General features: G+C 68.8%; 11 protein-coding genes across 17 annotated transcripts in view; 6 read left to right on the top strand and 5 right to left on the bottom strand.

Moving 5' to 3' along the window:
• Positions 1 to 4,624, bottom strand: part of LOC138063575 (sodium/glucose cotransporter 2-like) — a 21,064-nt gene extending 16,440 nt beyond the window's left edge. Inside the window, exons 1-4 of the mRNA XM_068923224.1 lie at positions 4,524 to 4,624; positions 2,518 to 2,589; positions 1,308 to 1,412; positions 196 to 255 (exon numbers count right to left, since the gene is read on the bottom strand). Coding sequence (XP_068779325.1) covers positions 196 to 255; positions 1,308 to 1,412; positions 2,518 to 2,589; positions 4,524 to 4,610 — 324 coding nt within the window. The 5' untranslated portion in view covers positions 4,611 to 4,624. The remainder of the gene's footprint in view (positions 1 to 195; positions 256 to 1,307; positions 1,413 to 2,517; positions 2,590 to 4,523) is intronic.
• Positions 4,625 to 7,548: 2,924 nt separating this feature from the next.
• On the top strand, positions 7,549 to 22,318 carry ARMC5 (armadillo repeat containing 5). Its single transcript, XM_068923175.1, has 7 exons — positions 7,549 to 7,856; positions 8,802 to 8,909; positions 10,953 to 11,790; positions 13,208 to 13,719; positions 15,443 to 15,575; positions 16,265 to 16,451; positions 18,956 to 22,318. The coding sequence occupies exons 1-7, from the start codon at positions 7,580 to 7,582 to the stop codon at positions 20,837 to 20,839; spliced, it is 3,939 nt and encodes a 1,312-aa protein (XP_068779276.1). The 5' UTR covers positions 7,549 to 7,579; the 3' UTR covers positions 20,840 to 22,318.
• Positions 22,319 to 24,992: 2,674 nt separating this feature from the next.
• Positions 24,993 to 34,604, top strand: TGFB1I1 (transforming growth factor beta 1 induced transcript 1). 2 transcript variants are annotated; one of them, XM_068923191.1, is made up of 11 exons: positions 24,993 to 25,100; positions 26,371 to 26,525; positions 27,886 to 27,935; positions 28,028 to 28,143; positions 29,191 to 29,287; positions 29,828 to 29,936; positions 30,030 to 30,170; positions 30,993 to 31,166; positions 31,623 to 31,704; positions 32,438 to 32,586; positions 33,572 to 34,604. In XM_068923191.1, exons 1-11 carry the CDS (start codon positions 25,088 to 25,090, stop codon positions 33,836 to 33,838), a joined length of 1,353 nt encoding a protein of 450 aa, XP_068779292.1. In that variant the 5' UTR covers positions 24,993 to 25,087; the 3' UTR covers positions 33,839 to 34,604. The 2 variants fall into 2 exon arrangements, with proteins under 2 accessions (XP_068779292.1, XP_068779291.1); XM_068923190.1 differs by having other exon boundaries at positions 29,828 to 30,170; positions 33,572 to 33,990.
• Positions 34,605 to 42,000: 7,396 nt separating this feature from the next.
• On the top strand, positions 42,001 to 54,683 carry KREMEN2 (kringle containing transmembrane protein 2). The gene is made up of 8 exons (XM_068923189.1): positions 42,001 to 42,142; positions 49,076 to 49,342; positions 50,494 to 50,618; positions 50,742 to 50,895; positions 52,070 to 52,408; positions 53,488 to 53,592; positions 53,696 to 53,777; positions 54,475 to 54,683. Exons 1-8 carry the CDS (start codon positions 42,082 to 42,084, stop codon positions 54,641 to 54,643), a joined length of 1,302 nt encoding a protein of 433 aa, XP_068779290.1. The 5' UTR covers positions 42,001 to 42,081; the 3' UTR covers positions 54,644 to 54,683.
• Positions 54,684 to 57,609: 2,926 nt separating this feature from the next.
• On the top strand, positions 57,610 to 63,585 carry PAQR4 (progestin and adipoQ receptor family member 4). Of its 2 annotated transcripts, XM_068923173.1 has the most exons (3): positions 57,610 to 57,807; positions 59,868 to 60,086; positions 61,028 to 63,585. In XM_068923173.1, the coding sequence occupies exons 1-3, from the start codon at positions 57,636 to 57,638 to the stop codon at positions 61,456 to 61,458; spliced, it is 822 nt and encodes a 273-aa protein (XP_068779274.1). In that variant the 5' UTR covers positions 57,610 to 57,635; the 3' UTR covers positions 61,459 to 63,585. The 2 variants fall into 2 exon arrangements, with proteins under 2 accessions (XP_068779274.1, XP_068779273.1); XM_068923172.1 differs by lacking the exons at positions 57,610 to 57,807; positions 59,868 to 60,086 and adding an exon at positions 60,241 to 60,745.
• Positions 63,586 to 63,590: 5 nt separating this feature from the next.
• PKMYT1 (protein kinase, membrane associated tyrosine/threonine 1) lies at positions 63,591 to 70,846 on the bottom strand. The gene is made up of 7 exons (XM_068923141.1): positions 70,655 to 70,846; positions 69,290 to 69,400; positions 64,848 to 65,433; positions 64,578 to 64,750; positions 63,987 to 64,213; positions 63,801 to 63,896; positions 63,591 to 63,717 (listed from the first exon to the last, which is right to left on the bottom strand). The coding sequence occupies exons 1-7, from the start codon at positions 70,844 to 70,846 to the stop codon at positions 63,633 to 63,635; spliced, it is 1,470 nt and encodes a 489-aa protein (XP_068779242.1). The 3' UTR covers positions 63,591 to 63,632.
• A 2,606-nt stretch (positions 70,847 to 73,452) lies between these two features.
• Positions 73,453 to 77,840, bottom strand: LOC138063524 (serine protease 33-like). Its single transcript, XM_068923140.1, has 4 exons — positions 77,593 to 77,840; positions 77,242 to 77,513; positions 75,446 to 75,615; positions 73,453 to 74,239 (listed from the first exon to the last, which is right to left on the bottom strand). Exons 1-4 carry the CDS (start codon positions 77,838 to 77,840, stop codon positions 73,994 to 73,996), a joined length of 936 nt encoding a protein of 311 aa, XP_068779241.1. The 3' UTR covers positions 73,453 to 73,993.
• A 4,470-nt stretch (positions 77,841 to 82,310) lies between these two features.
• On the top strand, positions 82,311 to 92,071 carry ELOB (elongin B). Its single transcript, XM_068923351.1, has 4 exons — positions 82,311 to 82,490; positions 83,124 to 83,258; positions 86,746 to 86,854; positions 91,814 to 92,071. The coding sequence occupies exons 1-4, from the start codon at positions 82,488 to 82,490 to the stop codon at positions 91,924 to 91,926; spliced, it is 360 nt and encodes a 119-aa protein (XP_068779452.1). The 5' UTR covers positions 82,311 to 82,487; the 3' UTR covers positions 91,927 to 92,071.
• A 6,328-nt stretch (positions 92,072 to 98,399) lies between these two features.
• On the bottom strand, positions 98,400 to 99,161 carry LOC138063523 (antifreeze protein Maxi-like). Its single transcript, XM_068923139.1, has one exon. It carries the CDS (start codon positions 99,159 to 99,161, stop codon positions 98,400 to 98,402), a length of 762 nt encoding a protein of 253 aa, XP_068779240.1.
• SRRM2 (serine/arginine repetitive matrix 2) lies at positions 99,020 to 115,586 on the bottom strand. 5 transcript variants are annotated; one of them, XM_068923192.1, is made up of 13 exons: positions 115,399 to 115,586; positions 111,318 to 111,580; positions 111,128 to 111,235; positions 110,861 to 111,028; positions 110,701 to 110,778; positions 110,507 to 110,569; positions 110,334 to 110,366; positions 110,126 to 110,176; positions 109,942 to 110,031; positions 109,655 to 109,823; positions 104,640 to 109,531; positions 100,462 to 100,770; positions 99,020 to 99,383 (listed from the first exon to the last, which is right to left on the bottom strand). In XM_068923192.1, the coding sequence occupies exons 2-13, from the start codon at positions 111,554 to 111,556 to the stop codon at positions 99,170 to 99,172; spliced, it is 6,414 nt and encodes a 2,137-aa protein (XP_068779293.1). In that variant the 5' UTR covers positions 111,557 to 111,580; positions 115,399 to 115,586; the 3' UTR covers positions 99,020 to 99,169. The 5 variants fall into 5 exon arrangements, with proteins under 5 accessions (XP_068779293.1, XP_068779294.1, XP_068779295.1 ...); XM_068923193.1 differs by having other exon boundaries at positions 99,020 to 99,326; XM_068923194.1 differs by having other exon boundaries at positions 111,318 to 111,496; positions 115,399 to 115,561.
• Positions 115,587 to 119,190: 3,604 nt separating this feature from the next.
• MFAP4 (microfibril associated protein 4) lies at positions 119,191 to 127,136 on the top strand. Its single transcript, XM_068923336.1, has 6 exons — positions 119,191 to 119,262; positions 121,538 to 121,643; positions 123,438 to 123,598; positions 123,727 to 123,823; positions 125,022 to 125,204; positions 126,774 to 127,136. Exons 1-6 carry the CDS (start codon positions 119,257 to 119,259, stop codon positions 127,019 to 127,021), a joined length of 801 nt encoding a protein of 266 aa, XP_068779437.1. The 5' UTR covers positions 119,191 to 119,256; the 3' UTR covers positions 127,022 to 127,136.
• The last annotated feature ends 6,833 nt before the right edge of the window (positions 127,137 to 133,969 follow it).

Here is a 133,969-nt window from a genome sequence, read left to right as displayed (position 1 = left end):
TCCGGGTGTCCCCTCCATCGGACCCAGGTGTCCGGGTGCTCCCTCCAAGGGACCCGGGTGTCCAGGTGCTCCCCACTCCAGGGGGCCCAGGTGTCCGGGTGTCCCCTACAAGGGACCCAGGCATCCAGGTGTCCCCTCCATGGGACCCAGGTGTCCGGGTGCCCCCCACGCCAGGGGCCCAGGCGTCCGGCTCACCCCAGCGTTGAGGTAGATGGGGACGAAGACCCAGCCCAGGAGCAGGACGATGAACATGGCCTGGAGGGTGGGGGGAAGGGGGTCACAGAGGTCAAGGGGGTGGGGCAAAGAGCTGGGGGTGGGGCTTGGGGCAGGGGCGGGGCTATGGAGGGTATTTGGGGTTGGAGCAGGGGTGTTTGGGGGTCTCAGGACAGGTATTTGGGTATCGGTGGGGCATTTTGGGGTATTGGGGGTAGATCTGGGGGTACTTGGAGGGTATTGGGGGTGTTTGGGGGTGTTTGGGGGTATCTGGGGGTATCGGGGTGGTATCATGGGGGTACTTGGGGATACCGGTGGGTATTGGGGGTATTTGAGGGGTATCTAGGGCTACTTTGAGGGTATTGGGGGTATTTGGGGGTATTTGAGGTGTATCGGGGTATTTGGGGGTATTCGGGTGGCATCTGGGAGGTATTAGTGGGTATTAGGGGTATGTTGGGTGTGCTGGGGGTATTTGAGGGGCATTTGGGGGGTGCTTGGGGGTGTCATTGGGTATCAGGGGTATTTGGGGGGTATTGGGGTGGTATCTGGGGGTATCGGTGGGTATCAGGGGTATTTGGGGGGTATTGGGGTGGTATCTGGGGGTACCTGGGTGGTATTAGTGGGTCTCGGGGTATTTAGGGGTATTCGAGGGGTATTTGGGGGTACTTGGGGGTATCATTGGGTATCAGGGGTATCTGGGGGTATTGGAATGGTATCTGGGGGTACTTGGTGGGTATCAGGGGTATTTGGAGGTATTGGGGTGGTATCTGGGGGTACTTGGTGGGTATCAGGGGTATCTGGGGGTATTGGAATGGTATCTGGGGGAACTTGGTGGGTATCAGGGGTATCTGGAGGTATTGGGGTGGTATCTGGGGGTACTTGGTGGGTATCAGGGGTATCTGGGGGTATTGGGATGGTATCTAGGGGTACTTGGTGGGTATCAGGGGTATCTGGGGGTATTGGGGTGGTATCTAGGGGTACTTGGGGGTATCAGGAGTATCTGGGGGTATTGGGATGGTATCTGGGGGTACTTGGGGGGTATCGGTGGGTATTGGGGGTATGTTGGGGGTCTTTGGGGGTATTTGGAGACTCACGTTCCACTCGAAGCCCCCGACGGCGATGCCGCCGGCCGCCCCGGTCCCCGCCAGCCCCACGAAGTGCCCTGAGCCGATGTTGCTGGCGAAGAGCGAGGCGCCGACCTGCCCCAGGGACACCGCGGGGGGACACCGGGAGGACAGGGGGACACCAAGGTCACTCCAGGTCCCTCCATGTCTCCTATGTCCCACCATGTCCCTCCATGTCCCCTCATGTTCCTCCATGTCCCCCATGTTGTCCATGTTCTCCATGACCCACCATGTCCCACCATGTTCCTCCATGTCCCTCCAGGTCCGTCCATGACCCTCCAGGTCCCCCTTGTCCCCCCATGTCCCCCCATGTCCCCCTTGTCCCCCCATGTCCCTCCATGTCCCCCCGTGTCCCCAATGTCCCCCCAAGTCCTTCATGTCCCTCCATGTCCCTCCATGTCCTCCATGTCCCCCCATGTCCTCCATGTCCTCCATGACCCCCATGTCCCCCCATGTCCCCAATGTCCCTCCATGTCCCCCATGTCCCTCCATCTCCCTCCATGTCCCCCATGTCCCCCATGTCCCCCCATGTCCCCCCATGTCCTCCATGTCCCTCCATGTCCCCCCATGTCCCCCCATGTCCCTCCATGTCCCCCCATGTCCCTCCATGTCCTCCATGTCCCCCCATGTCCTCCATGACCCCCATGTCCCTCCATGTCTCCTCATGTCCCTCCATGTCCCCCCATGTCCCCCCATGTCCCTTCATGTCCCCCATGTCCCCCCACGTCCCCCCACGTCCCCCCACGTCCCCCCATGTCCCCTATGTCCCCCATGTCCCCAATGTCCCTCCATGTCCCCCCATGTCCCTCCATGTCCCCCCATGTCCCCCCAAGTCCCCCATGACCCCCCATGTCCCTCCATGTCCCTCCATGTCCCCCCACGTTCCTCCATGTCCCCCATGTTCTCCATGTCCTGCCATGACCCACCATGTCCCCCCGTGTCCCCCCATGTCCCCCATGTCCCTCCATGTCCTCCCACGTCCTTCATGTCCCCCATGTCCCATGTCCCTCCATGTCCTGCCATGCCCCCACGTCCTCCCATGTCCCCCATGTCCCCCATGTTCTCCAAGTCCCTCCAGGTCCCTCCAGGTCCCCCATGTCCCCCCGTGTCCCCCCGTGTCCCTCATGTCCTCCATGTTCCTCCAAGTCCTCCGTGTCCCCCCACGTCCCCCCTCACTCACCGGCCCCCACGCCATGTTCCTGCCAGCCAGGAAGTACCCGCTGACGGTGCTGCGGTTCCCCCGGCGCAGCGACTGCGGGGCCACCAGTGCTCCCAGTCCGGGGCCACCAGTGCGCCCAGTATGGGCTCCCCAGTGCTCCCAGTGTGCCCCCTCCCTCCCCGGCTGGGACAGTCACTCATTAACCCCGTGCGCACCGGCCCCCTCCTCTGCCCCCTGCTAATTAGATCTCATTACCAGCCCCGCTGCCCTCTTGGACTGGGGCATTGTGGGTAATAATTAACCGCGGGTGGGAGCAGTGAGGCCAAAAAAACAAGCTGGGATGGGGGCCAGGTGTCCTCACCCCCCCTCCCCGGGGCATTGTGGGATGTGCCTGGAGTGGGTTGGGGGGTACTGGGAGGTCCTGGGAGCCGGATGGGGGTCTAGGTGCATCATGGGGATGTTCTAGGTCGGTCAATGGAGTTGGGCTTGCGGGGGCACTGGGGGTCTGCGAGGTGGTTGGCGGGTCCCTGGGAGTCTTGGGGGGGGGCCTCAGGGGGTGTCATGGGGGTCCCAGGGGGCCGTGGGTGCCCCTGGAGGGGCAGGAAGGAGTTTAGGTACATCACAGGGGACGTTCTAGGTCACTCAATGGGGCCAGGCCCTCAGTAGGGGTCTTTGGTGGGCCCGAGGGGTCGGGGGGGGTCTCAGGGGGTGTCGTAGGGGTCCCAGGGGGCCGTAGGTGCCCCTGGAGGGACTGGGAGGGGGTCTAGGTACGTCATGGGAGGACGTTCTAGGTCACTCAATGGGGTAGTTGGGAGCCCTGGGGGCAGGTTGGGGCCTCGGAGGAAGTGAGGGGTCCTGGGGGGGCAGTTAAGGGTTGGGAGATAGATAGGGGACCCACAGGGGCACTTAGGGGTCCCAAGGGGGCAATTTTAGGTCCAAGGGGGGCAGTTATGGGTCTCAGGGGGGGCAATTAGTGGTCCCAGAGGGGCAGTTGGGGTTGAGGGGGCAGGTAGGGGTGCAGGGGGGGCAGTTAGGGGTCCTAGAGGTGCAGTTATGAGTCCAGGGGGGCACTTAGGGGTCCAGGAGGGCAGATATGGGTCTGAGGGGGCAATTAGGGGTCCCAGGGAGGGCATTTGGGGGTTCCAAGGGGGTAGTTATGGGTCCAGAGGGCCACTTAGGGGTCCGGGGGGGTAGTTAGAAGTCCCAAGGGGGCAGTTAAGGGTCCCAAGGGGGAAATTCGGGGTCCAAGGGGGCACTTAGGGGTCCCAGTGGGCAGTTAGGGGTCCCAGAGGGGCAGCTATGGGTCCCAAGGGGGCACTTAGGGGTCCAGGGGAACAATTAGGGGTCCCAGAGGAGCACTTAGGGGTCCCAGGGGGGCAGTTATGGGTCCCGGAGGGCAGCTAGGGGTCCCAGGGGGCACTTAGCGGTCCCAGGGGGGCCACTTAGGGGTCCCAGGGTACAGTAAGGGGTCCCAGAGGGGGCACTTAGGGGGTTCAGGGGAACAATTAAGGGTCCGGGGGGCACTTAGAGGTCCCAGAGGGGCACTTAGGGGTCCCAGGGGGCAGTTAGGGGTCCCAGAGGGGCAGTTATGGGTCCCAGAGGGCACTTAGGGGTCCCAAGGGGGCAGTTAGGGGTCCTAGGGGCAGTTATGGGTCCCGGAGGGCAGTTAGGGGTCCCAGAGGGCAGTTATGGGTCCCGGGGGGCAGTCATGGGTCCCAGAGGAGCACTTAGGGGTCCCAGGGGGGCAGTTAGGGATCCCGGAGGGCACTTAGGGGTCCCAGAGGGGCAGTTAGGGGTCCCAGAGGGCAGTTATGGGTCCCAGAGGGGTAGTTAGGGGTCCTGGGGGGCAGTTAGGGGTCCCAGAGGGGCAGTTAGGTGTCCCAGGGGGGCAGTTAGGGGTCCCAGAGGGGTAGTTAGGGGTCCCGGGGGGCAGTTAGGGGTCCCAGAGGGGCAGTTAGGTGTCCCAGGGGGGCAGTTAGGGGTCCCAGAGGGCAGTTAGGGGTCCTGGGGGGGGGTCCCGGCCCTACCCAGAGCCCCACGGCGATGACGAGGCCGAAGTAGCCCCCGATGACGCCCAGGTCCCAGGGGGTGACGGCCACCGTCCCCCCCTCCATGGCGCCCCGGCGGGCCCAGGCGTCCGGGCTGCCCCCTAAATACCCGCCTCGGCGGTGGGGGGAGGAGCGAGGGGGCCCAGGCATCCGGGCCCCCCCCCTCCCCCCAGCACGCCTCGGTGCCCCCCATGTCCCCACCCACCCAGGGGGCCCAGGCGTCCGGGCCTGCGCCCTCCCCCTCCCATTGCCCTCGGTGGACCCAGGCGTCCGGGTCTGTCCCCTCCCCCGCAGCACCACGGCCCACTGCCCTCGTCCGGGAGGGGCCCAGGCGTCCGGGAGGGGCCCAGGCGTCCGGGGAAGGGCCCAGGTGTCCGGGAGGGACCCAGGTGTCCGGGAGGGGCCCAGGCATCCTGGAAGGGCCCAGGCTTCCGGGAGGGACCCAGGCGTCCGGGGAGGGCCCAGGTGTCCGGGGAAGGACCCAGGTGTCCGGGAGGGGCCCAGGCGTCCGGGAGGGCCCAGGCGTCCGGGGAGGGCCCAGGTGTCCGGGGAAGGACCTAGGTGTCCGGGAGGGGCCCAGGCGTCCGGGGAGGACCCAGGTGTCCGGGGAGGGACCCAGGTGTCCGGGAGGGACCCAGGTGTCCGGGAGGGGCCCAGGCGTCCGGGAAGGGCCCAGGCTTCCGGGAGGGACCCAGGCGTCCGGGGAGGGCCCAGGTGTCCGGGGAAGGACTCAGGTGTCCAGGGAGGGGCCCAGGCGTCCGGGAGGGCCCAGGCGTCCGGGGAGGGCCCAGGTGTCTGGGAGGGACCCAGGTGTCCGGGAGGGGCCCAGGCCTCCGGGAGGGGCCCAGGTATCTGGGAGGGACCCAGGTGTCCGGGAGGGGCCCAGGTGTCCGGGAAGGGCCCAGGTGTCCGGGGAGGGACCCAGGTGTCCGGGAGGGGCCCAGGTGTCCGGGAAGGGCCCAGGTGTCCGGGGAGGGGCCCAGGTGTCCGGGAGGACCCAGGCGTCCGGGAGGGGCCCAGGTGTCTGGGAGGGACCCAGGTGTCCGGGAGGGGCCCAGGTGTCCGGGGAGGGACCCAGGAGTCCGGGAGGGGCCCAGGTGTCCGGGGAGGGACCCAGGAGTCCGGGAGGGGCCCAGGTGTCCGGGAGGGGCCCAGGTGTCCGGGAGGACCCAGGCGTCCGGGAGGGGCCCAGGTGTCTGGGAGGGACCCAGGTGTCCGGGAGGGGCCCAGGTGTCCGGGGAGGGACCCAGGAGTCCGGGAGGGGCCCAGGTGTCCGGGAGGGGCCCAGGTGTCCGGGGAGGGACCCAGGCGTCCGGGAGGGGCCCAGGCGTCCTGGAAGGGCCCAGGCGTCCGGGAGGGGCCCAGGTGTCCGGGGGGACCCAGGTGTCCGGGAGGGGCCCAGGTGTCCGGGAGGGACCCAGGTGTCCGGGAGGGGCCCAGGTGTCCGGGGAAGGACCTAGGTGTCCGGGAGGGGCCCAGGCGTCCGGGGAGGACCCAGGTGTCCGGGGAGGGACCCAGGTGTCCGGGAGGGACCCAGGTGTCCGGGAGGGGCCCAGGCGTCCTGGAAGGGCCCAGGCTTCCGGGAGGGACCCAGGCGTCCGGGGAGGGCCCAGGTGTCCGGGGAAGGACTCAGGTGTCCGGGAGGGGCCCAGGCGTCCGGGAGGGCCCAGGCGTCCGGGGAGGGCCCAGGTGTCCGGGGAAGGACCCAGGTGTCCGGGAGGGGCCCAGGCGTCCGGGAAGGACCCAGGTGTCCGGGAGGGGCCCAGGCGTCCTGGAAGGGCCCAGGCGTCCAGGGAGGGACCCAGGTGTCCAGGAAGGGCCCAGGTGTCCGGGGAAGGGCCCAGGCGTCCGGGGAGGGCCCAGGTGTCTGGGAGGGACCCAGGTGTCCGGGAGGGGCCCAGGCGTCCGGGGAAGGGCCCAGGTGTCCGGGAAGGGGCCCAGGCGTCCGGGAGGGACCCAGGCGTCCTGGAAGGGCCCAGGAGTCCGGGAGGGGCCCAGGCGTCCAGGAGGGACCCAGGCGTCCGGGGAGGGGCCCAGGCGTCCGGGAGGGACCCAGGTGTCCAGGAAGGGCCCAGGTGTCCAGGGAAGGGCCCAGGCGTCCGGGGAGGGCCCAGGCGTCCGGGAGGGGCCCAGGAGTCCGGGGAGGGACCCAGGTGTCCGGGGGGACCCAGGTGTCCGGGAGGGGCCCAGGTGTCCGGGAGGGACCCAGGTGTCCGGGAGGGGCCCAGGTGTCCGGGGAGGGACCCAGGAGTCCGGGAGGGGCCCAGGTGTCCGGGAGGGGCCCAGGTGTCCGGGGAGGGACCCAGGCCTCCGGGAGGGGCCCAGGTGTCCGGGGAGGGACCCAGGCGTCTGGGAGGGACCCAGGCGTCCTGGAAGGGCCCAGGCGTCCGGGAGGGGCCCAGGCGTCCTGGAGGGGCCCAGGTGTCCGGGGGGACCCAGGTGTCCGGGAGGGGCCCAGGTGTCCGGGGAGGGGCCCAGGTGTCCGGGAGGGGCCCAGGCGTCCGGGAAGGGCCTAGGTGTCTGGGAGGGGCCCAGGCATCCGGGGAAGGGCCCAGGCGTCCTGGAGGGACCCAGGTGTCCGGGGAAGGGCCCAGGTGTCCGGGGAGGGACTCAGGCGCCCTGGAACTACACCCCCCAGCGTGCCTCGCGCGCCGCCCCTCCCCGCCGCCCGCCCGCGCCGCGCCGCAAAGCCCCACGGGAGCTGTAGTCCCCTCCCTCCCCTCCCTCCCTTCCCCGCCGCGCGGTGCCTGCTGGGAGCCGTAGTCCCCTGAGGGGCGGCGGACTGCGTTTCCCGGCAGCCCCCGGGCGCGCAGCCGCGCGGCGCCTCCCCTCACTCCCCCCCCCTCCCTTCCCCGCCGCGCGGTGCCTGCCGGGAGCCCGAGTTCCCGCCCTTTCCCCTGAGGGGCGGCGCACTCCGTTTCCCGGCAGCCCCCGGGCGCGCAGCCGCGCGGCGCCTCCCGTAGCTTCCGCTGCGCCCCCCCCCCCCCCGGCTCCGCGCCGCCGCCATCTCCTGGCGCCGCAGCCGCCGGGCGGCGATGGCGGAGCCGCTGGGGTGGTGCGTGGAGGCGGTGCGGGCGGCGGCGGAGCCGGGCCTGGGCCGGGCGCTGCTGGCGCTGCGGTTGCGGCACACGCGGAAGGCGGGCGGCGCCGCTCGGTTCCGTGAGCGCGGGGGTCTGGGCCCGCTGCTGGAGCTGCTGGGGCCCGACAGGCCCCGGCGCACCCTCGACTTGGCCCTCAGCGTCCTCGCCAACTGCTGCACCGAGGCCGGTTGCCGCCGCCAGGCCCGCCGCCTCGGCGGGGTGCCTCGCCTCGGTGAGTGGCTGCGGGGTTTTTGGGGGGGGGGTGTCCCCCTTCCCCGAGTGGGAATGGTGCGGTCCGACCCCCCCCCCCAGAATGGGGGAATGGTGCGGTCTGACCCCCCCCCAATGGGGGAATGGTGTGGTCTGACCCCCCCCCCATAGGGGGAATGGTGCGGTCTGACCCCCCCCCAGAATGGGGGAATGGTGCGGTCCGACCCCCCCCCCCAGAATGGGGGAATGGTGCGGTCCGACCCCCCCCCCAGAATGGGGGAATGGTGCGGTCCGACCCCCCCCCCAGAATGGGGGAATGGTGCGGTCCGACCCCCCCCCCCAGAATGGGGGAATGGTGCGGTCCGACCCCCCCCCCCAATGGGGGAATGGTGCGGTCCGACCCCCCCCCCCCAGAATGGGGGAATGGTGCGGTCTGACCCTCCCCAATAGGGGAATGGTGCGGTCTGGCCCCCCCCCCCATAGGGGGAATGGTGCGGTCCGACCCCCCCCAGAATGGGGGCAATGGTGCGGTCCGACCCCCCCCAGAATGGGGGCAATGGTGCGGTCCGACCCCCCCCCAATGGGGGAATGGTGCGGTCCGGCCCCCCCCCAGAATGGGGGAATGGTGCGGTCCGACCCCCCCCCCCCCCCCAGAATGGGGGAATGGTGCGGTCCGACCCCCCCCCCCCCCCGAATGGGAATGGTGCGGTCCGACCCCCCCATTCGGGGAGGGGGGTCAGACTGCACCATTCCCCCATTGGGGGGGGTCGGACCGCACCATTCCTATTCGGGGGGGGGGAATGGTTCAGCCCAACCCCATTGGGTGCTATGGGTGCTCCCCTCCCCCCCCCAGAGGGGGGAATGGTTCAGCCCAGCCCCATAGGGCGCTCTGGGCGGCGGCGGGGGGGGGGGGGAGGCACCCCGGGGTGCCCGCGCCGGCCGTGACCTTCGCCCTCGGACCCCGCAGTGACCCTGCTGACCCCGGGGGCGGCGGAGAGCGTGCAGAACCGGGTGGCGCGCGCCCTGGCCAACCTGGCGCTGGAGCCCGACGGCGCCCAGGCCGTCCTCGAGGCCGGTGAGCGGCACCCCGGGGTGCCCCTCCGGGGGTCCCTCGGGTGCTCCCGGGTGGGACGGGGTGCTCCGGTGTCCCCTATGGGGGTCCCTTGGGTGTCATGGGGTGCTCTGGTGTCCCCTATGGGGGTCCCTTGGGTGCCCCCGGGTGGGATGGGGTGCCCTGGTGTCCCCTATGGGGGTCCCTCGGGTGCCCCCGGGTGGGACAGGGTGCTCTGGTGTCCCCTATGGGGGTCCCTTGGGTGTCATGGGGTGCCCCGGTGTCCCCTATGGGGGTCTCCTGGGTGCCCCTGGGTGGGACGGGGTGCCCCGGTGTCCCCTATGGGGGTCTCCTGGGTGCTCCCGGGTGGGATGGGGTGCTCTGGTGTCCCCTATGGGGGTCCCTTGGGTGTCCCCGGGTGGGATGGGGTGCCCTGGTGTCCCCTGTTGGGGTCCCTTGGGTGCCCCTGGGTGGGATGGGGTGCTCTGGTGTTCCCTATGGGGGTCCCTTGGGTGTCCCTGGGTGGGATGGGGTGCTCTGGTGTCCCCTGTTGGGGTCCCTTGGGTGTCCCCGGGTGGGATGGGGTGCTCTGGTGTCCCCTGTTGGGGTCCCTTGGGTGCCCTCGGGTGGGACGAGGTGCTCTGGTGTCCCCTGTTGGGGTCCCTTGGGTGCCCCTGGGTGGGATGGGGTGCCCCGGTGTCCCCTGTTGGGGTCCCTTGGGTGCCCCTGGGTGGGATGGGGTGCTCTGGTGTTCCCTATGGGGGTCCCTTGGGTGTCCCCGGGTGGGACGGGGTGCTCTGGTGTCCCCTATGGGGGTCCCTTGGGTGTCATGGGGTGCCCCGGTGTCCCCTGTTGGGGTCCCTTGGGTGTCCCCGGCTCGGATGGGGTGCTCTGGTGTCCCCTGGGTGCCCCTGGGGTACCTTGGGTGTCACAAGGTGTCCCTGGGATGTCCCCAACATCCCCAGAGAGTCTTCTGGGTGCCCTGGCACGTCCCCAACATCTCCAGAGGGTCTCCTGGCTACCTCGGGATGTCCCCAACGTCCCCAGAGGGTCTCCTGGGGGCCCTGTGGTGTCCCTGGCACGTCCCCAACGTCCCCAGAGGGTCTCCTGGGGGCCCTGGCACGTCCCCAACGTCCCCAGAGGGTCTCCTGGGTGCCCTGTGGTGTCCCTGGCACGTCCCCAACGTCCCCAGAGGGTCTCCTGGGTGCCCTGGCACGTCCCCAACGTTTCCAGAGGGTCTCCTGGCTACCTCAGGAAGTCCCCAACATCCCCAGAGGGTCTCCTGGGTGCCCTGGCATGTCCCCAACATCTCCAGAGGGTCTCCTGGCTACCTCGGGATGTCCCCAACATCTCCAGAGGGTCTCCTGGCTACCTCGGGATGTCCCCAACATCCCCAGAGGGTCTCCTGGGTGCCCTGGCACGTCCCCAATGTCTCCAGAGGGTCTCCTGGCTACCTCAGGATGTCCCCAACGTCTCCAGAGGGTCTTCTGGCTACTTCAGGATGTCCCCAACGTCCCCAAAGGGTCTCCTGGGTGCCCTGGCACGCCCCCAACATCTCCAGAGGGTCTCCTGGCTACCTCGGGATGTCCCCAACGTCCCCAGAGGGTCTTCTGGGTGCCCTGGCACGTCCCCAACGTCTCCAGAGGGTCTCCTGGCTACCTCAGGAAGTCCCCAACGTCCCCAGAGGGTCTCCTGGGTGCCCTGGCACGTCCCCAACATCTCCAGAGGGTCTCCTGGCTACCTCGGGATGTCCCCAACGTCCCCAGAGGGTCTCCTGGGTGCCCTGGCACGTCCCCAACGTCCCCAGAGGTTCTTCTGGCTACCTCAGGATGTCCCCAACGTCCCCAGAGGGTCTCCTGGGTGCCCTGGCACGTCCCCAACGTCCCCAGAGGTTCTTCTGGCTACCTCAGGATGTCCCAAACGTCCCCAGAGGGTCTCCTGGGTGCCCTGGCACGTCCCCACCAGGCGTCCCCGGGCGAGCGAAGGAGACACCCCCCGATCTCTCTCCTTCCCCCCCCCCCCAAAAGAAGGCCGCTAACGAACCACCCCGCGCTCGGTCCCCACCAGGCGCCGTGCCGGCCTTGGCGGCCCTGACGGCCTCGTGCGCCGCCGGCTCGTGCCTGCACAGCGCCGCCCGAGCCCTCCGCATCCTGGCCGGTCATCCCAACGCCCGGAGCGCCTTGACGCGAGCCGGAGCCGCCCGAGCTTTGACCGCCCGCTTGGCTTCGTTGCCGCCCACCCACCCGACCTGCGCCGGCCTCACGCGGGCCCTCCGCCTCCTCCTGGGCGACCTGAGCGCCGCCGAGCTGGCCGCCGCCGCCCCGGCTTTGACCGCCTTGGCCGCCGGCGGCAAAGGCGAGCGACGGCAAGCCGCCTTGGGCGCCATCGCCGCCGCTTGCGCCCGAGCCACCCTACGGCCGGCCCTGGGGGCGGCGGGCGCCGTCGAAGCCGTGGCCGCCGAGGTGAGGAGGGCGCTGGCGGCGCCGCCCGGCGTGCCCGCCGCCTTGGCTCGCGCCCTCTGCCTCCTGTGCCGCGAGGCCGTCAATCGAGCCCGGGTGCGGGCCGCCGGCGGCCTGCCCCTCTTGCTCGCCCTCTTGGCCGACCCGAGGGCTCGGCCTTGGCGACCTCGCGTCGTCTTGGCTTTGGCCGCTTTCGCCTACGACCGGCCGGCCCTGGAAGCCCTCGAGGCCGACGGTCTCGTCCCGTTGCTCGTCGACGTGTTGCGGGCGCGGGCCGACGAAGAGGAAGGCAGGAGGCGGCCCGGCGCCGGCGAGGAGGAGGACGGAGGAGGCGAAGGCGCCGAGGACGACGAAGACGAAGAAGCCGCTTCTTTCGACCTACCGTCTCAACAGCCGCCTCGGTCGCCCGGTTCCGGAGCGGCCGCCGGCAGTTTGCGGGGACTCAAGTGAGGCGGTGGTGGTGGTGGGGGGTCTCCCTTGGGGTCCCCGGGCTGAGGGTTGGTGTTTGGAGGATCTCTGGTGTCTCCCTTGGGGTCCCCGGGGTGAAGGTTGGTGTTTGGGGGATCCCTGGTGTCTCCCTTGGGGTCCCTGGGGTGAGGGTTGGTGTTTGGGGGGTCCCTGGTGTCTTCTTTGGGGTCCCTGAGTTGCAGGTTGGTGTTTGGAGGATCCCTGGTGTCTCCCTTGGGGTCCCCGGGGTGAGGGTTGGTGTTTGGGGGATCTCTGGTGTCTCCCTTGGGGTCTCTGGGTTGAGTGTTGGTGTTTGGAGGATCCCTGGTGTCTCCCTTGGGGTTCCTGGGGTGAAGATTGGTGTTTGGGGGGTCCCTGGTGTCACACTTGGGGTCCCTGGGGTCACTCTTGGTGTCCCTCAGGGCAAGTGGAGGTCCGGGTGGGTCCCTGGTGTCAGCCTTGAGGTTCCTCAGGTGAAGGTGGGGGTCTAGAAGGACCCCTGGGGTCACTCTTGGTGTCCCTCAGGGCAAGTGGAGGTCCGGGTGGGTCCCTGGTGTCAGCCTTGAGGTTCCTCAGGTGAAGGTGGGGGTCTAGAAGGACCCCTGGGGTCACTCTTGGTGTCCCTCAGGGCAAGTGGAGGTCCGGGTGGGTCCCTGGTGTCAGCCTTGAGGTTCCTCAGGTGGAGGTGGGGGTCTAGAAGGACCCCTGGGGTCACTCTTGGTGTCCCTCAGGGCAAGTGGAGGTCCGGGTGGGTCCCTGGTGTCAGCCTTGAGGTTCCTCAGGTGAAGGTGGGGGTCTAGAAGGACCCCTGGGGTCACTCTTGGTGTCCCTCAGGGCAAGTGGAGGTCCGGGTGGGTCCCTGGTGTCAGCCTTGAGGTTCCTCAGGTGAAGGTGGGGGTCTAGAAGGACCCCTGGGGTCACTCTTGGTGTCCCTCAGGGCAAGTGGAGGTCCGGGTGGGTCCCTGGTGTCAGCCTTGAGGTTCCTCAGGTGAAGGTGGGGATCTAGAAGGACCCCTGGGGTCACTCTTGGTGTCCCTCAGGGCAAGGTGGAGGTCCAGGTGGGTCCCTGGTGTCAGCCTTGAGGTTCCTCAGGTGAAGGTGGGGGTCTAGAAGGATCCCTGGGGTCACTCTTGGTGTCCCTCAGGGCAAGGTGGAGGTCCAGGTGGTCCCTGGTGCTACCGTTGAGGTTCCTCAGGTGAAGGTGGGGGTCTAGAAGGACCCCTGGGGTCACTCTTGGTGTCCCTCAGGGCAAGGTGGAGGTCCAGGTGGGTCCCTGCTGTCACCCTCGGCCTCCCCAGCACCACCCTTCACCAAACTGCGCCCCGGGGAACCGTCCCCCTACCCCCCCACCCCACCCCCTTCCCCAAACCAGCACCCACACCTGATACCCTCACCCCTTCTCCTCTCTCCCGGCAGGTCCTGGCTGCTCTCCGAAGCCACGTCGTCGCCGCCGCCGTCCCCGCCGGCCGGCAGCACCCCGAGCCGCCCCTCGCCGCCCCGTCGCCGCCGCCGCCGGGTGTCGCCGCTGGGCGCCCTGGCCCTACCGCGAGCGCCGGGCGACGGGGACCCGCGGGGACCCGAAACGCCCGCTTTGCTCCTCTTGGGTCGCTTGGCGGCCGCCGACGAACCCAGCCGGGCGCTGGCCACGGCGCCGGCCGTTACCGGTCTCCTCCGTTATTTAGTCGGCGTACCGGCGCCGGCTCCCCGAGCCTTACGGGTGTTGCAACGCCTCACTTGTCACCCGGCTTGTTTGGGCGCCCTGCTCCGCGCCTACGTCCCCTCCTTGCTCCGCTCCTGGCTCCTGCTCGGCCTCCCCCCGGCCCGCGCCGAGGAGCTCTCCCGACCCGTCGTCGGGCCCAGGCGACCGGCCGCGCCGTCTCCCGCCGCCGCTCGCCCCCATCCCCGCCAGGCGCGACTCAAGGAGTGGGGTGAGGCTGCGGGATTTTGGCCCTGGGGTTGGGGGGGGTGTGTGCGTGTGGCTTTAAGGAGGGGATTTGGGGGGGGGGGGCTGTTGGGTGTTTTAGGGGGTCCTGGAGGTGTTGGGGGGGGGATTTGGGGGTCCTGGGAGGGGGATTCAGGGAGGATGTGGGGGACCCTTGGGTGTTTTGGAGGGTCCTGGAGGTGTTGGGGAGGATTTAGGGGGGATTTGGGGGTCCTGGGGGGGATTTGGGGGGTCCTGGAGGTGTTGGGGGGATTTAGGGGGGATTTGGGGGTCCTGGGGGGGGATTCAGGGAGGATTTGGGGGACCCTTGGGTGTTTTGGGGGGTCCTGGAGGTGCTGGGAGGGGATTTAGGGGGGATTTGGGGGTCCTGGGGGGATTTGAGGGGGGATTTGGGGGACCCTTGGGTGCTTTGAGGGGTCCTGGAGGTGTTGGGGGGGATATAGGAGGTATTTGGGGGTCCTGGGGAGGATTTGGGGGGGCCATTGGGCGTTTTGGGGAGTCCTGGAGGTGTTGGAGGGGGATTTGGGGGTGCTGGGGGGATTTGAGGGGGGATTTGGGGGACCCTTGGGTGCTTTGAGGGATCCTGGAGGTGCTGGGAGGGGATTTAGGGGGGATTTGGGGGTCCTGGGGGGATTTGGGGGGTCCTGGAGGTGTTGGGGGGATTTAGGGGGGATTTGGGGGTCCTGGAGGGGATTCAGGGAGGATTTGGGGGACCCTTGGGTGTTTTGGGGGATCCTGGAGGTGCTGGGAGGGGATTTAGGGGGGATTTGGGGGTCCTGGGGGGGATTCAGGGAGAATTTGGGGGACCCTTGGGTGCTTTGAGGGATCCTGGAGGTGCTGGGAGGGGATTTAGGGGGGATTTTGGGGTCCTGGGGGGGATTTGGGGGGCCCTTGGGCGTTTTGGGGAGTCCTAGAGGTGTTGGAGGGGGATTTGGGGGTGCTGGGGGGATTTGAGGGGGGATTTGGGGGACCCTTGGGTGCTTTGAGGGGTCCTGGAGGTGTTGGGGGGGATATAGGAGGGATTTGGGGGGGCCATTGGGTGTTTTGGGGGGTCCTGGAGGTGCTTTGGGGGGGATTTGGGGGACCCTTGGGTGTTTTGGGGGGATTTGGGGTTCCTGGAAGTGCTTTTGGGGGGGCTTTGGGGGCCCTTCGGGGCTTTCGAGGGTGATTTGGGGGTCTTGGGGGGGGCCATAGGGGTCCCTTGGGGGGATATAGGGGTCCTGGGGGTCCCTGACTGGGATTCGGGGGGTCCTGGGGGGAATTTGGGGGGGGATTTAGGGGTCTAGGGGGGATATGAGGGGCTTTTGTAGGGCCATAGGGGTCCGGGGGGGGAGTTGGGGGTCCTGGGGGGGCCGTAGGGGTCCCTTGGGGGGGTTGGGGGGGGGCTATAAGTGGCCCCTGAGGGGGGGTCTGAGGGGACTTCGAGGTGCCATAGGGGGGCCATATGGGGGGGGATTTGGGGGTCCTAGAGCTGCTCTGGGGGAGGGGGGAATTTAGGGGAGTCTGGGGGGGCTTTGGGGGGCTATAGGGGTCCTGGGAAGGGGGGGGAGATATAGGGGGAAAACGAGGGGTGCTGGGGGGGGGCTTTTGAGGCCCCCCCCGGCGAGCTGCGGGCAGGGGAAAGGGGTGGGGTGGGGGGGCGATATAGGCTCCCGGCTGCCCCGACACCCCCCGATTTACCCTTTTCCCCCCCGTTTCGGCCCCTATAGGCGAGGGGCTGCTGCGCAACCTGGCGGCGGTGGCGGCGTCGCCCTTCGGCGTGGGGCTCCTGACCCACACGCTGCGCTGCGGGGCCCCCCCGGCCCGCCTGGCCTGCGCCACCGCCCTGCCCCTGCTCGCCAGGTGAGCCCCTATAGACGGCCCCTATAGACAGCCCCTATAGACACCCGTTTGGGCCCCCCCCGGGCCATAGACGCCCCCCCACGGACACCCGCTGGCCCCCCAGCACGTGACACCGCCCTGCCCCTGTTCGCCAGGTGAGCCCCTATAGACGGCCCCTATAGACAGGCCCTATAGACACCCCCCAGGCCAGAGACTCCCCCCACCAGAGTCCCACTGCTATAGAGACTCCATGGGCTGCCTATAGCACGCCCTATAGATTTCACTTTAGGTCCCTTATAGCTTCCCCTATAGATCTCCCATCACCAGTCCTATAGGTCCCCTATAGACCCCTCCCCAGAGATTCCCCCCAGGGGTGGTTCGAGGGGGGGGGGGTCTGAGACTGCCCTATAGAGACCCTATAGGGCCCCCCCAGCCCCTATGTCCCTCACGTGTGGTTGGCGTGTCCATAGCGTGTGGTTGGCGTGTCCATAGCGCGTGGTTGGCGTGTGGTTGGCGTGTCCATAGCGTGTGGTTGGTGTGTCCATAGCGTGTCCATGGCGTGTGGTTGGCGTGTCCATGGCGTGTGGTTGGCGTGTCCATGGCGTGTGGTTGGCGTGTCCACGGCGCGTGGTTGGCGGGCGGTCGGCACGCGCTCCGCGCGCGGTTGGCGTGTCCACGGCGTGCCCTTAGCGCGCGGTTGGCGTGCGCAGGGCCGGCGAGGCGACGCAGGGCCTGCTGTGGGCCGGGGGCGGCGCGGCGGCCGTGCTGGCGGCGGCGGTGGCCCGGGGTCCCGCGTCGCCCTTCCAGCCCCCGCCGGCCTTCGCCTTCTACGCCGCCGACGCCCTGGGCCTGCTGCGGGCGCCCCCACCCGGCACCGGCACCCCGCCGCCACCCCAGGTAACCCCCGCGCGGGGACACGGGACGGGGACGCTGGGACGTGGCGTTGGGACACGGGATGGAGACACTGGGACATGGCGTTGGGACACGGGATGGAGACACTGGGACGTGGAGCTGGGACACAGGATGGGGACGTGGGATGGAGACACTGGGACGTGAGCTGGGGTCATGGGACGGGGTCATGGGATGGAGACACTGGGACGTGGAGCTGGGGTCATGGGACGGGGACATGGGACACGGGACGGGGTCATGGGATGGAGACACTGGGACGTGGAGCTGGGGTCATGGGACGGGGACATGGGATGGAGACACTGGGACGTGAGATGGGGTCATGGGACGGGGACATGGGACACGGGATGGGGTCATGGGATGGAGACACTGGGACGTGGAGCTGGGGTCATGGGACGGGGACATGGGATGGAGACACTGGGACGTGAGCTGGGGTCATGGGACGGGGACATGGGACACGGGATGGGGTCATGGGATGGAGACACTGGGACGTGGAGCTGGGGTCATGGGACGGGGACATGGGATGGAGACACTGGGACGTGAGCTGGGGTCATGGGACGGGGACATGGGTCATGGGACGGGGTCATGGGATGGAGACACTGGGACGTGGAGCTGGGGTCATGGGACGGGGACATGGGATGGGGTCATGGGATGGAGACACTGGGACGTGGAGCTGGGGTCATGGGACGGGGACATGGGATGGGGTCATGGGATGGAGACACTGGGACGTGAGCTGGGGTCATGGGATGGGGTCATGGGATGGAGACACTGGGACGTGGAGCTGGGGTCATGGGACGGGGACATGGGACATGGGACGGGGTCATGGGATGGAGACACTGGGACGTGGAGCTGGGGTCATGGGACGGGGTCATGGGACGGGGTCATGGGATGGAGACACTGGGACGTGAGATGGGGTCATGGGACGGGGTCATGGGATGGAGACACTGGGACGTGAGCTGGGGTCATGGGACGGGGTCATGGGACATGGGACGGGGTCATGGGATGGAGACACTGGGACGTGAGCTGGGGTCATGGGACGGGGTCATGGGATGGAGACACTGGGACGTGAGCTGGGGTCATGGGACGGGGACATGGGTCATGGGACGGGGTCATGGGATGGAGACACTGGGACGTGGAGCTGGGGTCATGGGACGGGGACATGGGACATGGGACGGGGTCATGGGATGGGGACACTGGGACGTGGAGCTGGGACACAGGATGGGGACATGGGATGGAGACACTGGGACGTGAGCTGGGGTCATGGGACGGGGTCATGGGATGGAGACACTGGGACGTGGAGCTGGGGTCATGGGACGGGGACATGGGTCATGGGACGGGGTCATGGGATGGAGACACTGGGACGTGGAGCTGGGGTCATGGGACGGGGTCATGGGATGGAGACACTGGGACGTGAGCTGGGTCATGGGACGGGGACATGGGACATGGGATGGAGACACTGGGACATGGAGCTGGGACACGGGATGGGGACATGGGATGGAGACACTGGGACATGAGCTGGGGTCATGGGATGGAGATACTGGGACGTGAGCTGGGGTCATGGGACGGGGACATGGGACATGGGATGGAGACACTGGGACGTGGACGTGGGATGGAGACACTGGGACGTGGAGCTGGGACATGGGACGGGGACACTGGGACGTGGAGCTGGGGCATGGGATGGAGACACTGGGACACGGGACGGGGACGTGGGATGGGGACACGGGGACGTGGGATGGGGCATGGGACGGAGATACTGGGACGTGGGATGGGAACAGTGGGACGTGGGATGGGAACAGTGGGACGTGGAGCTGGGACGTGGGACAGGGACACTGGGACGTGAAGCTGGGGCATGGGATGGAGATACTGGGACGTGGGATGGGGACACTGGGACGTGGAGCTGGGACGTGGGATGGAGATAATGGGACGTGGGATGGGGACACTGGGACACGGGACGGGGACATGGGATGGGGACACTGGGATGTGGAGCTGGGACGTGGGATGGAGACACTGGGACGTGGAGCTGGGGCATGGGATGGAGATACTGGGACGTGGGATGGGGACAGTGGGACATGGAGCTGGGACGTGGGACAGGGACACTGGGACGTGAAGCTGGGGCATGGGATGGAGATACTGGGACGTGGGATGGGGACAGTGGGACGTGGAGCTGGGACATGGGACAGGGACACTGGGACGTGGAGCTGGGACGTGGGATGGAGATACTGGGACGTGGAGCTGGGACACGGGATGGAGACACTGGGATGCGGAGCTGGGACGTGGGATGGAGCTACTGGGACGTGGGATGGGGACACTGGGACGTGGAGCTGGGACGTGGGATGGAGCTACTGGGACGTGGGATGGGGACACTGGGACGTGGGATGGGGACATGGGACTGGGACATGGGACGGAGATGCTGGGACATGGGTCAGGGACACGGGGACATCGGTGGCCCCGGGGGCCTCACCAACCCCCCCCGGGGCCACCATGACTCCCCCCAGGCGCGTGGCCAGGACGAAGCCACCGAGGAGCCGTGGGGACACGAGGCCGGATGTGGACGCGAGGCCACCGAGGAGCCGTGGGGACACGAGGACGCCCTTGGGGCACGCGGTGACGTTGGGGACGCGCTGGGACCCGCCCACGCACCCGGGGCCGCCGAGGAGCCGTGGGGACGCGCGGTGACATCGTCCCCGGTGGCCCTGCGCCCCCCGCCCCTGCTGTCCCCCGTGTCCCCGTCCCCCTGCGCCCAAGCGGCCCCAAGGGCCCCCAAGCGGCCCCATCTCCTTCCCCACGTGTCCCCCAGGCCCCCCAAGTGTCCCCGCGTGTCCCCCTGTCCCCAAGCGGCCCCCAATCCTCAAGTGTCCCCTTGTCCTCCGAGGTCCTCCGAGCCTGCTCCCCAACTGTCCCCTTGTCCCCAAGTGTCCTCAAGGTCCTCCAGCCCCCATCCCCAAGTGTCTTCTTGTCCTCCAGCGTCCCCGCGGTCCTCCAACCGCCATCGCCAACCATCCCCAAGGTCCTCCGACCTCCATCCCCAACCATCGTCATCTCCCCCAGCGTCCCCGCGGTCCTCCAACCCCCATCGCCAACCATCCCCAAGGTCCTCCGACCTCCATCCCCGACCATCGTCATCTCCCCCAGCGTCCCCAAGGTCCTCCAGCCCTCGTCCGCAACCATCGTCTTCTCCCCCAGCGTCCCCAAGGTCCTCCAGCCCCCGTCCCCAGCTGTCCCCTTGTCCCCCGGTGTCCCCAGGGTCCTCCAACCCCCATCCCCAAGTGTCCTCTTGTCCTCCAACGCCCCCAAAGTCTTCCAACTCCCATCTCCAACCATCTCCAAAGTCCTCCAGCCCCCGTCCCCACCCATCCTCTAGTCCTCCAACGTCCCCGAGGTCCTCCAGCCCCCGTCCCCACCCATCCTCTAGTCCTCCAACGTCCCCGAGGTCCTCCAGCCCCCGTCCTCCCCCATCCCCAAGGTCCTCCAGCCCCCGTCCCCAAGCGTCCCCGTGTCCTCCAACGTCCCCGAGGTCCTCCTGCCCCTACGCCCGGGCGCCCCACGACCTGCTGCTGCTCCCCGACGGGGCCGAGCCGGGCTTGCCGGCATCCCGGGTGGCCTTGACCCGGGGGTCGCCGGTGTTGGGCGCCATGTTGGGGGGCGCCTTCGCCGAAGCCCGCCAGGGCGCCGTGGCCCTGCGCTGCGCCCCCCGCCGCCCCCTCCTCGTCCTCCTCCATTACGTCCACGGGTGCCGGCCGGCCGCCGGGTGCCCCCGACTCCGCTCGCCCGTCCCCCCCGCCACGGCGGGCGCCGCCATCGCCTTGGCCCGCCGTTATCTGGTGCCGGGTTTGGAAGCCGTCATGGCCGCCAGCGTCTCCGGGTCCCCCGGCACCCTCTGGGCTTTGGCCGAGCGTTGGGCTTGCGGTCCCTTGGCCGCCCGGGCGGCCCGGGAGCTTCTAGAGGGGCCACCCCAAAGCGTGGCCCCCCGTCTGGCCCGGGTGGCTCGCACCGTTCGGTGTCCCAACCGGTTGGCCCGGGCTCTGCTGGCCGCCGTGGCCCCCCGAGACCTCCGGCCCCACCTCGATATGGGGGAGCCCTTGGACGGGGGGGACCCGCTGTTGCGGCTCCCTGGGGAACCCCCCGTGGAGGACCTCGGGGACCTTCTGGAGGACCTCGGGGACCCTGTGGAGGAGCTTGGGGACCCTCTGGAGGACCTTGGGGACCCTGTGGAGGACCTCAGAGACCCTCTGGAGGAGCTCAGGGACCCTCTGGAGGACCTCAGGGCCCCCCCGGAGAAGCTCGGGGAGGGGGAGGACGACTTCGAGGACATCCCCGGGGATGTTGGGGACCCCTTAGAGGAAGCAGACGAGGACATGGAGGTGGGGGGACCCCCATAAAGACCTCGGGGACCCCCCGCCCCGTGAAGACCTTGGGGAGCCCCGCAAGGGCGTTGGGGAGCCCCATAGCGAGCTGGGGGGAGCACCTTTGAGGACACTTTGGGGTACCTTGGTGACGTGGCAGGACCCCTTTGAAGAACCCCCCCCCCGTGGACCTTGGGGACCCCCATGGATGTGGGGGACGCCTTAGAGAAAGGAAATGAGGACGTGGTGGTGGGGGCTCCCTCTGGGGGCCTGGGGGAACCCCCCATAGAGACTTTGGAGACCCCCTGGAAGACTTTGGGGAGGTGATGGGAGCCGTTTGGAGATGCCCTATGGACCTTGGGGACCCCTCGTGGATGTTGGGGACCCCTTAGAGGAAGAAGACAGGGACATGGAGGTGGGGGACCGCCATGGGGACCTTGAGGACTCCCAGAGTGACCTTGGGGACCCCCTGGAGGACCTTGGGGAGGTGGTGAGACCCCTTTGGAGACCCCCTATGGGCCTTGGGGACCTCTTAGGGGAAGCTAGTGAGGACGTGGAGGTGGGGGACCCCCACGGGGACCTTGGGGACCCCCATAGTGACATCGGGGAGCCCTTTGGGGCCCACCAGGCCCCCTCCGGAGGACCTTGGGGAGGTGGTGAGACCCCTTTGGAGACCCCCTAGGGATGTTGGGGACCTCTTAGGGGAAGCTGGTGAGGACGTGGAGGTGGGGGACCCCCACGGAGACCTTGGGGACCCCCATAGTGACATCGGGGAGCCCTTTGGGGCCCACCAGGCCCCCTCCGGAGGACCTTGGGGAGGTGGTGAGACCCCTTTGGAGACCCCCTATGGGCCTTGGGGACCTCTTAGGGGAAGCTGGTGAGGACGTGGAGGTGGGGGACCCCCACGGGGACCTTGGGGACCCCCATAGTGACATCGGGGAGCCCTTTGGGGCCCACCAGGCCCCCTCCGGAGGACCTTGGGGAGGTGGTGAGACCCCCTTTGGAGACCCCCTATGGGCCTTGGGGACCTCTTAGGGGAAGCTGGTGAGGACGTGGAGGTGGGGGACCCCCACGGGGACCTTGGGGACCCCCATAGTGACATCGGGGAGCCCTTTGGGGCCCACCAGGCCCCCTCCGGAGGACCTTGGGGAGGTGGTGAGACCCCTTTGGAGACCCCCTAGGGATGTTGGGGACCTCTTAGGGGAAGCTGGTGAGGACGTGGAGGTGGGGGACCCCCACGGAGACCTTGGGGACCCCCATAGTGACATCGGGGAGCCCTTTGGGGCCCACCAGGCCCCCTCCGGAGGACCTTGGGGAGGTGGTGAGACCCCTTTGGAGACCCCCTAGGGATGTTGGGGACCCCTTGGAGAAGAGGAGGACACGGAGGTGGGGGGGGGACCTTGGGGACGCCCCATCGGGGACCCCTTGAGGGCCAAGGAGGGGGTCCTGGTTGGGGGGGGAACCCACTCGGTTTTGGGGAGGGGGTTTGGAGGGACCCCAGGAGTTTGGGGACACCCCCCTCCCCCCGCAGGTTTGGGGGGAATCCCCGGGTTTTTGGGGACCCCTCTGGGATTTTTTTTTTTTGGGGGGGGGTCCCCGGGGGTGGGGAAGGGGGGGGACGGGAGACGGATCGGGGGGGGTGGGGGGGGCCGCGAATGTAGCGGAGGCGACGCACAATAAAGTGGTGACATGGCTGCGGGCCCAGGTGTCCAGGAGGGGGCCCAGGCGTCCTGGGGGGCCCAGGCATCTGGGAGGGGCCCAGGTGTCCGGGGAGGGGCCCAGGCGTCCGGGAGGGGCCCAGGCGTCCTGGGGGGCCCAGGTGTCCGGGGTGGGGTGGGGTTGGGGGGGGTGACGGGTGATCCAAGCGTCCCCTACAAGGGGCCCAGGCGTCCGGGTGCTTTCCCCAAAAAAGGGCCCAGGCGTCCGGGTGCCCCCCCCAAAAGGGTCCCAGGTGTCCAGGTGTTTCCCACCCAAAAGGGGCCCAGGTGTCCGGGTTATCACCTACAAGGCGCCCAGGTGTCCGGGTAGTCACCCAAAAGGGGCCCAGGCATCCGGGTGCTTTCCCCAAAAAAGGGCCCAGGTGTCCGGGTGATCCCCCCCCCCCCAAAAAAGGGCCCAGGCCTCTGAGTGCTGCCACCCAAAAGGGGCCCAGGCGTTCGGGTGCCCCCACCGAAAAGGGACCCAGGCATCCGGGTGCCCCCCCCCTCAAAAAGGGGCCCAGGCATCCGGATGTCCCCCCCAAAAGGGGCCCAGGCGTCCGGGTGACCCTCCCGAAAAGGGGCCCAGGCATCCGGGTGATCCGCCCCCCCCAAAAAGGGCCCAGGCATCCGGATGTCCCCCCCAAAAGGGGCCCAGGCGTCCGGGTGCCCCCAAGCAAAAGGGGCCCAGGTGTCCGGGTGTCCCCTAGAAGGGGCCCAGGTGTCCGGGTGCCCCCCCACAAAAGGGGCCCAGGCATCCGGGTGTCCCCAAGCAAAAGGGGCCCAGGCGTCCGGGTGTCCCCTAGAAGGGGCCCAGGTGTCCGGGTGCCCCCCCACAAAAGGGGCCCAGGAATCCGGGTGACCCCCAAAAGGGGCCCAGGCATCCGGGTGCCCCCAAGCAAAAGGGGCCCAGGTGTCCGGGTGTCCCCCCCTCAAAAAGGGCCCAGGTGTCCAGGTGGTCCCCCCTCAAAAGGGGCCCAAGCGTCCGGGTGTCCCCTAGAAGGGGCCCAGGTGTCCGGGTGCCCCTCCAAAAGGGGCCCAGGCATCCGGGTGCCCCCAAGCAAAAGGGGCCCAAGCGTCCGGGTGTCCCCTAGAAGGGGCCCAGGTGTCCGGGTGCCCCCCCACAAAAGGGGCCCAGGCATCCGGGTGCCCCCAAGCGAAAGGGGCCCAAGCGTCCGGGTGTCCCCTAGAAGGGGCCCAGGCGTCCGGGTGCCCCCAAGCAAAAGGGGCCCAGGCATCTGGGTGCTCCCCCCCCCAAAAAGGGCCCAAGCGTCCGGGTGTCCCCTAGAAGGGGCCCAGGCGTCCGGGTGCGCCCCCACAAAAGGGGCCCAGGCATCCGGGTGGTCCCCCCTCAAAAAGGGCCCAAGCGTCCGGGTGTCCCCTAGAAGGGGCCCAGGCGTCCGGGTGCCCCCAAGCAAAAGGGGCCCAGGTGTCCGGGTGCTCCCCCCCCCAAAAAGGGCCCAAGCGTCCGGGTGTCCCCTAGAAGGGGCCCAGGTGTCCGGGTGCGCCCCCACAAAAGGGGCCCAGGCATCCGGGTGGTCCCCCCTCAAAAAGGGCCCAGGCGTCCGGGTGTCCCCTAGAAGGGGCCCAGGTGTCCGGGTGCCCCCCCCAAAAGGGGCCCAGGCGTCCGGGTGCCCCCAAGCAAAAGGGGCCCAGGCGTCCGGGTGCTCCCCCCTCAAAAAGGGCCCAGGCTTCCGGGTGTCCCCAAGGAAAAGGGGCCCAGGCGTCTGGGTGTCCCCTAGAAGGGGCCCAGGTGTCCGGGTGCCCCCCCACAAAAGGGGCCCAGGCATCCGGGTGTCCCCTCTGAAGGGCCCAGGCGTCCGGGTATCCCCTACAAGGGGCCCAGGTGTCCGGGTGTTCCCTCCAAGTGACCCAGGCGTCCGTGCCGTCCCCCCCTAAAAGGGGCCCAGGCGTCCGGGTGTCCCTCCCGAAAAGGGGCCCAGGCATCCGGGTGACCCCCAAAAGGGGCCCAGGCATCCGGGTGCCCCCAAGCAAAAGGGGCCCAGGCGTCCGGGTGCTCCCCCCCCCAAAAAGGGCCCAGGCTTCCGAGTGCTCCCCCCTCAAAAGGGGCCCAGGCGTCCGGGTGTCCCCTAGAAGGGGCCCAGGTGTCCGGGTGCCCCCCCCAAAAGGGGCCCAAGCATCCGGGTGACCCCCAAAAGGGGCCCAGGCGTCCGGGTGTCCCCTCCGAAGGGCCCAGGCGTCCGGGTGTCCCCTACAAGGGGCCCAGGCGTCCGGGTGTTCCCTCCAAGTGACCCAAGCGTCCGTGCCGTCCCCCCCTAAAAGGGGCCCAGGCGTCCGGGTGCCCCACCCCGTCCCGCCCCGGCCTCGGGCATCTCCCCCCCCCCCCTCACCCCGCCTTATCCCAGGGACCCAGGCGTCCGGGCCTTCCCCTTCCGAACTCCAAGACCCTCCTTCCCTTCCCGGCGGGCCCAGGCGTCCGGGCGCCCTCCCATTCCCAGCCTCGGGGGGGGGGGGGGAAGGCGGGGGGCCCAGGCGTCCGGGCGCTTCCATACATGGGCACCGCGGGGCCCCGCGCGGGGCGGCGTCGGGGCCGGGGGGGCGGGGGGGGCCGCACCCAGCCCCGGCCATGGACGACCTGGGTGAGGCCCCCGCGTCCGTCCGTCCGTCCGTCCCGTCCCGTCCGTCTGTCCGGTCTCCTTCCCTCCGTCCCGTCTCCTTCCCTCCGTCCCGTCTCCGTCCGTCCGTCCCGTCTCCGTCCGTCCGGTCTCCTTCCCTCCGTCCCGTCTCCTTCTGTCCGTCCTGTCTCCGTCCATCTGTCCCGTTTCTGTCCGTCTGTCCGGTCTCTGTCCCTCCATCCTGTCTCCTTCCTCCATCCCATCTTCTTCCTCCCATCCCATCTCCTCCATCATCTCCATCTCCTTCCTCCCATCCCGTCTCCTTCCTCCCATCTCCATCTCCTTCCTCCATCCCATCTCCTTCCTCCCATCCCATCTTCTTCCTCCCATCCCGTCTCCTCCATCATCTCCATCTCCTTCCTCCCATCCCATCTCCTTCACGTCCCATCTCCTTCCCTCCATCCCATCTCCTTCCTCCCATCCCATCTCCTTCCCTCCATCCCATCTCCTTCCTCCCATCTCCATCTCCTTCCCTCCATCCCATCTCCTTCCTCCCATCCCATCTCCTTCACGTCCCATCTCCTTCCCTCCATCCCATCTCCTTCCTCCCATCTCCTTCTCCTTTCTCCATCCCATCTTCTTCCTCCCATCCCGTCTCCTCCATCATCTCCATCTCCTTCCTCCCATCCCATCTCCTTCACGTCCCATCTCCTTCCCTCCATCCCATCTCCTTCCTCCCATCTCCATCTCCTTCCCTCCATCCCATCTCCTTCCTCCCATCCCATCTCCTTCCCTCCATCCCATCTCCTCCATCATCTCCATCTCCTTCCTCCCATCCCATCTCCTTCACGTCCCATCTCCTTCCCTCCATCCCGTCTCCTCCATCATCTCCATCTCCTTCCCCCATCCCTGTCTCCTTCCTCCCATCCCTTCTTCTTCCCCCATCCCATTTCCTTCGCGTCCCATCTCCTTCCCTTCATCCCATCTTCTTCCTCCCATCCTGTCTCCTCCATTGTCCCCATCTCCTTCCCCCATCCCTATCTCCTTCCTCCCATCCCGTCTCCTCCATCATCTCCATCTCCTTCCTCTGTCCCGGCTCCTTCCCCCATCCCGGCTCCTTCCCTCCATCCCATCTTCTTCCTCCCATCCCACCTCCTCCATCGTCCGCATCTCCTTCCCTCCATCCTGTCTCCTTCCCCCCATCCTGTCTCCTCCGTTGTCCCCAATGCCCGGAGTTGGGCCCAGGTGTCCCCCGGACGCCTGGGTCCCTGACACCGTTCCCCCCCTCCACCAGACGCGCTGCTGGCCGACCTGGAGACGACGACGTCCCACCTGGCCCGGCGCCCGGTGCTGCTCACCGACCCGCCGGCGGGACCTCCCGCCCCACAGCCAGGGACCCCCGACCCTGACGGCGACCCCCCTCGGCCCCTGCCACCCCCCTATGGCCCCGTGAGCCCCCAGGACCTCGGAGGGGGACCTCGGGGTGGGGACGGGGCACGTTGGCATGGGGCTGAGTTGGGGTTTCTGGTGACCGGGACGTTGGAGACATCTAGGGGGGCTTTGGGGATGGGGACGTGGGGACTTCTGGGACCTCGAGGATGGGGGCTTTGGGGATGGAGGACATTGGGGACATTGGGGAGCTTGGGGTGGGGGGTCATGGAGACCCTAGGGATGGGACATTGTGGATGGAGGACCTTGGGGATATGGGGACCCTGGTGATGTGGACCTTGGGGGTAGGGGATCTTGGGGACATGGGGACATTGGGGACTTTGGGGTGGGGGTCATGGAGACCCCAGGGTTAGGACGTTGGGGATGGAGGACCTTGGGGACCTGTGGACCTTGGGGACCTTAGGATTGGGAGACCTTGGGGACATGGAGACATTGAAGACCCCCAATGATGGCAACACTGGGGGTGGAGACCTTGGGGACATTGAGGACCTTGGGGATGGGGACATGGGGACCCCAAAGATGGGGACATTGGAGATCCTGGCGATGGGGACACTGGGGATGGGGACCTTGAGGATGGGGACATGGAGACCCTGGGGAAGGGGACCTTGGGGATGGGGAATCTTGGAGACATGTGGACCTTTGGGGACATGGGGACACTGAGGACCCCAGGGAATGGGATCATGGGGACATTAGGGACCCTGGGGATGGGGACATTGTGGATGGGGGTCCTTGGGGACCTTGAGGATGGGATCATGGAGATCCCAAGAATGGGGACATTGGTGATGGGGGGCTTGTGGACACGGGGACCTCGGGAATGGGTGACCTTTGGGACATTGGGGAGCCTGATGGTGAGGGACATGGGGACATGGAGGACCCCGGTGATGGGGACATTGGGGATGAGGACCTTGGAGACGTTGAGGGCCCTGGGGATGGGGACAGTGTGGTTGGGGACCTCGGGGTCATGTGAACCTTGGGGACCTTGGGGATGGGGGACCCCTGGGACATGGGGACATTGAGGACCTCGGTGATGGGGACATTGGGGATGGGGAACCTTGGGGATGGGGTCATGGAGACCCTGGGGAGGGAGACTTTGGGGATGGACGACCTTGGGGACACATGGACCTTGGGGACATGGAGACCCCAAGGATGGGGACATCAGGGATGGGGAGTTTTGGGGACATGTGCACCTGGAGGACCTTGGGGATGGGGGACTTTGGGGCCAAGGGGACAATGGGGACCTCAAGGCTCCAGATGGGGACACTGGGGCTGTTGGGGACATTGGGGACACAGTGGGGGGGGGGGAGGACACACTGCTCCAGCCCCTCGCGTCCCCATTAACCCCCTGTGTGCCGGTCCCCAGGCGCCGAGCGCGGCCCCCCCGGCGGGGGGTGACACCGAGCAGCTCTACAGGTACGTTGGGGACATTGGGGGGACACTGAGGGGACATTGGGGACATAGGGGGACATGCCACCACCCTGTCCCTGTTTCCCCCTCCTCCCCAGCACGGTACACAAGGCCCGGTCCCCCCGCGCCACCCCCCAGGCCCCGGCGGCCCCCGGCCTGGGCGAGCTCGACCGGCTCCTGCGAGACCTCAACGTCACCCACTGCTCCATCGCAGGTACCTCCTCCCCCCCCCCCCAAAAAAACACCCTGGGGACCCCAAAACCACCCTGAGGCACTCCAAAAACCATCCAGGGGCCCTGAAACCCCCCAGAGACCCCCAAAAAACACCCAGGGACCCCCAAATACACCCCGGGGCACGCCAAAAGCCACCCTGAGGACCTCTGAACCACCACGAAGGCCCCAAGAACCACCCCGAGGACCTCCAAATCCCACCTGGGGACCCCATATTCCACCATGGGGGCCCCCAAATCCATCCTGGGAGACCCCCAACCAACCCTGCAGACCCTCCGCCCATACTATCCTGGGAACCCCCCCCAAACCACCCTGGGGCACCCGAAAAACCAGCCTGAAGAACCCCAAACCACCCTGGTGACCTCCAACCCCCCCTGCTGATCCCCAAATCCACCTCAGAGACCCCAAAATCCACCATGAGGAGCCCCTAATCAACCCTGGAGACCCCCAAGACCACCCTAGGGACCCCAAGAAGCTCCTTCAGGACCCCAAAATCCACCCTAGGGACCCTGAGCACCACCCTGGGGACCCCAACCCCCTTGGGGAACCTTATGCACCCACTGGGGACCCCGAGAACTACGCTGGAGACCCCCCCCAAAATATCCTGAGGAACTCAGGAATGACCCTGGAGACCCTCAAATCCACCTGAGAACCCAAAATGCCACCATGGGTGCCCCAAAACACACCTTGGAGACCCCCAAACTACCCTGAGCACCCCAAGAACATCTGGGGAACCCTATGAACCCAATGGGGACCCCAAAATTAACCTAGGGATCCCCCAAACCACCCTGAAGACCCCAAGAACCATCTTGGGGACCCCAAAACCACCCTGAAGACTCCCCCAAACCACCATGGACACCCCAAGAACCAGACCGGGACCCCAACCCCCCCTCCAGTGCCCCAAAAGCCACCCTGGAGCACCCCAGACACCTTCCTGGGACCCCACCCCAGGGACCTCAACCCCTCCTGGGGGACCCCAAAGCCTGAGGGGCCCCCCCCAAACCAGCCACGTCCCCCCCCCCCATGGCAGATGAGATCCTGGCCCAGTTCCCACCGCTGAAGGGCCCCGAGGGGGAGAAGAAGAAGGAGAAGGTGGACGAGGCCGAAGATGGGGCGTCCCCTCCTCGGTGAGTGGCACCCATGGGGCTTGGGACTTCCCCCCAAGTGGGTGCACTCTGTTATCGGGGTGATTCCCCCCCCAGGGTGCTGTGCCCCAACGTGGGGGTCACTCCAAGGTGCTGGCACCCCAATGTGGGGTGACACCAGGGAGCTGCACCCCAATATGGGATGACACCAGGGATTTGGGATGACCAGGGATGGGGTGACCATAGGGTGCTGCACTCCAATGTGGGGTGACCATGGGGTGCTGCACCCAATATTGGGTGATCCTAGGGTGCTTCACCCCAATGGGGGGATCTCTCTAAGGAGTTGCACCCAAATATGGGGTGACCATAGGGAACTGCACCCCCCAATATGGGGTGACCCCAGGGTGCTGCACCCCAATGTGGGTTGACCAAAGGGTGCTGCACCCCAGTGTGGGTGACCGTGGGGTGCTGCACCCAATATGGGGGTCACCCCAAGGGTGCTGCTCCCCATTACTTCATCCACCCACCCTGGCATCACCCCGACCTCATGTCCTCCACCACCACCACCACCCTTGGGTGCAGCTCAGGACCCCCCACGCCGCCCCCACCCACGCCACCCTCGGCCTCCTCGGCCACCCAGGAGCTCGACCGCCTCATGGCCTCGCTCTCCGACTTCCGCCTCCGCAGCACCGTGAGTCACCCCGGGTCGGGTGCTGGGGCGGGGGGGGGGGTGGTGACCTCCCTCCAGCACCCATGGGTGATGCTGTTGTCCCTCCCCCCACAGCCACCACCACCAGTGCAACAGCCGGCGCCCAGCACCCTCGACTCCATGCTGGTGCTGCTGCAGTCGGACCTGAGCCGCCGCGGGGTGCCCACGGGGTCCAAGGGGCTCTGCGGCGCCTGCCAGAAGCCCATCGCCGGGCAGGTGGGTGCTGAGTGGGGTGAAGTGACCCCAAGGGGAGGTGCACCCCTAGGTTGGGTTGCTCCAAGGGTGCTGGACCTCCATATGGGGTGACACCAGGGAGATGCAGCTCAATGTTGGGCTGCTCCAAGGGTGCTGGACCTCAATATGGGGTGACACCAGGGAGATGCATGTCAGTATGGGGTGACATCAGGGAGATGCACCTCAATGTTGGGTTACCCTGAGGGTGCTGGACCTCAATATGGGGTGACACCAGGGAGATGTTTGTCAATATGGAGTGACTCGAGGGAGCTGCACCCAAATGTTGGGTTGCTGCTAGGGTGCTGGACCTCAATATGGGGGTGACACCAGGGAGATGCACGTCAATATGGGGGTGACATCAGGGAGCTGCACCTCAATGTTGGGCTGCTCCAAGGGTGCTGGACCTCAATATGGGGTGACACGAGGGAGATGCACGTCAATATGAGGTGACTCCAGGGAGATGCACCCCAATGTTGGGTTGCTGCTAGGGTGCTGGACCTCCATATGGGGTGACACCAGGGAGATGCACTTCAATGTTGGGTTACCCTGAGGGTGCTGGACCTAAATATAGGGCAACCCTAGGGTGCTGCACCCCGATATTGGGTGAACCTAGGGTGGTGCACATCAATACGAGGTGACCCCAGGGAGATGCACCCTGATGTTGGGCGCAGGGTGCTGCACCCCATAGCTGGGACGATCCCAAGGAGCTCCACCCTCAACCCTGGGATATTAGAGGGGGTGAAGGTGGCTCTGTTGGGACACCCTGACCCCCACCCACCTGGTCTTCTCCCCCTCCCCCACCAGGTGGTGACGGCGCTGGGGTGCACGTGGCACCCCGAGCACTTCGTGTGCGCCCACTGCCAGCGGGAGCTGGGGGGCAGCACCTTCTTCGAGAAGGACGGGGCGCCCTACTGCGAGCGCGACTACTTCCAGCTCTTCGCGCCCCGCTGCGGCCAGTGCGCCCAGCCCATCCTCGACGTGAGGCTCCCCCGGCACCCATGGGTGGCTCTTGGGGGGGGGGGCACTGGGGGGTGATGGAGCACCTGGGAGGTGCCCGGCTCCAAATGGGGGTGTGATGTGGTCCTAGGGGTGATGGGAGATGCTCAAGGGTGATGGAGGGCACCCAAGGGTGATGTGGGATGCCCAAGGGGGCTGGGGGATGCCCAAAGATGCACTGGGGCACCCAAGGGTGGTGGAGGACACCCAAGAGGGTTGTGGGATGCCCAAGGGTGCTGGGGGATGCCCAAGGGTGGCGAAGGACACTTAAGGGTGCCATGGGATACCCAAGGGTGCTGGGGAACATCCGAGAGAGCAGTGGAGGGTCATGGGACACCCAAGAGTGCCATGGGACACACAAGGGTGATGTGGGGCACCCAAGGGTGCTGGGGAACCCCCAGGACGGGTGGTGACACCCCGCCCCATGTCCCCATGCAGAAAATGGTGACAGCGCTGGACAAGAACTGGCACCCCGAGCACTTCTGCTGCGTCAAGTGTGGGCGACCCTTTGGTGAGGAAGGTGGGTGTCACCCATGTCCGCCCGTGTCCCCATGTCCCCCATGTCCATGTGTCCCTTGTGTCCCAATATCCTCCGTGTCCATGTGTCCCCACATCCCCACGTCTCGCTGTCCCCAGATTGGTCTCTCTGTCATCCCCATAGCTCCTGTGTCCCCACGTCCTCCATAACCATGTGTCCCCATGTCCCCGTGTCTCACTGGCCCTGTGCTGGTCTCACCACCATGGCCATGTCCCCTCTGTCCCCATGTCCCCCCTGTCCATGTGTCCACATGTCCCCATGTCTCACCATCTCCATACCAGTCTCACCACCATCACCATGTCCCCTCTGTCCCCAGGTCCCCCCTGTCCCTGTGTCCTTATGTCTCACCATCTCCATACCAGTCTCACCATCATCCCCATGTTCCCTCTGTCCCCATGTCCCTCGTGTCCGTATGTCCCCATAGCTTGCTATCCCCATGCTCATCTCACCATCACCCCCATGTCTCCTCTGTCCCTATGTCCCCCGCGTCCATGTGTCCCCATGTCCCTCTGTCTCACCATCCCACTGCTGGTCTCACCACCATCCCCGTATCCCCACGTCCCCCGTGTCCCATGTCCCCTCACGTCTTGCCATCCCCATGCTGGTCTCACCGCCATCCCCATGTCCCTCCACGTCATACCATCTCCACGCGGGTCTCTCCGTGGCCGCCGTGTCCCCGCGATGTGCCCGTACCAGCGTCACCGTGTCCCCGCAGGCTTCCTGGAGAAGGACGGCCAGCAGTACTGCCGGCAGGACTTCGCCGAGCTCTTCGCCAGCCGGTGCCGGGGCTGCGGGCGGCCCATCCTGGAGGGCTACGTGGCCGCCCTCGAGGGGCTCTGGCACCCCGAGTGCTTCGTCTGTGGGGTGAGCGCCCGCCCCGGTGGCCCGTGTCCCTGTCCCCAACGTCCCCAAGAGCCGTTTGCGCTCCCCCCACTTCCCCATCCCTGATATCCCCCTCCCTAAGGGTGGTTGCCCCCCATCTCCATGTCGCCCTGCCCCCCCCCATCCCCAGAAGGGCTTCACGTGCCCTGTCCCTGATGTCCCCGTCCCCGGTGTCCCCGTCCCCAAGAGCAATTCACGTCTCTCACGTGCCCACCCCTGAGATCCCTGATGTCCCCATCCCCAGGAGAGCTTCGTGCCCCGCATCCCCCTCTCCCCACGTCCCTGATGGCCCCCTCCTCAAGAGTGGTTACCCCCCATCCCCACGTCGCCCTGCCCAACGTCCCCAATGTCCCCAGAAGGGCTTCACCTTCCCTGTCCTGACAACCCCATCCCCATGTCCATGATGGCCTCCAGCAGAACTTCACTTCCCCCATGCCCACGTCCCTGACGTCCCTGTCCCCGATGTCCCCAGCCCCAGCAGAGCTTCACGTTCCCCATCCCCATGTCCTCATGTCCCTGACACCCCCCCGCTGTCCCCAATGTCCCCATCCCCAGCAGAACTTCACATCCCCCATCCCCATGTCCTCATGTCCTTGATGTCCCTGTCCCCAATGTCCCCATCCCCAGCAGAGCTTCACATCCCCCATCCCCATGTCCTCATGTCCCTGACGTCCCTGTCCCCAATGTCCCCAGCTCCAGCAGAGCTTCACATCCCTCATCCCTACGTCCCCGTGTCCCTGACGTCCCTGTCCCCAGTGTCCCCATCCCCAGCAGAGCTTCACGTCCCCCATCCCCACGTCCCTATGTCTCTGATGTCCACCAGCAGAGCTTCATGTCCCCCATCCCCATGTCCTCATGTCCCTGACATCCCCGTCCCCAATGTCTCCATCCCCAGCAGAGCTTCATGTCCCTCATCCCCACGTCCCCGTGTCCCTGACGTCCCCCCGCTGTCCCCAATGTCCCCCAGGAGTGCTTGGCGCCCTTCGCGGCGGGCACCTTCTTCGAGTCCGGGGGTCGGCCCTACTGCGAGCGGCACTTCCGGGGGGGCCGGGCCCAGGCGTGCCGGGGCTGCGGGGAGCCCATCGCCGGGCGTTGCGTCACCGCCATGGCCCAGCGCTTCCACCCCGAGCACTTCGTCTGCGCCTTCTGCCGCCGGCCCCTGGCCAAGGGCCCCTTCCAGGAGCAAGCCGGCAAGGCCTACTGCCAGCCCTGCTTCCGGCGCCTCTTCGGCTGAGGGGTCGGCGCCGTGGGGCGCCCCACGGATCGTCTCCCCCGGCTGGCCCCCGGGTTCCTCGTCGTCCCCCTTGGAGCCCGCTTGGATCCGTCGCGGCGTTTTGTGGGGGGTCTCACGGCTCAAGGTGGCACCAGGAAGGAGGTCCTGACCCATGGCTCAGCCCCACGGAGCCCCCATGACCACCCTTGGGTGCCCCACGATCCCCTACGGAGTCCAGTTGGATCCGTCATGGCACTTTGTGGGGCCTCACGGCTCGTGGTGGCACCAGGGAGGAGGTCCTGACCCATGGCTCATCTCCACGGAGCCCCCATGACCACCCTTGGGTGCCCCACGATCCCCTACGGAGTCCAGTTGGATCCGTCATGGCACTTTGTGGGGCCTCACGGCTCGTGGTGGCACCAGGGAGGAGGTCCTGACCCACGGCGCTGCCCCACGGAGCCCCCCCCCAGACCACCCCATGGATCCATCATGGCCATGTTGTGGGGGGCTCATGGTGGCACCAGGGAGGGGGGGTTCCTGCCCCTCAGCACTGCCCCATGGCCCTCCCACCCCCCCCAAAACGTGGGGCTGACCCATGGATCTCCCCCTTACCCCGTCCCACGAGCTGCCCCATAGCGGCAGGGTCAGGCTGAGGAAGGACTGGGGAGAGGAGGCACTGGGGCACTGGGGGGTTACTGAGGGGTCCCAGTGGGGCACTGGGAGGCTACTGGGGGACACTAGGACCCCCCCCCCGAGGGGGGGGGGGTCGCACTTGCTCTTTGCTTGCACAGGCTGAAGATGTTGTATTTATGGGGTCGGGGGGGTCTATGGGGCAGGTGGGAGGTCTATGGGGCAGGTTGGGGGGGCTCTATAGGGCAGGTTGTATGTCTTGGGGCCTATAAGGTAGGTTGGGGGGCAAGTTGGGGGGGTCTAATGGGCAAGATTGGGGGGGTCCTATAGGGCAGGTTGTGTGGGAGGGGGGGTCTGTGGGGCAGGTTGGGGCATCTATGGGGCAAGTTGGGGGTCTGTGGGGCAGGTTGTAGGGCTTAGGGTCCATAGGGCAGTTTGGGGGGCAGGTTGAGGGTCTAGGAGGCATATTGGGGGATCTATGGGGCAGGATGGGGAATCTATGGGGCAGGATAGGGAGGTATGGGGCAGATTGGGAGAGCTATGGGGCAGGTGGGGGAATCTATGGGGCAGGAGGAGGAAATCTATGGGGCAGGACAGCAATCTATGGGGCAGGTCAGGGATCTATGGGCGAGGTCAGGGATCTATGGGGCAGGTGGGGGATCCATGGGGCAGATGGGAGATGTATGGGGGAAATCTATGGGGGGAATCTATGGGGCAGGTGGAGGATCCATGGGGTAGGTCAGGGAATCTACAGGGCAGGTCAGGCATCTATGGGGCAGGGAGGATCTATGGGGCAGGATGAGGGATCCATTGGGCAGGTCAGGGATCTATGGGGCAGGTGAGAGATCTATGGAGGAAGTTGGGGCTCCATGGGGCAGGCTGGAGGAGCTCTGGGGGAAATCCATGGGGCAGGTGGGGGATCCATGGGTCAGGCTGGGGGAATCCATGGGTTAGGATGGGGGGGGCTCTATGGGGCACGATGGGGGGGGATCCATGGGGCAAGATGGGGGAATCTATGGGGCAGGATGGGGGGGATCCATGGGGCAGGATGGAGGGGATCTATGGGGGAGGATGGGGGGATCTATGGGGCAGATGGGGGGAATCTATGGGGCAGGATGGGGGGGAATCCATGGGGCAGGATGGGGGATCTATGGGGCAGATGGGGGCTTTATGGGACAGGATGGGGGAATCTATGGGGCAGGATGGGGGGACTCTATGGGGGATCTATGGGGCAGGATGGGGGGGATCCATGGGGCATCTATGGGGCAGATGGGGGGATCTATGGGGCAGATGGGGGATCCATGGGGCAGGTCAGGGATCTATGGGGCAGGCTGAGGGATCCATGGGGCAGGATGGGGAGAAGCTATGGGGCAGGATGGGGGGATCTATGGGGCAGGATGGGGGGATCTATGAGGCAGGATGGGGGAACTATGGGGCAGGATGGGGGGATCCATGAGGCAGGATGGGGGGAATCTATGAGGCAGGATGGGGGATCTATGGGGCAGAATGGGGGCTCTATGGGGCAGGATGGGGGGGATCCATGAGGCAGGATGGGGGGGATCTATGGGGCAGAATGGGGGCTCTATGGGGCAGGATGGGGGGGATCCATGAGGCAGGATGGGGGGATCTATGGGGCAGGATGGGGGATCCATGAGGCAGGATGGGGGGATCTATGGGGCAGGATGGGGGGATCTATGAGGCAGGATGGGGGGATCTATGGGGCAGGATGGGGGATCTATGGGGCAGAATGGGGGGATCCATGAGGCAGGATGGGGGGATCTATGGGGCAGGATGGGGGGAATCTATGGGGCAGGATGGGGGGATCTATGGGGCAGGATGGGGGATCTATGGGGCAGGATGGGGGGATCTATGGGGCAGGATGGGGGATCTATGGGGCAGGAAACGCGGCACCGGGCGCACGCGGCTCAGCGCGGCCAATAAACACCCGCAGCACAACCGGCCTCCAGCCTCTGTGGGGGCCAAACCCCCCCACCCCCCCCCGGGGGGGGGGGCCCAGGCGTCCGGGCCCCCTTTTTGGGTCCATTTCCACCATTTTCGGGTCGAATTTCTTCCCGCCGCCTCCCCCCACCCTTCGCCATCGGTCCGCGCATGCGCGGTGCTCGGACGTCACCTCCCCCCTCCCCTCACCGCCCCTTGGCGCATGCGCAGTGTTCGGGAGTGTGCTCGCCACCTCCCCTCCCCGTCGGTCCGCGCATGCGTGGTGCTCGAGAGTCGCCTCCCCCCTCCGCTCACCGCCCCTTGGCGCATGCGCAGTGTCCGGGAATCCGCTCGTTCCCTCCCCTCACCGTCGGCTGGCGCATGCGCAGCCCTCAGGCGTCCCCTCCCTTCGCCATCCAACAGCGCATGCGCATTGCTCAGGAGTCTTCCCCCCCCCGGGCTGTCCACCCGCGCATGCGCGTTGGTCGAGAATCACTTCCTCTCCCCTTCCCGGCGCATGCGCAGCCCTCAGGAGACACCCCCCCCGGCCACGGGCCGATTGCGCATGCGCGTTGCTCAGGAGTCGTTTCCCCCCTTCCCGCGCTGTCCTTCCGCGCATGCGCGTTTCTCCAAAGCCTCTCCCCCCCCACCCATCGGCGCATGCGCAGTGCTCAGGCGTCACCCCCCCCACCGCCCATTGGCGCATGCGCGTTGCTCAGGAGCTGCTCCCACCCCTCCCGACGCTGTCCATCGGCGCATGCGCGTTGCTAGGGAGTCTCTTCCCCCCTCCTCCGCCATCCATTGGCGCATGCGCAGTGCTCAGGGCTCCGCTCTCCCCCTCCCCTCACCGTCGGCTGGCGCATGCGCAGTGCTCGGGAGCCCCGTCCGGGGGCGGGGCCAGAAGAGGGGCGGGACCAGCTCCCGCCCCGCCCCTTGCCGCACCCACAAGAGGAAGAGGAGGGCGGCCATGTTGGTGGGGTGGGAGGGGCAGGGAGGGGGGGGGGTCACGCCTCTACCCACAATGCCCTGGGGCAGCACCGGCCCCCTCCTGCCCTCCCCATTGGCCGGCTCACCTGCCCCGGCAGCCATCTTGCCCCACGCCATTGGCTGTCTTCACTGCCCCATCAGCCATCTTGCCCCATCCGCCATCTTGCCCCCATCCACCATCTTGCCCCATCCGCCATCTTGCCCCCATCCACCATCTTGCCCCCATCAGCCATCTTGCCCCATCCACCATCTTGCCCCCATCAGCCATCTTGTCCCCCATCCGCCATCTTGCCCCCATCCGCCATCTTGCCCCCATCCACCATCTTGCCCCATCCAGCATCTTGCCCCATTCACCATCTTGCCCCCACCAGCCATCTTGCCCCATCCACCATCTTGCCCCCATTCACCATCTTGCCCCATTCACCATCTTGCCCCCACCAGCCATCTTGCCCCATCCACCATCTTGCCCCCATTCACCATCTTGCCCCATTCACCATCTTGCCCCCATCAGCCATCTTGCCCCCATCCACCATCTTGCCCCCATCAGCCATCTTGCCCCCATCAGCCATCTTGCCTCCATTCACCATCTTGCCCCATCCACCATCTTGCCCCCATCCACCATCTTGCCCCATCAGCCAACTTGCCCCCCACCAGCCATCTTGTCCCATCCGCCATCTTGCCCCCATTCACCATCTTGCCCCCATCTGCCATCTTGTCCCTCAGCCATCTTGCCCCATCCACCATCTTGCCCCATCCACCATTTTGTCCCCCATCCACCATCTTGCCCCCATTCACCATCTTGCCCCATCCACCATCTTGCCCCATCAGCCAACTTGCCCCATCAGCCATCTTGCCCCATCAGCAAACTTGCCCCCATCAGCCATCTTGCCCCCATTCACCATCTTGCCCCCATTCACCATCTTGCCCCATCCACCATCTTGCCCCCATCAGCCATCTTGTCCCCCATCCACCATCTTGCCCCATCAGCAAACTTGCCCCCATCAGCCATCTTGCCCCATCAGCCATTTTGCCCCATCCACCATCTTGCCCCCATTCACCATCTTGCCCCATCCACCATCTTGCCCCCATCCACCATCTTGCCCCATCAGCAAACTTGCCCCCATCAGCCATCTTGCCCCATCCGCCATCTTGCCCCCATCCACCATCTTGCCCCATCCACCATCTTGCCCCATCAGCCATCTTGCCCCCATCAGCCATCTTGTCCCCCATCCACCATCTTGCCCCATCAGCCAACTTGCCCCCATCCACCATCTTGCCCCCATCAGCCATCTTGCCCCATCCACCATCTTGCCCCCATCCACCATCTATCTCCCATTCACCAACTTGCCCCATTCACCATCTTGCCCCCATCAGCCAACTTGCCCCCATCAGCCATCTTGCCCCCATCCACCATCTTGCCCCATCCACCATCTTGCCCCATCAGCCAACTTGCTCCCATCAGCCATCTTGCCCCATCCGCCATCTTGCCCCCATCTGCCATCTTGCCCCCATTCACCATCTTGCCCCATCCACCATCTTGCCCCATCAGCCATTTTGCCCCATCCACCATCTTGCCCCCATTCACCATCTTGTCCCTCAGCCATCTTGCCCCATCCACCATCTTGCCCCATCAGCAAACTTGCCCCCATCAGCCATCTTGCCCCATCCATCTTGCCCCCATTCACCATCTTGCCCCATCCACCATCTTGCCCCCATCAGCCGTCTTGCCCCCATCCACCATCTTGCCCCTCAGCCATCTTTCCCCCATCCACCATCTTGCCCCCATCAGCCATCTTGCCCCATCAGCCATCTTGCCTCATCAGCTATCTTGCCCCCATCTGCCATCTTACGCGATCTACATTTTGTCCCCCCATCCACCATCTTGCCCCATCCACCATCTTGCCCCCATCCACCATCTTGTCCCCATCAGCCATCTTGCCCCCATTCACCATCTTGCCCCATCAGCCAACTTGCCCCCATCCACCATCTTGCCCCATCAGCCATCTTGCCCCCATCCGCCATCTTGCCCCCATCCAGCATCTTGCCCCATCCACCATCTTGCCCCATCCACCATCTTGCCCCCATCCGCCATCTTGCCCCATCAGCCAACTTGCCCCCCACCAGCCATCTTGTCCCATCCGCCATCTTGCCCCCATTCACCATCTTGCCCCCATCTGCCATCTTGTCCCTCAGCCATTTTGCCCCATCCACCATCTTGCCCCATCCACCATTTTGTCCCCCATCCACCATCTTGCCCCCATTCACCATCTTGCCCCATCCACCATCTTGCCCCATCAGCCAACTTGCCCCATCAGCCATCTTGCCCCATCAGCAAACTTGCCCCCATCAGTCATCTTGCCCCCATTCACCATCTTGCCCCCATTCACCATCTTGCCCCATCCACCATCTTGCCCCCATCAGCCATCTTGTCCCCCATCCACCATCTTGCCCCATCAGCAAACTTGCCCCCATCAGCCATCTTGCCCCATCAGCCATTTTGCCCCATCCACCATCTTGCCCCCATTCACCATCTTGCCCCATCCACCATCTTGCCCCCATCCACCATCTTGCCCCCATTCACCATCTTGCCCCATCAGCCATCTTGCCCCATCAGCAAACTTGCCCCCATCAGCCATCTTACCCCCATTCACCATCTTGCCCCCATTCACCATCTTGCCCCATCCACCATCTTGCCCCCATCAGCCATCTTGTCCCCCATCCACCATCTTGCCCCATCCACCATCTTGCCCCTCAGCCATCTTGCCCCCATCCACCATCTTGCCCCCATCAGCCATCTTGCCCCATCCACCATCTTGCCCCCATCAGCCAACTTGCCCCATCCACCATCTTGCCCCATCAACTATCTTGCCCCATCCACCATCTTACCCGATCTACATTTTGTCCTCCCATCAGCCAACTTGCCCCCATCAGCCATCTTGCCCCCACCAACCATCTTGCCCCATCCGCCAACTTGCCCCCATCAGCCATCTTGCCCCCACCAACCATCTTGCCCCATCCGCCATCTTGCCCCATCCACCATCTTCCCCCATCAGCCATCTTGCCCCCATTCACCATCTTGCCCCATCCACCATCTTGCCCCATCAGCTATCTTGCCCCATCCGCCATCTTACCCGATCTACATTTTGTCCCCCCATCTACCATCTTGTCCCCCATCCACAATCTTGCCACACCCCCATTGGCCATCTTCGCTGTCAGACATCTTGCCCCCCCCCATCAGCCATCTTGCCACTCACCATTGGCCATCTTCACCATCGGCCATCTTGCCCCACCCTATTGGCCATCTTCACCACCATCCGCCATCTTGTCCCTCCCCCCATCAGGCCCATAACCTTGGCCATCGCCCTGTCAGCCATCTTGCCATCCTCCATCCGCCATCTTGCCACCTTCCCCCCACCAACCCCTACCCCTTTCCGGGGGATCTGAGGTTCCTCCTTGGCCTGAAACGGAGCCGGAGACCATGATCGGCCATCACCTCCATGGGGGGCAGGGGGAGGCAACTGGGGCCCACCTGCCCAGCCTGTGGGTCACTGGGTGGGGGGGGCCGATGGGCTGCAGCCCCGGATGCCTGGGCCCCCGAGTGGGTGCAGGGGGGGGTCGACGGGGGGCAGCCCCGGACGCCTGGGCCCCCCGAGTGGGTGCAGGGTGGGGGTCGACGGGGGGCAGCCCCGGACGCCTGGGCCCCCGAGTGGGTGCAGGGGGGGGGTCGACGGGGGGCAGCCCCGGACGCCTGGGCCCCCGAGCGGGTGCAGGGGGGGGGTCGACGGGGGGCAGCCCCGGACGCCTGGGCCCCCGAGCGGGTGCAGGGGGGGGGTCGACGGGGGGCAGCCCCGGACGCCTGGGCCCCCGAGCGGGTGCAGGGGGGGGTCGACGGGGGGCAGCCCCGGACGCCTGGGCCCCCGAGCGGGTGCGGGGGGGGGTCGACGGGGGGCAGCCCCGGACGCCTGGGCCCCCCGAGCGGGTGCGGGGGGGGTCGACGGGGGGCAACCCCGGATGCCTGGGCCCCCGAGTGGGTGCAGGGGGGAGTCGACAGGGGGCAGCCCCGGACGCCTGGGCCCCCGAGCGGGGGCAGGGGGGGGTCTATGGGCTGCAGCCCCGGACGCCTGGGCCCCCGAGCAGCTGCATGGCTACAGCCCCCGGACGCCTGGGCCCCCTGTGGACGAGAGCCGGGGTGGGGGGGAGGAGAGGAGGGGAAACCCCCTGGTTTTCCCACAATGCACCGGGGCAGCCGTGTCGTTCCCCCCCCCCCCCCCGGCTCCGATTCGGGGAATTTTTTGGGGAGGGGGAGAAGGCTCCGGACATGTCGGCGCAGGTCCGGCGCGGCGGGGGACGCCTGGGCCCCTCTGTCTCTCTCTCCGGGTACCGTCGACCCCCGCCCGGACGCCTGGGCCCCTGGATGGGTTTGGGGGGGGGGGGAAGCACCCCGGACACCTGGGTCCCGGGAAAAGCTGGAGTTGGTGGTGGGGGGGATGATGATGATGATGATGATGGCGGGGAGCCAGGACGCCTGGGCCCCGTTCCCGGGTCGGGTTGCGCGGGCAGGCGGGGCCCAGGCGTCCCCCAAGGGGGTGGGTGGGTGGGTGGGTGGGGTGGGGGGGGGTTGGTTTGGGGGGGGGGGTGAACCGCGCTCCTCCCCGACGGAGCCGCGGCGGGTGTTTCGGGACCCAGGCGTCCGGGCGGGCGCCCCCAGCATGGCCTGGGTGCCCGGGGTGCTGCTGGTGCTGCGCGGCGCCGCCGCCTTGGCCGCGGACGGTGAGTCGGGCCCGGACGCCTGGGCCCCCTCCTTTCCTCTCCCTCCCTCCCGGGGAGGATACGGGGCGCCCGGACGCCTGGGCCCCTCAGGGACGCCCCAATGCAGATATGGGGCGCCCGGACGCCTGGGCCCCTCGGGGACGCCCCAATGCGGATACGGGGTGCCCGGATGCCTGGGCCCCTCGGGGAAGCCCCAATGCAGATATGGGGTGCCCGGACACCTGGGCCCCCTCGGGGAAGCCCTAGTGCAGATATGGGGTGCCCGGACGCCTGGACCCCTTGGGGAAGCCCCAATGCAGATATGGGGTGCCCGGACGCCTGGGCCCCTCGGGGAAGCCCCAATGCAGATATGGGGTGCCCGGACGCCTGGGCCCCTCGGGGAAGCCCTAGTGCAGATACGGGGCGCCCGGACGCCTGGGCCCCTCGGGGAAACCATAATTCAGACATGGGGTGCCCGGACACCTGGGCCCCTCGGGGAAGCCCTAGTGCGGATATGGGGTGCCCGGACGCCTGGGCCCCTCGGGGAAGCCCCAATGTGGATATGGGGCGTCCAGACGCCTGGGCCCCTCGGGGAAGCCCCAATGTGGATATGGGGTGCCCGGACACCTGGGCCCCTTGGGGAAGCCCCAATGCAGATATGGGGTGCCCAGACGCCTGGGCCCCTTGGGGAAACCATAATTCAGACATGGGGTGCCCGGATGCCTGGGCCCCCTTGGGGAAGCCCCAATGCAGATATGGGGCGCCCGGACACCTGGGCCCCTCGGGGAAGCCCTAGTGCAGATATGGGGTGCCCGGACGCCTGGGCCCCTTGGGGAAGCCCCAATGTGGATGTGGGGTGCCCGGACACCTGGGCCCCCTCGGGGAAGCCCCAATGCGGATACGCGGTGCCCGGACACCTGGGCCCCTCGGGGAAGCCCCAATGTGGATATGGGGTGCCCGGACGCCTGGGCCCCTTGGGGAAACCATAATTCAGACATGGGGTGCCCGGACGCCTGGGCCCCCTGGTGAAGCCCCAATGCAGATATGGGGCTCCCAGACACCTGGGCCCCCTCGGGGAAGCCCTAGTGCAGATACGGGGCGCCCGGATGCCTGGGCCCCTTGGGGAAACCATAATTCAGACATGGGGTGCCCGGACGCCTGGGCCCCCTTGGGGAAGCCCCAATGCAGATATGGGGTGCCTGGACACCTGGGCCCCTCGGGGAATCCCCAATGTGGATATGGGGTGCCCGGACACCTGGGCCCCTCGGGGAATCCCCAATGTGGATATGGGGTGCCCGGACACCTGGGCCCCCTCGGGGAAGCCCCAATGTGGATATGAGGTGCCCGGACGCCTGGGCCCCCTCGGGGAAGCCCCAATGCAGATATGGGGCGTCCGGACACCTGGGCCCCTCGGGGAATCCCCAATGTGGATATGGGGTGCCCGGACACCTGGGCCCCCTCGGGGAAGCCCCAATGTGGATATGAGGTGCCCGGACGCCTGGGCCCCCTCGGGGAAGCCCCAATGCAGATATGGGGCGTCCGGACGCCTGGGCCCCTGCTCCCCCCTGGCCCACCATACCCTCCCCCAGTAGCTCCCAGTCTGGGAACTGGGAGGCTCCCGAGACGCTGCCCCGGGGGCCCAGGCAGGAACAGGCTGAGCCGGGTCGGAGCAGGATGGGAATCCCCAGGCATCCGGGAGGGGGGCCCAGGCGTCCGGGAGGGGCCCAGGCGTCCGGGTCCCGGCACAGCTGCCTCCCCCCCCCCAGCGCAGCCACCTGTCCCTCGCCCACCCGGGTCTCCGATGGCAGCGACAGGTGGGGCCCGGACGCCTGGGCCCCCTGTGGGGCCCTGTTGGGGGCTCCCGGACGCCTGGGCCCTCTGATACGGTGGGGGGGGGAGGAGCATTGTCTCGCTGCCACATCTGGACGGGCAGAGGCAGGTGCTGGGGGGGGAACAGCTGGAGACGGCGGGGGCAAATCTCCGTTGGGGCCCAGGCGTCCGGGTGTCATCATCGGGGCCCAGGCGTCCGGGGATGCCCCATGCACCCCCACCGGGGCCCAGGCGTCCGGGTGTCATCATCGGGGCCCAGGTGTCCAGGGATGCCCCATGCACCCCCACCGGGGCCCAGGCGTCCGGGTGTCATCATCGGGGCCCAGGCGTCCGGGGATGCCCTATGCACCCCCACCGGGGCCCAGGCGTCCGGGTGTCATCATCGGGGCCCAGGCGTCCGGGGATGCCCTATGCACCCCCATCGGGGCCCAGGCGTCCGGGTGTCATCATCAGGGCCCAGGCGTCCGGGGATGCCCCATGCACCCCCACCAGGGCCCAGGCGTCCAGGTGTCATCATCGGGGCCCAGGCGTCCGGGGATGCCCCATGCACCCCCACCGGGGCCCAGGCGTCCGGGTGTCATCATCGGGGCCCAGGCGTCCGGGGATGCCCTATGCACCCCCATCGGGGCCCAGGCGTCCGGGTGTCATCATCGGGGCCCAGGCGTCCGGGGATGCCCCATGCACCCCCACCGGGGCCCAGGCGTCCGGGTGTCATCATCGGGGCCCAGGCATCCGGGGATGCCCCATGCACCCCCATCGGGGCCCAGGCGTCCGGGTGTCATCATCGGGGCCCAGGTGTCCGGGGATGCCCCATGCGCCCACATCGGGGCCCAGGCGTCCGGGTGTCATCATCGGGGCCCAGGCGTCCGGGGATGCCCTATGCACCCCCACCGGGGCCCAGGCGTCCGGGTGTCATCATCGGGGCCCAGGCATCCGGGGATGCCCCATGCACCCACACCGGGGCCCAGGCGTCCGGGTGTCATCATCGGGGCCCAGGCGTCCGGGGATGCCCTATGCACCCCCGCTGGGGCCCAGGCGTCCGGGTGTCATCATCGGGGCCCAGGCGTCCGGGGATGCCCCATGCACCCCCATCGGGGCCCAGGCGTCCGGGTGTCATCATCGGGGCCCAGGCGTCCAGGGATGCCCTATGCACCCCCACCGGGGCCCAGGCGTCCGGGTGTCATCATCGGGGCCCAGGCGTCCGGGGATGCCCTATGCACCCTCATCGGGGCCCAGGCGTCCGGGTGTCATCATCGGGGCCCAGGCATCCGGGGATGCCCCACGCACCCCCACCGGGGCCCAGGCGTCCGGGTGTCATCATCGGGGCCCAGGCGTCCGGGGATGCCCCATGCGCCCACATCGGGGCCCAGGCGTCCGGGTGTCATCATCGGGGCCCAGGCGTCCGGGGATGCCCTATGCACCCCCACCAGGGCCCAGGCGTCCGGGTGTCATCATCGGGGCCCAGGCGTCCGGGGATGCCCCATGCGCCCACATCGGGGCCCAGGCGTCCGGGTGTCATCATCGGGGCCCAGGCATCCGGGGATGCCCTATGCACCCCCACCGGGGCCCAGGCGTCCGGGTGTCATCATCGGGGCCCAGGCATCCGGGGATGCCCTATGCACCCCCACCGGGGGCCCAGGCGTCCGGGTGTCATCATCGGGGCCCAGGCGTCCGGGGATGCCCTATGCACCCCCACCAGGGCCCAGGCGTCCGGGTGTCATCATCGGGGCCCAGGCGTCCGGGGATGCCCCATGCGCCCACATCGGGGCCCAGGCGTCCGGGTGTCATCATCGGGGCCCAGGCATCCGGGGATGCCCTATGCACCCCCACCGGGGGCCCAGGCGTCCGGGTGTCATCATCGGGGCCCAGGCGTCCAGGGATGCCCTATGCACCCCCACCGGGGCCCAGGCGTCCGGGTGTCATCATCGGGGCCCAGGCGTCCGGGGATGCCCCATGCGCCCACATCGGGGCCCAGGCGTCCGGGTGTCATCATCGGGGCCCAGGCATCCGGGGATGCCCCACGCACCCCCACCGGGGCCCAGGCGTCCGGGTGTCATCATCGGGGCCCAGGCGTCCAGGGATGCCCTATGCACCCCCACCGGGGCCCAGGCGTCCGGGTGTCATCATCGGGGCCCAGGCATCCGGGGATGCCCCACGCACCCCCACCGGGGCCCAGGCGTCCGGGTGTCATCATCGGGGCCCAGGTGTCCAGGGATGCCCTATGCGCCCCCACCGGGGCCCAGGCGTCCGGGTGTCATCATCGGGGCCCAGGCGTCCGGGGATGCCCCATGCACCCCCATCGGGGCCCAGGCGTCCGGGTGTCATCATCGGGGCCCAGGCGTCCGGGGCCACCCCGCGCGCCCCCTCCACCCCCTCCCCCTCCACCAAGACCCAGGCGCCGGTGGGGCCCAGGCATCCGGGCGCCGTCAGCAGCCAGGTGCCGCCCGCCCGCCGGGGGCCCAGGTGTCCGGGCGGGCCCCGACCCGTCTTCGGTCCCTCTGAGGTGCTGCCAAGGCCCCGGGCGTGGGGCAGGGCCCAGCCCCACACTGGGGGGGGGGGGGTGGTCCAAGCCCCGGACACCTGGGCCCTCTCCCCTCCGGGGCCGTGGGGCGGAGGTGTGGGGGCGGTGAGAGAGGAGCCTGGGAACCCGGACGCCTGGGCCCCCTCGGGCACTGGGAGGGGCCTGGGGTTTGGCGGGTGGTGGGGGTAGGAGGGGGAGAGCTGGGGGCGGGGCCTGGACGCCTGGGTCCCTCGGGGTGCCCGGACGCCTGGGTCCCTCGGGAATGTGTCACCTGGGTGCCCGGACGCTTGGGTCCCTCGGGGTGCCCGGACACCTGGGTCCCTCGGGAATGTGTCACCTGGATGCCCGGACACCTGGGTCCCTCGGGGTCCCGGATGCCTGGGTCCCTCGGGAATGTGTCACCTGGGTGCCCGGATGCCTGGGTCCCTTGGGGTGCCCGGACGCCTGGGTCCCTTGGGGACGTGTCACCTGGGTGCCCGGACGCCTGGGTCCCTCGGGGTGCCCGGACGCCTGGGTCCCTTGGGGACGTGTCGCCTGGGTGCCCAGATGCCTGGGTCCCCTCGGGGTCCCGGACGCCTGGGTCCCTCGGGAATGTGTCACCTGGGTGCCCGGACGCCTGGGTCCCCTCGGGGTCCTGGGTCCCTCGGGTGCCTGGACACCTGGGTTCCTTGGGGTCCTGGGTCCATTGGAGTCCCGGACGCCTGGGTCCTTCAGCACCTGGGTGCCCGGACATCTGGGTCCATTGGAGTCCTGGGTCCATTGGGATGCCCGGACACCTGGGTCCCCTTGGGGTCCTGAACACCTGGGGATATAGGGGGATATGGGATGGACACCTGGGTCCATTGGGGTTCTGGGTCCCTCAGGTGCCCAGTCACCTGGGTCCCCTTGGGGTCCTGGGTCCATTGAGGTCCCCAGACACCTGGGTCCCCTTGGGGTCCTGAACACCTGGGTGCCCGGACACCTGGGTCCATTGGAGTCCTGGGTCCATTGAGGTCCCCAGACACCTGGGTCCCCTTGGGGTCCTGAACACCTGGGTGCCCGGACACCTGGGTCCATTGGAGTCCTGGGTTCATTGAGGTCCCCAGACACCTGGGTCCCTTGGCGTCCTGGGTCTCCTGGGGTGCCCGGACACCTGGGTCCCTTTGGGGTCCTGGACACCTAGATGTCCAGACACCTGGGTCCATTGGGGTCCCTGGACACCTGGGTCCCTTTGGGGTCCCGGACACCTAGATGCCCAGACACGTGGGTCCATTGGGGTCCTGGGTCCATTGGGGTGCCTGGACACCTGGGTCCCTTTGGGGTCCCAGACACCTGGATGCCCAGACACCTGGGTCCCTTGGCGTCCTGGGTCTCTTGGGGTGCCCGGACACCTGGGTCCATTGGAGTCCTGGGTCCATTGGGGTCCCCAGACACCTGGGTCTCTTGGGGTCCTGGGTCCCTTGGGGTGCCCGGACACCTGGGTCCACTGAGGTCCCCAGACACCTGGGTCCCCTTGGGGTCTTGAACACCAGGGTGCCCAGACACCTGGGTCCATTGGGGTCCTGGGTCCATTGGGGTCCCCAGACACCTGGGTCCCTTGGCGTCCTGGGTCCCTTGGGGTGCCCGGACACCTGGGTCCACTGAGGTCCCCAGACACCTGGGTCCATTGGGGTCTTGAACACCAGGGTCCCCAGACACCTGGGTCCCTTGGTGTCCTGGGTCCCTTGGGGTGCCCGGACACCTGGGTCCACTGAGGTCCCCAGACACCTGGGTCTCTTGGGGTCCTGGGTCCCTTGGGGTGCCTGGACACCTGGGTCCATTGAGGTCCCCAGACACCTGGATCCCCTTGGGGTCTTGAACACCAGGGTGCCCAGACACCTGGGTCCATTGGGGTCCCCAGACACCTGGGTCCATTGGTGTCCTGGGTCCCTTGGGGTGCCCGGACACCTGGGTCCACTGAGGTCCCCAGACACCTGGATCCATTGGGGTCCTGGGTCCCTCCGGGGTGCCCGGACACCTGGGTCCACTGAGGTCCCCAGACACCTGGGTCCATTGGGGTCTTGAACACCAGGGTCCCCAGACACCTGGGTCCCTTGGCGTCCTGGGTCCACTGAGGTCCCCAGACACCTGGGTCCATTGGGGTCTTGAACACCAGGGTCCTCAGACACCTGGGTCCCTTGGCGTCCTGGGTCCCTTGGGGTGCCCGGACACCTGGGTCCACTGAGGTCCCCAGACACCTGGGTCTCTTGGGGTCCTGGGTCCCTTGGGGTGCCCGGACACCTGGGTCCCCTTGGGGTCTTGAACACCAGGGTGCCCAGACACCTGGGTCCATTGGGGTCCTGGGTCCATTGGGGTCCCCAGACACCTGGGTCTCTTGGCGTCCTGGGTCCCTTGGGGTGCCCGGACACCTGGGTCCACTGAGGTCCCCAGACACCTGGGTCCCTTGGCGTCCTGGGTCCCTTGGGGTGCCCGGACACCTGGGTCCACTGAGGTCCCCAGACACCTGGGTCTCTTGGGGTCCTGGGTCTCCTGGGGTGCCCGGACACCTGGGTCCATTGGGGTTGTGGGTCCCTCTGGGGTGCCCAGACACCCGGGTGGCTGAGCACCCCGCTCCGGCCACGCAGAGGCGTCCGAATGCTTCACGGTGAACGGGGCCGACTACCGGGGGGCGCAGAGCCGGACGGGACCCGGGGCGGCGGGGCGGCCGTGCCTCTTCTGGAACCAGACGCGGACCCACGCCTACAACACGGCCCGCTTCCCCCACGGCGAGGGCGGCCTCGGGCCCCACAACCACTGCCGCAACCCCGACGGGGACGCCCAGCCCTGGTGCTACGTGGCCGAGAGCGAGGAAGGCGTCTACTGGAAGTACTGCGACATCCCCTCGTGCCGCAGTGAGCCGGGGCCGGGCGATACCGGGGGGTGGTATAGGGGGATACGGGGGGACATGGGGGGATATGGGGTCAATGGGGTGGATATGGGGGGATAAAGGGTCAACGGGGTGGATATGGGGTCAATGAGGTGGATATGAGGTCAATGGGGGGATATGGGGTCAATAGGGTGGATACGGGGTCAGTGGGGGGATATGAGGGGATAAAGGGTCAATGGGGTGGATATGGGGTCAATGGGGGGATATGGGGGGATACAGGGGGGATACAGAGTCAATGGGAGGGATATGGGGGGATAAAGGGTCAACGGGGTGGATATGGGGGTCAATGAGGTGGATATGAGGTCAATGGGGTGGATATGGAGTCAATAGGGTGGATATGGGGTCAATGGGAGGGATATGAGGGGATACGGGGGGATAAAGGGTCAACGGGGTGGATATGGGGTCAATGAGGGGATATGGGTGCATATGGGGTCAATGGGGGGATATGGGGTCAATGGGGGGATATGGGTGGATATGGGGTCAGTGGGGGGATATGGGGGGATACAGGGGCATATGGGGTCAATGGGAGGAAATGGGTGGATATGGGGTCAATGGGGTGGATATGGGGGGAAATGGGGGAGATATAGGGGGATATGGGGTCAATGGGGGATATGGGGTCAATGGGGTGGATATGGGGGGATATGGGGTCAATGGGGGGATACGGAGGGGTAAAGGGTCAATGGGGTGGATAGGGGGTCAATGGGAGGATATGGGGCCAATGGGGTGGATGTGGGGTCAATAGGGTGGATATGGGGGGATATGGAGTCAATGGGGTGGATATGGGGGGAAATGGGGAGATATAGGGGGATATGGGGTCAATGGGGGGATATGGGGTCAATGGGGTGGATATAGGGGGATATGGGGTCAATAGGGGGATATGGGGGGAAATGGGGAGATATAGGGGGATATGGGGTCAATGAGGGGGAAATATGGGGTGAATGGGGTAATATGGGGTGAATGGGGTGATATGGGGTGAATGGGGGGGGATACGTGGTCGATGTGGGAGCGATATAGGGTGGATATAGGGTCAATACGGGGGGGGGAGGATGCGGTGGGGGGCGGAAATCCATACGGCGCCGCCGACTGTACCTGCCCCGTCACCCCTCCCGCCGGCAGTGCCGGGCTTCGTGGGCTGTTTCGTGGACTCGGGGTCGCCGCCGGCGCTGAGCGGGGCCAGCGGTACCTCCACCCGCCTGACGGTGCCCCTCTGCATCCGCTTCTGCCGCGCGCGGGGCTACGAGGTACAGTCGGCGCCCTACCACCGGCACCCTACCATCGGCACCCTCCCACCGGCGGCCGGCGGGAGCGGCGGTCCCACCGGCCGGTCGCCACGCTCACCGCCCCCTACCCCGCACCGCCGGCAGTTCGCCGGGGTGGAGGCCGGCTACGCCTGTTTCTGCGGCCACGCGGGTGACGTGCGCCGGGGTCGCCGGGCCGGGGCAGCCGAGTGTGACCAGGTGTGCTTCGGCAAGGCCAGCCAGCTGTGCGGCGGCGACGGCCGCCTGGCCGTCTACCACGGTGAGTCCTATGGGTCCATGGTGGCCATGGAGTGGTGGTCATCATGGGGTGATGATCAGCACGGGGTGGAGGTCACCATGGGGTGGTGGTCGCCACGGGGTGGTGGTCGCCACAGTCCCATGGTCACCATGGGGTGGAGGTCACCATGGGGCGGTGGTCGCCACGGGGTGGAGGTCAGCATGGGACAGTGGTCATCATGGGGCAATGGTCTCCATGGAGTGGTCACCATGGAGTGGTGGTCGCCATGGGGTGGTGATCGCCATGGGGCAACAGTCACCATGGGGGGTGGTGGCCACCATGGGGTGGAGGTCACCATGGGGCAGTGGTCACCATGGGATGGTGGTCAACATGGTCTCATGGTCACCATGGGGCGATGGTCACCATGGGGGGTGGTGGCCACCATGAGGTGGTGCTGATCATGGGGTGGAGGTCACCACGGGGTGGTGGTCACCATGGGGCAACGGTCACCATGGAGGGTGGTGGTCACCATGGGGTGGTAGTTGTCATGGGGTGGTGGTCACCATAGGGGGTGGTGACCACCATGGGGTGGTGGTCGCCACGGGGCAACGGTCACCATGGGGGGTGGTGGCCACCATGGGGTGGTGGTCACCACGGGGCAATGGTCACCATGGGGGGTGGTGGCCACCATGGAGTTGTGGTCATCATGGGGCAACGGTCACCATAGGGGGTGGTGGCCACCATGGGGTGGTGGTCACCACGGGGCAACGGTCACCATAGGAGGTGGTGGCCACCATGGAGTGGTGGTCGTCATGGGGCAATGGTCACCATAGGGGGTGGTGGCCACCATGGGGTGATGGTCACCACGGGGCAATGGTCACCATGGGGGGTGGTGGCCACCATGGAGTTGTGGTCATCATGGGGCAACGGTCACCATAGGGGGTGGTGGCCACCATGGGGTGGTGGTCACCACGGGGCAACGGTCACCATAGGAGGTGGTGGCCACCATGGAGTGGTGGTCGTCATGGGGCAACGGTCACCATGGGGGGTGGTGGCCACCATGGGGTGGTGGTCGCCACGGGGCAACGGTCACCATGGGGGGTGGTGGCCACCATGGGGCGATGGTGGCCATGAGGTGGTGGCCACCACGGTCCCACGGTCACCACGGCCCGGCGGCGGCGGCCATCTTGCCGCCGCCCTGACACGGCCGCCGCAGTGTCGGTGGGCGCCTGCCAGGCCAACAGCTCGGCGCCGGCCGGCGTCATCTACTCGCCCGACTTCCCCGACGACTACGGCCCCGACGCCGACTGTAGCTGGCGGGTGGGGGCGGGCGCCGGCGCCCCGCTGGAGCTCACCTTCCGCCTGTTCGACGTCCCCGACCCCAACGACCGCCTGCAGCTGCGCGACGCCCGCACCCGCCGCCTCCTGGCCCAGTTCGATGGCCGCCGGCCCCCCCCGCGACCGGGACCCCTCCGCCTGCCCACCGACGCGCTGCTGCTCACCTTCCGCTCCGACACCCTGCTGCACGCCCAGGGCTTCGCCCTCACCTACCGCGGTGGGTCCGGCCGGCGGGTGACGCCGGGTGACACAGGCGGACGCGGGGTGACAACTGTGGGGATGGGTGACAACCGCTCTGACACCCTGCTGCATGCTCGGGGCTTCACTGTCCCCTACTGTAGTGCGTGTCATGCCTGCGAGTGACACCAGCTGGTACAGGCGGACGTGGGGTGACAACTGTCGGGATGGGTGACAACTGCTCTGACACCCTGCTGCACGCCCAGGGCTTGGCCCTCAGCTCCTGCAGTGGGTGTCATGCCTGCGAGTGACACCAGCTGGTACAGGCGGACGTGGGGTGACAACTGTCGGGATGGGTGACAACCGCTCTGACACCCTGCTGCATGCCCAGGGCTTGGCCCTCAGCTCCTGCAGTGGGTGTCATGTGTGCGGATGACACCGGGTGACACAGGGTGACAACTGTGGGGATGGGTGACAACCGCTCTGACACCCTGCTGCATGCTCGGGGCTTGGCCCTCACCTACTGTATTGTGTGTTGTCTGTGGGTGACACCGGATGACACAGGCGGATGTGGGGTGACAACTGTGGGGATGGGTGACAACCGCTCTGACACCCTGCTGCACGCCCAGTGGGTGTCATGTGTGCGGGTGACACCAGGTGACACAGGCGGACGCAGGGTGACAACTGTGGGGATGGGTGACAACCGCTCCGACGCCCTGCTGCACGCCCGGAGCTTCACCATCACCTACTGTAGTGGGTGCTGTCTGTGGGTGGCACTGGGTGGTACAGGCGGACGCGGGGTGACAACCACGGGGACGGCCATGTGGATGGGTGACAGCCGCGCTGCCCCCCTGCTGCTGCGCCCGGGGCTCCCACCTCCCCTACCGTGGTGGGTGGCGCGTGCGGGTGACAGCAGGTGACAAGGGGGTGACAACCGCGTGACGTGGAAGCGTCAACCGCTGGGACGGGTGACAAACCGCTCCGCCGGCCGTCTTTGCTCCCCCTCCCCTACGGCCGTGGGTCGGGCGCTGGGGGGGGGGGGTGACACCGGGTGACACGGGGACACCCGTGGGGTGACAACACCTCGACCACCCCCCCCCGGCCGCCGCCATCTTGCAGGTGTAACAGCCCCGGCGACGGGGACTCGGCCTCCCCCCGACCCGCGGAGCCCCCCGGCCCGACCCAGCGTCCCCCGGCCCCACGGCGCCCCCCGGGGGGCCCGAGGTGAGACAGCGGGATGGGGGGCAGTGGGGGGGTGAGGGGGGGGGCGGGGCCGTGGGGTGCCCCCCCACCTGACGGCCATGTCGGCGGCTTGCCCCGCCCCCAGCCTGGCTCACCTACGCGGCCGCCGGCGCCTTCGTCTTCGGCCTCCTCCTCCTCCTCCTCCTCGCCTACCGCCTGCGCAGGGGGTCAGCCGGACGCCTGGGCCCCTCGGGGTGTGGGGGTGTGGGGGGGGATGGGAAGCGATGTGGGGAGATCGCTTCCCGGATGCCTGGGCCCGTCGGGGATGGAAGGGGGGGTGTTCCCTGCCCGGACGCCTGGGCCCCTGATGCCGTTCCCACCCGGACGCCTGGGCCCCTGGGGGTACATGGGGTCTCCCCACCCGGACGCCTGGGCCCCTGACACCATTCCCACCCGGACACCTGGGCCCCTGGGGGTACATGGGGTCTCCTCGCCCGGACGCCTGGGCCCCGATGCCATTCCCACCCGGACGCCTGGGTCCCTGGGGGTACATGGGGTCTCCTCGCCCGGACGCCTGGGTCCCGATGCCATTCCCACCCGGACGCCTGGGCCCCTGGGGGTGCATGGGGTCTCCCCGCCCGGACGCCTGGGCCCCAATGCCATTCCCACCCGGACGCCTGGGCCCCTGGGGGTACATGGGGGTCTCCCCGCCCGGACGCCTGGGCCCCAATGCCGTTCCCACCTGGACACCTGGGTCCCTGGGGGTACATGGGGTCTCCCCGCCCGGACGCCTGGGCCCCGATGCCATTCCCACCCGGACGCCTGGGCCCCTGGGGGTGCATGGGGTCTCCCCGCCCGGACGCCTGGGCCCCTTGACACCCCGTTTCCTTCTCCCTCACCCCCCCCAACCCCTCCGCCCCCCAGGCCCTGCCCGCTGCGGTCCCGCAAGGCGCCGGCGGGGGGCTGCGGCTGCCTGGGGGGGCAGCCCTGGGCCGTGTCGTACCGGCCGTCGGAGCCGCGGGGGCTCGAGGAAGGCGTCGAGGCGGGTCCCAGCCCCCAGCCGTCGCTGCGCTGCCTCCTGCCCCCCAGCTGAGGGGCCGCCCCACGGCGCCCGCATTAAATTATTTACCGCCCGCCGTGGTCGTCTCGCTCGCCCGGACGCCTGGGCCCCTGGGGGTTTGGGGGTGGGGGGGGGAGGTGGCATCCCGGATGCCTGGGCCCTGGGTGGGGGCGTCCCGGACGCCTGGGCCCTGGATTTGGGGGGGTCCCGGACGCCTGGGCCCTGGAATGGGGGGGAACCGGACGCCTGGGCCCTGGGTGGGGGGGTCCCGGACGCCTGGGCCCTGGAATGGGGGGGTCCCGGACGCCTGGGCCCTGGGTGGGGGGGTCCCGGACGCCTGGGCCCTGGACTTGGGGGGTCCCGGACGCCTGGGCCCTGGGTGGGGGGGTCCCGGACACCTGGGCCCTGGAATGGGGGGGGTCCCGGACACCTGGGCCCTGGAATGGGGGGGAACCGGACGCCTGGGCCCTGGATTTTGGGGTGTCCGGGACGCCTGGGCCCTGGAATGGGGGGGTCCCGGACGCCTGGGCCCTGGGTGGGGGGGTCCCGGACGCCTGGGCCCTGGAATGGGGGGGTCCCGGACGCCTGGGCCCTGGGTGGGGGGGTCCCGGACACCTGGGCCCTGGAATGGGGGGGGGTCCCGGACGCCTGGGCCCTGGAATGGGGGGGAACCGGACGCCTGGGCCCTGGATTTTGGGGTGTCCGGGACGCCTGGGCCCTGGAATGGGGGGGTCCCGGACGCCTGGGCCCTGGGTGGGGGGGAACCGGATGCCTGGGCCCTGGAATGGGGGGTCCTGGACACCTGGGCCCTGGGTGGGGGGGTCCTGGACACCTGGGCCCTGGGTGGGGGGGTCCTGGATGCCTGGGCCCTGGATTTGGGGGGGTCCCGGACGCCTGGGCCCTGGAATGGGGGGGGTCCCGGACGCCTGGGCCCTGGGTGGGGGTGTCCCGGACGCCTGGGCCCTGGAATGGGGGGTCCCGGACGCCTGGGCCCTGGATTTGGGGGTGTCCCGGACGCCTGGGCCCTGGATTTGGGGGTGTCCCGGACGCCTGGGCCCTGGAATGGGGGGGAACCGGACGCCTGGGCCCTGGATTTTGGGGTGTCCCGGACACCTGGGCCCTGGGTGGGGGGGTCCCGGACGCCTGGGCCCTGGAATGGGGGGGTCCCGGACGCCTGGGCCCTGGATTTTGGGGTGTCCCGGACGCCTGGGCCCTGGAATGGGGGGGTCCCGGACGCCTGGGCCCTGGATTTGGGGGGGTCCCGGACACCTGGGCCCTGGAATGGGGGGTACCCGGACGCCTGAGCCCTGAATGGGGGGGTCCCGGACACCTGGGCCCTGGAATGGGGGGGAACCGGACGCCTGGGCCCTGGATTTTGGGGTGTCCCGGACGCCTGGGCCCTGGGTGGGGGTGTCCCGGACGCCTGGGCCCTGGAATGGGGGCGTCCCGGATGCCTGGGCCCTGGGTGGGGGGGTCCCGGATGCCTGGGCCCTGGAATGGGGGGGGTCCCGGACGCCTGGGCCCTGGGTGGGGGGGAACCGGACGCCTGGGCCCTGGATTTGGGGGGGTCCCGGACGCCTGGGCCCTGGAATGGGGGGGGCCCCGGACGCCTGGGCCCTGGAATGGGGGGGTCCCGGACGCCTGGGCCCTGGGTGGGGGGGTACCCGGACGCCTGGGCCCTGGGTGGGGGGAGGTTGGGACCGGGTGTGGGAGGAGGGGCAGCGGTTAATTTGCATATAGCTCGGGATTGGCCGCATGCTAATTAGCGGGCAGGTGCCGGGGTTACTCGGGGTCGGCGCCGTGCCGGCCCCGCCCCCTTCCGGCTTTATGCAAAGCGGCGCGCTGACGTCAGCGCAGGGGGAGCAGCGCATAAATTATGCAAATGAGCGCCGCGCGCCCACCCAGAGCCGCTCCTGCCCTAATATGGGCTTGGGCCGTTTATGACGTCAGTGGGCGGTGCTCCCTCGGGGCGGGGCTGCCGCCGGCGGGTCTTTCCCCGGTGCCAGCGAGGGGGCGTGGCCGCCGGCGTGACACGTGGGCTCTATGCAGATGAGGGACTGCTGCCGGCCCAATGAGCGGCGGGGGCGGGTTCGCCATGCAAACGAGCCGCGGCGCCGAGGGGAGGGGGGGGCGCGCTGCCCATATATGGGCGGGGGCGGGTTCGCCATGCAAACGAGCCGCGGCGCCGAGGGGAGGGGGGGCGCGCTGCCCATATATGGGCGGGGGCGGGTTCGCTATGCAAACGAGCCGCGGCGCCGAGGGGAGGGGGGGGCGCGCTGCCCATATATGGGCGGGGGCGGGTTCGCCATGCAAACGAGCCGCGGCGCCGAGGGGAGGGGGGGGCGCGCTGCCCATATATGGGCGGGGGCGGGTTCGCTATGCAAACGAGCCGCGGCGCCGAGGGGAGGGGGGGCGCGCTGCCCATATATGGGCGGGGGCGGGTTCGCTATGCAAACGAGCCGCGGCGCCGAGGGGAGGGGGGGCGCGCTGCCCATATATGGGCGGGGGCGGGTTCGCTATGCAAACGAGCCGCGGCGCCGAGGGGAGGGGGGGGCGCGCTGCCCATATATGGGCGGGGGCGGGTTCGCCATGCAAACGAGCCGCGGCGCCGAGGGGAGGGGGGGGCGCGCTGCCCATATATGGGCGGGGGCGGGTTCGCTATGCAAACGAGCCGCGGCGCCGAGGGGAGGGGGGGCGCGCTGCCCATATATGGGCGGGGGCGGGTTCGCTATGCAAACGAGCCGCGGCGCCGAGGGGAGGGGGGGGCGCGCTGCCCATATATGGGCGGGGGCGGGTTCGCTATGCAAACGAGCCGCGGCGCGGCGGCGCGGGAGGGGGCGTGGCCGGCCGAGGCGCTTCCTGCCCATATATGGGCGGGGGCGGGGCCTCTATGCAAACGAGCCGCGGCGGGCGCGCTGGCTGCCCGTAGGCGGTCCGGCTGCTGGGGGGGAAGTGACGTCACACTAGCGCGCCGGCGGAAGTGACGCGCGGGCCGGAGCGCCGGAAGCGGGAGGCGGCGGCGGCCATGGCGGCGGCCATGGCGGCGGCTCCGCGGCTGCTGGAGCGGGGGCGGGCGCCGCCGCACCTGCGGTTCAACCCGTTCGTGCTGAGCGGTTACCGGCCGGCCAGCTCGGGCGCCGGCTGCCTCCGCAGCCTCTTCTACCTCCACAACGAGCTGGGCAACATCTACACGCACGGTGAGGCCGCGGCCGGCTACCGGGACCCCCCTGACTCCCCCCTCTCAAGGGGTTTGGGACCCCCCCCAAGCACCCCCCGGGGATCGGGACCCCCCTCAATCCTGCCCCGAGGGGTCTGGGACCCCCCCCAAACACCGCCCGGGGATCGGGACCCCCCTCAATCCTGCCCCGAGGGGACTGGGACCCCCCTCAATCCCCCCCCCAGGGGACTGGGACCCCCCCAAACACCGCCCGGGGATCGGGACCCCCCTCAATCCTGCCCCGAGGGGTCTGGGACCCCCCCCCAAACACCGCCCGGGGATCGGGACCCCCCTCAATCCTGCCCCGAGGGGACTGGGACCCCCCTCAATCCCCCCCCCAGGGGACTGGGACCCCCCCAAACACCGCCCGGGGACTGGGACCCCCCTCAATCCCCCCCCCCAGGGGTCTGGGACCCTCCCAAACACCGCCCGGGGATCGGGACCCCCCTCAATCCTGCCCCGAGGGGTCTGGGACCCCCCTCAATCCCCCCCCAGGGGACTGGGATCCCCCCAAACACCCCCCGGGGATCGGGACCCCCCTCAATCCCCCCCCCAGGGGACTGAGACCCCCCTCAATCCCCCCCCAGGCCTCTGGGACCCCCCCAAACACCCCCCGGGGATAGGGACCCTCCTCAATCCTGCCCCGAGGGGACTGGGACCCCCCTCAATCCCCCCCCAGGGGACTGGGACCCCCCCCAAACACCGCCCGGGGATCGGGACCCCCCTCAATCCTGCCCCGAGGGGACTGAGACCCCCCTCAATCCCCCCCCAGGGGACTGGGACCCCCCCAAACACCGCCCGGGGATCGGGACCCCCCTCAATCCTGCCCCGAGGGGTCTGGGACCCCCCCCCAAACACCGCCCGGGGATCGGGACCCCCCTCAATCCTGCCCCGAGGGGACTGGGACCCCCCTCAATCCCCCCCCCAGGGGACTGGGACCCCCCCAAACACCGCCCGGGGACTGGGACCCCCCTCAATCCCCCCCCCAGGGGACTGGGACCCCCCCAAACACCGCCCGGGGACTGGGACCCCCCTCAATCCCCCCCCCCAGGGCTCTGGGACCCCCCCCAAACACCGCCCGGGGATCGGGACCCCCCTCAATCCTGCCCCGAGGGGACTGAGACCCCCCTCAATCCCCCCCCCCAGGGGACTGGGACCCCCCAAACACCGCCTGGGGATCGGGACCCCCCTCAATCCTGCCCCGAGGGGACTGGGACTCCCCTCAACCCCCCCCCCCAGGGGACTGGGACCCCCCCAAACACCCCCTGGGGATCGGGACCCCCTTCATTCCCCCCCCCAGGGGTCTGGGACCCCCCCAAACACCGCCCGGGGATCGGGACCCCCCTCAATCCTGCCCCGAGGGGTCTGGGATCCCCCCAAACACCCCCCCAGGGGACTGGGACCCCCCCAAACACCGCCCGGGGATCGGGACCCCCCTCAATCCTGCCCCGAGGGGTCTGGGACCCCCCCCAAACACCGCCCGGGGATCGGGACCCCCCTCAATCCTGCCCCGAGGGGACTGGGACCCCCCTCAATCCCCCCCCAGGGGACTGGGATCCCGCCAAACACCCCCCGGGGATCGGGACCCCCCTCAATCCCCCCCCAGGGGTCTGGGACCCTCCCAAACATCCCCTGGGGACTGGGACCCCCCCTCAATCCCCCTCCCTGGGGTCTGGGACTCCCCTCAATCCCCTCCCAGGGGTCTAGGATCCCCCCAAACACCCTCCCTGGGGACTGGGACCCCCCCTAAGTCCCCTCCTAGGGCTCTGGGACCCCCTCAATCCCCCCCCCAGGGGTCTGAGACCCCCCCTCAACTGGGACCCCCCCAACTCCTCTCCCCCAAGAGGAACAGAGACCCCCCCCCCCACCCCGGGTGACCAGGACTCCCCCAACCCCACCCCGGGGGGACCAGGATTCCCCCCACCCCCCACCCACCTCCCAATCCCACTTTTCCGGGACGCCTGGGTCCCTCCCCTCGCCCGGACGCCTGGGCCCGAGGCAGCACCCCGTAACGGTCGGGCGGGCGGGGGGGGGGCCCAGGGGTGCCGCTGGTGGGGTTCCTGCTGCTGGTGCCGGGGGCGCTGCCGTGGGCCCCCCCGGCCGTGGCCTGGCTGGGGCTGGCTCACTACGTGGCCTGCGCGGCCCCGCCGCTGGCCAGCGTCGTCTACCACGTCTTCATGAGCCACCGGGCCGGCGCCGGGCTCTACCGGCGCCTGCTGGCCCTCGACCTGGGCGGCGTCGCCGTCGTCAACGCCCTGGGTGAGCCTTGGGGGGGACGCCGTGGGGCTGGGGGACACATGCTGGGGGACGCGTGGGGCTGGGGACGGAGACGGGCTCTACTGGCGCCTGCTGGCCCTCGACCTGGGCGGCGTCGCCGTCGTCAACGCCCTGGGTGAGCCTTGGGGACGCCGTGGGGCTGGGGGACGCCATGGGGCTGGGGGACACGTTGGGCAAGGCCATGGGGCTGGAGGAAGCCATTGGGGCTGGGGGACACGTGGGGCTCGGGATGGAGACGGGCTCTACTGGCGTCTTCTGGCCCTCAACCTGGGTGGTGGCACCATCGTCAATGCCCTGGGTGAGCCTTGGGGGGGACGCCGTGGGGCAGGGCCATGGGGCTGGAGGAAGCCATTGGGGCTGGGGACACGTGGGGCTGGGAGACACGTGGGGCTCGGGATGGAGACGGGCTCTACCGGCCCTCAACCTGGGTGGTAGCACCGTCGTCAACGCCCTGGGTGAGCCTTGGGGGGGACGCCGTGGGGCTGGGGGATGCCGTGGGGCTGGGGGACACGTTGGGCAAGGCCATGGGGCTGGAGGAAGCCATTGGGGCTGGGGGACACGTGGGGCTCGGGATGGAGACGGGCTCTACCGGCATCTTCTGGCCCCCAACCTGGGTGGTGGCACCATCGTCAACGCCCTGGGTGAGCCTTGGGGGGGACGCCGTGGGGCTGGGGGACACGTTGGGCAAGGCCGTGGAGCTGGAGGACACCGTGGGGCTGGGAACCCCCATACGGGCCCACCACCGGGCCGTGGGGCAGGATCCGGGCCATGGAGTAGAGCCAGGAGGCCACGCCGTGGGGCAGCCGGAGGGCTTGGGGGACACACCGTGGGGCAGATGGGGCAGCAAGGGCCCCGCCGTGGGGCAGCCCGTCCCCACCCTTCCCCTGACTCCCCACCCCCCAATTCTTTTCTCCTCCCCATAGGCGCCGTGCCCATCATCTACTGCGCCCTACCCTGCCGGCCGGGCCCGTGTGGGGCAGCGCTGGCCGCTTATGGGGCGCTGTGCGGGTTGGCGCTGTGGGGCGCCGTGGGGGCCGCCAGCCGCGGCGGGCGCTTGGCCGCCTTCGCCGGCCCGACCCTCTTCCGCTTGGCGGTGGTGGGGCTGCGGGCCGCCGGGGGGCTGGGCGCCCAGGGGGCGCTGGCCCCCTACGCCCGTATGGAGGCCCTGGCGCTACTTGGGGGGCTGGTGAACCTGGCGCGGGTGCCCGAGCGATGGCGGCCCGGCGCCTTCGACTACTGGGCCAACAGCCACCAGCTCATGCACCTCCTGGTGGCCCTGGCCATCCTACACCTGCACTGGGGGGTGGCCGCCGACCTCCACTGGGCCGCCCGGCACCCCTGCCCCCCGGCGTGACGCCTCCTCCCGCCCCCTGGATGTCCGGCGACGTCCACGGAGATCCAGCGCCGCCGTCTGTGGGCAGCCAGAGACATCCTTGGAGATGTAGTGCTACCACCCACGGGTGACCAGAGACATCCATGGAGGTCCAGCACCCTCCATGGAGATCCAGTGCCACCATCCGTGGGCAACCAGAGACGTCCGTGGAGATCCAGCACTGTCTAGGGGCAACCAGAGACGTCCATGGAGGTCCAGCACCCTCCATGGAGTTCCAGTGCCACCATCTGTGGGCGACTAGAGACATCTGTGGAGATCCAGCACTGTCTAGGGGCAACCAGAGACGTCCATGGAGGTCCAGCACCCTCCATGGAGATCCAGTGCCACCATCCGTGGGCAACCAGAGACGTCCGTGGAGATCCAGCACTGTCTAGGGGCAACCAGAGACGTCCATGGAGGTCCAGCACCCTCCATGGAGTTCCAGTGCCACCATCTGTGGGCGACTAGAGACATCTGTGGAGATCCAGCACTGTCTAGGGGCAACCAGAGACGTCCATGGAGGTCCAGCACCCTCCATGGAGATCCAGTGCCACCATCTGTGGGCGACTAGAGACATCTGTGGAGATCCAGCACTGTCTAGGGGCAACCAGAGACGTCCATGGAGGTCCAGCACCCTCCATGGAGGTCTAGTGCCACCATCCGTGGGCAACCAGAGACGTCCGTGGAGATCCAGCACTGTCTAGGGGCAACCAGAGACGTCCATGGAGGTCCAGCACCCTCCATGGAGGTCTAGTGCCACCATCTGTGGGCAACCAGAGACGTCCGTGGAGATCTAGCACCGTCCAGGGGCAACCAGAGACATCCATGGAGGTCCAGCACTGTCCTGGGGCAACCAGAAACATCCATGGAGGTTCAGTACCATCCACGGAGATCCAGTGCCACCATTCAGGGGCGACCAGAGGCGTCCGTGGAGATCCAGCCACGTCCAGGGCAACCAGCACTGTCTATATTCAACCAGAGACATCCGTGGAGATCCAGCACCATCCATGGAGATCCAGTGCCAACATCCAGGGGCAACCAGAGGCATCTGTGAAGATGCAGCCCTGTCCTGGGGCAACCGGAGACATCGGTGGGGATCCAGTGCCACCATCCATGGGTATCCGGAGACGTCCGTGGAGATCTAGTGCCACCATCCATGGACATCCAGCGTCGTCCATGGGCAATCATCGCTATCCATGGGTAACCAGAGATGTGCGTGGACATCTATCATCATCCATGGGCATCCATCACCATCTACATTCAACCAGAGATGTCCATGGAGATCCATCACTGTCCATGGAGATCCAGATAACCATCCACGGACATCCAGTGCCACTATCCTTGAGCAACCAACGCCATCCATGGACGTCCAGCTCATGCACCTGCTGGTGGCCCTGGCCATCCTGCACCTGCACTGGGGGGGCGGGGGGGGAGTGGCCACTGCCCTGCACTGGGCCACCCAGCACCCCTGCCCCCCGGCGTGACGCACCCACAGGTGCTCCTGCCCCATGGATGACCAGTGGCATCCATGGAGATCCATCACCACCTTCCAGGGGTGACCAGCAGCATCCATGCAGCTCTGTCAGTGTCCAGGGGCAACCGGAGATATCCATGGAGATCCAGGACCACCCTCCATGGACATCCATCTCCACCCACAGACAACCAGAGACCTCCAGGGATGTCCAGCACCATCCATGGAGACCCAGTGCCACCAGCCACGGACAACCAGAGACGTCCATGGAGACCCAGCGCCACCAGCCACGGACAACCAGAGACGTCCATGGAGATCCAGCGCCACCAGCCGCAGACCTCCATTGGCCAACCACCCCCCTCGCCAGCATCTCACTGGCCAACCAGCACCCTCAGCGCCATCCCGTTGGCCAACCAGCGCTACCATCCCGCTGGCCAACCAACGTCCCCAACGACCGTGCCATCACCCAATGCCGTCCCAGCGGCCAACCAGTGTCTGCCCCAAACTGTTGCCACCCAAGCATGTTCCAGTGGCCAACCAGTGTCCCCTACGCCGCTGCCTGACGTTGTCCCCGTCCCAGCGGCCAACCAGTGTCCCTCCCCACCCGCGGGAGATGCCAATAAAGCAGGGACGTGGCACGATGGCTGCTCCGTGGGGCAGCGGCGCCGTGGGGCGGCTGGGCCCTTTATTGGGGCAGGGGCTCGGGCTCCTCCTCGAAGGTGAGGGTGCGGCGCAGGGTGCTCAGGGTGCTGGGGCTGCCGTCCGGGGACCTGCGTGGGACAGGGCCATCAGAGAGCTGTGGGGCAGAGCAAGGTTGGGGGGGTGTGGGGACACGTGTGGGGCAGGGACTCACCTCGTCCTGGAGCTGCTCCATGGGGCAGCGCCGTGCCGGGGAGTGGAGGTGGCACCCGGGGACGTGGCGTGGCCCAAGCGGGAGAAGGAGGTAGGGCTGTGGGGACAGTGGGTGGGGTCAGCTATGGGGCGCCCCATGGCGTAACCCCTCCTTCCCCCCCCCCCCAACCGGCACTTGGTCACTCACCTATCCTGCGGCGAGCCGGACCAGGTGGCACCCTGCCGCCCCGGGGCGCTGCGGACCCACCGCACGGGGCCACCTTCGTCCTCTTCCTCCTCTTCGTCCTCGTCCCAGTCACTGGCGGGGCTGAAGCAGGGTGGCAGTGGGGAGTGGGGCGGGGTGGCCGGGGCCCGTAGCCAGCGGGCCGGGTCCCATAGCACACCCCATAGCCACCGCAGGAGAGTCCGGATGTCCTGTCGGGAGGGCAACAGGGTGAGCAGAGGTGGACACGACATTACGGAGGTCTACCACGCGGTGAGGTGGACACATTACAGAGGTCCACCATGTGGTGAGGCAGACATGACGTTACGGAGGTCCACCACACAGTGATGTGGCCACGTTATGGAGGTCCACCATGTGCCGAGGTGGACGCGTTATGGAGGTCCACCATGCAGTGAGGTAAACACAATGTAATGGAGGTCCACCACGCGGTGAGGTGGAAGTGTTACGGAGGTCCACCACGCGGCGAGGTGGACGCGTTACGGAGGTTCACCATGCGCTGAGGTGGACACGACGTTACGGAGGTCCACCACGCGGCGCGGGGGGGGGGTCCCTCACCTGCAGCAGCCGTCCGGCGCGCCGCAGCCCCTCGTCGGCCAACCGGGTCAACGCCCTCCAGCGCCCGGCCCGCCGCACCAAGGCCGTGCGCAGCAGGGCCTCCACCGACGGTCGCCGTCCCGGCTCCGGCTCTAGCATGGCCACCAGCACCGCCCGCAGCTCCGGCGACAACCCTGCGCCGAGGAGGAAGAGGAGGAGGAGGAAGGTGGGCGGAGCAGGGGGCGCCCAGGAGCTCCGGGCGAGAAGAGGGAAGCCGCCGCCTCCGCTTACCCGCCGCCAACGCCGGCGGCAGCCGCCCCCGCCGCAGCTCCTGCCACCCGTCGCCACCGGCCGGCAGCTCCCGCCCGGCCGCCAGCTCGAGGAGGGTGAGGCCGAGGCTGAAGACGTCGGCGGCGGGACCCAGGTCGCCCCGCAGCGCCTCGGGCGCCAGGTAACGGGGGTCGCCCTCGGCGCCGTCACCCGGCCGCCCGCCGGGTTCCAGCAGGCAACCGAAATCGCCCAGGCGGCACCCGCCGGGTCCCAACAGCACGTTGGCCGGTTTGACGTCCAGGTGGGCCAAGCGGCGGGTGTGCAGGTGGCCCAAGGCCTGCAGCAGGTCCCAGAGGTAGGCGGCGGCGCGCCAAGGTGCCAGGCCGCCCCGAGCCGGGCGCAGGGGACCGCCGGGGCACAGCTCGCTCTGCAGGTAGAGTTGACCTCGCTCTTCCCAGGCCCTGACCAACCCCAAGCAGTGCGGGTGACGACCCACCCGCTCGTGCTTGCGCACCTCGGCCAGCTTGCGACGCCGGTCGGCCGCCCCCCGGAAGGGTTCCAGCGTCCGCTTGACGGCGTACAGGCGGCCGTCTTCCCGGCTGCGCACCTGCGGGTGGGGAAAGGAGGCTGGCCGGTCGGCTGGCTGCCGAGCACCTCGCCCGGAGCTCGTGGTGGGACCTTAGAGACCTCCCACGGAGCTGTGGTGGAACCTTCTAGATTTCCCTGAAGGAGCCCAACACCATCCTGATCCATTGTGGTACTTCCTAGATCACCCCCAAAGTAGCCCAACCCTGTGGTGGTACCTCACAGAGCTCCCTGAAGGAGTCCAACCCCATGGTGGGACCTTAGAGACCTCCCTGAAGAAGCTAGACCCCGTGGTGGGACCTTCTAGATTTCCCTAAAGGAGCCCAACACCATCCTGATCCATTGTGGTACTTCCTAGATCACCCCCAAAGCAGCCCAACCCTGTGGTGGTACCTCACAGAGCTCCCTGAAGGAGTCCAACCCCACGGTGGGACCTTCTAGACCTCCCTGAAGAAGCTAGACCCCGTGGTGGGACCTTCTAGATTTCCCTAAAGGAGCCCAACGCCGTCCTGGTCACTTGTGGGTACCTTCTAGATCACCCCCAAAGCAGCCCAACCCTGTGGTGGTACCTCACAGAGCTCCCTGAAGGAGTCCAACCCCACGGTGGGACCTTCTAGACCTCCCTGAAGAAGCTAGACCCCGTGGTGGGACCTTCTAGATTTCCCTGAAGGAGCCCAACACCATCCTGATCTCTTGTGGTACGTTCTACCCCAAAGGGGCCCAACCCTGTGGTGGTACCTCACAGAGCTCCCTGAAGGAGTCCAACCCCACGGTGGTTCCTTCTAGACCTTCCTGAAGAAGCTAGACCCCGTGGTGTGACCGTCTAGATTTCCCTGGAGAAGCTAGACCCCGTGGTGATACCTTCTAGACCTCTCCAAAGGACCCCAACCCCATGGTGATACCTTCTAGACCTCCCTGAAGAAGCCCGACCCCATGGTGGTCCCTCATAGACTTCCCCAAAGGACCCCAACCCCATGGTGATACCTTCTAGACCTCCCTGAAGAAGCCCGACCCCATGGTGGTCCCTCATAGACCTCCCCAAAGGACCCCCAACTCTGTCCCGGTCCCTTATAGACCTCCCCAAAGGACTCCAACCCCATGGTGGTACCTTCTAGACCTCCCTCAAGGACCCCCAACCCCATAGTGGTTCCTTCTAGACCTCCCCCAAGGACCCCCAACCCCATGGTGGTCCCTCATAGACCTCCCCAAAGGACCCCCAACCCTGTTCCGGTCCCTTATAGAGTTCCCCGAAGGACTCCAACCCCATGGTGGTACCTTCTAGACCTCCCCCAAGAATCCTGACCCCGTATAGAGTACATCCTATAGATGGTTCCCTATAGACGGTACCTTGCAGGTCTCACCACAGGAGCTGGACCCCATCCTACAGGCCCCACTCTACAGCCAAGGCGCCATTGACCGTCCCCTATGGGCGGCACCTTATAGACAGCGCCCTATAGGGTCTCCCCCATAGGGGGCTGCCCTATAGGTGGTACCTTATGGACTTCACGGTGGGAACCAGACCCCCGTCCCAGCCCTGTACAGACCCTGCCCTACACCCAGGACCCCTAGAGACCATCACCTATAAGTGACATTGTATAGACAGCACCCTATAGGGTCTCCCCTATAGGGGGCTGCCCTATAGGGAGCACCTAATAGACCTCACGGTGGGAGCCAGACCCCGTCCCAGCCCTGTACAGACCCTGCCCTACACCCAAGGCCCCCAGAGACCGTCACCTATAGGTGACACCATATAGACAGCGCCCTATAGGGTCTCCCCCATAGGGGGCTGCCCTATAGGTGGTACCTTATGGACTTCCCGGTGGGAGCCGGACCCCTGTTTCAGCCCTATATAGACCCTGCCCTACACCCAAGGCCCCCAGAGACCATCACCTATAAGTGACATCGTATAGACAGCACCCTATAGGGTTTCTCCTATAGGGGGCTGCCCTATAGGGAGCACCTAATAGACCTCACGGTGGGAGCCAGACCCCGTCCCAGCCCTGTACAGACCCTGCCCTACACCCAAGGCCCCCAGAGACCATCACCTATAGGTGACATCATATAGACAGCACCCTATAGGGTCTCCCCTATAGGGGGCTGCCCTATAGGGAGCACCTAATAGACCTCACGGTGGGAGCCAGACCCCGTCCCAGCCCTATATAGACCCTGCCCTACACCCAAGGCCCCCAGAGACCGTCACCTATAGGTGACATTGTATAGACAGCACCCTATAGGGTCTCCCCTATAGGGGGCTGCCCTATAGGGAGCACCTTATAGACCTCACGGTGGGAGCCGGACCCCCGTCCCACTCCTGTATAGACCCTGCCCTACATCCAAGGCCCCCATAGACTGTCACCTATGGGTGATACCATATAGAAAGTGCCCTACAGAGGGTCTCCCCTATAGGGGGCTGCCCCATAGGGGGCTGCCCTATAGGGAGCACCTTATAGACCTCACGGTGGGAGCCAGACCCCGTCCCAGCCCTGTACAGACCCTGCCCTACACCCAAGGCCCCCAGAGACCGTCACCTATAGGTGACACCATATAGACAGCGCCCTATAGGGTCTCCCCCATAGGGGGCTGCCCTATAGGTGGTACCTTATGGACTTCACGGTGGGAACCAGACCCCCGTCCCAGCCCTGTACAGACCCTGCCCTACACCCAGGACCCCTAGAGACCATCACCTATAAGTGACATCGTATAGACAGCACCCTATAGGGTCTCCCCTATAGGGGGCTGCCCTATAGGGAGCACCTTATAGACCTCACGGTGGGAGCCGGACCCCCATCCCACTCCTGTATAGACCCTGCCCTACATCCAAGGCCCCCATAGACTGTCACCTATGGGTGATACCATATAGAAAGTGCCCTACAGAGGGTCTCCCCTATAGGGGGCTGCCCTATAGGGAGCACCTAATAGACCTCACGGTGGGAGCCAGACCCCGTCCCAGCCCTGTACAGACCCTGCCCTACACCCAAGGCCCCCAGAGACCGTCACCTATAGGTGACACCATATAGACAGCACCCTATAGGGTCTCCCCTATAGGGGGCTGCCCTATAGGGAGCACCTTATAGACCTCACGGTGGGAGCTGGACCCCCGTCCCACTCCTGTATAGACCCTGCCCTACATCCAAGGCCCCCATAGACTGTCACCTATGGGTGATACCATATAGAAAGTGCCCTACAGAGGGTCTCCCCTATAGGGGGCTGCCCCATAGGGGGCTGCCCTATAGGGAGCACCTAATAGACCTCACGGTGGGAGCCAGACCCCGTCCCAGCCCTGTACAGACCCTGCCCTACACCCAAGGCCCCCAGAGACCATCACCTATAGGTGACATCATATAGACAGCACCCTATAGGGTCTCCCCTATAGGGGGCTGCCCTATAGGGAGCACCTTATAGACCTCACGGTGGGAGCCGGACCCCCGTCCCAGCCCTGTACAGACCCTGCCCTACATCCAAGGCCCCCATAGACTGTCACCTATGGGTGATACCATATAGAAAGTGCCCTACAGAGGGTCTCCCCTATAGGGGGCTGCCCCATAGGGAGCACCTTATAGACCTCACGGTGGGAGCCAGACCCCGTCCCAGCCCTGTACAGACCCTGCCCTACACCCAAGGCCCCCAGAGACCGTCACCTATAGGTGACACCATATAGACAGCGCCCTATAGGGTCTCCCCCATAGGGGGCTGCCCTATAGGTGGTACCTTATGGACTTCCCGGTGGGAGCCAGACCCCGTCCCAGCCCTGTACAGACCCTGCCCTACACCCAGGACCCCCATAGACCGTCACCTATGGGTGATACCATACAGGCAGCGCCCTATAGGAGCTCCCCTATAGGGGGCTGCCCCATAGGGGGCTGCCCCATAGGCGGTACCTTATAGACCTCGCCGTGGGAGCCGCGGCCCAGGCGGCCCAGCACCTGGAAGCACTGCCGGAAGAAGGTCTGGGGGCGCCGGGGGTCGTACAGGCGGCTGGCGAGGGTAGGCTGAGAGGGCGTCAGGCGGAAGGTGACGCTGCGGGGGCCGGGGCTCCAAGGGGGCGGGGGGCGGGACCCCGTCAAGCGACTCCACCCCCCGGGGCCCCGGCGTCCGGGCCTGGGAGTGCGGGGGGAAGTGTGGGGCCGGGTGGGCAGCATGGTGTTTGGGTGGGTGGGGGGGGGGTGCTGTGTTGGGGGGGGAAAAGGGGGGGTTAAAGGGGGGCTGCTGCCCCATAGAGGCTTGGGGGGGGGGCGGCTGTGGGGCAGGAGCGGAGCCCCCCTCCATGGCGGCGGGGGGGTCTTCCTGCCCCACGGCTCCCCCCAGCCCCCTCCTGCCCCATAACCGCCCTCCCAGACCCCCTCCTGCCCCACAACCCCCCCAGACCCCCTCCTGCCCCATAACTCCCCCTCCAGAGCCCCTCCGCCCCCTCCTGCCCCACAACCCCCTTCCCAGACCCCCTCCTGCCCCACAACCCCCCCAGCCCCCTCCTGCCCCATAACCCCCCTCCCAGACCCCCTCCTGCCCCATAACCCCCCCAGACCCCCTCCTGCCCCATAACTCCCCCTCCAGAGCCCCTCCGCCCCCTCCTGCCCCACAACCCCCTTCCCAGACCCCCTCCTGCCCCACAACCCCCCTCCCACAGCCCCCTCCTGCCCCATAACCCCCCCAGGCCCCCTCCTGCCCCACAACCCCCCTCCTAGACCCCCTCCTGCCCCATAACCCCCCTCCCAGCCCCCCTCCTGCCCCATAACCCCCCTCCCAGCCCCTCTCCTGCCCCACAACCCCCCTCCCAGCCCCCCTCCTGCCCCATAACCCCCCTCCCAGCCCCTCTCCTGCCCCATAACCCCTCCCAGCCCCCCTCCTGCCCCACAACCCCCCTCCCAGCCCCCCTCCTGCCCCACAACCCCCCTCCTAGACCCCCTCCTGCCCCATAACCCCCCTCCCAGCCCTCCTCCTGCCCCATAACCCCCCTCCTAGACCCCCTCCTGCCCCACAACCCCCCTCCCAGCCCCCCTCCTGCCCCATAACCCCCCTCCCAGCCCCCCTCCTGCCCCATAACCCCCCTCCTAGACCCCCTCCTGCCCCACAACCCCCCTCCCGGCCCCCCTCCTGCCCCATAACCCCCCCCCTCCTGCCCCATAACCCCCCTCCCAGCCCCCCTCCTGCCCCACAACCCCCCCTCCCAGACCCCCTCCTGCCCCATAACCCCCCTCCCAGCCCCCCTCCTGCCCCACAACCCCCCCCCACAGCCCCCCAAGTACCGGCCGCTCCGCTCCGCTCCCTGTGGGGAGGGGGGAGGAGGAGGGGGCGGGGCCGAGCCGCTTCCCGCCAACGGCTCCCGCCAACGGCCGCGCCCCGCCCCGCCCCTCCCCCGGCGGCCCCGCCCCTCCGCCGGCGGCCAGCCAATCCCCGCGCTCCCCCTCCCGCCCCGCCCCCCCCGGGTCCGCCTCCATCCCAGAGCCCCCCGCGGCCGCCCCGCCCCTCCCCCCCCCCGGCCGGGTTAATTGATTTTATTTCTTTCCTCTTTTTTTTTTTTCCCCCGTTTCTTTATTTTTTTCACCCGGGTTTTTTTTTTATCCCCCCCCCACACACACACACACCCGGGGGGGGGGGCGGTTGGGGGGGGGGGACACGGGGGGAGCCACAACTCTCCCCCGGGATCCCCCAGGCCCAAACTCGGCCCTTTTCACCCCAAAACGGCCACCCGCCCCCCCCCTCACCCCGAGGACCCCCCCCATAGAGGTTGTGGGGGGGTACCAAGGGGGGGTTTGGGGGGTGGTCCCACAGGTCCCCATATGGCTTTTGGGGGGGGGGTCACACAGGGAGGTTTTGGGGTCCCCATAGGGCTTTGGGGTCCCTACACGGGGGGGTTGGGGGTCCCACGGGGGGGTTTTGGGGTCCCACAGGAGGGTTTTGGGGTCCCCATAGGGCTTTGGGGTCCCACGGGGGGGGTTGGGGATTCCACGGGGGGGTTTTGGGGTCCTACAGGAGGGTTTTGGGGTCCCCATAGGGCTTTTGGGGTCCCACAGGGGGGTTTTGGGGTCCCACGGGGGGGTTTTGGGGTCCTACAGGAGGGTTTTGGGGTCCCCATAGGGCTTTGGGGTCCCTACACGGGGGGGTTGGGGTCCCACGGGGGGGTTTTGGGGTCCTACAGGACGGTTTTGGGGTCCCCATAGGGCTTTTGGGGTCCCACAGGGGGGTTTTGGGGTCCCACGGGTGGGTTTTGGGGTCCTACAGGAGGGTTTTGGGGTCCCCATAGGGCTTTGGGGTCCCCCAAATGGTTTGGGGGGTCCCACAGGAGAGTTTTGGGGTCCCCATAGGGCTTTGGGGTCACTACACGGGGGGGTTGGGGGTCCCACGGGGGGTTTTGGGGTCCTACAGGACTGTTTTGGGGTCCCCATAGGGCTTTGGGGTCCCCCAAATGGTTTGGGGGGGTCCCACAGGAGGGTTTTGGGGTCCCCATAGGGCTTTGGGGTCCCTACACGGGGGGTTGGGGTCCTACAGGAGGGTTTGGGGGTCTCCATAGGGCTTTGGGGCCCCCCCAAATGGTTTGGAGGTTCCATGGGGGGGTTGGGGGTCCCACAGGGAAGTTTTGGGGTCCTACAGGAGGGTTTTGGGGTCCCCATAGGACTTTGGGGCCCCCCAAATGGTTTGGGGGTCCCAATAGGGGATTTTTGGGGTCCCCATAGGACTTTGGACCCCCCCAGATGGTCTGGGGGGGTCCCATGATGGTGGGTTGGGGTCCCACAGGAGGGTTTTGGGGTCCCCATAAGGTTTTGGGGTCCCTACAGGGTGGTTTTGGGTTCCTACAGGAGGGTTTGGGGGTCCCCATAGGACTTTGGACCCCCCAGATGGTCTGGGGGGTCCCATGATGGGGGGTTGGGGTCCCACAGGAGGGTTTTGGGGTCCCCATAAGGTTTTGGGGTCCCTACAGGGTGGTTTTGGGTTCCTACAGGAGGGTTTGGGGGTCCCCACAGGACTTTGAGGCCCCACCAAATGGTTTGGGGGTCCCACAGGAGGGTTTTGGGGTCCCCATAAGGTTTTGGGGTCCCTACAGGGGAGTTTTGGGTTCCTACAGGAGGGTTTGGGGGTCCCCATAGGACTTTGGGCCCCACCAAATGGTTTGGGGGTCCCACAGGAGGGTTTTGGGGTCCCCATAAGGTTTTGGGGTCCCTACAGGGTGGTTTTGGGTTCCTACAGGAGGGTTTGGGGGTCCCCATAGGACTTTGGGGCCCCACCAAATGGTTTGGGGGTCCCACAGGAGGGTTTTGGGGTCCCCATAAGGTTTTGGGGTCCCTACAGGGGGGTTTTGGTGTCCTACAGGAAGGTTTTGGGGTCTCCATAGGGCTTTGGGGCCCCCCCAAATGGTTTGGGGGTTCCATGGGGGAGGTTGGGGGTCCCACAGGGAAGTTTTGGGGTCCTACAGGAGGGTTTTGGGGTCCCCATAGGGCTTTGGGACCCCCCATATGGTTCTGGGGTCCTATGGGGGGGGTTGGGGTCCCCATGGGGCTTTGAAGCCCTCTAGATGCTTTTGGGGTCCCACGGGGGGGGTTGGGATCTCCATAGGGCTTTGGGATCCCCTCCAGATGGTTTTGGGGGTCCCCTATAGGGTTTTTGGAATCCCCACAGGGTTTTGGGGCCCCCGGATGGTTTTGGGGTCCCATAGGGGAGTTTTGGGGTCCCCATGGGGTTTTGGGGTCCCACAGGGCTGTTTGGGGTCCCACGGAAGGGTTTTGGAGACCCACAGGGGAGTTTCGGGGCCCCCATAGTGCTTTGGGGTCCCTCAGGTTGTTTTGGGGTCCTCCATAGGGATTTTGGGGTCCTCATAGGGTTTTGGGACCCCCAGATGGTTTTGGGGTCCCACAGGGGGGGTTGGGGATCTCCATAGGACTTTAGGGTCACCCAGATGGTTTTAGGGTCCCCCACAGGAGATTTGGGGTCCCCATAGGGCTTTGAGGCCCCCTCCAATATGGTTTTGAGATCCCCATAAGGCTTTGAACCCCCTCGAGATAGTTTTGGGGTCCCACAGGGAGGTTTTGGGGTCCCCATAGGTGTTTTGGGATCTCCATAAGGCTTCGGACCCCCTCGAGATAGTTTTGGGGTCCCACAGGGAGGTTTTGGGGTCCCCATAGGTGTTTTGGGGTCCCCATAAGTCTTTGGGGCCCCCCAAGATGGTTTTGAGGTCCCACAGGGAGGTTTTGGGGTCCCCGTAAGAGTTTTGGGGACCCCATAGGGCTTTGAGCCCCCCTGAGATGTTTTGGCGATCCCCTAGGGGTGTTTCGAGGTCCTCCATAGGAGGACCTTGTCTCCAAGGGCAACGAGGAGCAGGCGGGGGAGAGCAGTGCCCTCGGCGGCAGTACCCTCGGCGGCGGTACCATCGGCGGTGACTGTACCAGTACCACCGGCGGCACCATCGGGCCGAGGAGGAGCAGGAGGCCACCAGCAGCAGCGTTGGTGGCAGCGGTACCACCAGTGGGCACCGTTGGAGGCTGTAGCAGTACCGCCGCCGGCGGCTGTAGCAGTACCACCGGCGGCACCGCCCAAGAGAGGTGACGAGGAGGAACAAGAGGCTGAGGGCGGCGACGGCGCTACAGCCGCCGTCAGGGGCCGGCGAGGGCCAGGAGGAGCAGGAGGGCGACGGGGGTACAGGCGGCGGTACAGGCGGCGGCACCGGCGGTGACCAAGGGCAGGTCGGGGACGCGGCGGGCGATCCAGGGGGTGTAGGCGCTGACGCGGGTGTAGACGCCCGGGCGGTTGGGCACGGCGCAGCCCTCGCCCCAGCTGACGATGCCGGTCAGCACCCAGCGGCCACCGGCCCGGCACACCAGCGGGCCACCGGAGTCACCCTGCCACGTGGGTTTGGGGGGGGACATGACGTCACGGGGGATGTGGGGGGGGGTCTATAGGGTTGGGGGGGGTCGGGGCGAGGGCACAACGGGGGGTGGCTGTGTCCCCGTGGGGGCAGCCGGGACGTGGGCTGTCTCACTTAGGTGTCCCACCATGTCCCTCCATGTCCTCCAGGTCCCTCCACGTCCCCCCATGACCCCCATGTTCCTCCATGTCCCCCCGTGTCCCTCCACGTCCCCCCATGACCCCCATGTCCTCCTTGTCCCTCATGTTGTCCATGTCCCTCCATGTCCCCCCACATCCTCCATGTCCTCCTTGTCCCTCCATGTCCCTCCATGTCCATCAGTCCTCCATGTGCCTCCATGTTCCCCATGTTCTCTATGTCCCCCCGTGTCCCTCCATGTGTACTCCTTGTCCCTCATGTTCTTCATGTCCCTCCCTGTCCCCCACGTCCCTCCATGTCCCCCCACATCCTCCCATGTCCCTCCATGTCCCTCATATCCTCCATGTCCCTCATGTTCTCCACGTTCTCCATGTCCCCCCATGTCCCTCCACGTCCCCCCATGTCCCCCATGTCCCTCCATGTTCTCCATGTCCCTCCACGTCCCCCCATGTCCCCCATGTCCCTCCATGTCCCCCATGTCCTCCTTCTCCGTCCATGTCCCTCCATGTCCCTCCATGTCCCTCCATGTCCCCCATATCCTCCATGTCCCTCATGTTCTCCACGTTCTCCATGTCCCCCCATGTCCCTCCACGTCCCCCCATGTCCCCCATGTCCCTCCATGTTCTCCATGTCCCCCCATGTCCCTCCACGTCCCCCCATGTCCCCCATGTCCCTCCATGTCCCTCCATGTCCCCCATATCCTCCATGTCCCTCATGTTCTCCATGTTCTCCATGTCCCTCCATGTCCCTCATGTCCCCCATCTCCCCCATGTCCCCCCATGTCCCCCATATCCTCCTTCTCCATCCATGTCCCCCCGTGTCCCCCCATGTCCCTCCATGTCCCTCTGTCCTCCCTGTTCCTCCATGTCCCTCTGTCCTCCATGTTCCCCCATGTCCCTCCATGTCCCTCCATGTCCCTCCATGTCCCTCATGTTCTCCATGTCCCCCACATCCCTCCATGTCCCCCTCCCCATGTTCCCCCCCATCCCACGTCCCCCCCATCCCCATGTCCCCCCCGTCCCCTCCGCGTGCCCGTCCCCACCTTGCAGGTGTCCTTGAGGCCCTCGGGGTACCCGGCGCACATCATGTCGTCCTGGATGCGCCGCGGCGGCAGCCCCCGGCCCATGTCGATGCCGTAGAGGCGCCGGCAGGTGGCCTGCGCCATGATGGGCACCTCCAGCTTCTGCAGCCGCCGCGGCGACGGCAGGTCCTCTGCGGGCACCCAAAGGGGCAGGTGGCACCCGGCTCCTCCGCCAGGCCCCCCGCCACCCCCATCCCTTCAGCCACCATTAGGTCACCACAGCCACCGCTGCGTCCCCACAACCTCCATTGGGTCCTCCTGACCCCCCCCCACCTTGGCCACTGTTGGGTCCTCTTGGCCACCTTTGGGTCTCCTTGGCCACTGTTGAGTCCCCACCACCCCCATTGGGTCCCCTTGGCCACCACTGAGTTCGCCGACAACCCCCATTAGGTTCCCACGACCCCCGTTGGGTCTCCTTGGCCACTGCTGGGTCTCCACCACCACCACTGGGTCCTCTTGGCTATTGCTGGGTCCCCACAACCCTGTTGGGTCCCTTTGGCCATCGTTGGGTCCCCTCAGCCCTCATTGGGTCCCCTCGGCTCCCATTGGGTCCCCACAACCCCATTGGGTCCCATTGTCCACCATTTGGTCCCAGTGGCCCCTGTTGGGTCCCCGTTGGGTCCCTATGACCCCCGTTGGGTCCCCTTGGCCATCGTTGGGTCCCCTTGGTCACCATTGGGTTCCTATGACTCCTGTTGGGTCCCCTCAGCCACCATTGGGTCTCCATATGCACTGTTGGGTCCCACTGATCCCCCTTGTCCACTGTTTGGTCCCAATGAACCCACTGGGTCCCCTTGACCACCATTGGGTTCCCATGATTCCCGTTGGATCCCCTTGGTCACCATTGAGTCCCCTTGGCCTCCGTTGATCCTCCTTGGCCACCGTTTGGTCCCAGTGACCCCCCCCACTGGGTCCCCTTGGTTACCATTGGCTCCCCATCAGCTTCACTGGGTCCCCACAATCCCCATTGGGTCCCCTTGGCCACCACTGGGTCCCCTCCGCTTCCACTGGATCCCCACCACCCCCACAGGGTCCCCTCAGCCACCACTGGGTCTCCTCAATCCCTGTTGGGAACCGTTAATCCTCCTTGCCCGCTGCTTGGTCCCAAAGACCCCCCCACACTGGGTTCCTTTGGCCACCATTGGGTCCCCTTGGCCACCATTGGGTCCCCATCACCCCTGTTGGGTCCCCTTGGCCCCCATTGGTTCTCCATAACCACTATTGGGTCTACTTGGCCTCTGATGATCCCCTTGGCCACTGTTTGGTCCCAGTGACCCCTGTTGGATCCCCTTGGCCACCGTTGGCTCCCTACCACCCCCATTGGGTCCCCTCAGCCACCATTTGGTCTCCATACCCACTGTTGGATCCCGTTGATCCCCCTAGGCCACCATTGGGTCCCCTCAATCCCTGCTTTGTCCCCTTGGCCTCCGTTGGATCCCCATCACCCCTCATTGGGTCCTCTTGGCCCCCGTTGGGTCCCCTTGGCCTCCATTGGATTCCCATCACCCCCCGTTGGGTCCTTTTGGCCACCATGGGGTCCCCATCAGCTCCGTGAGGTCCCCTCAATCCCTGTTGGGTCCCCTTGGCCTCCATTGGGTCCCCATCACCCCCCGTTGGGTCCTCTTGGCCACCATTGGGTCCCCTTGGCCCCCGTTGAGTCCTCATGGCCACCTTTGGGTCCCGGCTGTGTTTCCACTCTCCCCCCGCTTCGTAAGCCCAGGACGTGGCTGGTGAAAGTGGGTGGGGGGGACACCCACCGCCTTCCTTGATGTCACCCCAGCCGGTGGCGACGCAGCGGGTGCCGGGGGCGAAACGGAGGGCCGGGCCGGGCAGGCAGACGGGCAGGATGGTGGCAGAGAAGGTCACGGGCCTGACCAGCTGGGCCAGGGCGATGTCGCCGCTGGTGGCCTCACCGGCGTAGGCGGGATGGGGCAGGAGGCGACTCAAGGGCACGACGGTGCTGGGTCCCGGCGGTCCCGCCAGCTCCTGCACGCCCAGCAACACTGCGTAGTCGCCTGGTTCCCGGCTCCTGTGAGGAGGTCACGGAGGGGTGGGTGGGTGGGCGAGGGTGGGCGGTTTTGGGGGGGGGGCGCGAGGCCGGTACTCACGCCTGGAAGCAGTGGGCGGCAGTGAGGACCCACTGCGGGGCGATGAGGGAGGCGCCACAGACGTGGGTGCCGCGGCGGAGCAGGCTGCCCTGCCAGGGCCACTCGCCGGGGCCGGCGTCCTCGCCGCCCACGTTGCGCGACAGCCCCGGCGAGAAGGGGCGGCCGCAGGCTGCGAGGGGACTGGGGTCATGGTGGTGGGACTTGGGACATGGAGGACTTGGGGGGACATGGAGGATGTGGGGGGACATGGAGGTCATAGAGGGACATGGAGGGATGTGGGGGGACGTGGGGGGTCATGGAGGGACATGGAGGTCATAAAGGGACATGGAGGGATGTGGGGGGACATGGAGGGACATGCGAGTCGTGGAGGGACGTGGGGGGGACATGGAAGGACATGGAGATTGTGGAGGGACATGAGACATGGGGGACATGGAGAGACATGCAGGGACATTGGGGACATGAAGGGACATGGGGGTCATAAAGAGACATGGGGGAGACATGGAGATCATGGAGAAAAATGGTGGGTCATGGAGGGACATTGGGGACAGGGGGGACATGGAGGTACATGGAGGGACATGGGAAGACATGAGGGTCATAGAGGGACATGGGGGTCATGGAGGGACATGAGGGGACATAGAGAGACATGAGGGTCATGGAGGGACATGGAGGGTCATGGAGGGACATGGAGGTCATGGAGGGACATGGGGGTTATGGGGGACATGGAGGGTCATGGGGGACATGGAGGGACATGGGGGGTCATGGCGGGACATTGGGGACATGGGGGACATGGGAAGACATGAGGTTCATGGAGGGACATGGAAGGACATGGGGGTCATGGAGGGTCATGGAGAGACATGGAGGGACATGGGGGTCATGGGGGGCATGGAGGGACATGGTGGGTCATGGGGATCATGGAGGGCCGTGGAGGGACATGGAGGGACATGGGGGGGTCATGGAGGGTCATGGAGGGACATGGGGGGTCATGGAGGGACATGGAGGGACACGGAGGGACATGGGGGTCATGGGGGGACATGGAGGACATGGAGGGTCATGGAGGGACATGAGGGTCATGGGGGACATGGAGGACATGGGGGGGTCATGGAGGGACATGGAGGGACACGGAGGGACATGGGGGTCATGGGGGGACATGGAGGACATGGAGGGTCATGGAGGGACATGGGGGGTCATGGAGGGACATGGAGGGTCATGGAGGACCTGGGGGGTCATGGAGGGACATGGGGGACATGGAGGGACATGGGGGTCATGGGGGGACATGGAGGACATGGAGGGTCATGGAGGGACATGGAGGGTCATGGAGGACCTGGGGGGTCATGGAGGGACATGGGGGACATGGAAGGACATGGAAGGTCATGGAGGGACATGGGGGGGTCATGGAGGGACATGGGGGGTCATGGAGGACCTGGGGGGTCATGGAGGACATGGGGGTTCATGGAGGACATGGGGGGTCATGGAGGGACATGGAGGGTCATGGAGGGACATGGAGGGACATGGGGGGTCATGGAGGGACATGGAGGGTCATGGAGGGACATGGGGGTCATGGAGGGACATGGAGGGTCATGGAGGGTCATGGAGGACATGGGGGGTCATGGAGGGACATGGAGGGTCATGGAGGGTCATGGAGGACATGGGGGGTCATGGAGGGACATGGAGGGTCATGGAGGGTCATGGAGGACATGGGGGGTCATGGAGGGACATGGGGGTCATGGAGGGTCATGGAGGACATGGGGGGTCATGGAGGGACATGGGGGTCATGGAGGGTCATGGAGGGACATGGGGGGGTCATGGAGGACTGGGTGGGTCATGGAGGGTCATAGGGGACATGGTTCTCACCCAGCTCCGACCGCGTCAGCTCCGACTGGACCACTGCAGAGTACCGGGGTTGGGGGGGGACACACCGATGAGGGCCCAGGCGTCCTCTTCGCTCCCCCTCCCCCCTCCAAAATCCACCCCCCCACACCCCGCCCCACCCCCCGCCGACGGCGGCGGTGGAGAAAGGGGCCCAGGCGTCCTGACCTGCCCTCACCCCACCCACCCCACCCACCTGGCAGGGGGCCCAGGCATCCGGGCTGCGCTCCACCCCCCCCCCCAAACCAACACCAGGGGGCCCAGGCGTCCGGCGGTCCCACCACCCCCCACTTCCCACCCCCCCCCCAACCACCACCCAAAACGGGGCCCAGGCGTCCGGGCCTACCCGGCGTGGCCTGAAGGTCTCCGTCGCAGCCGTGGCCGAACCCGGGGGCGCCGAGGAGGAGGAGGGCGAGGAAGAGGTCGGGGGCGGCCATGACGGTGGCGCCGCCCCCCCGCCCTCCCCTCCCCCCCCACCACCACCACCACCACCTCCGCCCCGACGGGAGCCGACCTGGGACCCGGCCGCCCCGGCGGGCGCCGCTTAAATGGGGCCCAGGCGGCGGCGGGCGGAGCGCGAAGCCGTCCGACGGGTTCCCTCGCGCCCACGCCTGGGGAGGGGACCCAGGTGTCCGGGAGGGGCCCAGGCGTCCTGGAGGGGCCCAGGTGTCCTGGAGGGACCCAGGTGTCCGGGAGGGGCCCAGGTGTCCTGGAAGGACTCAGGTGTCCAGGAGAGACCCAGGTGTCTGGGAAGGGCCCAGGTGTCCGGGAGGGGCCCAGGTTTCCTGGAGGGACCCAGGTATCCGGGAGGGGCCCAGGTGTCCGGGAGGGGCCCAGGCCTCTGGGAGGGACCCAGGTGTCCTGGAGGGACCCAGGTGTCCGGGAAGGGGCCCAGGCATCCTGGAGGGGCCCAGGCGTCCTGGAGGGACCCAGGTGTCCGGGAGGGACCCAGGCGTCCGAGAGGGACCCAGGTGTCCGGGAGGGACTCAGTTGTCCGGTAGGGACCCAGGCGTCCGGGAGAGACCCAGGTGTCCAGGAAGGGCCCAGGCGTCCTGGAGGGGCCCAGGCGTCCGGGAAGGGCCCAGGCCTCCGGGAGGGACCCAGGTGTCCTGGAGGGGCCCAGGTGTCCGGGAGGGACCCAGGTGTCCGGGAGGGACCCAGGCGTCCGGGAGGGGCCCAGGTGTCCAGGAGGGGCCCAGGTGTCTGGGAAGGGCCCAGGCATCCTGGAGGGGCCCAGGTGTCCGGGAAGGGCCCAGGCCTCTGGGAGGGATCCAGGTGTCTTGGAGGGGCCCAGGCGTCCTGGAGGGGCCCAGGCGTCCTGGATGGGCCCAGGTGTCCTGGAGGGGCCCAGGCGTCCGGGAGGGACCCAGGTGTCCTGGAGGGGCCCAGGCGTCCGGGAGGGGCCCAGGCGTCCTGGATGGGCCCAGGTGTCCTGGAGGGGCCCAGGTGTCCGGGCAGGGACCCAGGAGTCCGGGAAGGGCCCAGGCGTCCTGGAGGGGCCCAGGCGTCCTGGAGGGACCCAGGCGTCCGGGAGGGACCCAGGCGTCCGGGGAGGGACCCAGGCGTCCGGGAAGGGCCCAGGTGTCCGGGAAGGGCCCAGGCGTTCGGGGAAGGGCCCAGGCGTCCTGGAGGGGCCCAGGCGTCCGGGAGGGGCCCAGGCATCCAAGCACCCCCCCTCCCCAGTAACTCCAGTTTGCCCAGTTCCCTCCAATCCTTCTTGTCCACCCCTTCCTATCCCCCCCCCCTCCCGAAACAACGCACCCGGACGCCTGGGCCCCTCCAGGAGGAGGTGGGTGGCATTGGGTGTGTGTGTGGGGGGGGTCCCCCTCCCGGACGCCTGGGCCCTCCCCCCACCCCCTTCCTAAAATAAAACGGGAGTCCTCGCGGGCCCCAGAGGCGCCCGGGGCTGGGGCGGGGGCCCCCGGACGCCTGGGCTCACCCAAACCCACGCCTGTCCCGACAGGACGGCGGGGCGGGGTGGGGCGGGAACCCGCCCCGTCAGCAGAACGGGCGCCCGGACGCCTGGGCCCCCGGCGGTGGCGGCGGGGGGGGGGGGGGGGGGGGAAGGGGGGGGAGGCACCCCGGGGCGCCGCTCACCTCGCAAGGGCCCAGGCGTCCGGCCAGGGAAAGGGGGAGGGGGAGGATTTGGGCCCCAAATTTCTCTCTTTTTTGCCCTTCCCCCCCCCCAAAAAAAAGCAGCGTTTTTGGGTAAAATAAAACCATTGGTTTGTTCAGGGAAATGGCGGCGTGGGGCCCAGGCGTCCGGGCGGCAGCGAGCGTGTGGGGCCCAGGCGTCCGGGCGGAGCTGGCCCACGGCGGTTGGGGGAGGGGGGGGCTCACACTCCCCCCTCAGGGGCCCAGGTGTCCCAGCACGGCCAAGGGGCCCAGGCGTCCGGGTCCCCTCCCCTTCCTCCGCCACGGGTGGGGGGGGGGCATCTGGTGAGGGAGGGGTGGCCCGGACGCCTGGGCCCAACTGGGGTGTGCCCCCCCCCCTCGCCCTTCCCCCACACAGACTGGGCCCAGGCGTCCGGGTTTGCTGCCCCTCCTTCACACCCACCCCTGCCCAAGATGGCGGCCAGGAGGCGCCGCCCTTCCCAACATGGCGGAGGGAGGGAGATTTGGGGGGGGGTGCGCGACCTCCCCAACATGGCGGCGGGGGTGGAAAGCAGGAGAGCGCAGGCGCGACTTCCCCAACATGGCGGCGGAGGCGGGGGGGGGGAAGGTGGGAGAGCGCAGGCGCGACCTCTCCAACATGGCGGCGGAAGGCTCCGGCGCGACCTTCCCAACATGGCGGCGGAGGCGGGGGGGGGGGAAAGGTGGGAGAGCGCAGGCGCGACCTCCCCAACATGGCGGCGGCGGCCGTTGAAAGGGCGGGAAGACCGGGGCGGGGGGAAAGGAGGGAGGGCGCATGCGCGGCGGGCGAGCGGGCAGTGCGCAGGCGCCGGCCCCGCCCCTTCCTGCCCCGGGCGCCGCGGTGCGGGCTGGGATCGTGGCGGACTCAGCGGCGGTGTCTGCGCGCGGCGGCGGCGATGGTGAGCGGCGACCCCCCCCCTTGTTCCCCCCCCCCAAAAATCTGGGGCTTTAACACCCCCCCGGGACGCACTGGGGGGGCTGGAAAAGGGGGGGGGGGGTTGGGCCGGGCCCCGCCGCCACCCGCCTTTTATACCCCTCCCCCCGCCTCGGCCACGCCCCCCGCCTCGGCCACGCCCCCCGCCTCGGCCACGCCCCCCGCCTCGGCCAGGCCACGCCCCCTCCCCGCGGTGGGGGGGGGTTCCCCCCCTCCCCTGCCGGCCGCGGCCAGGCCACGCCCCCTCCTCCCGGGTGGCCTTTGGGGGGGGAGGGCGGGAAACCCCGCCCACTCGGGTCTGGCCACGCCCCCACCCCTCCGGGGGGGCTCCACCCCCCACTGTGGGCGTCCGGGGGGGGGGGTGGTCCCGTTTCCTCCCCCCCCACCCCACTGTGGGCCCAGGCGTCCGGGGGTCTCCCAGTTCCCCCCACCACCACCCTGCAGCGGGCCCAGGCGTCCGGGGGGGGGGGAGCTCCCAGCCCCATTGTGGGCCCAGGCATCCGGGGGTTCCCGGTCCCCCCCCGCCCCGCCCCACGGCGGGCCCAGGCGTCCGGGGGGCTCCCGGCCCGCCGCCCCACGGCGTCCCCCCGCCCCGCAGGACGTCTTCCTCATGATCCGCCGTCACAAGACGACCATCTTCACCGACGCCAAGGAGTCCAGCACCGTCTACGAGCTCAAGCGCATCGTCGAGGGCATCCTCAAGCGGCCCCCCGAGGAGCAGCGCCTCTATAAGGTGGGGGGGGGCCGCTATGGGGCTGTGTGGGGTTTGCTATGGGGCTGGGCCTGGCCTACGGGGTCTCTAGGGGGATCTGGGGGGGTCCCCATGGGGCAGGGCCTCGGTGTGGGGTCTCTATGGGGCTGTGTGGGGTCTGCTATGGGGCTGGGGCTGGGCTGTGGGGTCTCTAGGGGGCTCTGGGGGGGTCCCTGTGGGGCAGGGCCTCGGTGTGGGGTCTCTAGGGGGCTGTGTGGGGTCTGCTATGGGGCTGGGGCTGGGCTGTGGGGTCTCTAGGGGGCTCTGGGGGGGTCCCCTTGGGTCAGGGGCTGGGTATGGGGTCTCTATGGGGCTGTGTGGGGTCTGCTATGGGGCTGGGCCTGGGCTGTGGGGTCTCTATGGGGCTGCCTGGGGTCTGCTATGGGGCTGGGCCTGGGCTGTGGGGTCTCTAGGGGGCTGTGTGGGGTCTGCTATGGGGCTGGGGCTGGGCTGTGGGGTCTCTAGGGGGCTCTGGGGGGGTCCCCTTGGGTCAGGGGCTGGGTATGGGGTCTCTATGGGGCTGTGTGGGGTCTGCTATGGGGCTGAGCCTGGGCTGTGGGGTCTCTAGGGGGCTGTGTGGGGTCTGCTATGGGGCTGGGCCTGGGCTGTGGGGTCTCTAAGGGGCTGCCTGGGGTCTGCTATGGGTCAGGGGCTGGGTGTGGGGTCTCTATGGGGCTGTGTGGGGTCTGCTATGGGGCTGGGCCTGGCCTACGGGGTCTCTGTGGGGCTGCCTGGGGTCTGCTATGGGGCTGGGCCTGGCCTACGGGGTCTCTAGGGGGATCTGGGGGGGTCCCCATGGGGCAGGGCCTCGGTGTGGGGTCTCTATGGGGTTGTGTGGGGTGTGCTATGGGGCTGAGCCTGGGCTGTGGGGTCTCTATGGGGCTGTGTGGGATCTGCTATGGGGCTGGGCCTGGGCTGTGGGGTCTCTAAGGGGCTGCCTGGGGTCTGCTATGGGGCTGGGCCTGGGCTGTGGGGTCTCTATAGGGCTGTGTGGGGTCTGCTATGGGGTTGGGCCTGGGCTGTGGGGTCTCTAGTGGGCTGCCTGGGGTCTGCTATGGGGCTGGGCCTGGGCTGTGGGGTCTCTATGGGGCTGTGTGGGGTCTGCTATGGGGCTGGGCCTGGGCTATGGGGTCTCTATGGGGCTGTGTGGGGTCTGCTATGGGGCAGGGGCTGGGTGTGGGGTCTCTATGGGGCTGCCTGGGGTCTGCTATGGGGCTGGGCCTGGGCTATGGGGTCTTTAGGGGGCTGTGTGGGGTCTGCTATGGGGCTGGGCCTGGGCTGTGGGGTCTCTATGGGGCTGCCTGGGGTCTGCTATGGGGCTGGGCCTGGGCTGTGGGGTCTCTAGGGGGCTCTGGGGGGGTTTGCTATGGGGCAAGGCTGGGTGTGTGGTGTCTATGGGGCTGCCTGTGGTCTGCTATGGGGCTGTGGGGGGTCCCTGTGGGGCAGGGCCTGGGCCGTGGGGCAGCTGTGGGGCAGCCGTGGGGCAGGAGCTGGTTGCAGGGTGGCTGTGGGTCAGGAGCAGGGTTGCGTGGTGGCCGTGGGGCAGGAGTAGGGTCGTGGGGCGGCCTTGGGGCGGCCGTGGGGCAGGAGCTGGGTTGCAGGGCAGCCGTGGGGCAGGAGCAGGGTCGCGGGGCGGCTGTGGGGCAGCCGTGGGGCAGGAGCTGGGTTGCAGGGCAGCCGTGGGGCAGGAGCAGGGTCGCGGGGCGGCCGTGGGGCGGCCGTGGGGCAGGAGCTGGGTCACGGGGTGGCCGTGGGGCAGCCGTGGGGCAGGAGCTGGGTCGTGGGGCGGCCGTGGGGCAGGAGCAGGGTCGCGGGACAGCCGTGGGGCAGCCGTGGGGCAGGAGCTGGGTCGCGGGGCAGCCGTGGGGCGGCCGTGGGGCAGCCGTGGGGCAGGAGCAGGGTCGCGGGGCGGCCGTGGGGCAGGAGCAGGGTCGTGGGGCGGCTGTGGGGCGGCCGTGGGGCAGGAGCAGGGCCGAGGGGCGGCCGTGGGGCAGGAGCAGGGTTGCAGGGCGGCCTTGGGGCGGCCGTGGGGCAGCCGTGGGGCAGGAGCAGGGTCGCGGGGCAGCCGTGGGGCAGCCGTGGGGCAGGAGCTGGGTCGCGGGGCAGCCGTGGGGCAGGAGCAGGGTCGCGAGGCGGCCGTGGGGCGGCCGTGGGGCAGGAGCAGGGCCGCGGGGCGGCCGTAGGGCAGCCGTGGGGCAGGAGCAGGGTCGCGGGGCGGCCGTGGGGCAGCCGTGGGGCAGGAGCTGGGTCGCGGGGCAGCCGTGGGGCAGGAGCAGGGTCGCGAGGCGGCCGTGGGGCGGCCGTGGGGCAGGAGCAGGGCCGCGGGGCGGCCGTAGGGCAGCCGTGGGGCAGGAGCAGGGTCGCGGGGCGGCCGTGGGGCGGCCGTGGGGCAGGAGCAGGGTCGCGGGGCGGCCGTGGGGCAGCCGTGGGGCAGCTGTGGGGCAGGAGCAGGGTCGTGGGGCGGCCGTGGGGCGGCCGTGGGGCAGGAGCTGGGTCGTGGGGCGGCCGTGGGGCGGCCGTGGGGCAGGAGCAGGGTTGCAGGGCGGCCGTGGGGCAGTTGCGGGGCAGCCGTGGGGCAGGAGCAGGGTCGCGAGGCGGCCGTGGGGCGGCCGTGGGGCAGGAGCAGGGCCGCGGGGCGGCCGTGGAGCAGCCGTGGGGCAGGAGCTGGGTCGTGGGGCGGCCGTGGGGCAGCCGTGGGGCAGGAGCAGGGTCGCGGGGCGGCCGTGGGGCAGGAGCAGGGTCACGGGGCGGCCGTGGGGCAGCCGTGGGGCAGGAGCAGGGTCGCGGGGCAGCCGTGGGGCGGCCGTGGGGCAGGAGCTGGGTCGCAGGGCGGCCGTGGGGCAGGAGCAGGGTTGCGGGGCAGCCGTGGGGCAGGAGCAGGGTCGCGGGGCGGCCGTGGGGCAGCCGTGGGGCAGGAGCTGGGTCACGGGGTGGCCGTGGGGCAGCCGTGGGGCAGGAGCTGGGTCGCGGGGCAGCCGTGGGGCAGGAGCAGGGTCGCGAGGCGGCCGTGGGGCGGCCGTGGGGCAGGAGCAGGGCCGCGGGGCGGCCGTAGGGCAGCCGTGGGGCAGGAGCAGGGTCGCGGGGCGGCCGTGGGGCGGCCGTGGGGCAGGAGCAGGGTCGCGGGGCGGCCGTGGGGCAGCCGTGGGGCAGCTGTGGGGCAGGAGCAGGGTCGTGGGGCGGCCGTGGGGCGGCCGTGGGGCAGGAGCTGGGTCGTGGGGCGGCCGTGGGGCGGCCGTGGGGCAGGAGCAGGGTTGCAGGGCGGCCGTGGGGCAGTTGCGGGGCAGCCGTGGGGCAGGAGCAGGGTCGCGAGGCGGCCGTGGGGCAGCCGTGGGGCAGGAGCAGGGTCGCGGGGCGGCCGTGGGGCGGCCGTGGGGCAGGAGCTGGGTCGCAGGGCGGCCGTGGGGCAGGAGCAGGGCCGCGGGGCGGCCGTGGGGCCGCCGTGGGGCTGACGCCGCCCCCCACCCCCCAGGACGACCAGCTGCTGGACGACGCCAAGACGTTGGGCGACTGCGGCTTCACCAGCCAGACGGCCCGGCCCCAGGCGCCCGCCACCGTGGGGCTGGCCCTGCGCGCCGCCGGTGGGTCCTGCCCCATAGCGGGGGGTGGGGGGGAGCCGTGGGGCTGGCCCTGCGCGCCGCCGGTGGGTCCTGCCCCATAGCGGGGGGGTGGGGGGAGCCGTGGGGCCGGCCCTGCGCGCCGCCGGTGGGTCCTGCCCCATAGCGGGGGGGTGGGGGGAGCCGTGGGGCCGGCCCTGCGCGCCGCCGGTGGGTCCTGCCCCATAGCGGGGGGGTGGAGGGGAGCCGTGGGGCTGGCCCTGCGCGCCGCCGGTGGGTCCTGCCCCATAGCGGGGCGGCGGAGGGGTGGGGGGGAGCCGTGGGGCCGGCCCTGCGCGCCGCCGGTGGGTCCTGCCCCATAGCGGGGGGGTGGAGGGGAGCCGTGGGGCTGGCCCTGCGCGCCGCCGGTGGGTCCTGCCCCATAGCGGGGGGTGGGGGGAGCCGTGGGGCTGGCCCTGCGCGCCGCCGGTGGGTCCTGCCCCATAGCGGGGCGGCGGAGGGGTGGGGGGGAGCCGTGGGGCCGGCCCTGCGCGCCGCCGGTGGGTCCTGCCCCATAGCGGGGGGTGGGGGGGGGAGCCGTGGGGCCGGCCCTGCGCGCCGCCGGTGGGTCCTGCCCCATAGCGGGGGGTGGGGGGCAGCCGTGGGGCTGGCCCTGCGCGCCGCCGGTGGGTCCTGCCCCATAGCGGGGGGTGGGGGGGAGCCGTGGGGCCGGCCCTGCGCGCCGCCGGTGGGTCCTGCCCCATAGCGGGGGGGTGGGGGGAGCCGTGGGGCCGGCCCTGCGCGCCGCCGGTGGGTCCTGCCCCATAGCGGGGGGGTGGAGGGGAGCCGTGGGGCTGGCCCTGCGCGCCGCCGGTGAGTCCTGCCCCATAGCGGGGGGTGGGGGGAGCCGTGGGGCTGGCCCTGCGCGCCGCCGGTGGGTCCTGCCCCATAGCGGGGCGGCGGAGGGGTGGGGGGGAGCCGTGGGGCCGGCCCTGCGCGCCGCCGGTGGGTCCTGCCCCATAGCGGGGGGGTGGAGGGGAGCCGTGGGGCTGGCCCTGCGCGCCGCCGGTGGGTCCTGCCCCATAGCGGGGGGTGGGGGGAGCCGTGGGGCTGGCCCTGCGCGCCGCCGGTGGGTCCTGCCCCATAGCGGGGCGGCGGAGGGGTGGGGGGGAGCCGTGGGGCCGGCCCTGCGCGCCGCCGGTGGGTCCTGCCCCATAGCGGGGGGTGGGGGGGGGAGCCGTGGGGCCGGCCCTGCGCGCCGCCGGTGGGTCCTGCCCCATAGCGGGGGGTGGGGGGCAGCCGTGGGGCCGGCCCTGCGCGCCGCCGGTGGGTCCTGCCCCATAGCGGGGGGTGGGGGGGAGCCGTGGGGCCGGCCCTGCGCGCCGCCGGTGGGTCCTGCCCCATAGCGGGGGGGTGGGGGGGAGCCGTGGGGCCGGCCCTGCGCGCCGCCGGTGGGTCCTGCCCCATAGCGGGGGGTGGGGGGGAGCCGTGGGGCCGGCCCTGCGCGCCGCCGGTGGGTCCTGCCCCATAGCGGGGCGGTGGGGGGTGGGGGGCAGCCGTGGGGCCGGCCCTGCGTGCCGCCGGTGGGTCCTGCCCCATAGCGGGGCGGTGGGGGGTGGGGGGCAGCCGTGGGGCCGGCCCTGCGTGCCGCCGGTGGGTCCTGCCCCATAGCGGGGGGTGGGGGGGAGCCGTGGGGCCGGCCCTGCGCGCCGCCGGTGGGTCCTGCCCCATAGCGGGGGGTGGGGGGGAGCCGTGGGGCCGGCCCTGCGCACCGCCGGTGGGTCCTGCCCCATAGCAGGGGGTGGGGGGCAGCCGTGGGGCCGGCCCTGCGCGCCGCCGGTGGGTCCTGCCCCATAGCGGGGGGTGGGGGGAGCCGTGGGGCTGGCCCTGCGCGCCGCCGGTGGGTCCTGCCCCATAGCGGGGCGGCGGAGGGGTGGGGGGGAGCCGTGGGGCCGGCCCTGCGCGCCGCCGGTGGGTCCTGCCCCATAGCGGGGGGGTGGAGGGGAGCCGTGGGGCTGGCCCTGCGCGCCGCCGGTGGGTCCTGCCCCATAGCGGGGGGGTGGGGGGCAGCCGTGGGGCCGGCCCTGCGCGCCGCCGGTGGGTCCTGCCCCATAGCGGGGCGGTGGGGGGGAGCCGTGGGGCCGGCCCTGCGCGCCGCCGGTGGGTCCTGCCCCATAGCGGGGGGGTGGGGGGGAGCCGTGGGGCCGGCCCTGCGCGCCGCCGGTGGGTCCTGCCCCATAGCGGGGGGGTGGGGGGGAGCCGTGGGGCCGGCCCTGCGCGCCGCCGGTGGGTCCTGCCCCATAGCGGGGGGCGGGGGGGAGCCGTGGGGCCGGCCCTGCGCGCCGCCGGTGGGTCCTGCCCCATAGCGGGGGGTGGGGGGCAGCCGTGGGGCCGGCCCTGCGCGCCGCCGGTGGGTCCTGCCCCATAGCGGGGGGGTGGGAGGCAGCCGTGGGGCCGGCCCTGCGCGCCGCCGGTGGGTCCTGCCCCATAGCGGGGGGTGGGGGGGTGGGGGGCAGCCGTGGGGCCGGCCCTGCGCGCCGCCGGTGGGTCCTGCCCCATAGCGGGGGGGTGGGGGGGAGCCGTGGGGCCGGCCCTGCGCGCCGCCGGTGGGTCCTGCCCCATAGCGGGGGGGCGGGGGGGAGCCGTGGGGCCGGCCCTGCGCGCCGCCGGTGGGTCCTGCCCCATAGCGGGGGGGCGGGGGGGAGCCGTGGGGCCGGCCCTGCGCGCCGCCGGTGGGTCCTGCCCCATAGCGGGGCGGCGGGGGGGAGCCGTGGGGCTGGCCCTGCGCGCCGCCGGTGGGTCCTGCCCCATAGCGGGGCGGCGGAGGGGTGGGGGGCAGCCGTGGGGCCGGCCCTGCGCGCCGCCGGTGGGTCCTGCCCCATAGCGGGGGGCGGGGGGGAGCCGTGGGGCTGGCCCTGCGCGCCGCCGGTGGGTCCTGCCCCATAGCGGGGGGCGGGGGGGTGGGGGGCAGCCGTGGGGCCGGCCCTGCGCGCCGCCGGTGGGTCCTGCCCCATAGCGGGGCGGCGGGGGGGGAGCCGTGGGGCCGGCCCTGCGCGCCGCCGGTGGGTCCTGCCCCATAGCGGAGGTGATGTGGGGCCAGCCCTGCCCCATAGCGGGGGTGATGTGGGGCCAACCCTGCCCCATAGCGGAGGTGATGTGGGGCCAGCCCTGCCCCATAGCAGGGGGGTGATGTGGGGCCAGCCCTGCCCCATAGCGGGGGGGTGATGTGGGGCCAGCCCTGCCCCATAGCAGGGGGGTGATGTGGGACCAGCCCTGCCCCATAGCGGGGGGGTGATGTGGGACCAACCCTGCCCCATAGCAGGGGGGTGATGTGGGGCCAACCCTGCCCCATAGCGGGGGGAGAGATTTTTGCCCAAAAAGAGAAAAGCCGTCACTCCAAAGTGAAAGTTTTTGGTTGCCGAGGGGGGATTTATTGCCCCCGGGGGGGTATTTTGGGGGTAATTCTGGGGGTAGTTGGGGCGGTGGGGGGGTATTTAGTGGCTCGCGGGGTGTTCGGGGGTGATTTTGGGGGGAATTTGGGGGAATTTGGGGGCCTGGGGTGCAGGCGAGGCCGTCTACGTGCCGACACCCTCTGCCACCCGGCGGCGGGGGGTAGTTTGGGGCGTTTAGGGTGTTTTTGGGTTGTAGGAAAGTTGGCGGGGGTGTTCGGGGGTGATTTTGGGGTGATTTCGGGACAATTCAGGTCTCGCCGAGGCTTTCACAGCACTGCGTGTTGACACCCTCTGCCACCCGCCGGCGGGGGGTATTTTGGGGCGTTTAGGGTGTTTTTGGGTTGCGGGAAGGTTTAGGGGGTGATTTTGGGGGTATTTGAGAGTTGAAGGGGGTGTTCGGCGGTGATTTTGGGGTGATTTTGGGACAATTCGGGTCTCCCCGGGGCACAGCGGAGGCTTTCACAGCGCTGCGCGTCGACACCCTCTGCCACCCGCCGGCGGGGGGTATTTTGGGGTGTTTGGGGTGTTTTTGGGTTGTAGGAAAGTTGGTGGGGGTGTTCGGGGGTGATTTTGGGGTGATTTGAGAGTTGAAGGGGGTGTTCGGGGGTGATTTTGGGGTGATTTCGGGACAATTCAGGTCTCGCCGAGGCTTTCACAGCGCTGCGCGTCGACACCCTCTGCCACCCGCCGGCGGGGGGTAGTTTGGGGTGTTTGGGGTGTTTTTGGGTTGTAGGAAAGTTGGTGGGGGTGTTCGGGGGTGATTTTGGGGTGATTTCAGAGTTGAAGGGGGTGTTCGGGGGTGATTTTGGGGTGATTGGAGGACAATTCGGGTCTCGCCAAGGCTTTCACAGCGCTGCGCGTCGACACCCTCTGCCACCCGCCGGCGGGGGGTAGTTTGGGGTGTTGGGGGTGTTTTTGGGTTGTAGGAAGGTTTAGGGGGTGATTTTGGGGGTATTTGAGAGTTGAAGGGGGTGTTGGGCGGTGATTTTGGGACGATTCGGGTCTCCCCGGGGCACAGCGGAGGCTTTCACAGCGCTGCGCGTCGACACCCTCTGCCACCCGCCGGCGGGGGGTATTTTGGGGTGTTGGGGGTGTTTTTGGGTTGTAGGAAGGTTTAGGGGGTGATTTTGGGGGTATTTGAGAGTTGAAGGGGGTGTTGGGCGGTGATTTTGGGACGATTCGGGTCTCCCCGGGGCACAGCGGAGGCTTTCACAGCGCTGCGCGTCGACACCCTCTGCCACCCGCCGGCGGGGGGTATTTTGGGGTGTTTGGGGTGTTTTTGGGATGCGGGAAGGTTTAGGGGGTGATTTTGGGGGTATTTGAGAGTTGAAGGGGGTGTTCGGCGGTGATTTTGGGGTGATTTTGGGACGATTCGGGTCTCCCCGGGGCACAGCGGAGGCTTTCACAGCGCTGCGCGTCGACACCCTCTGCCACCCGCCGGCGGGGGGTATTTTGGGGTGTTGGGGGGGGGAGGGATTTGGGGTGGCGATGGAGGGGGGGGGTGATTTTGGGGGCGATCCGGGGGGTAACGGGGGGCTCTTGCCGGGCGCAGACGAGGCCTTCGAGGCGCTGCGCATCGACGCCTTCTCCAGCCCGCCGGAGCTGCCCGACGTCATGAAGCCGCAGGACTCGAGCGGCGGCGCCAACGAGCAGGCGGTGCAGTGAGCGCACACGCGTGTGCGGCCACCGCGCCCCTCCCCGGCACACGCGTGCGCGCTGCAGGCCGGGAAGGGGGTGCGGGCCCCACTCCCCCCCCCCACCCCGCACCGAAGCGCCAATAAAGATCCTCCCCCCCCCCCCCAAAAAAAAACCCCCCTCCGTGACTCGGCCGCCTCCACGTTTGGGGGGGGGGGGGGCATGGGCTAAGCGTGTGCTAAGCGTGTGCTAAGCGCGTGCGTGTTGTCTTGCCCGTGCAGCCGGGGTTCCCACCCACAGGGTTGGGGCCGGGGGGAGGGGGATGTGGGGTGATTGTGGGGGGGGTCCCATCGGGGTTCTCGGGGGGGGGTTGTGGGGCCCACTGGGGTGCTGGGGGGGGCTCGTGCGGGATGTGGGGTGCTGGGGGATGTGGGGCTCAGTGGGGTCCCATCGGGGCACTGGAGGGACCAGGGGGTCCCATGGGGCAGGATGTGGGTCCCAGTGGGGTCCCAGTGGGGCGCTGGGGGTCCCATGGGGCAGGATGTGGTTCCCAGTACGGTCCCATGGGGCGCTAGGGGTCCCGGAGGTCCCATGGGGCAGAATGTGGGTCCCAGTGGGGCGCTGGGGGTCCCATGTGGCAGAATGTGGGTCCCAGTGGGGCGCTGGGGGTCCCGGGGATCCCATGGGGCAGGATGTGGGTCCCAGTGGGGCACTGCGGGTTCCAGGGGTCCCATGGGGCAGGATGTGGGTCCCAGTGGGGTCCCAGTGGGGCGCTGGGGGTCCCAGGGGGGTGGGATGTGGGTCCCAGTACAGTCCCATGGGGTGCTGGGGTTCATGGGGAATCCCATGGGGCAGGATGTGGGTCCCAGTGTGGCGCTGGGGGTCCCATGGGGCAGGATGTGGGTCCCAGTGGGGCACTGGCGGTCCCGGGGGTCCCATGGGGTGGGATGTGGGTCCCAGTGGGGCGCTGGGGGTCCCGGGGGTCCCATGGGGTGGGATATGGGTCCCAGTGGGGTCCCAGTGGGGCGCTGGGGGTCCCATGGGGCAGGATGTGGGTCCCAGTGGGGCGCTGGGGGTCCTGGGGATCCCATGGGGCAGGATGTGGGTCCCAGTGGGGTCCCAGTGGGGTGCTGGGGGTCCCAGGGGTCCCATGGGGAGGATGTTGGTCCTATTGGGGCGCTGGGGGTCCTGTGCAGCATGTGGGGCGCATTGGGGTCCCATGGGGAGCATGTGGGTCTCATCGGGGCGCTGGGGGTCCCGGGGGGATGTGGGGCGCAGCGGGGCCCTGTTGGGGCGGGGATGTGGGGCACAGTGGGGTGCTGGGGGCCCCATGCAGGATGTGGGGCGCAGTGGGGTACCAGGGTGGATGTGGGGCGCTGGGGGGGTCCCCGGGGAGATGTGGGTCTCATCAGGGTGCTGGGGGTCCCACTGGGCTCCGGCGATAGATGTGGGTCCCGGGGGGCTTCCGTGGGGTCCTGGGGGAGATGTGGGGCGCAGCAGGGCACTGGGGGATGTGGGGTGCTGGGGGGGGGGCCCGAGGGGGCCATGGGGGGATGTGGGTCCCAGTGGGGTCCCAGTGGGGCACTGGGGGTCCCATGGGGTGGGATGTGGGTCCCAGTGGGGTCCCAGTGGGGCGCTGGGGGTCCCATGGGGTGGGATGTGGGTCCCAATGGGGTGCTGGGGGGTCCCGGGGGTCCCATGGGGCAGGATGTGGGTCCCAGTGGGGTCCCAGTGGGGCGCTGGGGGTCCCATGGGGTGGGATGTGGGTCCCAGTGGGGCACTGGGGGTTCCAGGGGTCCCATGGGGCAGGATGTGGGTCCCAATGGGGTGCTGGGGGGTCCTGGGGGTCCCATGGGGCAGGATGTGGGTCCCAGTGGGGTCCCAGTGTGGTGCTGGGGGTCCCATGGGGTGGGATGTGGGTCCCAGTGGGGCACTGGGGGTTCCAGGGGTCCCATGGGGCAGGATGTGGGTCCCAATGGGGTGCTGGGGGGGTAATGGGGGATCCCATGGGGCGGGATGTGGGTCCCAGTGGGGTCCCAGTGGGGCGCTGGGGGTCCTGTGCAGCATGTGGGGCGCATTGGGGTCCCATGGGGAGCATGTGGGTCTCATCGGGGCGCTGGGGGTCCCGGGGGGATGTGGGGCGCAGCGGGGCCCTGTTGGGGCGGGGATGTGGGGCACAGTGGGGTGCTGGGGGCCCCATGCAGGATGTGGGGCGCAGTGGGGTACCAGGGTGGATGTGGGGCGCTGGGGGGGGGTCCCCGGGGAGATGTGGGTCTCATCAGGGTGCTGGGGGTCCCACTGGGCTCCGGCGATAGATGTGGGTCCCGGGGGGCTTCCGTGGGGTCCTGGGGGAGATGTGGGGCGCAGCAGGGCACTGGGGGATGTGGGGCGCTGGGGGGGGCCCGAGGGGGCCATGGGGGGATGGGGGTCCCAGTGGGGTCCCAGTGGGGCACTGGGGGTCCCATGGGGTGGGATGTGGGTCCCAGTGGGGCGCTGGGAGTTCCGGGGATCCCATGGGGCAGGATGTGGGTCCCAATGGGGTGCTGGGGGGTCCTGGGGGTCCCATGGGGCAGGATGTGGGTCCCAGTGGGGTCCCAGTAGGGCGCTGGGGGTCCCATGGGGTGGGATGTGGGTCCCAGTGGGGTGCTGGGGGGTGCTGGGGGATCCCATGGGGCGGGATGTGGGTCCCAGTGGGGCACTGGGGGTCCCGGGGATCCCATGGGGCAGGATATGGGTCCCAGTGGGGTCCCAGTGTGGTGCTGGGGGTCCCATGGGGTGGGATGTGGGTCCCAGTGGGGCGCTGGGGGTCCCGGGGGTCCCATGGGGCGGGATGTGGGTCCCAGTGGGGTCCCAGTGGGGCGCTGGGGGTCCCAGTGGGTCCCATGGGGCAGGATGTGGGTCCCAGTGGGGCGCTGGGGGTGCCGGGGATCCCATGGGGCGGGATGTGGGTCCCAGTGGGGTCCCAGTGGGGCGCTGGGGGTCCCATGGGGTGGGATGTGGGTCCCAGTGGGGCGCTGGGGGTCCCGGGGATCCCATGGGGCGGGATGTGGGTCCCAGTGGGGTCCCAGTGGGGCACTGGCGGTCCCGGGGGTCCCATGGGGCAGGATGTGGGTCCCAGTGGGGCGCTGGGTGTCCCGGGGGTCCCATGGGGCAGGATGTGGGTCCCAGTGGGGTCCCAGTCGGGCGCTAGGGGTTCTGGGGGTCCCATGGGGCAGAATGTGGGTCCCAGTGGGGTGCTGGGGGGTCATGGGGAATCCCATGGGGCGGGATGTGGGTCCCAGTGGGGCGCTGGGTGTCCCAGGGGTCCCATGGGGCAGGATGTGGGTCCCAGTGGGGTCCCAGTGGGGCGCTGGGGGTCCCATGGGGCGGGATGTGGGTCCCAGTGGGGTCCCAGTGTGGCGCTGGGGGTCCCATGGGGCAGGATGTGGGTCCCAGTGGGGCGCTGGGGGTCCCAGTTGGGGGGCAGCTCCCTCCCTCCCTCCCTCCCCTGGACCACCCCCCCTCGGGGGAGGCTCACACACACCCCCCATCCCCGCCCCCTCCCGCCGGCCCCACCCCTCCTTGCCGGCAAGCCCCGCCCCCTGCCCGCCAGCCCCGCCCCCCAGAGACCACACCCTCGCCGACGCCATTGGGGCCTTTTCACTTTTATCTGTAAAACGCACAGAGAAGGGGGCGGGGCCGGGGGAGGGGGCGGGGCTTGGGGGGAGGGGGCGGGGCTTGGGGGGAGGGGGCGGGGCCGGGCTCCCGGGAGCTGCAAGAGAAGAGGAAGGCAGGGGGGAAGGGAGGGAGGGGGAGGAGTCCAGCCCCACGGCGCTGCCCCACGGCGCTGCCCCACACCTACCGCCAGGCCGGGCGCCCCGGGCAGCGGCTGGATCCTCGGCGCGGCCGGCAGCCTGCGGGGACAGGGGTGAGCGCCGCCCCACGGCGCCCCTGCCCCACGGCGGCCCCGCCCCCCCCTCCCCACTCCTGCCCCACGGCGGCGGCGGCGGTGGTGGCGGCGGTGGCGGGGGGAGGGTGCTCTGCCCCACGGCGGCGCTGCGCTCCGGCGGCGCCCGCTCGGCGGCGGGTCCGGCTCCCGCCCCCCCCCCCAACCTGCCCCACAGCTACAGCCGCGGCCCCACAGCTACAACCGTGGCCCTCCGCCCGCCAGCCCCATAGCTACACCCGCAGGCCTCTACCTACACCCCTCCCAGCCCCTCTTGTCAGCCCCACAGCTACAACCGCGGCCCTCCGCCCGCCAGCCCCACAGCTACACCCACAGGCCTATACCTACACCCCTCCCAGCCCCTCTTGTCAGCCCCACAGCTACAGCCGCAGCCCCACAGCTACACCCACAGGCCTATACCTACACCCCTCTCAGCCCCTCTTGTCAACCCCACAGCTACAGCTGCAGCCCCACAGCTACACCCACAGGCCCTTCCTTACACCCCCCCCCAGCCCCACAGCTACAGCCGCAGCCCCCACAGCTACACCCTTCGGCCCCACCTACCCCCAGCCCCACAGCTACACCCTTCAGCCCCACCTACCCCCAGCCCCACAGCTACAGCCGCAGCCCCCACAGCTACACCCGCAGCCCCACACCTACACCCCCCCAGCCCCACTACCAGCCCCACATTTGCACCCCCAGCCCCACACCTACACTTGTCACCCCACACCTATACCCCCGGCCCCACAGCTACCCCCCCAGCCCCACATCTGCACCCCGTCAACCTGCCCCATCAGCCCCACACCCTTGCGCCCTCCCCCACCAGCCCCACGGCAGCCTCCCCACCAACACATGCCCAGTGCCGCCCCCCCCGGCCCCCCACATCTGCCCCCCAATTAGGGCGCTCGCGCACCCCGAGTCCCCCGCTAACCTGCCCCCCAAGTGAGCCCCCCCCAAACTTCTGCCCCACGGCAACTGCTGGACCTCCCCCCCACCAATGAACGCACCGTCCGCCCCACGGGCCCTATAGAGCTGCCCCCTAACGACCGCCGCGTCTGCCCCACAACGACCGCCACGTCTGCCCCACGGCCCCTATAGAGCTGCCCCCCAACCACTGCCATGTCCGCCCCACAACAAGCGCAATGTCTGCCCCACAGCCCCTATAGAGCTGCCCAAAGACTGCCACGTCCACCCCACAACGAACGCGACACCCGCCCCACGGCCCCTATAGACCTGCCCAACGCCTGCCCCACGGCCCCTGTAGATCTGCCCCATAGCGAATGCCATGTCTGCCCCACTGCCTCCACAGCTCCGCCCCCAACGCCCGCCCCAAGGCCCCTACAGACCTGCCCCCCAACACCCACGTCTGCCCCATGGCCCCCATACCTCTGCCCCCCAACAAATGCAACACCCGCCCCACGCCCCCCCACAGCTCTGCCCCCCAACGAACGCCCCACGGCCCCTAAAGACCTGCCCCCCAATACCCACGTCTGCCCCACGGCCCCCCACAGCTCTGCCCCCCAACGAACGCCCCACGGCCCCTAAAGACCTGCCCCCCAATACCCACGTCTGCCCCACGGCCCCCCACAGCTCTGCCCCCCAACGAACGCCCCACGGCCCCTAAAGACCTGCCCCCCAATACCCACGTCTGCCCCATGGCCCCCATACCTCTGCCCCCCAACAAATGCAACACCCGCCCCACGGCCCCCACAGCTCTGCCCCCCAACGAACGCCCCACGGCCCCTAAAGACCTGCCCCCCAATACCCACGTCTGCCCCACGGCCCCCCACAGCTCTGCCCCCCAACGAACGCCCCACGGCCCCTAAAGACCTGCCCCCCAATACCCACGTCTGCCCCACGGCCCCCCACAGCTCTGCCCCCCAACGAACGCCCCACGGCCCCTAAAGACCTGCCCCCCAATACCCACGTCTGCCCCATGGCCCCCATACCTCTGCCCCCCAACAAATGCAACACCCGCCCCACGGCCCCCACAGCTCTGCCCCCCAACGAACGCCCCACGGCCACTAAAGACCTGCCCCCCAATACCCACGTCTGCCCTACGGCCCCCCACAGCTCTGCCCCCCAACGAATGCCCCATGGCCCCTAAAGACCTGCCCCCCAACACCCACGTCTGCCCCCCAACGAACGCCCCACGGCCCCTATAGACCTGCCCCCCAACACCCACATCTGCCCCACGGCCCCCACAGCTCTGCCCCCCAACGAACATCCCACGGCCCCTAAAGACCTGCCCCCCAACACCCACGTCTGCCCCCCAATGAACGCAACGCCCGCCCCACGGCCCCCCACAGCTCCACCCCCCGACGAACGCGCAACGTCCACCTTCCAGCCCCTACGGCTCTGCCCCCCAACGCCCGCCCCACGGCTCGCGCCCCACGGGGGCTGCTCACCTGCGGCGCTCCCTGGGGGGGGGACGGCGGCAGCCGGGCCGTGGGGGGCAGACGCGAGTCCCGCGCGAAGTCACTCCACTTCCGGCGGGGGGGGGTGGGGGGAGACATTTGGGGGAGGGTGGGGGGCAAGGCGGGCGGGGGGGGGCCCAGGCGTCCGAGCGCGGCGGCACTTAGGGGGCGGGGGACACCCAGGAGCCCCAGCTGACGCCGCCGGCCACGGCGCCCGTGGAGGCCCAGGCGTCCTGGGTGGCGTCGCCCCAGGCGCCGTACTGGGCGCCGTACTGGGAGGCGTCGGCGGCGTACTGGGAGGCGCCGGCGGCGTACTGGGAGGCGCCGGCGGCGTACTGGGAGGCGCCGGCCGCGTACTGGGAGGCGTCGGCGCCCGCCGCGCCCGAGGCCAGGGCGTACTGGGAGGCGTCGGCGCCCGCCGCGTACTGGGAGGCGCCGGCGCCCGCCGCCGCCGCGTACTGGGAGGCGCCGGCGCCCGCCGCCAGGGCGTACTGGGAGGCGCCGGCGCCCGTGGCCGCGTACTGGGCGGCGGCCAGTTGGGTGGCGCCGGCGCCCGAGGCCACGGCGTACTGGGAGGCGGCCATGCCGGCGCCCGAGGCCACGGCGTACTGGGAGGCGGCCATGCCGGTGCCGGAAGCCATGGCGTACTGGGAGGCGCCGGCGGCGTACTGGGAGGCGCCGGCGCCCATGGCGTACTGGGAGGCGGCGGCGGCGCCCCCGCCAGCGGCCGAGGCCACGCCGTACTGGTAAGGAGTCATCTGGGCCGCCGGGCCGGCGGCCGCGGCGGCGTACTGGGAGGCGCCGGCCATGTTGGCGGCGGCGTACTGGGAGGCGCCGGCCATGTTGTTGGCGCCGGCGGCGTACTGGGAGGCGCCGGCGGCGTACTGGGAGGAGGCGAGGCGGGAGGTGTTAGCCGCCGCCATGGCGGGGGTCACGGCAAAGGGCGAGCGGGAACCGGTGGCGCCCATGCTTCCCTGGAGGCGGTGGTAGCAGGAGCCCAGGCGACCGGAGCACCCCATGCCCACGTTGCCCTGGAGCCGGTGGATACAGGAGCCCAGGCGTCCGGGGCACCCCATCCCCATGTTGCCCTGGAGCCGGTGGATACAGGAGCCCAGGCGTCCGGGACAGCCCATGCCCATGTTTCCCTGGAGCCGGTGGATACAGGGACCCAGGCGTCCGGCGGGGAAACCGCCGACGCCCCTGCCCGGCGCCGAAAGGAAAGGGGACCCGGGCGTGCGGGGGAAACAGCCGCCGCCCCCCACGTTCCTGGCGGGCGTCGAGAGGAAAGGGGACCCAGGCGTCCGGGCGAAGCTGTTCACGCCGCTCCGGCCGGGAAGGAGGGGGAAGGGAGCGCGAGGGGAACCGCCTATGCCCCTGCCGGGCGTGAGGGAAAGCAAGGACCCAGGCGTCCGGGGAGACGCACGCACCACCCTTCCCGGCGTGAGGGAAAGCAGGGACCCAGGCGTCCGGGGTAATCCCCCCGTCCCCCTCCCCGGCGTCAGGGATAACAAGGACCCAGGTGTCCGGGGAACGCTCGCGGTACCGGGAGCCCGAGGTGCGGCCGAGGGCCCGGGCGTCCGGGCAGCGCCCCCCGCCCCCGGAGCCCGGGGAGGGGCGGAGGAGCCGGGGGTCTGGGCGCCGGCAGAGGCGGCCGCAGCGGGAGCCGGGGAAGGCGTGGGCCCAGGCGTCCCGGCCGAGGCCGGGGCGGGAGTCGAGGAGGAGGGTGTTTGCGGGGAGGAAGAGGTGGTGACGGCGGGAGCCGGGAGGGAAGCCGAGTCAACCGCCGCGGAGCCCGTCCCACCCGTTTCGGGAGCCGGGGGCCCAGGCGTCCGGGAGGGTTCCCCGCCCCCGCCCGCTTGGGGAGTCGAGGAACCGGGCGCCGGGGGAGGGAGCCCGTCGCCGCCGCCACCCGCTTCGGGAGCCGCCGCGGGAGCCGGGCCGGGGTCCCCCCCACCCACCTCGGGAACAGAGGAGGAGGGCCCAGGTGTCCGGGGAGAGGCGCCCGCCCCGGGAAGCGCGGGAGAGGACCCAAGCGGGAGGGGAGAAGCGGCGGGTGGCGTTTGGGGTGTCGGGGTGCCCCCCTCCCCCGCGTCGGGAGCCGGGCCGGGCGAGGGCGAACCGCCGACGCCGGTGCGGGGGGCGGGGGAACCGCCGACGCCGGTGCGGGGTTGGGGGGACCCCGGCGTCCGGGGGAGGGCCGTGGCGGGGGAGGGCTCCGTGTACCGTGTGCGCTGGGGCGAGGCCTTCCGGGCGGCTGCCTTGGGGCCGGGGGGCGCCGCGGCAGCGGTGGCGGCGGGCGCCGAGGAGGAGGAGGAGCTGGAGGAGGAGGAGGAGGACGACGAGGAGCTGGAGGAGGAGGAGGAGGACGACGAGGAGCTGGAGGAGGAGGAGGAGGAGGAGGAAGAGGAGGAGGAGGAGGAGGACGAGGAGCTGCTGGAGCTGGAGCTGGAGCTGCGGGAGCGCCGCTTGCGCCGGGTGACGGCCAGGGCGCGGCCCTCGCGGGCCTGCGCCGTCGGCGACGAGCTGCCGGGCCTGCGGGGGGGGGGGACGGACGGCGGTGTCAGCGGCGGGGCGCCCGGGGCGGGTGACGCGCCCAGGGGACGCCGCCGCCGGGGAACACGAGGCGCCAGGGGGTGACACCCCCACCCCCCACCCCAGGATGACACCCCTTGGGGACGCGGGGCGACGACATCCCCTGGGGACGCGGGGCGTCGGGGGGGAGGGGGTGTGACAGCCCCGGGGGACGTGGTGGGTGACAATGTCAGAGGGGGCGTGACGTCCCCAGGGAATGTGGGGTGCCAGGGGGTGACACCCCTGGGGGACGTGGGGTGCCCGGGGTGACACTTCTGGGGGTACAACACCCCCAGGGGACGTGGGGTGTCCAGGGGTACACCACCCCCAGGGGACGTGGGGTGCCGGGGGGGTGACACTTCTGGGGGTACAACACCCCCAGGGGACGTGGGGTGTCCAGGGATACACCACCCCCAGGGGACGTGGGGTGCCCGGGGTGACACTTCTGGGGGTACAACACCCCCAGGGGACGTGGGGCGTCCAGGGATACACCACCCCCAGGGGACGTGGGGTGCCCGGGGTGACACTTCTGGGGGTACAACACCCCCAGGGGACGTGGGGTGTCCAGGGGTACACCACCCCCAGGGGACGTGGGGTGCCCAGGGGTGACACTTCTGGGGGTACAACACCCCCAGGGGACGTGGGGTGTCCAGGGGTACACCACCCCCAGGGGACGTGGGGTGCCGGGGGGTGACACTTCTGGGGGTACACCACCCCCAGGGGACGTGGGGTGTCCAGGGATACACCACCCCCAGGGGACGTGGGGTGCCCGGGGGTGACACTTCTGGGGGTACAACACCCCCAGGGGACGTGGGGCGTCCAGGGATACACCACCCCCAGGGGACGTGGGGTGCCCGGGGGTGACACTTCTGGGGGTACAACACCCCCAGGGGACGTGGGGTGTCCAGGGGTACACCACCCCCAGGGGACGTGGGGTGCCCGGGGGTGACACTTCTGGGGGTACAACACCCCCAGGGGACGTGGGGCGTCCAGGGGTACACCACCCCCAGGGGACGTGGGGTGCCCGGGGGTGACACTTCTGGGGGTACAACACCCCCAGGGGACGTGGGGTGTCCAGGGATACACCACCCCCAGGGGACGTGGGGTGCCCGGGGGTGACACTTCTGGGGGTACAACACCCCCAGGGGACGTGGGGCGTCCAGGGATACACCACCCCCAGGGGACGTGGGGTGCCCGGGGGTGACACTTCTGGGGGTACAACACCCCCAGGGGACGTGGGGCGTCCAGGGGTACACCACCCCCAGGGGACGTGGGGTGCCCGGGGGTGACACTTCTGGGGGTACAACACCCCCAGGGGACGTGGGGTGTCCAGGGGTACACCACCCCCAGGGGACATGGGGTGCCCAGGGGTGACACTTTTGGGGGACAACACCCCCAGGGGACACGGGGCACCAGGGGATGACACCCCCAGGGGATGACACCCCCAGGGGACGCAGGGGGATGACACCCCCAGGGGACGCAGCAGGTGACAGTCGGGGGGGGCGTGACACCCCTGAGGCATGGGGGGTGCCGGGGGTGACACTTTCGAAGCACAACACCCTCAAGGGACATGGGACACCCAGGGGACACCACCCCCAGGAGACATGCAGCGCCAAGAAGTGACACTTCTGGGGGTACACCACCCCCAGGGGACGTGGGGCGTCCAGGGGTGACGCTTCTGGGGGACAACAGCCCCAGGGGACATGGAGCACCCGGGGTACACCACCCCCAGGGGACGTGGGGCACCCAGGGGTGACGCTTCCAGGGGACAACAGCCCCAGGGGACCTGGAGCACCCGGGGTACACCACCCCCAGGGGACGTGGGGCGCCCAGGGGTGACGCTTCCGGGGGACAACAGCCCCAGGGGACCTGGAGCACCCGGGGTACACCACCCCCAGGGGACGTGGGGCGCCCAGGGGTGACACTTCCGGGGGACAACAGCCCCAGGGGACACAGGGCACCTGGAGGTGACGCTTCTGGGGGACAACACACCCACGGGACGTGGGGCACCTGGGGGACACCACCCCCAGGGGACATGGGGTGCCGGGGGTGACACCCCCGCAAGACTCAGCAGACGACACTGACAGAGGGGGCGTGACACCTCCAGGGAATGCGGGGCGCCAGGGGGTGACACTTTCAGGGGACACCACCCCCAGGGGACATCGGGCACCCAGGGGTGACACCCCCAGAGGACAACTCCCTCAGGGGACGTGGGGCGCCAGGGAGTGGCACCTCCAGGGGACGACAGCCCCAGGGAACACAGGGTGCCAAGGGATGACACCCTCGGGGGACGCGGGGTGCCAGGGGGTGACACGCCCGGGGGATGCAGGGCGCCAGGGGGTGAACCCACCCCCCCAGGGGATGACACCCCCAGGGAACACGGAGCTATGGGGGGTGACACTTCCAGAGGGGTGACAACCCCAGGGAATGCAGGGTGCCGGGGGGCGACAGCTCCAGGGAACACAGGGAACAACACCCCCAGGGGACGCAGGATGCCAGGAGACAACACCCCTGGGGGATACGGGGGTGGGGGGTCAGGGGGTGACAACTCCAGGGAACATGGAGGGGTGACACCTCCAGGGGACGACATCGCTGGGGGGGAAGGGGGGCACCGAGGGGTGACACCCCCCAGAGGGAACAAAACCCAGGGGACGAGACACCCCACGGTGCACCCCCTGGGGGAAGGGGGTGACCCAGGGGGCGGGACACCCCAGGGGCCATGGGGCAGAAGGGCCCCTACAGGTGACTCCCCAAGAGACATGGGGCTGGGGACAGGCGGCAGGGACACCGACCTGCAGCGGGAGGCAGCAGGGCAGGAGTGGGGCCCCGGCAGGGTGACCCCGCGCGGGGACGACACCCCAGAGGGGACCGAGGGGGTGGCACTGGGGACCCGGCAGATGGCCCTGGGGTGAAGCCACGGTGACACGACACCCCAGGGACGCTTAGGGGGTGGCACTGGCAGATCCGGGGGGGGGGGGGTTGACGACACCCCAGGGTGAGCGAAGGGGTGGCAAAGGTCACCCTAGGGCTGTCCCTTGGGTGCCAACAGCCCAGAGTGAGCAAGGGGGTGGCACAGGGGGTCCCAGGGGGACGGAGGGGTGGGGAGGTGGGGACACTGTTCCAGGGTGACCAAGAGGGTGGCATAAGGGTCCTGGGGAGACGGAGGGGGTGGCACGGGAGTCCCAGGGAGGGGACACTGTCCTGGGGTGACCAAGATGGTGGCATGGGGGTCCCATGAGTGTGATGCCATTCCAGAGGGGGTGGCACGGGGGTCCCAAAGGGGTGACGCTGAGGGTGGCACAAGGGCCTTGGGGGGGGGGGTTGGGGGGGGGAAGAGGGGGTGGCACAGGGGTCCCGGGGGGTGGCATGGGGTTCCCAGGGGGTGATACTGTCCCAGGGGGGATGGAGGTGGTGGCACAGGGGTCCCAGGGAGTGACACCCTCCCAAGGGGACGGAGGGGGTGTCATGGGGGTCCCGGGAGGTGACACTACTCTGGGGGTGACCAAGAGGGTGGCATGGGGGTCCCGGGAGGTGACACTACCCTGGGGGTGACCAAGAGGGTGGCATGGGGGTCCCGGGAGGTGACACTGTCCCAGGGGGGATGGAAGAGGTGGCACAGGGGTCCTGGGGGGGCAGGATGGAGGTGGTGGCACAGGGGTCCCAGGGAGTGACACCCTCCCAAGGGGACGGAGGGGGTGTCATGGGGGTCCTGGGAGATGACACTACCCCAGGGGTCCCGGGGGGGGGGGGGGGAAGAGGGTGGCACAGGGGTCCCGGGGGGGGGAAAGAGGGGGTGGCACGGGGGACCGCGGCGGGGGCAGGAACCTCACTCTCTCTGCGCCGCGTCGCCTTCGGGGGCCGGGGCGGCCGGCGAGGGGGGCCCCGATTCGGAGGAGCTGGAGCTGGAGTCGGAGTCCGAGGAGGAGGAGGAGGACGAGGACGAAGACGAGGAGGACGAGGAGGACGAGGAGGAAGAGCTCCGCTTCTCCTTGGGGGCACGGGGTGGTGGGGCGGCAGCGGCGGCGGCACCGGGGGACGCGGCGGCAGCGGCGGCGGCAGGATCCTCGGGGGCGGCCGTCGTCTCCATCTTGGCGGCCTCCTCGGCGGGCGCTGGGGGGCTGGATGAGGAAGAGGACGAGGAGGATGAAGACGAGGAGGAGGAGGACGAGGACGAGGAGGATGAAGAACGCGGCTTCTCGGGCGCCGGAGACGGAGGAGGCGGTGGGGCCGTGCCGTCATGCAGGGTGCCTTTTTCCGGCGCCATCTTCTCCAGCACGGGGGGCGAGCGGGAGCGCCCGCGGCCCGGCGAGGCCGAAGGCTCGGCCGCTCCGGACTCCTCCATGGGACAGGGACAGGCGGCGGAAGGCTCCGGAGCCCGGCTCAGGCGCGGCGGTTCGGCAGGCACCGGCGAGCGGGAGCGGCTGCGCCGCTGCAGCTTCTCGCTGGGCTCCACCTGTGATTTTTCCGGCGAGCGGGAGCGGCTCCGGCGCGCCCGCTGCGCTTTTCCGGGGGAGCCGGAGGGCGCGAGGACGGCGGGCGGCGATCCCGGCTTCACCGCGGCGGCGGGAGACGCGGGCGGCGAGTGGCTCTGCCCGAGGGGCGGCTCCGGTTTCATCTCCACAACCGGCGGCGTGGCAGAGCTCGCCGGCTGTGCTGTCACAACGGGTGATGGTTTCGAGGGGCTCAGGCCTGGCTGGGCTGTGGCAACAGGCGGCGGTTTCGGGAGGCTCTGCCCTGGCGGAGGTGCCGGCTGTGTCACCACGACGGGCACTGGTTTGGAGGGGCTCTGGCACGGCGGAGCGGCCGCCTGTGCTGTTGTGACGGGTGTTGGTTTCGACTGGCTCTGGGGAAGGGGGCTTGCCGATTTCACCTCGACGGTGGGCGCTGGTTTTGTGAGGCTCTGCTGCGACGGGGTTCCCGATTTCATCTCGACAACAGGCATTGCTTTGGGCAGGCTCTGCTGTGACGGTGTTGCCAATCTTGCCTCGACAACAGGCATTGCTTTGGGCAGGCTCTGCTGAGACGGTGTTGCGGATTTCACCTCGACAACAGGCACTGCATTTGGGAGGCTCTGCTCTGACGGTGTTGCTGACTTCACCTCGACAACAGGCATTGCTTTGGGCAAGCTCTGCTGCGACGGTGTGGCCGATTTCACCTCATCGGGCGTTGCCTTTGGTGGGCTCTGCTGCGACGGTGTGGCCGATTTCACCTCATCAGGCGTTGCCTTTGGCGGACTCTGCTGCGACGGCGTTGCTGACTTCACCTCATCAGGCGTTGCCTTTGGCGGACTCTGCTGCGACGGCGTTGCTGACTTCACCTCGACAACGGGCATTGCTTTGGGCAGGCTCTGCTGTGACGCTGTTGCCAATCTTGGCTCGACAACAGGCATGGCCTTGGGCAGGCTCAGCTGTGACGGTGTTGCCAATCTTGGCTCAACAACAGGCATGGCCTTCGGCAGGCTCTGCTGAGACGGCGTTGCCACTCTCGCCTCGACAACAGGCATCGCCTTCGGCAGGCTCGGCTGCGACGGTGTTGCCAATCTTGGCTCGACAACAGGCATGGCCTTCGGCAGGCTCGGTTGTGATGGTGTTGCAGATTTCACCTCGACAACAGGCATTGCCTTTGGCAAGGTCTGCGGTGACGGTGTCGCCGATTTCACCTCGACAACAGGCATGGCCTTGGGCAGGCTCTGCTGTGACGGTGTTGCCAATCTTGGCTCGACAACAGGCATCGCCTTCGGTAGGCTCGGCTGCGACGGTGTTGCTGGTTTTAAGTCAACAACAGGCATTGCTTTAGGCAGGCTCGGCTGCGACGGTGTGGCTGATTTCAAGTCAACAACAGGCATTGCTTTAGGCAGGCTCGGCTGCGATGGAGTTGCCGATTTCACCTCGACAACAGGCATTGCCTTTGGTAGGCTCTGCTGCGACGGTGTGGGCGACTTCACCTCGACAACAGGCATGGCCTTGGGCAGGCTCGGCTGCGACGGTGTTGCCAATCTCGGCTCGACAACAGGCATGGCCTTGGGCAGGCTCTGCTGTGACGCTGTTGCCAATCTTGGCTCAACAACAGGCATGGCCTTGGGCAGGCTCGACTGCGACAGTGCGGCTAATTTCGAGTCAACAACAGGCATCGCCTTGGGCAGGCTCGGCTGCGATGGTGTTGCCAATCTTGGCTCGACAACAGGCATGGCCTTGGGCAGGCTCGGTTGTGAGGCTGTTGCTAATTTTGAGTCAACAACAGGCATGGCCTTTGGTAGGCTCTGCTGTGATGGTGTTGCCAATCTTGGCTCAACAACAGGCATGGCCTTTGGCAGGCTTGGCTGCGACTGTGCTGCCAATTTCGAGTCAACAACAGGCATGGCCTTGGGCAGGCTCGGCTGCGACTGTGCTGCCAATTTCGAGTCAACAACAGGCATGGCCTTGGGCAGGCTCGGCTGCGACTGTGCTGCCAATTTCGAGTCAACAACAGGCATGGCCTTGGGTAGGCTCGGCTGTGACTGTGCTGCCAATTTCGAGTCAACAACAGGCATGGCCTTGGGTAGGCTCGGCTGTGACTGTGCTGCCAATTTCGAGTCAACAACAGGCATGGCCTTGGGTAGGCTCGGCTGTGACGGTGTTGCCAATCTTGGCTCGACAGCAGGCATGGCTTTGGGCAGGCTCTGCTGCGACGCTGTTGCCAATTTCGAGTCAACAACAGGCATGGCCTTGGGCAGGCTCGGCTGCGACGGTGTGGCCGATCTCGGCTCAACAACAGGCATGGCCTTGGGCAGACACTGCTGCGACGGTGCTGTCAGTCTCGCCTCAACAACAGGCATGGCCTTGGGCAGGCTCTGCTGCAACTGTGCCACCAATCTCGGCTCAACAACAGGCATGGCCTTCGGCAGGCTCTGCTGCGACAGTAGCGTCAATCTCGCCTCAATGGGCAGCGATTTCGGTAAGCCCTGGTGCGACGGTGTTGCCGGCATGGCCTTAGGCAGGCTCTGCTGCGACGGCGTTCCCGATTTCGCCTCCGCGAGGGCTGTTGCTTTCGAGACGCCCGTCGGCAGTGGGCTTTCCGGCTGCGCCGGAATGGGCACCCACTTGGGGCCGCTCGACGGCAGGGCGCTGCCCGTCTTCGCCTCGACGCCGGGCGCCGGCTTCACGACATTCGGCAGCGGATCGGGCTGCGCCATGCCGATGGGCACCCATTTGGGGCGGGCGGGCGGGGGCGGCGGGACGGCGGCTTCCCCTTGGGCTTCGGCCCCCGACTGCGCCTCGGCGGCGGGCGGGGAGCGGCCGCGGCCCGGCGAGGTCTTGGAGGCGGGCGGCGAGGCGGAGCGGGAGCGGCTGCGGCGGGCCGGCGTGCGCGACTTGGCGCGGCGGTCGGGCGAGGAGCGGGAGCGGCTGCGGCGGCGGCGGGCCGGCGAGCGGGAGCTTTTCTTCTTGGCGGCGGGCGAGGCGGTGGAGCTGCGACGGCGGCGGCGGGCCGGCGTGCGGGAACGGCTGCGGCGCGGCGAGGCTCGCGCTTTCTTCCTGGGCCGGGGCGAGGAGGCCGAGCGGCTGCGGCGGGCGGCCCGTCGCGACTTGCCGTCGGGAGAGGAGTCGGAGCGGCTGCGGCGCGCCGTCCCCCGGGCCCGGCGCTTGCGGTCGGGGGAGGAGAAGGAGCGGCTGCGGCGGGTGGGCGAGGAGCCGGAGCGGCCGCGGCGGGCGGGCGTGCGGGAACGGCCGCGGCGGGGCGTGCGGGAGCGGGAACGGCCGCGGCGAGCCGGGCTGCGGGAACGGCCGCGACGGGCGGGGCTGCGGGAACGGGAGCGGCGGCGGGCCGGCGTGCGGGAGCGACCCCAGCGCCCGCCGGTGCGACTCCGGGACCAGGCGCGGCCCCGGGGCGAGCGGGAGCGGGAGCGGCCCCAGCGTTGGGGGGTGCGGGAGCGGGCGCGGCGGGCGGGCGGCGTGCGCGATTTGCCCCAGCGGGGCGGGGTGCGGGAACGGGAGCGGGCCCAGCGCTGGGGGCTGCGGGACGGCGGGCGCCACAGCGGGGTGCGGGAGCGGGAGCGGCCGCGGCGCGGCGTGCGGGAGCGGGACCAGGCGCCGCGGCGGGCCGGGCTGCGGGAGCGGCGGCGGGCCGGCGTGCGGGAACGGCGGCGGGCCGGGGTGCGGGAACGGCGGCGGGCCGGGGTGCGGGAACGGCGGCGGGCCGGGGTGCGGGAACGCGAGCGGCCCCGGCGGCCGCTCGGGGGGCTGCGCGAACGCGATTTGTCCCGCTTGGTGCCGGACCGGGTCCTGGAGGACTTGGCGGGGCTGGTGGAGCGCCGGGACGAGGCGGCCGGTTTGGCGGTCGCCGGTTTGATGGGGCGCGGCGCCTCCGGAGACGAGCTGGAACGGTCTCGGCGCGCCGCCGCTTTGGCCTTCTCCTGCCCGCCCGGGGTGGGCTTGGGGGGCGGCGGCGAGGGGGAGGAGGAGGAAGAGCGGGCGCCGCTGTCCGAGGCGGAACGGGAGCGACGGTCGGCGGCGGCGGCGGCAGCGGCGGGTGACGCGGCCTTGGCGGGCGGCGGGGAGGCTGCCGGGGGCCCCTCTGGCGACGCCGGGGCGGGTGCAGGGTCGGGCTCGGGGGAGGCGTGGGGCGAACCGGCCTCGGCGGGCGAAGCCGGCGGCGGTGCGGCGGTGGTCAGGGGCGGTTCCGGTTCGGGCTCCGGGCGCTCGGCGGCCGGGGGCGACGGCGAGCGGGATCGGGGCTCCGACGGTTTCTGCGGGTGAAGAGAGGAAGAGCGGGAGTGAGGTGGGAGGGAGGTGGCGGCAGTGGCGATGGGGGTGGGCTCCCCCCTCCCCCAACACTGCCCCCCCCCGCGGACCCCGGCGTCCGGGCTCACCTCCGGCTCGTCGCTGCCCTCGGCGGGGCCCGGCGGAGGCGCCGGGGCCGGGGCCGGCGACCGCTCCTTCTCAGGGGGCGCCTTGGGGACGCTCTCGGCTCTCTGCTGCGGGGGGGTCTCGCTGCGCTGGGGCTGGGGCGGGCCCTTCGGGGCGGTGGCGCTGCGGGACCTGCGGGGGACGGGGCGGTGGGGGTGAGGCCGGGCGGTGGGGGAGGACGCTGGGGCTTTTTTTTTGGGGGGGGGGGGCAGCGGCACCCCGGGGTGCGGGTTTGGGGCGTCCCACTCACCTGCTGCGGGAGGAGCCGGAGGAGGAGGAGGAAGCGGGCGAGGAAGAGCGCTCGCGGCGGCTCTTCTGCGACGTCGACTCGCTGGTGGATCTGGGGAGAGAGCGGGGCGGGGGGGGTGAGTGAGTGGGGGGGGGCAGCTTGGGGGGGGTCGCATCCTGCCGGGGCGCTGAGCCCCCGCGCTCACCTCTTGCGCTTCTTCTCTTTGGACTTGTGTTTGCTCTTGGGGCTCGGAGACCTGGGGGGGGGGGGCAGCGGGGAGGGGAGCGAGGCCGTCAGCGAAGCTGCCCCACACGCGGCTGCCCCACACGTCCGTCTGTCCCCCCCCACACACACACCCACCGCCGCCCCACACGTCCGGCCGCCACCCAACCCCAGCGCCCCTCCTCCCTTACCGGTGCTTCCGCTTCTTGGACTCCGATTCGGACCTGGGGGAAGGGAGGGAGCAGGATGGGGGGGGGGGTGAGTGGGGGGGCTGCCCCACGTCGTGCCCCCCCCCCCACCGCCCGCCCGCCCCACGTCGCGCCCCCCCCTCCCCCCGCCCGCCTGCCCCACGTCGCGGCCCTACCTGTGCTTCTTCTTCTTGGAGCTCTTCTTCCGCTCACGCCGCGAGGGCGAGCGGCTCTCCGACCTGCGGGCGCAACCGAAATCGCCGGCTTTAGCACCGATTCGGGTGTCTGCAGGGTTGTTCCCACGAGAGACCCCCCCCCCCCGGGGGACCCAGGCGTCCGGGGGGGACCCAGGCGTCCGGCCGCTACCCACCTTCCTCTGTCTTTCTTCTTTTTCTTCTTCTTTTGCTTCGGGGATGGAGACCTAGAGCTGCTCGACTCTCGAGCGAGGCTGGGGAGAGCGAGAGGGTTCAGCGGGGGCCCGCGACGGGCGTCCCGGGCCGGCCCCCCGCGCGCCTGCCCCACGGCAGTACCTGAAGGCCTTGGGCGGGTCCGGCGGGCGGGGGGCGGGCGCCTCCTTGGCCCGCCGGTTGGGGTCGAAGGAGCTGCCGTCCACGTAGTTGTCGCTGATGCCGAAGGCGGCCCGCAGGCGCTCGTTCTTCTTCTCGTTCGCCTCGGCCAGCTGGTGGGTCTCCGTCACCCTGCGCGGGGCGCCGGCGCGGTTAGGGGCGGCGGGTGACAGGGGCGCGCGCGCGGCGGCCAGGGGGAGTACACGAGGGCCGGGACGGCCCCACACTCACGTGGGCTTGTGGTCGGGCTGCTCGCCCTCCTTGCCCAGCGCCACGTCCTTCTCCAGCAGCATCAAGCGGAAGGTGGCCACTTTCTCCTGAATCTCGCCCTCTGCGTACCTGCGAGGGGCGAACCGGCGGTGAGGGCTGGGGGCGGCGGGAGGAGAAAAGGACCCAGGCGTCCGGGACGGCGGCCTCTTACCCTTGCTCCTCCATGAGCTCGGACAGCTCGAGGCATTTCAGCTCCACCTTGCGCTTGCGCTCGTGGTCCAGGATGTCCTGGTTGGGTTTCTTCACCAGGCTGGACTCCAGCTTGCGCAGGTCCTCCTCCGACTTGTAGTCCGCCCGCTCCTTCTTGTGGCGCAGGGCCGAGAGGTTGCGCTGCACGTAGCCGTTGGTGCCGCTCCCCCGGGGCGTTGGCAGCCCTATCCCATTGTACATGGCGACGACGCTGCCAACGCCTGCCTGCGGGGTGGGGGGGCGGGGGGTGGGGGGCGCCCCGGCGTCAGGGACCCCGGCGTCCGGGCCCACCCCCTCCCCCCTGACAAACCCGTTGACCCGGGGCGGGGTGGGGGGGTGGGGGGGGGTAACCCTCTAACAGCCCTTCCCGCTCCCCGTCGCCTCGAGAAGCTCGTCTCTCCCCCGAGCGTGGCCTCGGTGTCACCCACGTGTGTCGTGGGTCCCCCGCACCGCCGCAGCCCCAAATCCTTCCTGGCACCCCACGCCCCCCGGTCGAGAGTCCCCAACACCTTGCCCCCGGGGCGCCCCGGGCGCCGCCGCTTCCCTTTCCTCAGAAATCAAAACGCCGTTTTGCCCTCGAGGTTTGCCCCGCAGGCTTCGTTTTCTCCTCAGAACTACACCCAGACTCCTCCGCTCGCCCCGTTTGCCCCCGAAACAAATTCTCCGCGTGCGCTTCTCCCCTCGCAACTGCGCTCCAAGCCCGGCTGAAAACCTTTTTCCCTCACAACTCTCCCCAAAACCCTCCACGCACCCATCTTCCCCTCACAGCTGCACCCCCAAACCCCAATGAAAACCTTGTTTTCCCCCAAAATTCTCCCCTAATCCCTCCACGCCTACTTTTCCCTCACAACAGCACCCCAAAAACTCCTCTGAAAACCTTGCTTTCCCTCAAAACTCTCCCCAAATCCCTCCACACACCTACTTTTCCCTCACAACTGCACTCCAAATTGCTCTGGAAACCTTGTTTTCCCCCAAAACTCTCCCCAAATCCCTCCACACACCTACTTTTCCCTCACAACCGCGCTCCAAAAAGTGCTCTGAAAAGCTTTTTTCCCCCTCAAAATTCTCCTCAAACCTCTCCACACACCTACTTTCCCCTCACAACTGCACCCCAAAAACTCCTCTGAAAAGCGTTTTTCCCTCAAAACTCCCCCCAAATTTCTCCACGCACCTACTTTTCCCTCACAACTGCACCCCAAAAACTCCTCTGAAAAGCTTTTTTCCCCCCAAACTCCCCCCAAATTTCTCCACGCACCTACTTTTCCCTCACAACTGCACCCCAAACCCCTCTGAAAATTTTGGTTTTCCCCCCAAAACTCCCCCGTTCCCCTCTCAACTGCCCCCAAACCCCTCCACACACCCATTTTTCCCTCACAACTGCACCCCAAACCACTCTGAAAAAGCTTTTTTCCCCCAAAACTCCCCCCAAACGCCTCTGCACACCCACTTTTTCCTCACAACTGCACCCCAAACCCCTCAAACTACATTTTTTCCCCTCAAAATTATCCAACACCCCCATGCGTCCAACCTTCCCTTACAATTACACTCCAAACCTCTCTGGAAACTTCGTTTTCCCCCTAAACCCCTACACACACACACTTTTCCCTCAAAATTACACTCCAAACCCGATGAAAACCTTGTTTTCCCCTCAAAATTCTCACCAACTTCTCCACGCATCTACTTTTCCCCTTGTAACCGCACCCCAAACCACTCTGAAAAATCGTTTCCCCCCCAAAATCCTCCATTTTCCCCTCACAATTGCACCCCAAAAACTCTGAAAAGCTTTTTCCCCCTAAAACTCCTCCCGCATCCCCTCCACACTCCCACTTTCCCCTCACAACTGCACCCCAAATCCCTTAGAAAAACTTTTTTCCCTCAAAACGCCCCCAAAACCCTCCACGCACCCACTTTCTCCTCACAACTGCACCCCAAACCCTCAAACCACCTTTTTTCCTCTCAAAACTCTCCCCAAATTTCTCCACACACCTACTTTTCCCTCACAACTGCACCCCAAATTGCTCTGAAAACCTTGCTTTCCCCCAAAATTCCCAAAACCCTCCACCCACACAATTTTCCCTCACAACCGCACCCCAAACCCCTCTGAAAAATTTTCCCCAAAACTCCCCCCAAAACCCTCCACGCACCCACTTTTCCCCTCACAACTGCACCCCAAACCTGATGAAAACTTTGTTTTCCCCTAAAACTCCCCCCAAATCCCTTTACACCATTACTTTTCCCTCACAACCGCACCCCAAACCCCTCTGAAAAATTTTCCCCAAAACTCCCCCCAAAACTCTCTATGCTCCCACTTTCCCCTCACAACTGCACCCCAAACCCCAATGAAAACCTTGTTTTCCCCTAAAACTCCCCCCAAATCCCTTTACACCATTACTTTTCCCTCACAACCGCACCCCAAACCCCTCTGAAAAATTTTCCCCAAAACTCCCCCCAAAACTCTCTATGCTCCCACTTTCCCCTCACAACTGCACCCCAAACCCCAATGAAAACCTTGTTTTCCCTCAAAACTCACCCCAAATCCCTCTACACCCTTACTTTCCCCTCACAACTGCACCCCAAGCCCTCAAACCACTTTCTTCCTCTCCAAACTCTCCCTCACTCCTCCACACACCCGCTTTCCCCTCACAACTGCACCCCAAACTGCAGGAAAACCTTGCTTTCCCTCAAAACTCCCCCCAAATCCCTCCACACACCCGCTTTCCCCTCACAACTGCACCCCAAGCACCTCTGAAAACTTTGTTTTCTCTTAAAACTCTCCCCAAAATCCTCTACACCCCTACTTTCCTGTCACAATTGCACCCCAAGCCCTCAAACCACTTTTTTCCCCTCAAAACTCTCAACTTCTCCACGCACCCACTTTTCCCTTCACAACTGCACCCTAAACCCCTTTGAAAACCTTGTTTTCCCCCAAAATTCCCCCCAAACTCCTCCACACACCCCCTTTCCCCTCACAACTGCATCCCAAATTGCTCTGAAAACCTTGCTTTCCCTCAAAACTCACCCCAAATCTCTCCACACACCTGCTTTCCCCTCACAACTGCACCCCAAGCACCTCTGAAAACTTTGTTTTCTCTTAAAACTCTCCCCAAAATCCTCTACACACCTACTTTCACCTCGCCGCCGCACCCCAAAGCCCTCTGAAAAACTTTTTCCCCTCAAAATGCCCCCCAAAACCCTCTATGCTCCCACTTTCTCCTCACAACTGCACCCCAAACCTCTTTGAAAACCTTGTTTTCCCCCAAAACTCTCCCCAACTTCTCCACGCACCCACTTTTCCCTCACAACTGCACCCAAGCACCTCTGAAAAAAATTTTTTCCCCTTAAAACTACCCCCAAAACCCTCCACCTAAACACTTTTCCCTCACAACCGCACCCCAAACCCCAGGAAAACTTTGTTTTCCCCTAAAACTCTCCCCAAATCCCTCCACGCACCCACTTTCCCCTCACTACCGCCTCCCAAACTCCTTCAAAAAACTTTTCCCCCCCCAAACCCTCTCCCGCACCCCATTTCCCCTCACAACTTCCGCCATCTCCCTCCACCCACACACTTTTCCCTCACAACCGCACCCCAAACCCCAGGAAAACCTTGTTTCCCCCCAAAATCCCTCCACGCACCCACTTTCCCCTCACAACTGCCCCCCAAGCTCCTTGAAAAAAACTTTCCCCCCCAAAAACCTCCTCCCGCACCCCATTTCCCCTCACAACTTCCCCCATCCCCCTCCACGCACCCACTTTTCCCTCACAACCGCACCCCAAACTCGATGAAAACCTTGTTTTCCCCCTCAAAACGCCCCCCCCGCCCCTAACGGCCGCTCCTGAACGGCCCTTGCCGCGCCCCTCCCCCACCCCCCCCCACGCGGGCCAACGGCCGCGCCGCGCGCCCGCCCCTCCCCCTCCCCGGGGCCAACGGTCGCCCGCGGCGCACGCGCACGTACGCGCGCGCCCGCCCCCCCCACTCCCACCCGCGCTCGCGTCCCCGCGTTATCTGCTTCCCTTTCCCCTTCGCCCCCTCCCCGCCGTCTCACCAGCCGGCGGCTCCGCTCGCGCCGCGCGGGGACCCTCCCCCGCGCTCGAGGCTGCCGCGGCTGCGAGACCCGGACGAAGAGACGCGAGGCGACGCCACGCGCCCCCGCCTACCCGCGCGGCCTCCCCTTCCGGCCCCTTCTCTTCCCTTCCCCCCCCCCCTCCTCCGCCCCGCCGCTGACGTCACTTCGGCGCGCGCACGGCCCGCCGGGAAATGAAGTTCCGCCTCCCCGCGGAGCCCATTGGTGGGTTACGAGGCGCCGGACTACAACTCCCGGCGGCCCCCGCGCGCCGGCGCCGCCATCTTGTGGCGGCGGCTGGCCGCCTGCGCGCGGGGCACGCCGGGAGCGGGAGTCCGCGCGGCGCCCGGCTGCCAGCGGCGGGAGGCGGGGCGGGACTACAACTCCCGGCGTGCCTCGCGGCGCCCGCCATCTTGTGGCCTCCACCTTCCCCGTGGAGGAGGGGGGGCGCCCCGTCCTCCTTCCGCGCAGGTGCGGAAGAGGCCGCCGAGCGCCGGCCAATGGGCATCGCCCATGTCCTCGCTCCGCCGCCAACCAATCAGCGCCGGCCGCGCCCGCCGCCAGCCAATCAGCACCGCCCCTCCCGGGCGCCCAGCCAATCAGCGTTACGTGGGCCCAGCGCTGGCCGCTCGCCAGCGTCTGGGCGCTTCGTCCAGCCAATCAGAAGCGCTTCTCCCCCAGGGGGCCCAGGCGTCCGGGTCCCCGAGCCGGCCCCAGCCCCCTCCCCCCCCCCAACGGGGGGCCCAGGCGTCCCCGCCGGCGATGGACCGTTAAAGCCGTTTTTATCCCCAAAAGGACCGAGTTAAGGCCGGTTTTGCCCCCCCCCCCAAGGGCAGATTTAAGCCTATTTTTTGCCCCAGGAAAGGGCCAATTTAGGGCCTTTTTTGCCCCCAAAAGGGCCGAGTTAAGGCTGTTTTTGCCCCCCCCCCCAAAATCGGCCGAGTTAAGTCCGGTTTTGCCCCAGGAAAGGGCCGAGTTAAGGCTGATTTTGCCCCCAAAAGGGCCGAGTTAAGGTGGGGTTTTTTGTCCCTAAAAGGGAAAAGTTAGGATGTTTATTGCCCCAAAAAAGGGCCGAGTTAAGGCCGTTTTTGCCCCAAAAAGGGCCGAGTTAAGGCTATTTTTGCCTGAGGAAAGGGTAGATGTAAGTCCAGTTTTGCCCCTAAAAAGGGCTGAGTTAAGGCCATTTTTGCCCCCAAAAGGGCCGAGTTAAGGCCATTTTTGCCCCAAAAAGGGCAGAGTTAAGGCTATTTTTGCCTCCCCAAAAAAGGGCCGAGTTAAGGCTGTTTTTACCCCCAAAAAGGCAGAGTTAAGGCTGCCTTTTGCCCCTAAAAAGGCCGAGTTAAGGCCGATTATGCCCCAGGAAAGGGCAGAGTTAAGGCGAGTTTTGCCCCCCAAAAGGGCAGAGTAAAGGTGTTTTTTGCCCCAACAAAGGACTGAATTAAGGCTGGTTTTACCTCCAAAGGGGCCGAGTTAAGGTGGTTTTTTTGCCCCTAAAAGGGCCGAGTTAAGGTGGGGTTTTTTGCCCCCAAAAGGGCAAAGTTAAGATGTTTATTGCCCCAAAAAGGGGCCGAGTTAAAGCCATTTTTGCCCCCAAAAGGGCCAAGTTAAGGCCATTTTTGCCCCAGGAAAGGGCCGAGTTAAGGCCGTTTTCCCCCCAAAAGGGCCGAGTTAAGGCCGTTTTCCCCCCAAAAGGGCCGAGTTAAGGCCGTTTTTCCCCCAAAAAAGGGCCGAGTTAAGGCCGTTTTTCCCCCAAAAAAGGGCCGAGTTAAGGCCATTTTTCCCCCAAAAGGGCCGAGTTAAGGCCGTTTTTGCCCCAAAAGGGCCGAGTTAAGGCCGTTTTTGCCCCCAAGAGGGCCGAGTTAAGGCCGTTTTCCCCCCAAGAGGGCCGAGTTAAGGCCGTTTTCCCCCCAAAAGGGCCGAGTTAAGGCCGTTTTTGCCCCAGGAAAGGGCCGAGTTAAGGCCGTTTTCCCCCCAAAAGGGCCGAGTTAAGGCCATTTTTGCCCCAAAAGGGCCGAGTTAAGGCCGTTTTTCCCCCAAAAGGGCCGAGTTAAGGCCGTTTTTGCCCCAAAAAGGGCCGAGTTAAGGCCGTTTTTCCCCCAAAAGGGCCGAGTTAAGGCCGTTTTTGCCCCAAAAGGGCCGAGTTAAGGCCGTTTTTGCCCCAAAAAGGGCCGAGTTAAGGCCGTTTTCCCCCCAAAAGGGCCGAGTTAAGGCCGTTTTTGCCCCAAAAAGGGCCGAGTTAAGGCCGTTTTCCCCCCAAAAGGGCCGAGTTAAGGCCGTTTTTGCCCCAAAAAGGGCCGAGTTAAGGCCGTTTTCCCCCCAAAAGGGCCGAGTTAAGGCCGTTTTTGCCCCCAAAAGGGCCGAGTTAAGGCCGTTTTTCCCCCAAAAGGGCCGAGTTAAGGCCGTTTTTCCCCCAAAAGGGCCGAGTTAAGGCTGTTTTTGCCCCCAAAAGGGCAGAGTTAAGGCCGTTTCCCCCCCAGGCCGTCCCCGCCCTCGTTAACGGCACCAGCTAACGAAGGCGGACGGCGAAGTGGGGGTTAACCCGGCCCGGCGGCATCCGGCCAGGCTCCCCCCACCCCCCCCCGGCCAAGGGGCCCAGGCGTCCGGGCAGCCCTCAGACGGCGCCTCCGCCCCCCCCCCCTCCACCGCCCCCGCGTTGTTGTGGCGGCGCCGAGCGGCGTCCGTGCCAGGCCGGGGGGGTGTCTCTCTCGCACGGAGCCGGCGGCCCCTCGCACGCGCGCGTGCGCTCCCCCCCCTTCCCCTCGCACGCTCGCGCCCGGGGCCAACGCCTCGCACGGCCCCTCGCACGACTTGTGTCCCCTCGCACGCCCCACGGCCCCTCGCACGGCCCCTCGCACGACTTGTGTCCCCTCGCACGCCCCACAGCCCCTCGCACGACCTGTGTCCCCTCGCACGCCCCAAATCTCCTTGCACGTCCCCTCGCACGTCCTTATCCCCTCGCACGGCTCTTTGCAGGCCCCGCGTCCCCTTGCACGTCCCCTCGCACATCCCTTGTCCCCTCGCACGTCCCCTGTCCCCTCGCACGCCCCAAATCCCCTTGCACGTCCCCTTGCACACCACCTGTCCCCTTGCACACCCCAAATCTCCTTGCACGTCCCCTTGCACGCCACCTGTCCCCTTGCACACCCCAAATCTCCTTGCACGTCCCCTTGCACGCCACCTGTCCCCTTGCACACCCCACATCCCCTTGCACGTCCCCTCGCATGCCCCAAATGTCCCCTCGCACGCCCCAAATCTCCTTGCACGTCCCCTCACACGTTCCCTGTCCCCTTGCACGTCCCCTGTCCCCTCGCACACCCCAAATCTCCTTGCACGTCCCCTCACACGTCCCCTGTCCCCTTGCACGTCCCCTGTCCCCTCGCACGCCCCAAATCTCCTTGCACGTCCCCTCACACGTCCCCATGTCCCCTCGCACGCCCCAAATCTCCTTGCACGTCCCCTCGCACGCCCCACGTCCCCTCGCACGCCCCAAATCTCCTTGCACGTCCCCTCGCACGCCCCACGTCCCCTCGCACGCCCCAAATCTCCTTGCACGTCCCCTCGCACGCCCCACGTCCCCTCGCACGCCCCACATCTCCTTGCACGTCCCCTCGCACGCCCCACGTCCCCTCGCACGCCCCAAATCTCCTTGCACGTCCCCTCGCACGTCCCCTCGGCCGCCCCACGTCCCCCGGCCGCGTGCCAGCGCCGGTGCCCCCCCGTCCCGTCCCGTCCCGTCCCGGCGGCGGAGGAGGAGGAGGAGGAGGAGGAGGGGGGGGCCGGGGGGGCCGGGGGGGCCGGGCGAGGGGCCGGCGGAGGCGGGCGAGGAGCCGTGCGAGCGCCATGGAGGTACGGGCGCCCCGGGCCTCCCTCGCACGGGGACGGGACGGGGACAGGGACGGGACGGGGATGGGGACGGGGACGGGACAGGGACGGGGACGGGGACGGGGATGGGGATGGGGACAGGACGGGGATGGGGACAAGATGGGGACAGGGACGGGGACGGGGATGGGGACGGGGACAAGATGGGGACGGGGATGGGGACGGGGATGGGGACAAGTTGGGGACCCGCATGGGGACGGGGATGGGACAGGGATGGGGACAGGGACGGGGACGGGGACAAGATGGGGATGGGGACGGGGATGGGGACGGGGACAGGGACGGGGATGGGGACAAGATGGGGACGGGGACGGGCCAGGTCCCCTTGCACAGGGACCCGCACGGGGACGGGGACGGGGACGGGACGGGGACGGGGATGGGACAGGGATGGGGACGGGGACAAGATGGGGACGGGGACGGGGACGGGGACGGGGACAAGATGGGGACGGGGACAAGATGGGGACGGGGACGGGACAGGGATGGGGACAGGGATGGGGACAGGGACAAGATGGGGACGGGGACGGGGATGGGGACGGGGACGGGGACGGGGATGGGGACGGGGACAAGATGGGGATGGGGACGGGGACGGGGACGGGGACAAGATGGGGACGGGGACGGGGACGGGGACGGGACAGGGATGGGGACAGGGATGGGGACAGGGACAAGATGGGGACGGGGACGGGGATGGGGACGGGGACAGGGACGGGGATGGGGACGGGGACAAGATGGGGATGGGGACGGGGACGGGGACGGGGACAAGATGGGGATGGGGACGGGGACAAGATGGGGACGGGGACGGGGACAAGATGGGGACGGGGACGAGGACGGGGACGGGGACAAGATGGGGACGGGGACGGGGACGGGGACAGGGATGGGGACGGGGACAAGATGGGGACGGGGACGGGGACAGGACGGGGATGGGGACAAGATGGGGACCCGCACGGGGACGGGGATGGGATGGGGACGGGGATGGGACAGGGATGGGGACGGGGACAAGATGGGGATGGGGACGGGGACGGGGACGGGGACGGGGACAAGATGGGGACGGGGACGGGGACGGGGACAAGATGGGGACGGGGACGGGGATGGGGACGGGGATGGGGACGGGGACGGGGATGGGGATGGGGACGGGGATGGGGACGGGCCGGGTCCCCTTGCACAGGGACCCGCACGGGGACGGGGACGGGGATGGGATGGGGACGGGGATGGGACAGGGATGGGGACGGGGACAAGATGGGGACGGGGACGGGGACGGGGACGGGGACGGGGACAGGGATGGGGACGGGGACAAGATGGGGACGGGGACGGGGACAGGACGGGGATGGGGACAAGATGGGGACCCGCACGGGGACGGGGATGGGATGGGGATGGGGACGGGGACAAGATGGGGATGGGGACGGGGACGGGGACGGGGACGGGGACAAGATGGGGACGGGGACGGGGACGGGGACGAGCCGGGTCCCCTCGCATGGGGACCAGCATGGGGACAGGACGGGGACGGGATGGGGACGGGTCCCCTTGCACCAGGACCAAACTGGGTCCCCTTGCACAAGGACCGATCCGGGTCCCCTCGCACGAGGACCAAACCAGGTCCCCTTGCACCAGGACCAAATCGGGTCCCCTCGCACGAGGCCCGATCCGGGTCCCCTTGCACGAGGACCAAACCGGGTCCCCTTGCACAAGGACCGATCTGGGTCCCCTCGCACGAGGACCGATCTGGGTCCCCTCGCACGAGGACTGATCCGGGTCCCCTCGCACGAGGACCGATCCGGGTCCCCTCGCACGAGGACCAAACCAGGTCCCCTTGCACCAGGACCAAATCGGGTCCCCTCTCACGAGGACCGATCCGGGTCCCCTCGCACGAGGACCGATCCGGGTCCCCTCGCACGCAGCCCGATCCAGGTCCCCTCGCACGAGGCCCGAGCCAGGTCCCCTCGCACGAGACCCGAGCTGGGTCCCCTTGCACCAGGACCAAACCAGGTCCCCTCGCACAAGGACCGATCCGGGTCCCCTCGCACGAGGACCAAACCAGGTCCCCTCGCACCAGGACCAAACCAGGTCCCCTCGCACGAGGACTGAGCCAGGTCCCCTTGCACAAGGACCAAACCGGGTCCCCTCGCACGAGGCCCAATCCGGGTCCCCTTGCACAAGGACCGATCCGGGTCCCCTCGCACGAGGACCGATCCAGGTCCCGTCGCACGAGGACCGATCATGGTGGCCTCGCACGGTGCCCGTGTCCCGCCAGGGCCCGTCCGTGTCCCCGCGGGGGACGGTGGCGTCGCTGCTGCTGCTGCTGCTGCTGCTGCTGGGCCGGGCGCCGGGGGGGGCCGGGCAGCCCATCCGCCCCCAGGGTGAGCGCACGGGGGCTCGCACGGGGGTCTGGGGGCACGGGGACCCGGGGGCACGGGGACCCAGGTACGGGGGCACGGGGGCACGGGGACCTGGGCACGGGGGCTCGCACGGGGGCTTGCACGGGGACAGGGGGACATGGGGACCTGGGCACAGTGGCTCGCACAGGGGCTTGCACGGGGACACGGGGACCTGGGGACCTGGGCACGGGGGCTCACACGGGGGCTCGCACGGGGACAGGGGGACACGGGGACCTGGGCACGGGGGCTCGCACGGGGGCTTGCACGGGGACAGGGGGACATGGGGACCTGGGCACAGTGGCTCGCACAGGGGCTTGCACGGGGACACGGGGACCTGGGGACCTGGGCACGGGGGCTCGCACGGGGGCTCGCACGGGGACAGGGGGACACGGGGACCTGGGCACGGGGGCTCGCACGGGGGCACGGGGACACGGGGACCTGGGCACGGGGGCTCGCACGGGGGCTTGGACATGAGGACACGGGGGCACGAGGACACGGGCACGGGGACGGGGACGCAGCGGCCCAGGGATGGGGCAGGAGGGGGCACGAGGATGCGCCGGGACATGGGGACACAGGGACACGGGGACGAGACACGAGGATGCACGAGGATGCACGAGGGGGCACGAGGATGCGCGGGGACACAGGGACAGGATGGGGACACGGGGACAGGTGGACGGGACATGGGGACGGGATGGGGACACGGGGATGGGACACGATGCACGAGGATGCACGAAGGGGCACGAGGATGCACGGGGACACAGGGACAGGATGGGGACATGGGGACAGGGGGACACGAGGGTGATGCACGAGGAGGCACAAGGACACACGAGGATGCACGAGGACGCACGGGGACACGAGGGTGATGCATGAGGATGCATGGTGACAGGAGGGTGATGCACAAGGATGCACAGGGACACGAGGGTGATGCACGAGGACGCACGAGGATGCACGAGGAGGCATGGGGACACAAGGGTGGGACACAAGGCTGATGCACGAGGACGCATGAGGACACACAAGGGTGCACGAGGACGCACGAGGATGCACGGGGGCACGAAGGTGATGCACGAGGGTGATGCACGAGGACGCACGAGGACGCGCGGGGACACGAGGGTGATGCACGAGGGCCACGTGGGGACACAAGGGTGACACACGAGGACACACAAGGCCGCACGGGGACACGAGGGTGATGCACGAGGACACACAAGGACGCGTGGGGGCATGAGGGTGATGCACGAGGGCCGTGTGGGCACACGAGGGTGATGCACGAGGACACACGAGGATGCACAGGGACACGAGGGTGAAACACGAGGATGCACAAGGACGCAGGGGGACACGAGGGTGATGCACGAGGATGCACGAGGGCCACAGGGGGACACGAGGGTGAGGCACGAGGACGCACGAGGGCCACACGGGGACACGAGGGTGGCACACGAGGACACACGAGGGCTGCACGGGGACACAAGGGTGACGCACGAGGACGCACGAGGACGCACGGGGACACGAGGGTGATGCACGAGGACGCACGAGGACACACGAGGATGCACAAGGACACGAGGGTGATGCACGAGGATGCACGAGGGCCACAGGGGGACACACGAGGGCCGCACGGGGACACGAGGGTGAAACACGAGGACGCACGAGGATGCACGAGGGCGCACGAGGACGCACGAGGACGCAGGGGGCCACGAGGGTGACGCACGAGGGCCGCGCGGGGACAGTCGGCGGTGGAGGAGGAGGGTACAGGCGGCGGGAGGGAGCCGACTGACGGCCGGGCAGGTCCGGGGACGACGTGCGAGGCGGAACGGCAGCCGCGCGACTGTCAGGACGTCTACGACCGGGGCGCCGAGACCGACGGCGTCTACCTCATCTACCCGGGCGGTCCGGGGCTGCCCGTGCCCGTCTACTGCGACATGAGCACCCAGGGACACGTCTGGACGGTACCCGTCACCCCTCAACCCCGTCCCACCTCTCGGTCCTCCTCCTCCATCCAACCCCCTCGCAGGCGACGGGATGGCGGAGGGGGCCCAGGCGTCCGGGCGGCTTGACGGCACCGGTGGCCTTGCAGGTCTTCCAGAAGCGTTTCAACGGCTCCGTCAGCTTCTTCCGCGGCTGGAACGACTATCGCTTCGGCTTCGGGCGGGCCGACGGCGAGTACTGGCTGGGTGAGGGGTTCCTCGGCGTCCCCCCCCGGTCCCACCCCCCGCCCCGGCCGCGTCCCCTCCGGCTGTCGGCAGCCTTCCAGCTGCCCATCTTCCCTGGTTCTTGGTGTCCTCCTCCATGTTCCTCCATGTTCCTCCATGTTCCTCCATGTTCCTCCATGTTCTCCACGTTCCTCCATGTTCCTCCTTCTCCTCCATGTTCCTCCATGTTCTCCATGTTCCTCCATGTTCCTCCTTCTCCTCCATGTTCTCCATGTTCTCCATGTTCCTCCTTCTCCTCCATGTCCTCCATGTTCTCCATGTTCCTCCATGTTCCTCCATGTCCTCCATGTTCTCCATCTTCCTCCATGTTCTCCATGTTCTCCGTGTTCTCCGTGTTCCTCCTTCTCCTCCATGTTCCTCCATGTTCCTCCATGTTCTCCATGTTCCTCCATGTTCCTCCATGTTCCTCCTTCTCCTCCATGTTCTTCATGTTCTCCGTGTTCCTCCTTCTCCTCCATATCCTCCATGTTCTCCATGTTCCTCCATGTTCCTCCATGTCCTCCATGTTCTCTATCTTCCTCCATGTCCTCCATGTTCCTCCTTCTCCTCCATGTCCCTCCATGTTCCTCCATGTTCTCCATGTTCTCCATGTTCCTCCTTCTCCTCCATGTTCCTCCATGTTCCTCCATGTTCCTCCTTCTCCTCCATGTTCTCCGTGTTCTCCGTGTTCTCCGTGTTCCTCCTTCTCCTCCATGTCCTCCATGTTCCTCCGTGTCCCTCCATGTTCTCCGTGTCCCTCCATGTCCTCTATGTCCCTCCATGTTCTCCATGTTCCTCCTTGTCCTGCATGTCCCTCCATGTCCTCCATGTCCTCCATGTCCCTCCGTGTCCCTCCTTGTCCTCTGTGTCCCTCCACGTTCTCCATGTCTGCCCGTGTCCCCCATGTCCCTCCATGTCTCTTCATGTCCCTCCATATTCTCCACACCCACCATGTCCTCCCAAGTCCTTGATGTCCTCCTCCATGTCCCCCATGTCCCTCCACGTCCCTCCATGTCCCTCCACATCCCTCCATGTCCCCCATGTCCCTCCATGACCCTCCATGTCCCACCATGTCCTCCCAAGTCCTCCTCCTTGTCCTCCTGGTTCCTCCGTGACCTTCCATGTCCCCCCACGTCCCCCCACGGCCGGCCCCGCACCGACCGCCGTCACCCCCCCCCAGGCCTGCAGCACCTGCACCTGCTGACGCTGCAGCAGCACTACGAGCTGCGCGTGGAGCTCGAGGACTTCGAGAACAACACGGCCGCCGCCACCTATGGCACCTTCGCCCTCTCGCCCAACGCCATCAGCGCCGAGGAGGACGGCTACACCCTGCACGTCGGGGGCTTCGTGGACGGCGGCGCCGGTGAGGCCGCGGGGACCGTGGGGTGACACGGGCCAGGGGCTGGCGAGGGATGGGGACATCTCCTAGGGTTGGGGACATCAGGGCAACCTGGTCCCCTGGGTGGGTGGTGGGAGCAGAAGTGGACAAGGCAGGTGGCAGGCAGCAGGTCGACCAAGTCCCCTGGGGCCATCAGGTCAACCTGGTGCCCTGGGGCCATCAGGGCAACCTGGTCTCCTGGGTCTGCAATGCAGCCCCAAGGGCAGCAGGTCAACCAGTCTCCTCGGGGCCAACAGGTCAACCCGCCGCCCCCCTGGGGAGAACAGGTCAACCTGGTCCTTGGGGTCAACAAGTCTTGGTTGTCCTGGCCGGGGGTTGGGGGGGGGGAAGGGGTTAACAGGTGAACCCGTATCCTGGGAGAAATAGGTCAGCCTGGGTCGCGGGGGACAACTGGACAACCCCAATGAGGGACAATGGGTCAACCCAGATTGGGGGGGGGGGCAACCTGTCAGCATGGGGTGGAGGAATCCTATCAGGGATCACCCAGCCCGACCCATTGCCCATGTGGGATCCCCCTAGTCTGACCCACCCCCCCCATATGGGAACCCCCCCCCCAAGCCCTACCCATAACTCATGTCCCATGAGTGAGAGGAGGACAGCAGGTCAACCCGACCCCGGCCCAGTGAGGCAACAGACCACCATTGGGGGCAGCAGGTCAACCCAATCCCAGCGAGCAATGCGTCTTGTTTGAAGGGGCTACAGGTCAAACCTCGTAGGGGACAGCAGGTCAACCCAGTCCCTATGGGCCATGCGTAAGCCTTACTCGGGAAGGCAACAGGTCAACCAGACCCCCGCGGGCGATGCCTAACTCCTGCCTGAAGGGGCAACAGGTTAAACCCCCCCCCCGCCGATGAGGCCAGCAGGTCAACCGGGTTCCAGTGGGCAACGCGTCCTACCTGGAGGGGAAATGGGTCAAAACCCCCAGCATGAGGCCAGCAGGTCAACCTGGTTCCAGTGGGCAACGCGTCCTACCTGGAGGGGAAATGGGTCAAAACCCCCAGCATGAGGCCAGCAGGTCAACCTGGTCCCAGTGGGCAACGCGTCCTACCTGGAGGGGAAATGGGTCAAAACCCCCAGCATGAGGCCAGCAGGTCAACCTGGTCCCAGTGGGCAATGCGTCCCACCTGGAGGGGCAACAGGTCAAAACCCCCACCATGAGGCCAGCAGGTCAACCTGGTTCCAATGGGCAACGCGTCCTACCTGGAGGGGAAATAGGTCAAAACCCCCACCATGAGGCCAGCAGGTCAACCTGGTCCCAGTGGGCAATGCCTCCCACCTGGAGGGGCAACAGGTCAAAACCCCCACCATGAGGCCAGCAGGTCAACCTGGTTCCAATGGGCAACGCGTCCTACCTGGAGGGGAAATAGGTCAAAACCCCCAGCATGAGGCCAGCAGGTCAACCTGGTCCCAGTGGGCAATGCCTCCTACCTGGAGAGGCAACAGGTCAACCTCCGCAATGGGGCCAGCAGGTCAACCCAGGACCCCCCCCAATACGGGGACGACCCCCCCCCCCAAAAAAACTCCTTTCGCCAGGCGACTCGCTGAGCTACCACAACGGCCAGAAGTTCTCCACCTTCGACCGCGACCAGGACCTGTACGTGCAGAACTGCGCCGCCCTCTCCTCGGGCGCCTGGTGGTTCAAGAGCTGCCACTTCTCCAACCTCAACGGCTTCTACCTGGGCGGCGCGCACCTCTCCTACGCCAACGGCCTCAACTGGGCCGCCTGGAAGGGCTTCTACTACTCGCTCCGCAAGAGCGAGATGAAGATCCGCCGCCTCTGAGGCGGCCGCCGGTTCCCCCCCCGCCGCCCCGGCCCCGTGTGTCCCCCCCGCCGCCCGCCGCCGCCTTGCAATAAATGGCGCCTCCCTCCGCCGCCTCGGCCGTGCACAACCTCGTACGAGCCGCCCGAGAAGCTCCTCTGCCGCGGCGGGGGGGGGGGCTGCAGGGAAGGGGAGGGGTGAGGAGGGGGCAGGGCTTGCATCCAAGCCCCGCCCCCCAACCCCACACACACCACGTGCATATGGCGTCCTCGCGGGGCCCAGGCGTCCGGGCGGCCTCGACGCCCTCCCCTCCCTCCAACACCCTGGTGGGGCCCAGGCGTCCGGGCGGCCTCGACGCCCTCCCCTCCCTCCAACACCCTGCTGGGGCCCAGGCGTCCGGGCGGCCTCGACGCCCTCCCCTCCCCCCAACACCCTGGCGGGGCCCAGGCGTCCGGGCGGCCTCGACGCCCTCCCCTCCCCCCAACACCCTGGCGGGGCCCAGGCGTCCGGGCGGCCTCGACGCCCTCCCCTCCCTCCAACACCCTGGCGGGGCCCAGGCGTCCGGGCGGCCTCGACGCCCTTCCATTCCGCCCAACACCCTGGTGGGGCCCAGGCGTCCGGGCGGCCTCGACGCCCTCCCCTCCCCCCAACACCCTGGTGGGGCCCAGGCGTCCGGGCGGCCTCGACGCCCTCCCCTCCCCCCAACACCCTGTCGGGGCCCAGGCGTCCGGGCGGCCTCGACGCCCTCCCCTCACCCCAACACCCTGGTGGGGCCCAGGCGTCCGGGCGGCCTCGACGCCCTCCCCTCCCCCCAACACCCTGGTGGGGCCCAGGCGTCCGGGCGGCCTCGACGCCCTCCCCTCCCTCCAACACCCTGGTGGGGCCCAGGCGTCCGGGCGGCCTCGACGCCCTCCCCTCCCCCCAACACCCTGGCGGGGCCCAGGCGTCCGGGCGGCCTCGACGCCCTCCCCTCACCCCAACACCCTGGTGGGGCCCAGGCGTCCGGGCGGCCTCGACGCCCTCCCCTCCCTCCAACACCCTGGTGGGGCCCAGGCGTCCGGGCGGCCTCGACGCCCTCCCCTCCCTCCAACACCCTGGCGGGGCCCAGGCGTCCGGGCGGCCTCGACGCCCTCCCCTCCCCCCAACACCCTGGCGGGGCCCAGGCGTCCGGGCGGTCTCGACGCCCTCCCCTCCCCCCAACACCCTGGCGGGGCCCAGGCGTCCGGGCGGCCTCGACGCCCTCCCCTCCCTCCGACACCCTGGCGGGGCCCAGGCGTCCGGGCGGCCTCGACGCCCTCCCCTCCCCCCAACACCCTGCTGGGGCCCAGGCGTCCGGGTGGCCTCGACGCCCTCCCCTCCCTCCAACACCCTGCTGGGGCCCAGGCGTCCGGGCGGCCTCGACGCCCTCCCCTCCCTCCAACACCCTGGTGGGGCCCAGGCGTCCGGGCGGCCTTGACGCCCTCCCCTCCCCCCAACACCCTGGCGGGGCCCAGGCGTCCGGGCGGCCTCGACGCCCTCCCCTCCCCCCAACACCCTGGCGGGGCCCAGGCGTCCGGGCGGCCTCGACGCCCTCCCCTCCCTCCAACACCCTGCTGGGGCCCAGGCGTCCGGGCGGCCTCGACGCCCTCCCCTCCCCCCAACACCCTGGCGGGGCCCAGGCGTCCGGGCGGCCTCGACGCCCTCCCCTCCCCCCAACACCCTGGCGGGGCCCAGGCGTCCGGGCGGCCTCGACGCCCTCCCCTCCCCCCAACACCCTGGTGGGGCCCAGGCGTCCGGGCGGCCTCGACGCCCTCCCCTCCCTCCAACACCCTGGTGGGGCCCAGGCGTCCGGGCGGCCTCGACGCCCTCCCCTCCCTCCAACACCCTGGCGGGGCCCAGGCGTCCGGGCGGCCTCGACGCCCTCCCCTCCCCCCAACACCCTGGCGGGGCCCAGGCGTCCGGGCGGTCTCGACGCCCTCCCCTCCCCCCAACACCCTGGCGGGGCCCAGGCGTCCGGGCGGCCTCGACGCCCTCCCCTCCCTCCGACACCCTGGCGGGGCCCAGGCGTCCGGGCGGCCTCGACGCCCTCCCCTCCCCCCAACACCCTGCTGGGGCCCAGGCGTCCGGGTGGCCTCGACGCCCTCCCCTCCCTCCAACACCCTGCTGGGGCCCAGGCGTCCGGGCGGCCTCGACGCCCTCCCCTCCCTCCAACACCCTGGTGGGGCCCAGGCGTCCGGGCGGCCTTGACGCCCTCCCCTCCCCCCAACACCCTGGCGGGGCCCAGGCGTCCGGGCGGCCTCGACGCCCTCCCCTCCCCCCAACACCCTGGCGGGGCCCAGGCGTCCGGGCGGCCTCGACGCCCTCCCCTCCCTCCAACACCCTGCTGGGGCCCAGGCGTCCGGGCGGCCTCGACGCCCTCCCCTCCCCCCAACACCCTGGCGGGGCCCAGGCGTCCGGGCGGCCTCGACGCCCTCCCCTCCCCCCAACACCCTGGCGGGGCCCAGGCGTCCGGGCGGCCTCGACGCCCTCCCCTCCCCCCAACACCCTGGCGGGGCCCAGGCGTCCGGGCGGCCTCGACGCCCTCCCCTCCCTCCGACACCCTGGCGGGGCCCAGGCGTCCGGGCGGCCTCGACGCCCTCCCCTCCCTCCGACACCCTGGCGGGGCCCAGGCGTCCGGGCGGCCTCGACGCCCTCCCCTCCCCCCAACACCCTGGTGGGGCCCAGGCGTCCGGGTGGCCTCGACGCCCTCCCCTCCCTCCAACACCCTGCTGGGGCCCAGGCGTCCGGGCGGCCTCGACGCCCTCCCCTCCCTCCAACACCCTGGCGGGGCCCAGGCGTCCGGGCGGCCTCGACGCCCTCCCCTCCCTCCAACACCCTGGCGGGGCCCAGGCGTCCGGGCGGCCTCGACGCCCTCCCCTCCCTCCAACACCCTGCTGGGGCCCAGGCGTCCGGGCGGCCTGACGCCCTCCCCTCCCTCCAACACCCTGCTGGGGCCCAGGCGTCCGGGTGGCCTCGACGCCCTCCCCTCCCCCCAACACCCTGGCGGGGCCCAGGCGTCCGGGCGGCCTGACGCCCTCCCCTCCCCCCAACACCCTGGTGGGGCCCAGGCGTCCGGGCGGCCTCGACGCCCTCCCCTCCCCCAACACCCTGGCGGGGCCCAGGCGTCCGGGCGGCCTCGACGCCCTCCCCTCCCCCCAACACCCTGGCGGGGCCCAGGCGTCCGGGCGGCCTCGACGCCCTCCCCTCCCTCCAACACCCTGGCGGGGCCCAGGCGTCCGGGCGGCCTCGACGCCCTCCCCTCCCTCCAACACCCTGGCGGGGCCCAGGCGTCCGGGCGGCCTCGACGCCCTCCCCTCCCTCCAACACCCTGCTGGGGCCCAGGCGTCCGGGCGGCCTGACGCCCTCCCCTCCCTCCAACACCCTGCTGGGGCCCAGGCGTCCGGGTGGCCTCGACGCCCTCCCCTCCCCCCAACACCCTGGCGGGGCCCAGGCGTCCGGGCGGCCTGACGCCCTCCCCTCCCCCCAACACCCTGGTGGGGCCCAGGCGTCCGGGCGGCCTCGACGCCCTCCCCTCCCCCCAACACCCTGGCGGGGCCCAGGCGTCCGGGCGGCCTCGACGCCCTCCCCTCCCCCCAACACCCTGGCGGGGCCCAGGCGTCCGGGCGGCCTCGACGCCCTCCCCTCCCCCCAACACCCTGGCGGGGCCCAGGCGTCCGGGCGGCCTCGACGCCCTCCCCTCCCCCCAACACCCTGGTGGGGCCCAGGCGTCCGGGCGGCCTCGACGCCCTCCCCCCCGCCCAACACCCTGGTGGGGCCCAGGCGTCCGGGCGGCCTCGACGCCCTCCCCTCCCCCCAACACCCTGCTGGGGCCCAGGCGTCCGGGCGGCCTTGACGCCCTCCCCTCCCTCCAACACCCTGGTGGGGCCCAGGCGTCCGGGCGGCCCAACTCCCCCTGCAGCCCCCCCATCCGCTCGAGGGGCCCAGGCGTCCGGGCAGGCGGCCCGCACCGGGCAGGCAAGAGGAGCCCAGGCGTCCGGGCAGCTGTTGTGCCTGGCCGGGGCCCAGCGCTGACGGCGCGGGATGAGCTCAGCGCTGGAGCCCGGCCGGCTCGCACGGGCGTGCGACGCACGAGCGGCGCCCGGCGCGAGCGTGCGAGGCTCCGGGCGCCAGCGCTGCCTGGAGTGAGCGTGCGACGCACGAGTACCGCGTTGCACACGCACACCCCCCCCCCCGCCCCCGTGCCCGTCGCACACCCGCGCCGCGTTGCACAGCCCCGTTCGCACCCGTGCAAGCTGCGTGCACGCCCCCCCCCCGCCCCCCCCACACAGAGCACGCTGCAACCCCCATTGCACCCCCCATTGCCCCCATTGCCCCCCCATTGCCCCCCATTGCACCCCCCATTGCCCCCTGTTGCACCCCCATTGCCCCCCATTGCACCCCCCATTGCCCCCTGTTGCACCCCCATTGCCCCCCCATTGCACCCCCATTGCACCCCCATTGTCCCCCATTGCCCCCCACTGCCCCCCATTGCACCCCCTATTCCCCCCAATTGCCCCCCCATTGCACCCCCCATTGCCCAATTGCACCCCCACTGCCCACCATTGCACCCCATTGTCCCCCCATTGCACCCCCCATTGCACCCCCCATTGCACCCCCATTGCACCCCCCACTGCCCCCATTGCCCCCCATTGCCCCCATTGCACCCCATTGCACCCCATTGCACCCCCATTGCCCCCCCATTGCACCCCCATTGCCCCCCAATTGCACCCCCATTGTCCCCCATTACCCCCCACTGCCCCCCATTGCACCCCTATTCCCCCCCAATTGCCCCCCATTGCACCCCCCATTGCACCCCCCATTGCACCCCTATTCCCCCCCAATTGCCCCCCATTGCCCCCCCATTGCCCCCCCATTGCACCCCCATTGCCCCCCAATTGCACCCCCATTGTCCCCCATTACCCCCCACTGCCCCCCATTGCACCCCTATTCCCCCCCAATTGCCCCCCATTGCCCCCCCATTGCACCCCCCATTGCACCCCATTGCCCACCATTGCACCCCAATTGCACCCCCATTGCACCCCCATTGCACCCCCATTGCCCCCCATTGCACTCCCCACTGCCCCCCATTCCCCCCAATTGCCCCCCATTGCCCCCAATTGCCCCATTGCCCCCCATTGCCCCCAATTGCCCCATTGCACCCCCATTGCACCCCCCATTGCCCCCCAATTGCACCCCTCAGTGCCCCCCAATTGCACCCCCACTGCCCCCCATTGCCCCCCATTGCACCCCACTGCCCCCCCATTGCACCCCACTGCCCCCCATTGCACCCCCCCATTCCCCCCCAATTGCCCCCCCATTGCACCCCCCATTCCCCCCCATTGCCCCCCCACTTCCCCCCACTGCCCCCCCGCCCCCCCCGCCCGCTGCCCGCCCGGCCCCGCCGCTTCCCAGCAGGGGGCGGCCCCGCACCCCAAAGACCACGCCCCCCCTCCACCAAGCCACGCCCCAACCCCTCTAGGCCACGCCCCCCGCCCCCCACCGCGGGATGCGGGGAGGGGGCGTGGCCTGGGGCGGGGCGGAGCCTGCGGAGCGAGGGGGGCGGGGCCTGGGGGCGCCGTAGCCGGGGGGGGGGGAGATTGGGGGGGGGGGGAGCGGAGCCGCCTCCATCGCCGCCGCCGCCGCCGCCGCCCGGGTAGGACCGAGACCCCCCCCCGACCCCCCCCAAATCCCCCGAAACCGCCCCAAAACAGCCCCCCCCCCCCGGCACCGGCTGCCCCCCCCCCCTCCCCGCACGCCTGGGCCCCCCCGCGGGCGGCGGCGGCCGCAGCCACCGCCCCGAGCCCCGAAACGGCCCCCGGACCCCCCCCAAAATCCCCCCCCCGGGGTCCCCACAACCCCCCTCGGGACCCCCCCGCATCCCCCTCTGCGTCCCCGCATCCCCCCCCTCGGGACCCCCCCGCATCCCCCCCCCGGGGTCCCCACAACCCCCCCTCGGGACCCCTCCCGCATCCCCCCCGGACCCCCCCAAATCCCCCCCCGGACCCCCCCCACATCCCCCTCTGCGTCCCCGCATCCCCCCCCTCGGGACCCCCCCCGCATCCCCCCCGGACCCCCCCACATCCCCCCCAGGGGCCCCCGCATCCCCCCCCGGACCCCCCCAAATCCCCCCCCGGACCCCCCCCGCATCCCACCCCCGGGGTCCCCACAACCCCCCCTCGGGACCCCCTCGCATCCCCCCCGGACCCCCCCAAATCCCCCCTCGGGGCCCCCCCGCATCCCCCTCTGCGTCCCCGCATCCCCCCCCTCGGGGCTCCCCCCGCATCCCCCCCCGGACCCCCCCAAATCCCCCCCCCGGGGTCCCCACAACCCCCCGGGACCCCCCCGCATCCCCACCCGGACCCCCCACATCCCCCCCCCGGGGTCCCCACAACCCCCCTCCGGGACCCCCCCAAATCCCCCCCCGGACCCCCCCGCATCACCCCCCAAATCCCCCCCCGGACCCCCCCGGACCCCCTCCCGCATCCCCCCCCTCGGGACCCCTCCCGCATCCCCCCCTGGACCCCCCCAAATCCCCCCCGAACCCCCCCCACATCCCCCTCTGCGTCCCCGAATCTCCCCCTCGGGACCCCCCCGCATCCCCCCCCCGGACCCCCCCCGCATCCCCCCCCTCGGGACCCCTCCCGCATCCCCCCCCCGGACCCCCCCCAAATCCCCCCCCCGGACCCCCCCCACATCCCCCTCTGCGTCCCCGCATCCCCCCCCCCGGACCCCCCCCGCATCCCCCCCCGGACCCCCCCCGCATCCCCCCCCTCGGGACCCCTCCCGCATCCCCCCCCGGACCCCCCCAAATCCCCCCCCGGGACCCCCCCCACATCCCCCTCTGCATCCCCACATCCCCCCCCCGGGACCCACCCAAATCCCCCCCCGAACCCCCCCCACATCCCCCTCTGCATCCCCACATCTCCCCCTGGGACCCCCCCAAATCCTCCC

Source organism: Struthio camelus, chromosome 32 (genome assembly GCF_040807025.1).
Source record: "Struthio camelus isolate bStrCam1 chromosome 32, bStrCam1.hap1, whole genome shotgun sequence".
NCBI classification, from domain to species: domain Eukaryota; kingdom Metazoa; phylum Chordata; class Aves; order Struthioniformes; family Struthionidae; genus Struthio; species Struthio camelus.
The sequence above is the reverse complement of the archived record's forward strand: the minus strand, read 5'-3'. Positions and strand labels throughout refer to the sequence as shown.

Bases quoted from the DNA above. Each gene is read 5' to 3' on its own strand.
- ARMC5 (XM_068923175.1), top strand. From the start codon at position 7,580: ATGGCGGAGCCGCTGGGGTGGTGCGTGGAGGCGGTGCGGGCGGCGGCG. The intron at 8,910-10,952 runs GTGAGCGGCACC...GGTCCCCACCAG, and splicing joins CCAGGCCGTCCTCGAGGCCG to GCGCCGTGCCGGCCTTGGCG. The intron at 15,576-16,264 runs GTGAGCCCCTAT...TGGCGTGCGCAG, and splicing joins GCCCTGCCCCTGCTCGCCAG to GGCCGGCGAGGCGACGCAGG.
- TGFB1I1 (XM_068923190.1), top strand. The intron at 27,936-28,027 runs GTACGTTGGGGA...CCTCCTCCCCAG, and splicing joins GACACCGAGCAGCTCTACAG to CACGGTACACAAGGCCCGGT. The intron at 29,288-29,827 runs GTGAGTGGCACC...CCTTGGGTGCAG, and splicing joins GATGGGGCGTCCCCTCCTCG to CTCAGGACCCCCCACGCCGC.
- KREMEN2 (XM_068923189.1), top strand. From the start codon at position 42,082: ATGGCCTGGGTGCCCGGGGTGCTGCTGGTGCTGCGCGGCGCCGCCGCC. The intron at 42,143-49,075 runs GTGAGTCGGGCC...CCGGCCACGCAG, and splicing joins CGCCGCCTTGGCCGCGGACG to AGGCGTCCGAATGCTTCACG. The intron at 50,896-52,069 runs GTGAGTCCTATG...CGGCCGCCGCAG, and splicing joins CCGCCTGGCCGTCTACCACG to TGTCGGTGGGCGCCTGCCAG.
- PAQR4 (XM_068923172.1), top strand. From the start codon at position 60,256: ATGGGGCTGGGGGACACGTTGGGCAAGGCCATGGGGCTGGAGGAAGCC. The intron at 60,746-61,027 runs GTGAGCCTTGGG...TCCTCCCCATAG, and splicing joins CACCATCGTCAACGCCCTGG to GCGCCGTGCCCATCATCTAC.
- PKMYT1 (XM_068923141.1), bottom strand. From the start codon at position 70,846: ATGGAGGCGGACCCGGGGGGGGCGGGGCGGGAGGGGGAGCGCGGGGAT. The intron at 63,897-63,986 runs GTGAGTGACCAA...CTGTCCCCACAG, and splicing joins TCCGGCTCGCCGCAGGATAG to CCCTACCTCCTTCTCCCGCT. The intron at 63,718-63,800 runs GTGAGTCCCTGC...TGTCCCACGCAG, and splicing joins TGGAGCAGCTCCAGGACGAG to GTCCCCGGACGGCAGCCCCA.
- LOC138063524 (XM_068923140.1), bottom strand. From the start codon at position 77,840: ATGTCCCCCCACATCCTCCATGTCCCCCCAAGTCCTCCATGTCCCAAG. The intron at 75,616-77,241 runs GTGGGTGTCCCC...GGGTGCCCGCAG, and splicing joins GGGTGACATCAAGGAAGGCG to AGGACCTGCCGTCGCCGCGG. The intron at 74,240-75,445 runs GTGGGGACGGGC...CCCACGTGGCAG, and splicing joins GCCTCAAGGACACCTGCAAG to GGTGACTCCGGTGGCCCGCT.
- ELOB (XM_068923351.1), top strand. The intron at 83,259-86,745 runs GTGGGGGGGGGC...CCCACCCCCCAG, and splicing joins AGGAGCAGCGCCTCTATAAG to GACGACCAGCTGCTGGACGA. The intron at 86,855-91,813 runs GTGGGTCCTGCC...TGCCGGGCGCAG, and splicing joins GCTGGCCCTGCGCGCCGCCG to ACGAGGCCTTCGAGGCGCTG.
- LOC138063523 (XM_068923139.1), bottom strand. From the start codon at position 99,161: ATGGCGGCGGCTAACACCTCCCGCCTCGCCTCCTCCCAGTACGCCGCC.
- SRRM2 (XM_068923192.1), bottom strand. From the start codon at position 111,556: ATGTACAATGGGATAGGGCTGCCAACGCCCCGGGGGAGCGGCACCAAC. The intron at 110,177-110,333 runs GTAAGGGAGGAG...CCCCCCCCCCAG, and splicing joins TCCAAGAAGCGGAAGCACCG to GTCTCCGAGCCCCAAGAGCA. The intron at 110,032-110,125 runs GTGAGCGCGGGG...CTCTCTCCCCAG, and splicing joins AAAGAGAAGAAGCGCAAGAG to ATCCACCAGCGAGTCGACGT.
- MFAP4 (XM_068923336.1), top strand. The intron at 123,599-123,726 runs GTACCCGTCACC...GTGGCCTTGCAG, and splicing joins CCCAGGGACACGTCTGGACG to GTCTTCCAGAAGCGTTTCAA. The intron at 125,205-126,773 runs GTGAGGCCGCGG...TCCTTTCGCCAG, and splicing joins CTTCGTGGACGGCGGCGCCG to GCGACTCGCTGAGCTACCAC.